Below are 103242 nucleotides of genomic sequence, written 5' to 3' on the forward strand. Positions count from 1 at the left end.
AATACCGGCTGGCAGCGCCGGCGCCGCGGCTTGGAGCCACCCAAGGTGTGCGAGTCGGCGTATCCCGAAATGAGGACATAGACACTGCGCCGCGCGCCTGGTATTGAGTCGTGAAACAGTCAGGAGTTAAAGTCTTGATACAGTGGGGAAAAAAAAAAAAAAAAAAAAAAAAAAAAAAAAAAAAAAAAACACTAGCTAGAGTTTTAAAGCCGAGAAGCCCTCAGGCTGTAGGGAAATCATCGCTGTTGATTTCAGCCGGAGCATCTGTATTTCGGTGACAGCAGGATCACACGCACAAAAACACAAAACAAGAAGTAAAACTGTTTCCTCTTCTGCAGATAAAATAAAATAAAGGCGATTTTGCAGCTTGCTAGGGAGGCGTTTGCATGCCACCGTCCTGCCGGCAGCGGCTTGCCGTGACGCGGCGGCTCCCGGGAGCGGGACCGGCCGGGGCGGGGAGCGGGCAGCGGCCGCGCGTGAGCGGCGCCCCCTGACGGCCATGGTGGGAACTGCGCCCGCCTCTGCCATGTCGGGGCCGGGGCCCGGCGGGACGGAGAGGGATGGATGGATGGATCGGACGGGACGGGAAGAGATAAGATGGGATGGTCCCGCCCCGCTCGCCGAATCCATAATCAAGACCCCAATTTTGTCATTTGGAAATACTAATTATCTAATCACACCACACTATGGAGCGTACTTGTCTGCCCAATTAGCTAGGACAATTATTAAAATGCGGCGGCCTAATTACGTCTCAATTTAATGCTGGCAAACCCGTGTATAGAGCAGTAATTAAAACCCTCTCCTTGCCTCTGCCTTTAGGGCAGGGGTTGATTAGGACCTGTCAGGGGCTGTGCTGAACCAAAGCAGTCAGGCGTATTGTGCAACATGACCCCACATTGTTAAGTGTGTCAACATATTAACCTGAATTCCCTTCAGCCCACATAATCACATTCAGTGGGAGGAAGAAAAGGGCTAAAACATGAAGCATTTTATTTAAAAAAAAAAATCTTTTTAATTAATGCTGTAAGAGATCTGACGCATTTTGAGCTACTAAGTGCTGCAAGTCATGTAAGACTGGTGCTTCTAATTACCAGCAAAGCAAGGTTTGCCCTTCTCTGGTAAAAATACTTCCCTCTCCTCTCATTTAAAGAAAATAATCTTTCTTTTGGGTAGTGTGTTTTTTAAAAGCCAGTTAGTTGGCTTCCAGTGATAAAGTTGATTACCAGGTTTTTGTTTGATGATGGAACACAAGTGAATATAGACATATGCGAGAATCAAACAGAAGACTTGAGGCATAAATAAAACGGCCAGGATTTAACACTTGAAAGAAGTTAATAAATTTGAAAATTAAAAATCATAATATTGGGATAATTTCTAAGTATTTATTTTTTGCTCAGCACTCAAGTTTGATAGGAAGTCAGTGTTGAAACACAGGCAGGCAAGAGGGAGCATGAGCCCCATGGTCACATGTGTGCCCACAACCTGGCTGTGCCCTGTGCTTGCAGCAGCCCAGGGCCTGGCCTCCCCTAGCCATGGCCACCTCAGGAAGGCCCCACTGGACATGGCAGTAGTGGTGTTCCTGTTAGGATGTCCTTTTTTGGCTTGAAACACACTGTGCCAAGGGATTGGCTCCTTCTTCTCCAGTTTGCAAGCTCTCTGACATTTGGGGCTACAGAAACAAATGTTGTTTCCCTGGAAAAGAGGTGGCCCCTTCTCCAACTGCATGTGGCCTACATCTTGGAAGTGGCCCCTTCTGAGTCTCCTCAGATGGTGAACTGAAGTGCAAATCTGTGTTCTGACTTGTTCTCGTGGCTGTCAGCGTGTTTTCCTCTTGTCAGCAGCAATTGACTGGTCAGGTTCACCCTTGTACAGCAACTGTAACAGCTCATTGACAGACCAGTGACCCAGCCAGACCCGATAATGGAAAACTATTGATTTCTGTGGGCTCAGCAGATCTAAAATGAATGCCCAGTATAATGTCATCAGCTGTTTCTGACTCTGATAGAAAGACAAAGTATCAAAGACGTGCTGCCTATTCTGACAAGTTGCTCACCAAAAAAAAAATAGTGCCCAGAAGCAAATAAAGTGTCCTTTCTCAGTTTCTCCCCCTAGCAAACGGGGACCACTCGGTGTCTGCGTCAAGGCTGAGGAACCATGGTCCAGGTGTGCTGGGGACACTGGCTGCCCTTTCCAGTGAGCAGACTGTGACAGCCCCTTCAGACTTCCAATACCTGCCATGGAAGAACAACCGTGTGGGCACATGGCACAGCAGCCCTCACCCACCTGCCCAACTGCAGAGAGCAGGGAACGCAAGAGCAGGAAGGCTGCCAGGGGACATGGTGCTGCTCCTGCCTCCAGCAAAGCCAAAGACTTGAACAAGCCCGCAGCGCCTGAGCTGCGTGCACCCTGCTCCCATGCCATAACAAATAAGGCATAGGTTTAGAAGGAAGTTAGATGGTAATAAGTTCTGCTAATAAAAATCTGATAGAGATCAACACTTAAAGATTTGTGGGATTGTAACAGCTATTTGATATAAGGATCACTGTATTTAAGTTCAGCTAGGAAGAGGAACCAGTATGGCATCCTTCTCAAAAAGTGTTTAACTCCAGGGGACAAGGAAGCTTGCCAAGTTACTTTTTGGCCCCAGGGAACCCCATCCCAGAGCAGTGGCCTGTCTTTCCCACACAGATCGTTCCATCTGGGTAAAACAGCAGCCACAGATGTCCCTTGCAGCTAACCAAGCTCAGATCACAGCAGTGCTTAGCAGAGCACAAAGTCATCGGGACACTCACCAGCACATGGTGGAAAGTCTAAATGGAACGAGGATCAGACAGATGCTGGCATCCCGTGTGACACCGCTACCTGCTGAGGATGTTTCAATGAGCCCCAGAGCCCTTGAGTGGGGCCTGGAGCTTTCCAGAACTCAGCAGCTTCCAGATTAATGAATCTTCCTATAAGGCATGGGAGGAAAAAGCTGAGATAGCCCTGCAGATGCCAGCACTCACTCAATGCAAGATCCCATACCAGTGGAGATTGGAACAGCTTTGTGATCCTGGCAAAAAATTCAAGTGGCCTTAGAGGAAGTATTTAGATTAATTATGAACAAACAGTCCATTTTATTAAAAACACCACACACAGCCCTTCCTCTATGTGTTTTCACCTTTTGTAGCTTTTTGCTGTGTGGCTTCTCCATGTGCATACTTTGCGCCCCTCTCCCCATTGCTTTGTCCACTGCAGGCAGACATGTCCTGCCCGTACCTCTGGCAGCCAGCATGGCACAGCGTTGTACCGTGCACACATGTCAGGGGAGTGCCTGCATGGATTACTTGAGCATGACCACAGCTGAACACATTTCAGTTTCTGCATACGTTCATTTCCTATGCACATTGCACTGCACAGCCTAGGCTCCCTCTCCTCCAGCTCCTGAATCCACCCACCTCCACTCAAGCTTTTATTTCGTGTTCAGTTTCCATATGGTCCTCTCCAGCATCCCTCTTCACAGTGTCCCCTCAAGGCCTGGTCCTGAGGGGGTGAGCATGCTGCACCTGAGAAGCATTAAGCACAGCTGTGCAAATTACAGACTACCCTCTGGGTTTTTGCCTTTTTAATGATCATTTTGAATTAAATGAAATGTAAACTCTCACAGGTTTCTGTTTTGTTTTTTCCTCCCAAACAAAACCACAGCACATTTCCCATTAATGAGAACAAGGAATGGAAACCCTTCCTACCTCCCTCACAGGGGAGTGTTTCAGAGCATCAGTAGCTCAGGGTGATGCTCAAATCAGATTGTCATCTCTGGAGAGTCTCAGGTCAGTTCTCAGCTCCTCTTCCTGCCCATTTATTTTACCCCCAAATCTTGTGTTAAGCCAAGTGGAGCTAACACCTACACTCTGCTCACTTCCTAAGCACAAAGAACATGTTCAGGCCCTTGGACAGCAAGCTCCTGAGGCAGGGATTATGCTCTGTAGTATTACTGTTGTCATATTTTCCCTGCTGTAATGTTCCGAGCACATTTATGTCATTTATAAAATAAATTTTGCAGACATATTGAAATCCACAATGGCACAAAGAAAGGAGTAATAAAAGTAACCATGTACATTTGCTTCTGACAACAATGTTGGCTGTGACAAGCCACTCCTAATCAGCAAATAAGTAACATAAATGAAATAGAGTTCTGAACACTTAAAAGAGTAGGGAAGCTGCCCACAGTCCCCTTCCATAGCATAGACTTTATGGCTGCGTTCAGCTCTTCACCACCTGAGCTCTGATCCCCCTGTCCTCAGCACACCTCTCCTCATTCCGGTGAGCACGCACAACTGATGCTTGGTAGCTTTATCGTCTGTTGGCTTGTCCAGCCACAAAAAAACAAAACAAAACAAAACAAAACAAAAAAAAAAAACAAAAAAAAAACCCACACATCTCAACACAGCAAACCCCTGCAAGCACTTGCCAAAATTAGCCACTGGAAAACTTTTATCAAGTCCTTGTCTGTTCTGGCTGGTTCCTAACCACACCTCCAGAAGTGCTCAGTATGGGATCAGAAAGGCATAAAACATAAAAGGAACATAGATTTCCACATTTTTACTAAAGTCCTCCTGAATCAGTGTACATATATATGTATATATTCCATAGCATTCAGTATTTCAGTAGTGTTGAGGTGCCTCTGTCCAGCCCCTCCTGTTCTCAGGGATGAGCCTATCTGGCAGCCTCAGCCATACAGCCTCCCAAGGGAGGACAGAGCCCACCAGGCTGGGCTGAGGTTTTGTAGGCCGCTGTCATCTGACAAAGCCCATCCTGTGGTTTTTAACATTTACAAATAGCTCTGTGCAAATAATTGATTCTCCTGTAGAGAAACTGAATGAAACTAAAATAAGCAAAAGAAAATCCAAATTCAGATCAATCTGAAATAATTTCCAGTTTTTGTTGCTGAAATAAGACAACCTCTGTAAATTTTGTATCGAGGAAGGTGTTTTGTTTCAGCCAATATGTTGCATTTGGGGCACTTGCAATACGAAAAAAAAAAAAAAAATCACAAAGGAAACAAGAGCTTAGATGCACCACAGCTGCTGTCATTCCCCTTTTATCCACTAACCCAGTAATTAGGGCACTGACCCAGGATGTGGGAGATCCATGTTCAGTCCCCTCACCGCCTGAAGGGATGTGAACCTCCTTCTCTCACCCCAAGAGCATGACGGGGAGGAAGAGCAGCTTTCTTTTGTCTCCTGGTGACTCTACTCCCTGCTGGACAGGTGCTCGGGCATTGGCTGGGCCATGGCTGCAGCTCAGGGCCACAGCCTGCACAGGGACAGATGAAACCCCAGGACTTGCCTGCCCCCGAGCTTTTGCCCTGTGTCTGGGCGAGCGCTGCATGCTCCATGGCTCAGCAGATCACAAGAGTTGCAGTAGCACTACACCAAGGTGTTTCAGGTGAATTCCTAACCAGGTCCCAGATGCGGCTGTCAATCCTATAAGGCAAAACCTGAGTTCTCCTTCCTAGACATGTCATAATCCCAGGGCTTTTCCCTGGTAAAGGAACAATGTACCAAAACCAACTGTTCAGGTAAATATTATATTTCTCTAAATAAAATTTTCCCCCACTTTTCTAACCACACTTTGCTACAATTTTTGGTTATTCCCCAATTTTTTTTTATAATATATTTCCTGTGATGTTTCAAAAGACTGATGCTAAGAAGAATTTCCTGTTGCACAGTTACTACTTTTACGTTATTGTTTTTTGTACCTTTTAAACATAATTAATTTTATAAGCAGCCTGCACTAGCCCAGGAACTAGCTATACAACACTGAGTACAGAAATGAAATCTCACATCACCAGCCTTATGCATGGTGGCTCTTCACACAGCAGTTCATGCACTTAATTTTCATAAATGAATGAAATCAACTGAAGTTCTTTTTTCTGAGTTAGGAAAATCTGCCACTGCAATGATACATTTTTTTTGTTAACTACAAAATTAATCATTTTAATAATTACTATTTAAAATTATTTTCTACAGAAAAGAAAGTCCTACTTTACACAATTTTTGCTCTTTTTTTTTTTTCCCCCTAGATGGTAAACAAATTATCTGGAATTTTTTTTATAAGCAGACTTTGGTTGCTGAACAGAAGTCTATAATCTCACAGTATTTGTGAATCTTTTATCACAGCAGACCTCAGGGGACTCCCCAGGCAAGTGGCCACATGAAGTCACCACTGGAGAAGGGGATTCTCCCATCCAAGTGTGAGGAGGACTCCTTTATAACAAACATTAAAAACCACTCTACTTTCATCTTGTGTTAAGAGCCTCTAGCACAGCATATTTATGGTATAATAAAACAGGGCTTCGGGCCTTTTATTCTCATATGCCAGTAACATTATTCTCCTATCATGCTTACACTGAATTACATAGTGTACAGAACATGTATCTACCTTCTCACAGCTAATAGTTTCAAACACGGTAAATGCAATAAACCTTCTGATACTGTTATCACACAAGAATTAAATCATGGCACAAAACTGGCTGAAAATAGCCCCACGACAACATCCATGTCCCCTCAGAAACTGCTAACCCACCTCATCCTGGCACGCTGCTCATGCAGCCGGTTTGTTCTCACTCAGTGCAAACTACTACCACTCTGATTATTACAATTTATTCACATTATCAAGAAGAAACTTAAAATGAAGTGCCCAGTACCAAAAGATATACAGACACAAAACTTGGGGGTTTCCCTTTGCACAGGGCTGGTGCTGCGAAGAGGCAGAGCAGGCAGCTGGCAGGAGCAGGGTGCTGGTAAGTGCAGCAACCACAGAGCCAATTGGGTGCTCCAACAAAGGACAAACTGTCTCCACAAGTAACACTCTCTCTCCTTTACACCGATTTTAGGAAGGATCAGAAACTTCGTAGTTGCTAGATTTAGAACTGGAAGCACTGAATGAATGACTTGTTCTGGGGAATAACATGAATCACAATCCACCAAGGTAACCTTAGACCTTTATCTCAAAAGTAATAAACATCTGGGATTATTATACCCACTCAAGCCATTGAAAAAAGGCTACTGCAAATTATTTGTATTTCATGTGCATGTGTATTTTTCATTGTTTCATTTCATTTTTGTATCAACCAAAAATATACTAAATGATATAGAAAAAGTAACTGCCCTTCTTCTCACAGTATTTTTGTACAGGAAATTAAAAAAACACCCAACAAAACAAAACACCCAAAGTCTCATGCTACCTATGCTACCTGAAGAGTTATAAATGGCTTTTTTTTGTTTGTTACTGAAGGCTGACAGCAATTGCAACCAAACAACACAGGGGCCCACAGCAGCCCGGTGCCCCCATGACACAGGTGCTTGCAGCCCTGTGCAGTGAGGTTACGCACCCAGACATAGGCCAACAGCCTCCTGTGCCTGGGCAGAGGCCCACAGCCTCACACACCTACCCTGCCTCACGGGCAGCACAGGAGTGGTGCAAAACCAGCATGGAGCTGGGTCTAGTTCCTGAATTGCCCTCCCGATCAGGCCAAGGACAGGAGCACTGAGAAGCAAAGAGCAGAGCCCCCAGCATCCCCTCTCAGTGACCAAGGAGTGCCCACAGTTGAAGTGAAGCGTAAAACATTGGTGTTTTTATGGGTTAGTGAAAATTCCCTGCTAAGAACTCCCCTATTTCTAACACCATATGGGGCACTTTAAATTTAGTCTCACTTGGAGCACCAGATGCTCTAATTACATCATCCTGGTCTTTTATAAGGTGTATTAGATAAACAAATGTTTTATCTGTAATAAGTATTATCTTTGATTGTATCCATGATGGTTTCATTGCAAGGTTCAAGACTCCTCTTCAGCAGGCCTATTTGATGTTTTTACACCACTGAAGAGCCTCAGCGAGGAATTCCTAGGATGCGTTCACTGGTATCTGTTTATGAAAAGGCCCAGACACAGAAGACCATGAACACTTTGTGCTCATCTGCTCCATAAATTTTTCTGTAAGGCTTATTGTAAAAAACAGTAAATGACTTACAGCTGGTCAGCTGTTGCTTTCCATTTTCACTATTCTTGGCGAGGCCAGGAAGGGGACCAGTAAAACCGCTGTATTGGACTTTCGGAGGGCTGACTTTGAACTGCTCAGGACACTGGTTGGTGGAGTCCCTTGGGAGGCGGTTCTGAAGGGCAGAGGGGTCCAGGAAGGCTGGGCGCTCTTCAAGAGGGAAGTCTTAATGGCGCAGGAACAGTCTGTTCCCACGTGCCCAAAGACGAGCTGGCGGGGAAGAAGACCGGCCTGGCTCAACAGAGAATTGTGGCTTGATCTTAGGAGGAAAAAGAGGGTTTATAAGCTTTGGAAAAGTGGGCAGGCCACTAAGGAGGACTTTAAAGAAGTAGCGAGGCTGTGCAGGGACAAAATTAGGAAGGCCAAAGCTCATCTGGAGCTCAATCTGGCTACTGCCGTTAAAGATAACAAAAAACGTTTCTATAAATACATCAACACAAAAAGGAGGACTAAGGAGAATCTCCATCCTTTACTGGATGCGGGGGGAAACTTAGTTACAAGAGATGAGGAAAAGGCGGAGGTGCTCAATGCCTTCTTTGCCTCAGTCTTTAGCGGCAATACCGGATGTTCTCTGGATACTCAGTACCCTGAGCTGGTGGAAGGGGATGGGGAGCAGGAAGTGGCCCTCATTATCCATGAAGAACTGGTTGGTGACCTGCTACATCACTTGGATGTGCACAAGTCGATGGGGCTGGATGGGATCCACCCAAGGGTACTGAGGGAACTGGCAGAGGAGCTGGCCAAGCCACTGTCCATCATTTATCAACAGTCCTGGCTATCAGGGGAGGTCCCAGTCGACTGGCGGCTAGCAAACGTGACGCCCATCTACAAGAAGGGCCGGAGGGCAGACCCGGGAAACTACAGGCCTGTCAGTTTGACCTCAGTGCCAGGAAAGCTCATGGAGCAGATCCTCCTGAGAGTCATCATGCAGCACTTGAAGGGGAAGCAGGCGAACAGGCCCAGTCAGCATGGCTTTATGAAAGGCAGGTCATGCCTGACGAACCTGATCTCCTTCTATGACAGAGTGACGCACTGGGTGGATGAGGGAAAGGCTGTGGATGTGGTCTACCTTGACTTCAGCAAGGCTTTTGACACCGTCTCCCACAGCATTCTCCTCAAGAAACTGGCTGCTCTTGGCTTGGACTGGCGCACGCTTCATTGGGTTAGAAACTGGCTGGATAGCCGGGCCCAAAGAGTCGTGGTGAATGGAGCCAAGTCCAGTTGGAGGCCAGTCACTAGTGGCGTTCCCCAGGGCTCGGTGCTGGGGCTGGTCCTCTTTAATATCTTCATCGATGATCTGGACGAGGGCATCGAGTGCACCCTCAGTAAGTTCGCAGATGACACCAAGTTAGGTGTGTGTGTCAATCTGCTTGAGGGTAGGAAAGCTCTGCAGGAGGATCTGGATAGGCTGCACCGATGGGCTGAGGTCAACTGCATGAAGTTCAACAAGGCCAAGTGCCGGGTCCTGCACCTGGGGCGCAATAACCCCAAGCAGAGCTACAGGCTGGGAGAGGAATGGTTGGAAAGCTGCCAGGCAGAGAAGGACCTGGGAGTGATGGTGGATAGTCGGCTGAATATGAGCCAGCAGTGTGCTCAGGTGGCCAAGAAGGCCAACGGCATCCTGGCTTGTATCAGGAACAGTGTGACCAGCAGGGCTAGGGAGGTGATCGTCCCCCTGTACTCAATTCTGGTGAGGCCGCACCTCGAGTACTGTGTTCAGTTTTGGGCCCCTCGCTACAAGAAGGACATCGAGGTGCTTGAGCGGGTGCAGAGAAGGGCGACAAAGCTGGTGAGGGGCCTGGAGAACAAGTCCTACGAGGAGCGGCTGAGGGAGCTGGGCTTGTTCAGCCTGGAGAAGAGGAGGCTCAGGGGCGACCTTATCGCTCTTTTTAGGTACCTCAAGGGAGGCTGTAGCGAGGTGGGGGTTGGCCTGTTCTCCCACGTGCCTGGTGACAGGACGAGGGGGAATGGGCTTAAGTTGAGCCAGGGGAGTTTTAGGTTAGATGTTAGGAAGAACTTCTTCACTGAAAGGGTTGTGAGGCATTGAAACAGGCTGCCCAGGGAAGTGGTGGAGTCACCATCCCTGGAAGTCTTCAAAAGACGTTTAGATGTAGAGCTTAGGGATATGGTTTAGTGGAGGGCTGTTAGCGTTAGGTTGGAGGTTGGACTCGATGACCTTGAGGTCTCTTCCAACCTAGAAAATTCTGTGATTCTGTGATTTTCACTGCAATTGTTGCTGAAGGTGCTGCAGGTACAGCCCCTATCTGCATCACCTGGTTTGATACAATTCCTGCCCAAATTTCAGTACTGCATTCAAATGACTGTATCTGCATCATCCTCAATGATTCACTTTCTCTAGTCATATACAGGTGCTGGAAAGGGTTTTCAGCTCTAAAATTCTCTTATTGCAATATCACATCAAAGAAGCTTTTCCCTTATTTCTGATGGCATTTTTATACTCTGCCTGGGACAATTAGAAATTCAGTAGCCTGGAGACTGATTATCCAGCACTAACAAATTTTCATATTATCTTTTTTGTTGTTGTTCTTAGATCGTTATGTGTTTTCTTGCCTCCCTCTATCACCTTGGAATGCAAAGAAAACTTTTGAAGAGTACTTCTCTACTAACTTTCTTTAAGAACAGCAGCACTGATACCCAACAGGATGAGTGGCTGTTCAGATGTGACTGAACTCCATACAGAAGTATAAGACATGAAGCCAAGTATCTCCATCAGCTGAAGCATCCCATTCTGACACAGCATTAGCTTTCTCATTTACTCCAAATCAGACACAGCAGAGCTTAATTCACTCACCTGATTCCTCTCAGGATGCTGCCCATTTCAGAGCTTTCATTATGCTTGAAAGCCAACTTATGAAAACAGTAAAACATACTTTAAGTGAAAAAGCACAAGCTAAAATTGGGATCATTTTCTGAGTAGCAGCAGCAGCACTGACACCCATTAAGCTCCAGCAACTTCCATGTTTGTTCCAGAACAATTCATTTCAAAAAGTGGATTTGGGACAAACAAAAGGAAGACAATTACAACAACATATCTTCTGCTCTGCCAACATCACCAGTCTCAGAGAATTTCAGGTCCTTGTGTTTGCTCTGCCTACTGTTCCATTAGCACGATGGATAAACCTCCAGCCCACGGCATGGGTGTCACAGAATCTTCTAGCCATTGATCCTGTTTGACTGATAACTTCCCGAACTTAGTCATCAGAACTTCTTTTGGGGCTGAGACCCATTGCCTTTAGGAACTTCACACGGAGAAAGTGTTCAGTGCCTCATCCCATGGTGGGCAGGAAATGTTCTCAGCATAAACAAGGCAAAAAGAGACAAGCAAGCAGAAGAAAACACAAGCACGATGCATTTGGCATGCACAACAATTTTCAGGGTCATGTCTTTCACAGCAGAACTGATCTTTCTAGAGAGCTCCAGTGTTAGCTATTATCTACTTTAGTGACGCATTTGTCTCTTTTTAGTTGAGTGTTTTCTGCAGCTCTGGTACCTCATTTGCCTTTAAATTGTGTCTTCCATCTCTGTAGTTTGTCCTTTACGCAAGCAAACACCTGAAATCCATCTACTTTCTGAGAAAATATTTAATATTTGGTATTTCTGTAAAGTATCTAATTATTTGTTTACTTCACAGAATAATTTTGACCAACAAGAACTGTGTGGCCCAAATAAAGCCTTACAACTAGAGCCTATATCATGCCTGTGTATTTATGGCATGCAAGATAAAAAAATAAAATAAAAATAAAAAATGGTACTATCAGGAGAAAGAGGTGTAAGGGGAAAATCCCCATCAGCAGCCAAGGCAGCAGTTGAAAACAAAACAAAACAAAAGAACAGAGTGAAGTAACTGCAATCAATTCTCAAAGAAGTTACCTGCTGGAAAGTGCACATGGTGGTTTAGGCAGAGACTTCAGAAAACGAGCTGCCATACACGCAGTTAGTGATGAGCTCTGCTCAAGAATCAGCAGAAGGAAAATAAATTCATTTTTCTTTAAAGAACAGCAATGCACACCCACGTGGATGCAATGGAGTAGTGGCCATCCTGCACATCCTTGGCATTGCTAGGCCATCAGCCCCATGGCCACACATTTTACCTATACTAACCTCGTTGCCTAAATGCAGCACTTCTGTGCAGCCCGTGCCACCCAGTCAGCACCTTATCCTCTGCACCTGTGAGCAACAAAAACGTATGGGGGACATTTATAGGCATGTGTCCAAAACCCCCTGTCTTTGTTTTTAGTCTCTTTTAAATGACATACTTCCACATGAGGTAAAATTAGGCCATATTCAGGCTTTTGTTATGAAAAGATGATGTGCCTACATTTAAGCAAATTTGGTAGGTCCCGCTGGGGGATGTGTCATTCACTGAGCCATGCTCCCCAGGCCTGAGCCAGATGGTTGATGCAGAAGCCTCTTACAGGAATACATCTCTATAGAGGATGATGGTGCACTGTACTTGGTGACCAGGCTGTCACTGAATGCAACTCCGTCACGGTATTTAAATCACATTAAAGCTTCCTTTTATTCCATACCCCCTTGTGATTTTGTCTCGGTACATTCTAATTACCAGCCTTGCTGCAGCACACGCATATTCCACTGCTCACTGTCCATCAGACTTTATGGGAAATTATTTTGCACAAACTCAATGAAAATATTGCAAAGACGGCTCTCTCCTTTTCACCTTGCTTTTCTCATTCTATAGCATAAACTGTTTTATATAGTTTTGGTGGGGAGAGAGACAGCAAAATATTCATGTTTACATTAATTTTTAGAACCTGCAGATACACGTGTTAAGCCTTCCCAAAGTACTGGTTAATCGCTTTTTCTGTTTGCTTACTTAATAGCCAATCTTGACATATCAACATATTTTTCTGAAAGATGCCAGATGTCAGCTGTGTCTGTTTTTCAGAAATGCTACATTTCACATTCCTTATTCTCCAGCTATTAACTTCCCCAACAGACCATGTTAGAGGAGATGCACTTCTCTAATTTCTGATGTCTTGTACCATCTTTCTCTGAGCTGCATTTTCAGCAGCAGGCACAGTTTCTTCCTCTTGCCCAATACTCCCCAGCACTGACCAGGTCAGAGGCCATGTGGACTTTAATGATACCCTAACAGAGGAAGGCCCAGGACCTGGGCATCACTCAGCACCTCCACAGCAGCACCCTGCCATTTAGCCCCAGCTTTGCCATTTTCGATTTTCTAATTACAGCACCAACCTTACTTAAATGGGGATTTTGTACTATCTTGATTCTAAACCATGGCAAAATAGCCATGTGGTGAAAGCCTCTGTTCATGCTCTCTATCTCATTTGACCCAGCTCCTAGGCACAGGGCAGGAGACCGGTCCCATTCCCCATGCAGGCCAAGCCCAGCTCTGGGTAGGGAGGTCCTTCAGATCCATACCTCAAAGCTAGGCCCAAGGCCTCACCTTTGCAAGTCTGCCTGGAGTAAATGCAGACTTTCAATGGAGACCCTCCTAGAAAAAACTACACAACTTCCCTTGGGCAAGAGGGAGGGACTGTCAGAGACAGTCCAGGCATGGAAAGTCTAATGAAAGCAGGGAAAATGCTCAGATTTCTCTGGTGATAAATGAGCTGACGGAGACAGCAGTGATCGCTAGCACTGACTGCAGGCAGCTCGTGCTGCATCTGATTCAATTTTCAGGAACTGCTCAATTTGTTACTTTGATCCAAAAACAATCCGGGTTTTCCCTCCATGCTCAGCAACAGTAACTGGTACTGTGTACCATCACGCAGCTTCCTCAGCACAGTGCACAGCACACATTATAGCAGGGGCAACTGAAAACCAGGCCTTCCCCTTCTCCCCACACTGCATTAAATTATGCTCCAGGTGCTACGTCTTGCAGGAAATTACAGTAACCTGCAGGTTGCTGATTTTGTTTGCTGTTAACAGGGTGTGTGTGTGTGTGCTGCTCCTCAGATACTTCTGGCACATTTTTACATGTAAATCTGAAACCTCAGTTAAATTTCCTAAGAACTTCATGATATATATACTGCATTCATCATTTACTAAGAAAGGGTCTGAAATTTTTAATCTTGAATGTGTTTTCCCAGCTTTTAATACCTATCCCTGTTTCCCTTTGCTCACAGAAACTAACCAGCTGCTTGTTCACAAGAACCATTCAAGCAAATGCTCCATTTTCTAAATACTTCAATGTTTTCAGAAAGGCTGTCAGAAATAAATAAATACATAAATAAAATTGGATTATTGCTCTGTGTAATTTCCCTTCCAAAGTCACTTCAAAATCTAAACACCTCCCCCCCCCACCCCAGCTAGTCTCTCCATGTACAATATATCAGAAATCAGACCACTAGATATGTCTTTAAGAATACTAAGCAATACTCTGGATGTACTCACACTGATATAGCTCGTAGGACTTTCTCTAAAAAAGCTTCAGCAGTGATAGCCAGTAGTAAAATCCTAAAGAACAAGACAGACGAAAGGTGGAGAAAAAAAAAAATCAAATGTGGACATAAACAAAAATTTAAGAAAAGGAAAACAGAACAAGCCAGTAATGAAGATAACACAGTCAGGTGAGCAGCCCAGTGAAACGCACATAAGTATCATCCCCAGATGGGAACCCAGGCCTGAGGGCAAAGAAATGAATTTTGGCTCCTGGATGAACACTTCCACTCTGAGTTAGGAATCTTCGTTTCTGTATTCTTGGCCAGCTGAAGTCAGAAGGCACTGGTTTTAGTAGCAGAGGCTATTTTAGTTAGAAGGACAGGGTATAAAATGAGTGATGTTAAATAGTAAAGAGGAGAGAGGGTTATTTTTTTTTTTTTTAGATGATGAATGGTAAACCCTGCAAGAGCAAAATCTGGAAGATTAAGATTTCAGTACCAAGTTTGTGACTGAGGCTGTACGTGGGAAGAGCAGCTCATGCTCACCCACACCACCAAGTGTCTGTGGATTTATAAACAGCACTTAAACAGCAACAGCAAACATACTCCAGATGGCAAAGGGCATGGGTGGCCTTCCAACACAAGAACTTGGATTTAAAGCCACTTTTCCCTGTCACTGCCTATTTAAGAGTCTGGAGTTAAAATTTATTCCTTGGATGCTGTAGCAAGGCTAACACATGTCCTAACCACCTCTGTGCCAGGAATACAAAGCACACCCCTGAAGACTGAGAGGCACGAGAAATGCAGCCATCAGCTGGATTTTGGAGACTGTCAACTGTGCATCAACCTGAGGTTTGGACTGTCTTTCCCTGCTTGCGATTTCTATTTCAACGTTCTTTTTTTCCTGCTTCTTTATCCAAATAAGGTTATTTTCTTTCTCCTACTTACACACAATTGTTTTTTTCATGGAAGACACAGATGAAAGAATTACTTCTTGTCAGCAAGATTACTACCTGGCTGACATGCAGTTCCTTATTTGGTTAAAACACAGGTTAATCGTGGTAGCTCGCATGCTGTTTTATCAATCACTGCCTTGCTGGAGCTGTCTCCAAGAGCACAATGGCATTCAGTGCTTCAGCGTTTGTTGCTACAGCAGTGGTGATGAATTTGGATGGCTTTCAGAGAGCTACAAGCATGATTCACAGCTGCTGCTGACTTAGATATACATAAGCAAATGTCTAAGCATGAAAAGGTTTGGAGTTTCTAATAAACAGATTCTGTGAAGTGGCAGACTACTGATACATAGAGGAACAGTCAGCAGAAAAATAACAAGCGTGTTTCATGTTGCAGGTCTCTGACAAAAGTGGAGTGATTATCATCATCATCACTGAACACACAAGCCTGAACTCTTGTGAGTTAAAAGTGAACTTCTAGGTGAAAATATAGGAGACAAATCTCCCCAGTGCTGCCATTTATACAAGGTGAGATGTACAAATATTTAGGAGGTCACGAGAAGGCTCCAGCCCCCCAGCTCCCCCGTGCAGTTGCTCAGGTGTAGGTGAGGGTTCTGTGCTGTTACTGCTTGTTTCTTGGGTTTTAAATTTGGAAAAAAAAAATGCACGGAGCCTGCCTGCCTGAGAAAAGCCTGTCTCTCGGGGCTTTTCAAAGAAACTGCTTTCACCACAAGAGCATTCCTACGAGGATGCACTTATTCTTTTTTTTTTTTTTTTTTTTTTTAATTTCTAGATGAATTAATAGCACATCAGTCCAGACAACAAATGCAAGCCATATTCCTAAGTAGTGCCACACTGCGCAGACCCACCTGCCCCATGTTCTGGCCCCGCAGAGCTGTCTGGGCTGGTGAAGCCAGCCAGAGGGGATACCCTGAAGGACAGGGCCACAGCCATACCACTGCACCCACACCAGCCACTTAGACCACACTTTCTTTCTACTTGTTAAGCCTAAGTTTTACAAAAAGGTTGATGCTGACTTACACTGCAATAGGGGAACGGGACACTAAAACTAGGATTTTTTTTCTTTTTGAACAACAGGTTGTCAGCCTATTGCCCACCTAGAGATGAGAACAAGCAATGCTAGGTTATTAATCCTTGAAACCCACTCTCCAGCTCTTTAAAAAAAGGAGGGGGAAGGGGAAGGTGGCTAAATGTGGTCAACTTCTACATTTTTGGTGTGGTGTGTACGTACATACAGTTGTGGTATGGCAATTAATCCTTCCATGGTACAGCTGAGGCTGAGAAGAAATGGAGAGGGCCCAGGGGCACACCAGAGGCGCTGACAGGGTTTTTCAGTGTATGCTGGGTCTAGGCCTCTCCAGAAACCTCCAGGCAAACTGATGCTGTAAGGGATACAGCAACAGCTTTAACCTGGGAAAGAAGGTATCAGCAAAACTAGAGAATACAAAACAAGATCTAGGGGGGCTATTTGCAGATGATAGCCATAGTTACTCATGAAATGATGAATTCAGCTTCAGACCTGGGCACCTGGCTCTGGTGATGTTCCCTACAACCCTCAGATCTCAGTCTACAACCCTGGCATGTAAACACCACCTCTCTCCCTCCCTCACCTGTTTGCATTTTTAGAAGGCCACGAGCATTAAGCCTTGACATTTGACCCATCCAGCAAAGCAGATCCAGGTAAGAGTGAAAGCCCTCAATCTAGCTGAAGCATGCTGTGTGGCTCACCTCAGGACAAGAAGAACACCAAGAAGCCTGCATTGTTAAAAAGGAACATTTTATTGCAAGATATTACAGACCTGGCACTACAGCCAAATTTTTTCCATTACATTGAAATTGCTACCCATATATCAGGCAACAGCACCTACAAAGCATGGCAGATTGAAATATCTGAACTCATCCTTTTAAAATAAATTCTGACCTAAACAGAAGCTTTTTAAAACACAAACCAAAACAAATTCAAGACTATATAAACCGACTTTTGAAATATGAAACTGGTGTTTTAGTATCTGGGACACTAACCATTGTGATAAAAAGTAAAGTTTGTTAATGGTATTACTTAAGAGATGAGGCTCCTTTCACAGCCCTTTTGATTTAGTGAAAAACAAGTATTTGTTATTCATTGATTTTTCCACATATTTTCCACCATTTTTTTTTTCTTGCAGATTTTCTAAATCGGGTAGATTTAATGAATGAATAACCCTTTTAAAGTATTACTGACATGCAGGATAAACTTGAATGGGCCCAGAAAAAGCATTCATTTCAAAATAGCTTTGTAGGAACAGTCTCATTAAGCTGACATCTCCAAGCTTCAGATGTATGCACATCCTCTGAGCCTCAGGTCATGATTCACATTCTTCCTGTGATGCACTTACCTCTGAGACCTTGGTGGTTTTCCTGAGCATGACTGAAAAGGTAGGACTTTAAGCAGGCACATAGCTCAAACATGAAAAGTCTGGCCAAGGACATAAATCCCAACTGTCAAAATCCCTGTCTGTTGCACATTAGGTGCTCTCACTCCCAAGTAGTGTTATTGTCTTCTCTATGCTTTTTCTCCCATCAGGAAGAATCATCAGCTTAACCCTGACACCACTGAGGGGTAAGGTGAACCCCAAACAAGTAACTTTCATCTGCAGGCAGAGCTGGACTGCCTCAGCTTGTGGGTGCAGACCACCTAAAAGGAGTCACACACTCCGTATGAAGCAGCGCGTAGCAAACAGGACTGAATGCCTAGTGATGTTTTACTATCCACCTGCCTCCATATCCAGTTTTCCGTGCATACAGCCTAGCCACACTACCATTTGGCAGGTACTCCAAAATCACATTTCCAAAGTCCTACAAAGCTCTTTTAAACGAATGAAATGGTACTGGGATTAGAATATACAGGCAGTCATCTTACGAAGTGTGGGATTGGACTTTTACAGTTTCCTGGCTTAAGCATTCTGAAAATTTTCATAATTTTCCAGAGGCTGTTACTTGAAAGAGCTTTACCAGAAGGTATATTAGGTACTGGAAGAGAAGTGCAACTCCAGAACCATGGAAGATTGTGATAAGGAACCAAAACCAACTGAACAACCACAAAATCACTAAACCACTGCAGTCTTTAGTCTGAAGCAATACAGCCAAGGTGAACAAAGGCACACTCATGCTTGTATGTGCAATTACAGAAGTCCAGCTCTTTAGCACAGACTGCCATAGACTCTCTATAGCCTAGCTGTAAAACCAAGACAGTAAGACCCAGTTATTGATTCCAAGGTATATGTGTGCCACACACATCTCAAAACATGAGATCTGTACAATAAAGTGACTGGCTTAATCAACTCTCTCCTCTACCCACTTAATTAGAACCTTCCTAATTCTGTTAAGGTGGGTTTATCTTCTAACAACAAAAGATGTGCATTTCCAAGCAATAGAAACCAAGAAAACAAATAGTCCCCCTTGAAGTCTAGAAGCTAAAGAAAAAGCTTAAAGTGGCTTTTTTTTTTTTTTTTTTTTTAAGATCATTCAGTCCATATCAGCTAAATATGCAATTAATTTAATGATCAGAGGACTTCTAGGACTTCTCTCTATGTATTTCAAACTCTATTGGCAAGGTCCTGATGCAAGCAGGGCAGGAGCATTAACAAAAACCACACAGCTAACTACCTGGGCAGCTCCAATGATCACACTGAGAAAACCTGCCACTGAAAACAGCTGCTCCTAACCTAAGAGCATCATTTTAGAAACTAGCCAGGACCAGAGCTTCCTGCTTTTCAGGCACAACTTTACATTTTTGGTGTTACAACAAAATAGTTCACTATTGGGGCTTAAATAATTAAATAAAATTAACTAGGTTTACTATTATAAACCTAGTTTAATTCTTTTGCTACTGCTTTTGCTACTGTTTAATTCTTTTGCTACTGCTAAATTTTGCATGGTATGGCTTTGCCTTATAAACATTCTTAACATTAGATATAATTTGCACTTAATTGATTTTTTCATGTTAAACAGACATAGAATATGGTGCTCACAGGCACCTTTTTTGGTGATGAGTAAACAACCACTCTATTAAAGCACTATAAACTTTCAAGATGATCTGATCACTTCCCTCTATTCTCTGCTTTAACAACATGTTGCTGTAAATCTTCCAACTTTCACAGCATATTATAAAAAAAGTCCACAATCATCCACAAATTTAGAATTTTTTTACTTAGACTGTATACACATAATTCATCTGCAATACACTTCAACATTCTAGTTATCTTTCCTGAAATCTCAAACGTAATTTTATCCCCAGCCTTTAGATGTACTGATGTGTGCTTTCTGATTAAACAACAGTAGGAATACATTTGGACAATAATGCTTATGTTACCTGCAGGAACTTTCACAGTAAAACACCTGATAGCACTAATTTAATAATAACCTTAATAGATACTGGATGCCCTTGTCTCAGAACGCCATCCTGCACAACTGTTTATTTTTCTCATCTATTTTATCAGAATGTTAACAAGCCTTGTGTGTTAACCGCACACACACAGGAAGACAGACATTTATTCATATTTTCCACCAACCAAATGTAATATGTCTGAACACATCATTTTATTGCAAGTAAATGTATTTTTACTTAAGATCATGTGAGCATTTTAATCTCGTCAAGACAAATCAGTTTCACAAACTTAATTCACACAAAGCAAATAAACGCTTCACATTATAGACACGTAGATTTTCTTTAAACCTTTTTATTTAGAGATTTTTTCTGGTAAGGAGATATACCATAGGAAAGCAATTTCACTGGCAGTGAGGTATGTATATACTCTACCAAAATACTCCTCTTGTTTTAACTGCTTTTAACTTTATTTACATATAAAGAAAATATCAATGCATATCCTTGGCTTAACTACAGTATTAGTTACCCTATATGAGTAAAATGAAATGTTACTTGCATACAAAATTGATTTGTAGAGGAATCTGACTTATGATTTAAACAAAAATCATTTTCTGAAGACAGCTTGAATGAACAAACACAATTCAGCATGACCAAGACACCTGCACCATATTTCCATCCTCACAGCACATTTATTTCAGTAATTCTGTAAGTAGGTCCTTAGCATGAGCATAGTGTTACAGTTTTCATACATATAATCACATCCAAAACAAGCTCTAAAATTTAAGTTGTAAACATTCTCTTCATATGTAGAAACATTTCCATCTGTGTTCAAATTTTCTAAAATGATCAATCTTTTAAACAGAATTATAAATGAAAAAGTCTACTCTAACCATGTAGTGAGCGATGCTTACTAGTACATTTCTACAGTGTTAAATAAAATAGTAGAGAGGCAAACTTCTGTAAGCATGTCAGACCTTAAGTAAATCATCATAAAGAAACAAACTTGTTAACAAGATGCTTTGTAATAAAGAAAGTTGGATTGAATCTACTATGATACAAAAACATAAGGGTAAATACCATCTTTGTTGACAAGTAGGAGGTAGCATGGATGCACCACTTTGTTGTCAGTGAGAAATGCAACTGAAGTAAAGAATATTTCCTTACCACAAATTTCCAGTATTATGTACATATTTATCTTAGAAATTTGTTTAAACAAGTTTCCCTCCACTTTTTAGTACAAAAAGCCTCATGTGATTTAAAAAAAACACTTACACACCTAGATAGAAGAGTACTAATTGCCCTATTTGAATGAAACAGTCTCTTGAACTATGAAGTACATGGTATTTAATGCCCTAATTTGAGTAAATTGTATTAGCAGTTCTTGGTATTATACAAAACACTACATACATACAAACAAAATATAATAATATCTTATTTTACTATGTAATTCTTTTTGGAATAAACAGAGCCTTGATTTGGGTAACACTGCAGAGAACATGTTTTTTTTGTTTTTATTAAAATCTGTCTTAAGTACCCATGTGCAACGATTTAAAAATGGCTGCCATACATGTAATGGTCTTGTATTGATAGTGAACACAGTAACTGACAAAAACATAATAAACCTTAAAAACACATCTTCCACCCTATATAAAATATAAAGACTACTTACTGTAACTGTTAAGTATTCAATTTATTTTGATGTTACTGTAATCCACTTCCTCTATTTTTGTCTGTAGGATTTATAAACATAATTTAGTGTAACAACTTATTTAAAAAAATGACGAAGTATTTCAAATTTACATCCAATTCAAATTTAAAATGTTTCCTTGTTCTATGATGCTGCTTCTGCCATCAGTAAAGAAAATGAAGTTTCAGTAATTGAAGCAGGTTTTTTAAGTAGCGATGTGACTTCAACCATGCCAGCTCCAGTCCGTGGAAGATTTGCGTTGACAATGTGTCGCTGCAAGTGCTTTATCCAGTCTTCTTGAACAGACAAAGGTCCTCGAAAGACCAGACCACAAAACCTACACAAATATTAAAATTATTCCATCAAGATATATCTAGCATTACTGAAAAATTACGAAGTCTTAATTTTTCTCAAAGTCTGCTTCTACATATTTTAGCCAAAAACTAGTAATTGTGTCCACTTATAGTAATCGCGAACACAAAACATCATGGTTCACACAACTTATACTCTTACATTCGTAACACTAGCAATAGTAATCTGTTCCTCTTAGGGTTTCTTTTGAAGAACAGAATACTACTTTAACATGACCAGTATGATTTTAGCTAGAGAAACAGGACTTGGCAATCTAACAACTAAGCATGACTGATTCAAATCCTTTTCTAAATTAATGAAAATAATCACCTACTTTCCCTCCCCCCCTTATTCAATTTAATCACAAACACAGTACATGACAATCTTAAATATTCCTATAACTAAGATTAGTAAGCTCTTCAAAACATTTTATTTCCATTAAAATAACCCTATGTACCTGCATCTGAGTATGTAAACTTCATCAGCACTATGAGGTAATGGCAGCATTTTTTTCTTGCTTCCAGATCTTGACCTTGACTTCTTTTGCTTACAGTCTAAAGCTAAGAAGAGAGAAATTTCCACATATGAAAGTGATATTTCAGTCAGTGTTGAACAGATATTCAATATGTATCCCCTAAAGAAGTGGTGAAAAGGTATCTACCTCCTTGTTATTGTACATTTAATTATAACAATTACAAAGCAATTATTGTGTGCTCTAAAAAAAATTACTGGTGAAACATCTGACATATTTGAAAAAAAAAAAAAAACAAAAACACTGCACTTGCTCTTTTAAAGACTAGATAATTGACATTCAGCATTAAACTGTTGTCTTAGTACCAGCAGGCACCTACTAACTTATTGTGGAATTGCACAGAAACAAAGTACCATTGGAAATATCCTTTCATTCATAAAACACTGTCAAAATCCTGGAATTTGTTTTGCAATTCAAATAACATCGTAAGACCATTCATGCACAACCAGGCTGCACCTTCACAAAGTTGTAGCTTTCAGGTAACACAATCAAGAATTTCTAGTTTGAACAGAACACTTGTCATTTGTTTTCAACGAAGAAAAATAAAGTTTGTCTTTTTATATACTATACTAAGAATTTCAAACGAAGCTTCCTCCTCACTCCTCCCTGAACTCTAAAGCACCTTGTAAAAACTATTTATTGATCCTTTTCAGATGGAGATGGCATTAGAACAATCAACAGGGATGTCAAGGCCATTCTTTAAATTCAGTCTGTTTGAAACATTATTTGGCAGTAACGTGTATGAACAGGAAGCACGAAGCACATAGAAAACAGTTTCAATTAGCATTAAGGTCTGCCTATACCTCCCATAAACAGATGCATCAGGAATCTGTACCAAAACCTGGAGATTCTAGGAAGCTGCCAGTTGGGGGATGAGGGGATTAAACTGCATTAATACTGTTATGGTGAAAACAGCTGATAAAGATCAAGAAAGACAAGAAGTTTGGGACTGCTCAAACTGAGAAGTGGATCTAGACACACTCTACTCCAAAACACAAGACATTGATGCTAAAACTACACAGAAACATGAAGGACAGTAACAAGGGGTATTGATACAAAAAAAAAAAATGTATGCTCTGCTACTAAGACATATTAACAGTAATATACAAAAGTTTTTAAACTTGTCTAAGTTTTGGCTCACATAACAGAACCACTAAGCATCCTGAAGCATAAGACATCGTCTGTGGGGCATAACATGGTGATTCGAAGAAATATGTCTTGATTGCATCCTTCATTTTTCTTATCTCCACCTAATGAGTACCTCTCAAACATGGCTTTAGCCCTGTAGCCAAACTTTGAACTTCTAAACATAGCAATCATTTTCCACTTCCAACTGCAGATTCAAGATTCTTACGGTACCTTGAAAAATTAGAATGATTTCTGGGGGCTTGAAGGAACCAGAGAACTAGCCAGACTGCAAACAAGTAGAAAGCAGACACCAATCTAAAGAAAATTCCTTCAGATCCCAGACAAAGCCATCATTATGAAGATGATCCTCAACAGTGTTTTTTTCCTGACAGTACCAAGGAAAGCAGTCTCAATACAAAGCCAGTAACTGAGATAGAGAAATGGCCAAGATAACTTCTGAAGAATTCAACAGGTAAGGCATTCTTACCGTTTTCATGCTCTCACCAAATGATATCCTTCATACAATTTGGAAGGAAAAAAGCTAACTATCTTTAAAAGCTTTAGGAATTACCTAAAGTAGTATTAATATTTCACATACTGCAACACCAGTAACATCACCAGAAATGTAAGCAGACAAAATACTGAAACCTAGACACCATTTCTCTGAAGAGAATTACTTGTATAAGCGAAGACTTAAAGCACTTGCTATAGCAAAAGCTTTGCTACTTCTGATTTTGCAGAACATCAGTGGTAGGTAGGAAACAAAGTCATGGTCTTATCTGAATGCAAACACATCCAAGTTGCACTTGATGTCTGTTAGCTGATTTCAGTTGATACAAATGAGTAAACCAAACAGTAGACAGCAGACTCCTTCTAGAGAAGCCCACAAGTACTTGAAACAAGAACTAGCTCATTTCCTTCATACTGGCAAATTTAAGACATTCATTCCCATCGAGAATTTTGATGCTGCTCACACGTATCCCAAGCATTTTCAGAGAGTCTTCTTATTAGACCTTTTTTAGTTTTCTGTAACAGAATCCTGAATAGTTTCAAACATTGGTCTAAAAATTTTGGGTAGACCTGTGCGGTGCCAGGAGTTGGACTTGATGATCCTTATAGGTCCCTTCCAACTTGGGATATTCTATGATTCTATGATTGGTATAACCTTCTAGGAAAAAAAAACAAACAAACTCTGAACAACTATGTAATCAAATTGACAGCAACACAGATAAACAGAAACTATCATAATATATCAACATAGGTAGTTTCTACTTCCTTGAAAAGTACATTTTTCCCAAAAACAATATGAAAACAAAGCAAAAAAACTACAGACATCTTCTCTAAGCCATTTGCCACAGATGCTCTAGATAGAGAAATCAAAAAACAATGAGCAGAAAATAACATGAGACATCAAGAAAAAGTCAGATTACTTGAAGAATGCACTGAGTGATTTAGACAAGATTGGAAGCAGAACATTTGCCCAGCAAGAAGCAGTTACAAAATATAAATACAAAAAATACCAAACCTGTGTTCTGCAAGGGTTATTTTTTGTTCCCTTTGTCTTTTGACCTAGTGAATATATTTCTTTACGTTTTAGGGAGCACAAAACAACACATTTTGAAGTTATTCCACTGAAGCAGAAAGGTGAGGAAAAAGTATAAGCTCTGGGTAAAGTTTATTGAAACTGTATTTCCAATACCAGTTATCAAAGATTTGTATTGTCTTTGGTAATACATATCTTTTGACTGCCACATTAATTCCACTTTTGTTCATCCAGACAACAAGTTTAAATGAAATTACATGGTCACACTTGCTTATACACTCTTTTGGAACAATGCTTACAGATGTTTGCAAGCATGAAATAAGGCTTACCATTGTATCACCCATAACAAAGCATAGCCAGCTTCTGACCAAAGCTCTTCCTATGCCATTAGTGTAACAACAGATAACCTCAACAAAAAGTTTTTACCACATTCAGGAAGAGACCAAAGACAAATTGCAAAATGCTCTTGCAAAATGCATGGATATTCAGACCACACTTGCAGCAAACTTCCAGAGACAGGCAGGAACTACCTATCCTATTGCCTACTTTGTGGCTAACACAGCTCCCAGGACTATCGTCCTGCATTCTCCATAAAGGCCCAGTTCTCTTTACAGGTCTCCTTCCTTCACATTTGTCCACCTGCTGCTTCCAAAAGCTTTTTGCAAACAACAAGTTATACCGCTTCATCAAAACTCTGATACAACGTTGACAGTGAGAAACAACTCATTTAAAACTGAAGATAATGAAACTTTGGAGTAAACTAAAGGCACTCGTGTTCAATTTGAAATCACACTGTTTAGAAAAACATGCTACATAAAAAAGGCTGTGTATAAAAAACTACTGCATCTGTGATAGCTTATCAAGACCTTAGAAACAGATGGAGATATGAGGCTACACTGAGCGTGCCCAGAAAAATATGAATTACTGAAGTCACAGTAAGAGGTCCTTCATCCCATGACATTTAATCTGAGCTTCAAAACCAAACCTTATCTATGCTACCTTATACTCTCCACTTCTTAATATCCCTTGAAGTAAAACACCTTTCATTTCAGGTAGACTGAACTTAGGTCCTTATTAAGGCTTAATTACTTCTGTCATAGTGGACGTAAGCTAACACAAGTTGAATAATTGCATACATAAATGGGTCTAATTAACCATTTGAAAACACAGCCAATTAAAAAATAAAAAATATTTCTTGCATATTTTTTCATTAATTCGTCAAATTCAATCATTTTCTGTTTTGTTTCATCATTACTAAAGAGTAAAATGCAACTAAAAGACATTCTTTTTAAAAAAAAACATATGTATGTGTTGTATATTTATTTTTTTAACTCCAGTAATGTGGTCTCTGAAAGACTTTATATGATGCTACCAAATTAGCCTGCTGTGTGGGCTGATCAGGTGTAATTGCAACAGCACAGAATGAAGACATACAAAGACAGCAGATCTCAGATCTCCACTATGGTTGCACATGCTTCTCCAGAAGATTCCCTGAAGCTACAATTTTGCCAATGCAGTATTAGAATATTTGGAAATGTTGTGGCCACAGGAATCACTGCTTCAGTCACACTACTGGCTCAAAGGTCAGACTCCTTCACTGTATATTATTGTTCTCTCCCAAACTTCTGAAAAAAGTTTGTTTCTACAGAAACAAAGACTGAAGAAGAAGAGAGTGATGATTCCCAGAAGATGACAGCTAGTAAGAAGTGATTTAGTATGTGAGAAGAGTAAAAGAGAAGATGTAAAAAGCCAAGGTGTGAGACAGAATCAGGAGACTTCAGGGAGGAAATACAAGTCTGGAAAGAAAAAAAAGGAAGGAAGCTGGATATCCAACTGCACCAAGAAGGGCAAGATGCATTTTGAAAATTTTGCACAGGTCTGATACTCTAGAGATAATCATAAGAAAGAAGTCAGTCTGACACATGCTCTGAGAAATACAAATGGGTGGTTACTCATCAAATCAGTTATAAAAGGAAATTAGCATCTATTCAAAATAAGAGATTAAGCCATTACATTGTTCAAAATTGGACACCGTAACAAAAAAATATTGTTCTAGTCAAGACATCCAAAGACCAGTATGTAATCACTAATCAAAAGCCAGTAACCATACAAATCAATCTAGTCAGGTTTTTGCTGTATGTTGGATAGGCACAAACTACTAACAAACACTAATCTTGAACTTCTTAGCCAACAGCCTAGAAGGTTCCACTTTTTTTTTTTTTGAGTTTATTCTTAAAAGTTTATTATGCAACTATTTCTATTATGTAACTAAAAATGTCAAGTTGCATTCAGAAAAAAAAAATGCTAACATTCAACTAAATGCAATTGAAATACTGATTCTGAAGAAGCAGGGCATCTGCTAGAAAGGCAGTATGGTAACAGTCAATATTGAAAACATGCAAACAAAATGAAAAATTGGAGTATAAGACTAGCACATATGCTAATGTGGCCCTGGAACAACTCTCACTTTGGTGACTCATATAGATTGCTGTATTTCTCTAGCACCTAAACAGCTTCCCTAACAATTATTAAATCATGAAAGAACTGCAACATTCATGTTTACAAACAATTTTTAAACTACAGCCAGAAACAGAGATAAACATTAAGCCAACGCAATTCCTTTACAGTACTTCTGTTTGCTTTAGAAGATTTAAGAAAGGCTTTGTGAAAACAGGAAAAAGTAACCTGTATAAGTGTAATCTCACTGTATCCGTAGAGGTTCCAAACTGAAGTCAGCTCTAAATTGCTCTCAACGACAACCATTTTTAATTTAAAAAAAAAAAAAAAAAAAAAAAGTGATCTCCCCAAGCACAACACTCATAGCAAAACTTAAAAGTAGTGTATGCTAGTGAAATCTTGCATTTAAGATATTCTCCTAAAAAAAACAAAAAACACTATAAAGTGGAGTATCAGATAAAACCACTGCCTAAAAGTATATTTTCTGATCTATCAGACACGCATTGAGCTTACTCAAATGAAAAGTCATGGAGCAAACTGTCAAATTTACAAACTTTGTGAAGTTACAGAAGTTTTAACAGTAATGACTAAATGAACAGATGTATATTGGTTGCATAATATTACAGATCTGACAGGTCTCCCCTTAAGACACCTATATCAGTAAAATGCCTTCATATGCATGGCACAGGCTATTTATCTAGCTCAGGTCTAGCTTCTGAGATCAAAAGTATGTTTGTTGGTTTTATTTTTTAAGTTCCGTTTCTAACCTCATTTTAAACAAACTTCTATATCCAATGATAAAACAACACCCAGAACTTTTAAGTTCTTTTTAAGAAAGCATCAACTGCTCTGAGGAGTATGCCACTACTAAGCTAGCTGAATGTTTCTTAACAAAACAAAACAAAAAAAACACCACACAACACAAAACGAAACACCTTCAAAGCACCTTTACAAGCTACATTCACATTTCCTACTTAGCAAAAAAGAAGCTGAGGTACAAGGATCTTGTCCAGGATCCAGTCTCTGTGTACTATCCTCTTTGCCACAATGCCTCCCTCCATTTAATAACTGTTAATTTTGATGTGCAATTTATATATAAGGTTACTGAAAAATATTTCACTGGTAGGTATATAAGCAAAATAACTTACCACAGGGCTAATCAAAGCATCAAATCACAGCAGTGTTAAAATGAAGTCCACTATCATCGTCTTTCTATTGTGTAAATATGAAAACTTTCAGAATCACTAACTAAAAGCATATACTCCAACAAAATGGATGTTATTACATTTACTGTTTTCATTCTACTAAATCTACTTTGTTACAGCATTAACTTAGCATAACAAGATCAGGCATTGACTGGCTCAATGCATAAATATATTTAAATATTTCTTTTAGGCTTCTGCAGAGAAAGCCTGAAACTACTTTTTGTTACTATATGTAGCATAATGAATTATGTCTACAGATAAAAAAAAAGTAATGATATATTTTTTCCAGCATTATGTAAATCTGTGTTTGTTGACACAGAAAACTAATGGTTGCCCATTTCAAACTTTGTATCTTTAAGTTTTCCTCACTATATTCCATCTCTGCTCCTGAACTTGCTGCTGACCATAAAAAGTCCCACTAATCTTAGCAATACTCCAAGTAAACTCAGGAATTTGCCTACAGCCAAGAAAACTGAAGGTCTCTGGAAAAGTCAAAATATGTAATTTCAATATAAGCATTGTATTAATAAAAAAAGCATTAATAGTAGTGCCAAATGATGTACTACACTCACTCCATTGTCAGTCACTCCATAACTGGTTTGTCAGCCAAACAAAAAATGAAACCAGCTACATATATTATGTTGTTAGAAATACACAAGCTGGAAAACTATTTGTTTCTCCTATTTTAGCTACAGTACTCTTAGTAATTATATGTAATATAATTGCTTTTTTTTGTTTATTTTTTGAGGTACTTATAAACACTTTGTTAAATGCCCAACTAGCTGGTTTTGAAGTTGTGGTATTGTGGGAGAATGGATTTATATGAACATCTCTTGGTTTTGCTTACATACCTTAAGTGTTGGATCCAAAATGAGTAAGAATGAAAATCAGACATGAGAGTGGACAACAGCAACATACCTTTGTTTAAAAGTTGCTGAAGTTTTAGGGCAAATAATTTTTTTATTTATTTTTAAACCAACGGAAGCTTCAAAATTATTTGGAATTAACAAATGCTTTTGTCCAGTCTGATGAAGAAAATGCATCATAGACAGACTTGCTTTTACATCTGTAACAAAACATACCTGTCCCAGTCAAAAGTCCAGCACTCTTCTTTCGTGCATAAGCGCGTAAGTGGTTGGACAGGCTAACAGCACTTGTAAACGTCGTATTGCAATGCACACACGTTCTAAGCTTCACAGGCATACCTATCATTCAAAAGAAAACTATAATCCAGTTCTCTCTTCAAAAAAATGAAATTCTCAAAGCGTTGTAAAAAGTTTTCTGTAATAAAGATGGTTTAAAATATATTCACTGCATTGATGCAATTGTTTAGTATATTAGAAGGATTGAAGTTAACCATTATTAGTTTTCCATGTAGTGCTTTAAGCCAAACCTTGTTATTTGAACAGAAAGAAGGCAACTTGAACCCCCTAGGCTACTCTGCATTTAATACCTAATATGAAATTCCTACAGATCTCCACGTTATGAAGCTCTATTCCCAAAATAAAACCCTACAGTTTGAATAGCACAGTTCTGTTCAGAAATTTCAGAGCTTGCAACATTTCCAATAAAGAGAATTTTAAAAGTATAGTTGACAAAGTGGTAATTAAAACCCATAAGACTAAAAGGCTCAACACTAAATTAGGCTGCTGCTGAAGGCTTAGAGAGAGGTGGTAAAACACATCACTGAACAGCTGTTAAACAAAACATTTTGTTCAGTGCATTTTCTATTCATTACTTTAGATGCGCAATCAATAATGAAAGTTAATGATTTGAAGTTTTTTCTAAAATCTCTGTGCTAAATAAATAATCAACAAAGCAACATGCTACTTATCACAGGAAAACAGTGAAAGTGAAATAATACTGAACTCCTCACTTACCAGACAAAGAAACCATTATAGCTTCTCCCTTGCTCAACTTTACCATCATGTTCTCCATTTATTTTACCCAAGATACAGTGTTTTGGTCAACTAATGTTTCCAGTTCTCTGCTGATAAATCATTAAAAGAACAACAACAAAAAAAAGCTATATCTATCCAACTGGAAAGCCTCAGTTTACAGGAAAGGAAGAATCCTATTCTCCAGCAGCCCACAGAAGACATGCTGTTTTTTCAGGCAAGTTACAGAAGAAGAGTATCTGGTTGGTAAAAACAAAAAAAAAAACAAACAAACAAAAAAAACAAACAAAAAAAAAGCCACAACTTTTTCACTCTAAAACCAGGATTAAAAAGATTTGCCTTTTTAAGAAAAACTAAAGTATTTCAACTTGATGTTAAATATTTTCTCATTAACTCAACTGGCACAGTGCATTTGTTAGTTGTCAAATTCCATTACCTCAGCCACAGATAATTATAGGTCCCCATTCATAGCTGTTAGTATTATGCAAGCGCATGTTTGTTTTTACCTGGTTGTTCATCACAACCAAACAGGTTCTATACCTAGTATTCAGCAGTAAATATTAAACAGAAAGCAATACACAGTGTCAGATTTGGCAAGCTACTCCTTTAGCATTGTTTTTCAAATAATTAAGCCTGTCAAAGACACGCTTCCTTTATTAAACAACCTCCTGTCTTAAAGGACAACCATATACATCCAGAAGACATTAAAGGTAATTCTGTTCTGCCTCTGTCATTTTAGAAAGCCACCTTTGTTAAGAAATTGATTGCCACACTTTCATAGCCCCCTATAAGAACTTCTGAGCACGCTGGACTTGTTGCTGTTATTTCTTTAAAGGAAGACGAGAGTATATGTGAAAAAGTACTACGCAGTGCCAGTTTTACTAACCTACATTGAGTAATAACAAGAAAACCAAAAGAACTGAAAAAGTCATGGGTATAAAACTAAGATCTTACTCCTCAGTTTAAAGAATCCTGCAGCATTATAAGGTGTTGTCCAAATAAGAAATATATAAATGCAAGCTCTACATACACATTAAAAAGGATCCTGCACGAATTCCTCAAGACTAGAAATAGCTCTGACAATTAAAAACATTCTAAAAAAAACGAACATATTAGTATAGATTGTCTAGAAAGTCAATTATAGAATTGTTTCATTAGCACAATCCTCAGCGGATGGGGACACCTTTGTCCATATCAGTCAGGGGCTGAATATTAGAACACTGCTGACTACAGCTGCTTTCCATCAAAGCTTAAACTAGCACACATCTTCACTCAGGATAGACAGGCCCTAAGCAAGCATGAGTTTCCCCCAGCAGCCACGATTTTAAACCAAACAAGAATTAATCTATGGTGCAAGAGTCTGTTTGCCTAAGACATCAAAATTAGTCAATAGATATTAATCAGCTTAAAATATTATGTGCTTAAAATGTCATTAACAATTCTGTCGGTTTGAACAAATGCCGCTTTGCACAAGTCTCGAACATTTAAATGAAACAGCTTGCAAAACAGCAGTTTTAAAGCCCAGAAACAGGGTCCAAGCCCAAACACTTCAGAACTGTTAAGTCTGCCAAATACCTCAACTTATTGGTGGTCTAGGATGTGTCTTCTTCCTTACTGAGATTCGTTTTGTGCCCACTTTGGATTGGTAAACTCAAACATATGCAGAAAAGGAGCTACATTCCATGCAAAAAAAAAACAAAAAACAAAAAACAAACAAACAAAAAAAACAACCCTCAGTGCTGCTGAATATTCACTTAAGAAAAAACATGCAAGAAAAATTTGCTGTGCTACCTCTCATGGTCAGCATCCTCTGGAAATGAAATAATCAAATGAACAGAATCCCCCTACAAAGTACTGTGTACTTGTATGTTTTCTGTGAATTAATGCGTTCTTTGGAAATGTTGTCAAGACAGCGAGAAACATCATCTTACCTGACTGCATAGTCAAGTCCATTTTTTGTGGCTGATACATCAATGGACTGTCTTCATTTAATGGAAGAACACATTTCTGAACAAACCTCTTTCTCGCAGTTTGATTATGAATCTTTTGAGGAGAAATATCAGGATTCCTTTCTTCTCCTAACCTTTTATTTTTCAGAAGTTCTATCAGTGTAAGTGACTGATTTTTTTTTTCATCTTGTAGTACTGCTTTTGTTTCATCACATTCATTTAGGAAACTCAGCCCTTCTTCCTCCGATGCAGACACAGATGTATCTTCAGTCTTTAGGCCATTATGGTATGCTTCAAGAGGTATAACATTCTGAGATAAGAAGTCATCATTTGATGCAAATTTCTGAGCAACAAACGGTCTGGGAATAATGCGGCGACTATTCAAAGCCTTTAGAATTTTTTCATACTTCTCTTCGTTTTGCATCATCTCATTCAGAACACAGATCGGAGACTTGTGAGCATCCCACTTGGTTTTGCCAAGCCTCTTCAGGTGTCCGCGCACATGATTTGACAATCCAATTTTAGTATCAAACCAGCCTCCACAGAGCTGACACGTATGCTCAGAGGAAGTTTCAGATTTCTCAATTGCTATAAAGAAAATAATTTTCATGTATTTTGACAATTATGTACTGTTAAATATTACTACGGCAAATCATAAGAACAGGCTTTACAACAAAATGAAGCAAGTCTTGTTTATTGTTCAACTTAGCATCTTTGTCCCCTCTAATTTACACCCAAATTAAAAAAAAAAGAAACACATACCTTTTCTAACACGCTTAACAGGAGTTCCTGTTCCAGTTCTTTTAAAATGTTGCATTTTGTCACTCGTTGCTATCTGTTCTGGTGAAACAACATGACGGGCTTCGTAGCTCAATCCAGCTCTGTGAAGATGCCCTCTGACATGATTGGACAATCCAACACCTGTTTCAAAGGTTGCTGGGCAGTATGGGCAGGACTTCTTTTCAAGCGACAAATCAGTCCAATGGAAAACTGAATTATGTTTTGGCAATGCTGATCCTACATTTTCTAAATTCTGAGGATCATGCAGCTCACGGAAGAAGTTACTACCCTCAGCATCTTCATAATATTCAAAATAAAAGCCATCATTCTGCTCATAACTAAGCGAAGATTTATCAACAGCTTCATGATCTTCTATTTTACCTTTGAATATAGGGAATAGGCTTACATGCTCCTGATTAATATCACTGTAAGATTCATCCTCCACAGAGTGTGTAGTGTAATCACATAGTTCAACATTATCCCATGAACTTTCATCCTCCGTTTCATAGCTGTCTTTTTTTTCAGCAGAGTTAAGTTTCTGTAAAACAACAACAGTCATTTTATGCAGAAAATCTGGATAGCAATCCAAATCATTTCCTGTAACAGAGCCTTCCCTCTTGGATTCTTTAACCACTCTTTTTACAGCTACATGCCTATGACCTTTATAGCCTTTTGCCCTTTTGCTATCAAGATTATTTGAATCCATGACAAAACAATTATTATGGGGACTTCTACGTAAAGAACTGACACAGTTGGACTCTTCCTTTTTTAAATGCAAAGGATAAGAGTCACTAGATTTTTTAATCATCCCGTAGTTTTCATATTTGTGTCTATATAAATAATTATTGCTTGTTTTGACACTAGCTTTCTGCTTTGCTGCTTGATGAAAATATTTAGGTTTCTGGTCAATGCTATTTCTAATCAAAAAGGTCTTGTTTGTAGAATTTAGATTGCACACACTTACAGATGACTGTGAAACGCTTTTCCGGGCCTTCTGTATCCTGTAGGGTCTCTTGTGAAGTTTGGTGAAGTTACTGGACTGTGAAGTAGAGCCAAAAGATCTTTTTACATCCTGTTTTAAAACTGAGTTCTTCGGAAATGTAGAAGATTGTTTCATCAACTGTTTTGTCCTGCTACCAAAATCTAAAGATTCTTCTATAATGCTGCCTTTCCTCTTTTCTAGTCTAAGATGGCTACGAAAGGGATCGATGCAAGATGTTGGATGCAGGTATTCCATGTGTTTTTTTAAAATGCTTCTAGCCGAAGTTGTAAATGGACACATCTTACACATGTACGTTGCTGACTTTTTTGAGGATCCTAAATATGGATCTTTCATGGATGCCTTTTTCTGTGATTTCCTCTGGGACATGTCACTACCAATAATGGAACATTTGACTACTGCTCCATGAGCAATCCCTCGATGGCATTCAAGTTCATTTTCTGTCACAGCCATGAAATTGCATTCCTCACAGCAATAGTATCTTTTATCTTTTTCATGGGTCTTTGCATGCTGCACAAATGTTTTGGGACAATTAGTACCAAATACACATTGGGGACACTGTAACCGTGCACTCCTACCCTCATCCTGAAGTTCTTTAAGCTCACGGATTTCTTCCATCAGTTTCTGCCTTCTTTCCTGGTGAATTATCATATGTTTGAGAAGTGAATTACGATCTCGAAATGTCCTTCCACATTCCCTACATGCATAGGGCCTCGGGACATTGAGATGTCGGAAATGGCTGTTCCCATCTAAATGGTACATCATATGCCTATGCAGATGTTTTTTCTCCCTAAAATTCACATTGCACTTTGTACAGGGATAAAATGATGGTTCATCAGTACTGAAAGTAGATGGTGATTCAGAATCATTCTGTTCACATTTATTTTTTAAAGTATTGGAAAGAAAAGTGCTAGTGTGAACAGGAGAAGCATCTTCTGCACAGCTACCAGTGGGACTATAAATGAGTTGTTGGATAGCATCAACAGCTTCCAGCTCTTCATCTGTGGATTCAGGCTTTACTTTATTCAATGAATATTTTTGTGGTTCTACCATTTGTAGCTCTTCATTCTGTTCTAAGAAGTCAACACTTAGAAGTTTTGATTTACTAGGAATATAACCTGTATCACCAAAACAGTCTTCAGTATAGCGTGTTATTTTACTAACGTCCATTTTTCTTTTTCTCTTTTTTTCTAAACCTACTTTACAGTGAATTGGAGACTTCTCTATTGTTTCTTCATTTGTCATAAGAAACTGTATAAACTCTTTCTGTGGATCCCAGCTGGGATCACATGTCGATCTGAAACCACCTGTACCTGAGGAAATGCCTGTTAATGTATCAACACAATCATCTTTTACCAGTAAATTTTTATCATCCTCACAAACTTCTACTTGGCCTACTAAAGTGCTATCTACACTATTACCTACTGATTTCTGTGAATCACAACCAATTGAAGCAGAGGTAGGTAGATTTTTAATGGAATGAGTCATGTTCTTAGCATGTGCTACATCAGGTAACAAAAATAAAACTTGGTGCTGATTTGATTTTTGTGTTGTACTCTTTGCAGGCAGCTGAAGGTCTTGAACCACTGTCAAAGTTGAGCAGGAATCTGTATGATGACCTACAGGCTGTCCAGTGGTTAATGAAACACTGCCTTTATTCATAATGGAAGTCTTGGTTGAGGTGGAGTGTGAAACTGGTCCATTAACAGCAGTTCCTCTAGACAAGATAAAGTTTTCACTAGAAACAGTAGGAGCACCAGTGTGTATAAATAGAGAAGTCTGGCCTCCACTTAAGGCTTTTTCAGATAAGTCCCTTGATAGCTCCTCAGGCAGAGTCAGTGTATTGTTCTTCTGAAATGACGTGTCACTCTCTTGTGATTTAGGAATGCCACCTTCTTCCTCAGATATGAAATTATCACCACACAGAATTTCTTCTTCTTCTTTAGCACCAGTGACTTCAGTATTTATCTCTAAGTCATCCATGTTGCTGGTCTGTCCATTAAGCACATTTAGACTGAAGCAAAAAAAAAAAAAAAAAAAAAAAAAGAATCAGGCAATCACAGAAATAAAGTGTCAATTTTAATTTACAATATTTTCCAGGAACAGCCTTCTTCACACTGCAATCAGAAAAAAAATAAGTTTTGAATAAGAACATGCATTTTTAACAAGTTTAAGATATTCAAGACATGTTTAAAATTTATAAATGAAGCAATCAAAAACTATGCATTTTTTTGCTATGCTACATTACCTACAAAAATACAAAACACCTACAAGCAAGATGGGAAAAAAATGTGATTAACAAAAACTGAGCATTCTACATGCGCAGTAACATGAACCCAGAGTTTATCTTTAGTTGCTTTCTAGAGGCAAAACAAGTTAGCAGTAAAAGCTATCCAGATATCTGCTAGTTATTTCAGTGACTTTTTTTTAAACCATACTTCCATTTAGCACCTAGGAAATAAACTAATTTTTTCGTATCTCAAGGTATCACTTTTTTCAATTTGTTTGTATACAACTGACATGATGATACACACAAGCTTGTAGAGTGTTTACTTTGGTATTAATTGAGAAAACACATAACAAGCCCAATTTTGAACATATGATTACTGATGGAAACGACAAAGAATCTAGAGTTAATCAAATTAGAGTTGTGCTAAAAGGAGTCATTACCTAGACTCTTTGAATTAAAATGTTATAACTCACAACAAATATCCATGGCTCCCTGCAATGGTCCTTTATTGAAATCAAGGAAGACCATGCTTGACATCCTTTTTTCCTAAAGATAGAAAACAAGCTGATTAAAGGATACCATTTTCATTTTTTTACATCACACATCAAAATGAGTTTAGAATTTCAATTCAACATCATGACAGTTATCCATACAATTCAAAGCTAGCTATCACTTAATGGAAATTCTCTGCTACTGCTTTTGTTTCAAATCAGCAAAAAGACAAAAATAAAATAATTTCATCTTCTAAAAGTTTGTAAGAAACAAACCTTAATATGCCATGACTTTTTTTTACTTTTTTTTTTTTTTTTAAACTGTTTAGAAGAAAAATAAGCTGTATTTGGAGTACAAATATAATGGAAAAAACTTACTGCAAGAAGTTAAAACATTATTTTCTTTGCTACCCAATTACTGAATTACCCAATTTAGAAATATGGTTTTATTCTATGCCAGCTATGTAATAAATATTTAATATATGAGAAACAACACTATTTTATTACGTTAGTTATAACATGCCCTTATGCAAATGTTCTACTAGAAAGGCCACATATTCAGCTTCCCATTTCTTAGACTTCTGAATTTCTTCGCTGTTTTCAGATGGGTCAGTTTCTACCACAAAGAAGACCTCTATTAAGATCATATTCAGAGCTTTCACTATAAAATGGTGATAATGCACCACACAGCAGGTGTCTTTACATCACATACACAAGTTGGAAATTGGCAGTGCAAGCCTGCACTAAAAATCAGTAAAGCGAAATTTACAGGAGGGAAAGCTCCAAGAATACACAACTACTCCAGTAATTTTATCACTGAGTAATGTAAGCTTCATATAATATTAGCAATGGAGTATAAAAATGTTCACAAAAAAATTAGAAGCAATATAGTAAAGTCAGTTTTGCCTGCAAGATAGTGCATTTTCCCTGTTTTGCTACTGCAGAAGTAGACAAACGTATGCTCAGTCAATTTGAGAGCCTATATTAGCTTTTCTCAACAGGAAGCAATGTCGCTAACGAAGTGGTAAATTCAGTGTTAATGAGTGGCTTCACTGTTACCACCTGTGAGGTAAAATCTTCCATGTTCCAAGTTCCACCCATCTGTTCTGGTGTTAGGGGTTCAGAGGAAGAACAGACGCTTCCCATTTAAAGCAACCTCATTGGTACCCCCTGAACAGCAGGGAGGCAAACTGAGAACATCGTGCCTGCTTGGAGATTGCAACCCTCATTATCAGAATGGCTCCTGAAAACTTTTCACAGGTTCATGTGATGAAGACAAAATCATGTTGCTCCACATACAAAAAAACATATGTTGACTTTAAATATTAGTGTTAAAGCTTGAGCTAAAACAAGGTGGATAGGGCACCACACAACCACCTCAAACTTGAGAGTCCCTTCAAAACTATCCTGAACAAGAAACATTACATCGTGCAATCATAAGAGACTCATTTCCATATTGTGTATTTATGGAGATTGTGAACTATTCCATATGGATCTGATTAGAAGACTTCTATGGTAATACAGCTGTCCCTACAGATTTCAGGCTTTGAATTAAGCCTGAAATGCTTATCATATTGATAATATCACTGTTACATTTTAATCATTTTCTGCTAATTATCTTCTCTCCCCGCCCCGCCCCCCCAGCTACCAGAGTGGTACAATTCACTATTATACACCCAGGACAAACGCGAAGAAGTTCTAACAGTGTGGTCCTAAAGAAAACATACAAAAAATATTGTTAAGTAACATTAGTAAGTAACATTAATTTAGAGTATTGTGATAACAGTGAGCCACATGCAATACAAGTGCAGAAAATTACTCCGTGGCAATGATTCCACACAATACCATCATTTTTGAGGAAATCATTAACTTGTATCACATTCAGGAAGCCTACCACCCATACTGAAACACTACCTAAACGTGAACATATTGGGAGGAAAAAAAAAAAAGCAGAAAGAAAATCAAAGCTACTAGCTACTAGCATTTAATCAAGGCTATACAATATTCTTTGCATATTTCCATCACTGTTTTGTAAGTATTGTTTTCTATACCACATCACAGATGCACACAATATTAATTCTCTTGAAATGCATGGTAAATAAATCCTTAATGTAGTTGAAAAAATAAACTTCAAGTTTAAACTTGAAATTTAGTATTGCAAATAGTGTTTGTTATAACTGTATGGTGTTTGCCCTGGTGAGTTACATAGTGCTTACATTGGAGATAAGTACAGAAGAGCAATGCTCAAAAAGCCTAGCCTACATAAACATGCACAATTCAAGGCTCATACTATTGAAACACTTTACCTAAAAGGCCAAATTCTATTCAATTATTTTAGCTAAACCTGGAATCACTGTCACACAGTAAACAGTTATTTTTAATTTACATGATACATTGTTTATTATAGCGGAATTATTTCATACTCAAGAGTAAAACCCAACCAATTATTTAGCCAACTTCCACCCTGACTTAATTAACTACTTTTCAATTTACATATTAATTTTTAAAAATACTGTTTTTCTTCATAAAATATCAGTTTCAAATAATAATGAGTTCTGCAGATATGACTGCCTGTGGCCAGATACCCTAAGCATTAAAAAAGTGTAAGGTCAGATCTGTCTTCAAGATGACAGATCATTTAAATGCCTTAAGCTAATCTTATTGTCTCAAAAATCTTGAACATCAGTATTTTTGCAAACTATCAGCACTTGCTATAACACCTTTACTACACTACATCTTGAGGTTACTACAGAAAAAATGAGGTGATAATTGCATATTAACATAATTATTCGGTAATCCCTCTCAGCAAGCTTCCCAGGTCACTCAGTAATTCAGATTAGATGCAACCTTCTTGTCATCAGATCTATGCTGTCCACTTTCTGTTCATTAATAATTCTTTTTGATAGGAACGTACTTAATTCCACTGTTCTATGTACATTATTAACTGTATTTATTAAAAGTAGGTTCATGACATTTCCAGGTTCCTGTTTCATAATGACAACCTTTGCGATGTAGTAGTGTCACACACCAAATTTTATGCCTTTATGCAATACTAGTTCATTAAAGCTTACACTCCAACACTGTGCTGTCGCCTACTAGCAGTTATAGCTAGATGTTTGTCAATTTCTGTTACAAAAAAAAAAAAACAACACCTTATGTTATGCAGATTTACAACAGATTTGAGAGCACACAGGAGGTGAAAAATTAAGATGGAAAAAATTGACTGAGTTTGTGAAAAGCATGAAGTGTGTTTATGTATTTTGATACCAAGTTTCATAGTCACAGTGACTATTAAATGGCACAAAAACTTAAAACCCATCTCCCAAATAGACTGAATTTACTCAGCCTAATTAAATGAACTAAAGAAACAAATTATTTCAACAGTGTTGAAATGAAGGCGAAAAGCTCTGTTTGTCCTGTGCCAAGTAATTTGTCATAAATGAAGTTCTTTAAGCAGATATGTGAATAACCAGGGCACTCGCGATTATTAAAGAGATAGGAAAGGTGTTTAATGCCTGCACTGATTCCATTTAATTTATTTCTTCAAGACTTTGCTATGTAAAGAGAGAAAACTAACATACCTCATCTCTTTATCCACAAGCATTCCTGTAATAAAGCTTTTTCAAATGACAGAAGATACAAAAAATGATGGAACCAGTCACAGATTTTTGAGCAAGAAGCGGCAGACCTGAGAGCTTGTACGTTGTGGCACCAGACAGAAGCAGAAGCTCCTTCCGTTTTGCCTAATTTGCAGTCTATTCCTATATTAACTTAGTTATGACCCATGTCACACATTCTGTCAAAAGTGAAATGTTTAAGAACCTTTGGAAAATGAAGGATTATGCAGAGTAAGTTTTACCCAGGTCAACTGAAGGAGTGGGGTGAGAAATCCAAAACCCTTGCCTCTCAAATAACTAAGTGTATTAGTATAAACTAGCTGCACCTTCAGGGAAAAGTAATCTGTTTGGAGAGCATCTTTTTACGTGGGCAGATAGTGACAAGACAAGGGAGAATGGCTTTAAACTAAAAGAGGGGAAATTTAGATGAAAAGTTAGAAGGAAATTTTTCACGCAGAGGGTGGCGAGGCACTGGAACAGGTTGCCCAAAGAAGCTGTGATGTCCCATCCCTGGAGGTGTTCAAGGCTGGGCTGGATGAGGCCCTGGGCAACCTGGTCTGGTGGCAGGTGTCCATGCCCAAGGCAGGGGTTGGAACTGGGTGGTCTTGTAGTTTCAATCTAACCCAAGCCATTCTATGATCTCACTTAGTGAATATCTGGACAATATTTTTGCCTCTTCCATACAGTAATTCACACTCTTCATACCTACTGAGTTTTGGGTGTTATCTAACAAGATCAATATCCAAAGCTAGTATGATTATGGTATTGTAATAGTTAGAAAAATACATATTACTAGTTTCCCTCTTTATCTAAAAGCTATCTTGATCCACCCTCAGATGGAAATAGAGCTATAAAGCCTGACAACCAAAGGTCAAGTCAGTGACTCACCTTGCCTTTCTCCAGCATGTTCGCAAATTAAATTGTTGAAAATACATTCCATTCTCCACAGCACAGGTGGATTATTCTTAGATTTCCTTACTTAACTTTGAAACCTACAAATTCATCTGAACACTTCTGGAACTTAACTTCTGCAGCTAACATAGGGCTAGTTTAGTATGCACAGCACTTATAAATGCTGCCCTCCCACACCTACTCTACACGCAAGCATATGATTATTAATCTAACTAGTCTGAGCAGTTCCACTGAAAATTAAGCTTTTCTGATTCCAATGTTTACATGAAAACATAAACATCATAAAGTTCCCATAGCTAACGAGACTCCTGTATTAGGTAATTTTCAAAGCAGCAAGAAAATACTCCAATGCAAAACTAAGAATACAAAAGTTGCCACCATCCACAGTAATGACAATACTACAACCTATTATGCATTTTAATATTTATTTTTAAACTGCACAAATTGCTCCCAATTCCTTAAAAAAGGTAGGAACAAGAAATTATGTAAACCAAGATGTAAAATTCAAAATGAAATTCACCAAGATGTCATATTGCTGTGGAAAAAGTTGACCAAAGAGAAATTTACAATTATACAGGAGTAAATTACACAAAGTTCTCTCCAGGAGCTTGCAAAAGATCAACATAACTGAAGAAAGATAACTGTCATTGCTCAGGAATGGAAGATTCCCCACCAGCTTTTAATAGCTAGACAGCCTTACCACAAACAACAGGTTTCCTGCATAGCCTGTGAGTCAAACTCAAAACTGCTACTTTGTGTGGAAGTCTCAGATTTGAGGCAGATATGTTAATTCTAATTCCTACAGTAGCACTGCAAGTCTTAACACTACAACTACCATTTACCTCTCTTGTTGACTACCAGAATGTACAGAGATTAAAACTGATCTCAAACAGTTTTCTGTATTTTTTAATACTGACTCAGTTTGAAACCAATCCAACTAATTAATTTCTCATCTGGTCACACATTGCCTTAGATTTCTAAAGCTATTTCTACTCTAAAACACATGCAACCAACCTCAGTTCAAAGTCTGACATTAATGTCAAACAAAAATACTGCTTCAAGGTATCAGGCGGAAAAAAAATGAAATTATAAGATTTTACCTGTATTGCAAAAAATCCAAAACATGATACAAAATAATCAGAAAGAAATAATTAGTTTCTTAGGAGTAATTTACTAGTTTTTAGAATTCAGAATCTTCTAAACAGTCAACACAAAGACATTAAAGTCTACAAAATCTTTAGGAAATAAAATGCAACCAAGGCAAAAGAACTTTCTTCATGATGAGAAACTATCAAGTTCAGATCTTTAAGGAAAAGTGGGCTGGTATTCCACTAAACCATCACCCTACAAAAAACCTGTCTATTCATTATACTCAGGAACATCACACTAATTTTCGTAACACTCATTTACATGAAACTCTGTTACTAGTGAAACTTCTTCAAAAACTGTGTATAAAATAGAAAAAAAATGTTTCTTTAAAAATGTCAGGCTTTTAGAAACTTGATTTCTGGTCTAGAATGTGTAAGAGTAATATTTAACATCTCATATCTGCAAGGCAACAGTTTACAACTGAAGCACGACTGTCTTACAATTCAAAAAACATATCATTGCTGCCACCAACCATTCTCATTCTTATTTCTTGAATATTGATTTGCTTGGGCTGCGTTTGGAGGACTGCTGCCAGCATGCTGAGGGAGGTGATCCTTCCCCTTTACTCTGCACTGGTGAAGCCACACCTGGAGTCCTACATCCAGTTCTGGGCTCCCCAGTACAAGAGACATGGAGCTACCAGAGAGAGTCCCCTTGAAGGGCCACTAATTTGATTAAGAGATTGGGGCATCTCGTATGAGGAGAAGGCTGACGGACTGTTTACCCTAGAAAATAATACGTGATCAGTATGGGATGTCACCCACGTGTGCAAACATCCGAAGGGAGGCAGAACTGCACTTTCTTCAGTGGTGTCCAGTGACAGAAAAAGAGGCAAACAAGCACATGAGTTTCCACTTGAAAATAAGGAATTTGGTTTTTTATTTTTATTTATTTATTTATTTTTAACTGCAAGGGTGACTGGCAGAGGTTGCCCAGAAAGTCTCCATCCTTGGAGATATTCAAAAGCCTTCCAGATGTGGTCCTAGGCAAGCTGCTCTAGGTGACCCTGCTTAAGAAGAAAGGTTGGACAAGACCTGTAGAGGTCCCTACCAACCTCAACTATTCTGTAATTCCGTTTGAGTACATTTTTTCCACAGAGTATCCCAATTCTCACTTACCTTACTCCCCATTAAGAGTGCTACTTACATTCAGACTATCTGCTTTTATCATTTATTGTAAAATATCAGAAATATAAGCATAAGTATCTTAATTAAAAGAAGTTTCTGAACACTACCTTTAGATTTTCCATTCTGACAGTTTAAGAAATCAACAACAAAAAATCAGGTACGTAGGAGAAGTGCATTTTCTCTACCCCACGCTAGGTAGAACATATCCACAGCAAAACCCTAATTCTATGTCCCTCACCTCCAGTGTTCCTGTTTTCCAGAGTTCTCTCTCACTAAATAAAGCAATAATATTATTCTGAAATTTATAAACCTGCATTTTTTAAGTTCCTCACCATTTTTTATTAATATTTCTACTATTCAGGACTTTCTACAACCGTTACAATTACTTTTCCATAGGATGAATCCCCTCTTCTAGGCCACAATTTGCTTTGATGTCTTTTTGATATATCACACCTCAGAGAGGCCTAAGGACGCCAGATTCTCAGTGTCAGCTTTTCAGGCGATACAAGAAAAGTATTTCCTCATCATCCAGCCCATTGCCATCAGTAATGCACTTTTGTAACTGTAGTCACAGTGAGTGAGAAATTTCCTAAACAATGTGTTTAGGAAAGTACATGCTTTCTTATGGGCTCTAGTGCTATCACTACAGTACGCATGAGAGGGAAAAAAATAAATAATACAAAAAGAAAAGGAAAGACCTGCTGTCATTGCAGAAGATTCTGGCTTGCAGAGAAGAGAAAGTTGTCTCAACATGTAGCCATATACTGTCAAATTACTTTGCTGTATGTTGGAATTATGCTTTTCTTAGCAGCAAAGCCAATTTAAATGACTCCTGCCTTCCTCTACTCCTCCACATTTCTTCTTTCAGTTTATCAACAATTTCATTACCTAGCTTAAAAGGCTGGCATATACACTGCTGAATCAGCACAACTGACAGGCAACAACTAAGAGTAAGGGCACAAACTTTTCCTAGCTTTGTTGACAGAAAAATCTAATGGAGAATCCTTTCCTAAAACTTGCATCAACGAAAAGTGAAAATGCAGAGAATTGCAGAAGGCAAAAAAGTAAGTTTTGTCAGTCCCGTATTTACCTGCAAAAGGCATTATGAGGAACGCTACTATGAAGAAATTTTATGCTCTAAAATTACTTGAAGTATACTATTCGAAGTAAAATGCTAGAAATAAATGCTACAATAATTCAACTCGGGAACATTAGGTATTACAATTTCTGAGAATACTACTGATGTAAGAAATTACCTTAAATTACGTTTTAGACATTATAGCTAGATTTTCCACAAACACATACAAAGACAAATCCCTTCATTAGGTTTAACATGAAGCATTTTCATTTCTAAAACTCATCGCTGACTTTTATAAAATTCAAAACAAACCTACTCTCCTTTAAACCATAGTTCTGCAGATTCAAAGCCAGTTTATTTGTTCAGACAGAAGTCATTCTTAAGCCAAGTACTGCCACCAAGTGGTGATGAAATTTCATATGCAAATCTAATGATTCCCCAAATGCAGAGCTCACAGAACTAAAAATGTTTTCCCCAGTGCCAAGTAAGTGACTGATGGTGTACTAAGAAAAAGACTTAAAACTAATCAGTCAAAGCAGAACTGCATATTTTTCATAGTGAATCAAAAACCGACTTTTAATTTAAAACAAAGTTTTTTCCTACATTTAGGCACTTTTGGTCAGACACCTTTTGTGAGCAATGGAGAAAAAAGCTTTCTTCCACTACAAATCCAATACACATAAGCCAAATGACTCTAATAATTAGCTGTTTTCCATAACTCTGTGCAAACCCCCAGTGATTACAACTATATGGCCACAGAAGTCTTGTTTTCAGGGTACTCTCAAATTTCAGAGAAAGTCAAATTCAGTAACTGAAGCAGCTCCACCTGCCCCGACTTTTAGCATAGAAACATCCAGCATTTTATTTGCACAAGCTTTACCCTTTGTTAATAGAAAGAGAACACAGACAGCCAATTTTAATTTAACTATTCTGAGGAATATTTCTCAAATTCATTAAGTTTGTATTGTTATCTGCACAAGTTATTCCTGAGGTGTTATACCCAAAGATCATTGATGAGAACACTGCACAACAACAACATGATGCCACATAACAGACTTACAGTACAACGCTCTTAAAAGACATTAAAAGAGTTAAGCTCAATTTTATTGGCATATATCTTAAAATATTACACACCATTCAACTTTGGGGAAAATTCCAACTTTATTTCCCATTACACTGAAAAAAAAAAGTGGTAATCGTTTTTTTCCAGCATGTTCTGAGACCTATTTAGCAATTTCTCAAGTGTTTTTTCTCTTATATCCATTTTACTGCACACATTTTAATAGCATCACAAGTTCTAGAATTTTATCTTCTGCTGACATAGAGACTTACCCTTTAAAGCATACTATCTTTCCCAATTACAAAAATACTTCTTCCTCAAATAAACACTCTGCTTTTACTCATTTGCTTTAGAACTTCAGTGTAATGAATGACATTTAGTGACTCATAACTAGGCAAACCGCTTCTAATCAACCTCTGTATTCTTTCAGTGATCAAAGGTTAAGAAGCTAGCGAGATGGTAAGCAACAGTGCAAAGAAAGCCCAAAAACTCTCTTGTGCTTTTTTAGATTAAGATGAAAATATTCTGTCCACTTGGAGACTGTTATCATCCTTACTTGCAAATGTATGAAATTGAGTTTTTAGGAGACCTGCAGCTGTATAATATTGAACTTACACTTCCAACTAATAAGAAATGTAAGTCAGTCCCCTAATAATTTTGTTTTTGTTTTATTGTAAGTAATTTATGGCAGAAAACAAGTCTTCATAGTAACTGAGACAATCTGAACAGTAACATAAATTGTGTAAGATTCCTGCCTGAACCAAAGCAAAATAAATCAGGCATGCCTTATCCTGTGCCTCTAAATATAACCTATCCTTCAACACCTGTGGTAGTATTATTCATTTATTACATTTTCTGCTTTTAGGTAAAGCAATATTAAATACGTTCAAGACAGCTTCTGGAAACAAGTGTGGTTTTGCATGGGGTCTCAATTGGTTAAAACTTATCCTAACTCTACAACCAATTATAGAAAAATTCAGCACAATTATCTATCCTCTGTAAACTTTCCTGTTACATAAAAGTAACCCATTATACTGTTAACACACTGAGACAGATTATTGTTCTTAACTTTCACCCATATTTAAAAGAAGATAGGTTTTCCAAGTTCCAGATTGTGTCTTTTGAGCTTCACTGGAGGACCTAAGAACAGAGACTACAGTGACCCCAATAAGGGACATGCACTGTTTGTAAATAGTATCGTACACTTGTGTATTTTTAACTGACAAGAGGTTTTTTGATTTCCAGAAGTCAGGTCATCTTACTATCTACATTTGCAATTAGGAAAACAAGTGATTGCAATTAAAGCAAAAAACTCTAAATTCATTATTCACATAAAGAAAACGTTCAGTCATTAGGAAATGCCTTCTTGTAAAGTATACAAGATGTTTGAGTGAATCATTAAGAGACTTTTTCATCTAGTGCTTTAAGTGACATAAGCTTACGCGAAAGGCCAAGCCTGCACTGAATTGTGTGAGTTAAGTTCATTGTTTAGAAGTCTACAAGACACTGCAGTGTCTACACTATTGAGTGGAGACAGAAGACACACAGTTGATAAGTACAGGCTGTTTGTTAAAATCTTTCAGAGTTGTCCTTGCCGCCATTCTCTGAATCTTCTTCAGCTCTATGTTGCTTTTCAGTCACAGGACTAAACTAGCACCAAGCTTCGATACAGTTTGTTCATACCATACATAGCACAGCATTGCAAATTCAGATAAATGGATATTTGTTTTTTGGTTTGTTCCCTTATAATATGTAGCATTTTCATTGATTTATTGACTATTCAATTGTCATTTTCATAGTTCCATCAGAACCACAAGATCTCCTTCAATCAATAACAGTATTGATCAAATGTCATTATACTGTTTGCATATATTCTTTCACATTTTTCTGTCCTCTTGCTGTATATGCAAGAATACATACAGGCTTTCTCCTCAGAGAACAGCTTAATTCTATTGTACATAGCTAACCACAATTAAGATGAAAGGTCTTTGGAATTTCATTCAGAAGACTGATTTCACACTCAAAGAACACAATCAGTTACTTTCATGTTGCAGACTTCTCAACTAACTTTCTGTATTTAAACCAACAAGATACCACATAAATTAAAGGGAAAATGTAAGCTAAGTACTGAAAGCATCAGAATACACAATGACCAATTTAAACCTTACTGTGAAATCACATCACCTGCCTAGCTAGGATTCTTTTGTTTTAAGCCCAACCTCAGATAAAGAAATTTACTTCCTTTTGCAGAGTTACATTTATTTCTTTTCTCAAAGCAGCACATTCTATAAACCTGCAGTGTCAGTCAAAGGCATAAAATATTCCTCTACACATAAGTATATGCACACTACAGCAGTATAGCTTGCTTTTAATTCTTTGTAGTTCAGAAGACAATTCATAATTTAAGTCCTGAATCAGTTACACATTATACAAAGAAAAAAAAAATAAAAGAATTGTTTTCAATTCCTCACAAAGTATTCTGTTAAAAATCAACATTTTACAGTTGACAGTAGTAGCTCTAAAAGTCCTAGCAGAGCAGAAAATACCAACAAAGCAGGTCATGCCAATTTTAAAATGCACATACTACATTTTTTTAAAAGCTGTAGTAAGTCTAATATTAGAAATGAAATACAAACTCACTTGAGCAAATGGGACTTCCCTCTCACTTCTTCAGAATACAAAGTCACCATGAGCAGCTAAATTCTAAGATAACATACCAGTCAAGAGCAAGCAGAAAACTTGAGAATCCAGCTCTTATTTGCTAAGGAAGCCTGCATACCCAGTTCCATCAAGACCCATGTCTACATTAATGAGAATTTACTTTGCATTCTTACCTAAAGACGCTCATGAAAGAATCAGGCTAAAACAGATGAAACCAAATTGCTCTTAAAAGTGTTTAATGTAATTTAATGGAGAAAGATTAGTTTTTATAGTCCAAAGTATTCCCAAAGTAGAACACTAAGCAACATGAAGAGAAGCAAAATCTGTGTTTAGCTAAGTTCCATATCAAAATAATTATTGTAATAGCGGGGTGTGGACAATAAGTGTTGAAGTAACAGATTTTTTTGTTTCCCTGACTGCTGACAGCTTGCAACTGCAAATGGACACCCAGATTCCACAGTAAGCCTTCATATGCTTTGTCTTACAAATAGCTCCCAAAAGAGCTAAGGGCAGGATAGGGATTTTTTTATTTTATTTTATTTTAATAATTTGCTGTTTGGTAGCTGGTCAGATTTATCACAGTTATTTATTAATAGTGTAAGTGTTTTGACAATGCAACATACATTTTCAGTTCTTAGAAACCAGGTAGGTAGTATGCAGGAAACAAAATTAATCTCAAGTACTCATAATTCTGCCTCTCGATAACTAACAGAATGCCATGATAGCTTTTTGACTATAATAGTTTGCAGGAAAAATGTCATGATAATTTTAAGTACTGGGGAAGGGGGTGTTCCTGTTTTTGTATCATAACACTGTACACATAAATCACAGTAATCCAGATACAAGTTGCAATACAATTCATTTTTTCAATGACTTTTTGTCCTCAGTGTTTAGCTGTATGTCTAACGGACCCAAGGAATCCAGGGAAAAAAAAAAATCTACTCACCTTTGTTTGTTTTATTTGTACTAAGCTGTGAGATCCACTTCCGCATTAAAACAAACCTGCAAAGTAAAACAAAAATTTACTGCACAGCTGTCATTGTTTTCTGCTTGTGTTCTATAACACCAGCCAAGAAAAGCAAAACAAGAAATTCCTACCCACAGATGAATTCTACCAGTTTTGTCTCAGGTTGGAATATCAAAATTCTAGTGTATTTCTGTCAAATAAGCATGATTTTCAAATAACAAATGTTGTTTCTAATCTACCAAGAAACCATATCAAGTATACGTATGCTATTAAAGTAAGTGGGCAGAAAAGGGGGAAAAAAGTCGCATTACAAGAAAAGTTCTCCTGCATCCTCTGCCAGTGCCTTCACACTCAGCTATCTTATTTTCACCAAATGGGGAATGAAGCACAGAGAGGAAAATGGCTACAAACAAAAACAATTTTCTAACCTTCTTAGTAAAAACTATCAGCATATCTGGAATTAAGTGTTGGGACAGTTTTAATACCAGGCCTCACCAACTCCTTGCTTTTCCTAGGAAAAAGTTGTGTTAACTATCATTTTAAGGTTAGCCGTCCCATTTAAAAATCTTAAACTACTTTGCCTTCATGAAGGCTGATTAATGTCAGATTAAACATTCTATTTTCAGTTTTGCTTATGGATCTTCAAAATAACTACACAAGGAAACTTTTCACTTTCTAGTTGGAGGCATCAAGCTAAATGACCTCTGGAAGATGCTCTGAAAGTCACTGAAGTTGCACCAGATTTGGGTACAGAACTGGTTTATTACCAAAGACAACCAGCATTCAGCTTTCCAGCAGAGGTTATTCGTATATAGACTAAACCCATGTATCTATCACCAGAATTAACTCCGGAAGAGATACGTATCCTCACATACTACCTAAAGATTCCTCTCCTAAATTTGTCAGTTTTTTGAATCTGAGTTCCCCAGACAGCCTGTCTCAAAGCCACCCGTCTAAATTACACAGGCAACATAGTTTTCATGGCTCCTGACTCAACTGCAGACCAAATCTTTGCATCGAAGGACTGAGCCCAGACAACCGAAGGCGACAACTGCAGTAATCCAGCAGGCTGTAACACTTTTTTCATGGAATACCTTATTCTGGACCTAGCAGTTCGGACTGTTGCATGAAACCAAAAGCCTTAGCCTACATAATCTGGAAAGCATCTACTCCTTAGATAAAGCTTAAACACAGGTATTCTCAAATGTAGTACTCTTTGTTCACAGGGAGCTTACAAAGCACTTCAGGGAAAAAAAAAAAAAAAAAAAAAAAAGTGGGGTTACCCTTTATTTACATCTGGCACAGAAGCAACGAGAAGGGAAGACAGAAGATGGACCATCATAATTAGGATATTGTCCAGCTGAAGGGAAGGTGACATAAATTTCACCATGAGACTATCAACAAGCAAACTGCTGAAGGACCAAAGGGCTGGCCACCGCAGCCCTGCATTACAATTCTGCAGGGCCCTTTGAAGTTTATCTCCCCCTTTAGGGATTTCAAAACCTCTGGTGTTCAAAGATTCACCCCACGGGAGACGCTACCTGCAGGGGCATGCAAGCATTTCAGTGCAGGCAATGCAACCCACAGTGAGACACACCGACCTTAGCCCACACTACTGACAGCATCATGACTCGCACTGTTCAAAGTGGCCGAACCCACACTACTTAACCAACACTCACCCCTCAAAGTCCTAATGCTGTGAAGGAGAATTCCTCTCACTCCAGCACAAACAATCAAATCTTAACACCTACTATTCATTTCAAGAGTGTTGACACTTGAAATAACCGAGCACCTGAAATTCTCTCCCAGTAGATCCAAGAGAGGTACTTCTCCAAGACTCCTCAGGGAAAGGCAAAGATTTCAAAATCACAAATGCTTTGCCTCTGATTTTTCCTGTCTTAATTCTCATTATCAGGAAAAGAAGTGGAAATGAAAGTGGCTCTCCCTCACCAGGTACTAAAGCAAGCATCACAGGGGACTGGGAAGCCAGTAAGAAATGCAGTTACAGTGCACTCACCTCGAGGCGTGACACAAGGGAAAAGTGGCCCACAGCAGTAAAAGGACCGCTACAAAAATGTTATGCTTCTGACCACTGACACACAGCTAGCCTGTTCTCCAGCAGAGAACAGCAAGTAGGAAGAAAACTGCAAAGGCAGAGATGGGCAACACCTCACAGGTACCCCCAGTGATATTAAAGGGACACGGACTCGAAGTGTCTAAAAGTACAAGCATTTCTCATCAAACAATAAATATGAAATAAGGCTGGTTTGTGGGCAGGGATTTCGCTTTGCCCAGTGGAAAAAAAAAAAAAAAGCAGCATATCAATGATACTTCTTTTCATACAACATTGGAAAAAGGCCAAAGCAGGCACAATTTCTCCAGTTTATACGCAATGACTAAGTCACATACGTGGATATTGCTCAAAGGTAGAAGCACAGTCATGTGCACGCTACAGAAAGAGAGAAAAAGATTCTCAAAAAGCATCTGAGGAGTAAGCTAAAAATATGCAGGCTGTAAATTAATTGTTGATGATTACAACACACCAGTTAATAAAATGAAATCTTTCTGACCAGCTGGAGATCAGTTCCAAAAGCTTCCATTATACTGCTTTTCCAAGTATACAACAGTTATAGTTGCTACCCCCAAATTCAGGTTCATTAACAACAGTTAACTACTTTCCCATCTATACAAATAGCAGAGAACACTTCATCCATGACTCGTATCAAGCTCACAGCCATTCACAATAAAAGGTTTACATGATGACAAATAATCTGAGTTCAGACATGAGGTACTTCACAAAACTTGTTCAACTACCCCTTTGGTCATTGCCACCACATTTTATTTTTAAGACTAAATTTGCTTTTGTTCACCTCTTATTCAAGTTATTAGGGTCCTGCTTGCAATAATAAAATATCTCCTAAATCATGCCCTTCTCTGTGGAGAAGTGTTTGAGAAACATAAGAACGCAAAGGTGTACAATGAAAAAATAAAATTTGCAGTAATCCTGCTAAGGGTTCTGATGCGTTTTTCTACCATTTAGTCCTTATCTGTAATACAAAAATTATTTCCTAACAGATCTGTAACAACGGATACTTCTACATCTATCCAGGGAAAGACCCTTATCTATCTCTAACCACCACCTTCTCCTGGAAAGGTTGCAGTCAGGAACATAAGGACATAAGGTGTTTTTGTTTTGTTTTGCTGTTTCTTTAAAGTAAGGAGTTACAATGTAATATAAAACTTGCTTTTGCCTCCATAGCTGCTTTTGATTTGAGGGGAAGGAAGGAAGACAAAAAAACAAGGGCTAGAATAAAATGTAAAAACTTCTTTTGTTAGTGTAAGATGCAAAAACCACAAAACCAATATAAGAACAATATAACAGTATTAAAATGCAAAAAACACAGCACAACACTTGCAGCTGTAGTCTTCACTTCAAGTACTTACTGAGATTAACGTGACTTCATTAGTTGGTTGAGAGTGACATTTACCTTTATTAGGACACTGATGTCCCAGCAATAAGATCTGCTAAATTCAAAGGTGGTGGAGAGATTTGACAGGAGAAAGGATTGAAATTTCCTTCTAATATCTGATACAGCTCTGGAAATCTTTTATAATCTTACAGAAGTCTAACAAACCTAACAAGGCAGAAAAAAAAGCTAACAGAAAGCAGAGGTTACAAAAAGCCCAGGAGCTGCTCCAGTTAATATCTCACCCACAACTACCAAGGATAAAATAATTTCAGAAGAGGACTGAAAAAGGAAAAACCTAGCTGACAGTAGTCTCTTTCAAATCAGTTACTATAGCTGAATACTCACTGAATACAAACCCAGACCTCCATTTTATCAACAAGTAGTGAGGAATAACCTCATCTGTACAAAATGTAGCTTCAGCTCTCTGCTAGCAGAAGTGGTTTTAATGCATTTTGATTTCTATTGAAAAGTATAAACCTAACTTAACATTCAGTACCGACAAATATATAGAACTAACATTCAGTGTATGCTAAACAAACACCTTGAATTTGAACATGAGATTCTTCTCTAAAGCCACAAAACTAATTCCCTTTGACAATTTGCAAGCGTTATCTGAACCTGTACTACACCAATCAAATGAATTATAAATGCCACATATTTTACCAAAAAGTTAAATTTGCAAAGGAAAAAAATCACAGTTCTTGCAATAGTTATTGCAAAGTGTTATTTACATGCAGGTACCCTACTGCAGTCATAATTATCCAGACGTATAATTAATCATAAACTTAACACTTCACAACCTACATGGAGACAAAATTTAAGTCCTTTTATTGGAGATGCTTCTGCCTTCAAAGAGTCTTCACTGAATAAAAGAAAGCAAGAAAACAAGGGACTGAGAAGACTGCCTCCTGCATTTTCAATCTCCTGCTAGATTTTGAGTTATATCTGAAAAAATAGTTCAAAGAAGCTACAGTTCTTCAGTTATCTATTCACCACAGTAAAACGCAGAGGCACAGTTCCCAAAGCTGTGGTGAGGCTTTCACATGGAACTGCTGAAATCTTTCATTTTCCTATTCACAGGAAGTTTTGCTTTTTTACAACACCCCATATGGGACGGCAAAGCACTTCAAGGAAAAGTACGACAGCATAGGAGATGAACACATCCGATCATCTGAAGCTGTTTCAGTCCAAACAAGATGATTACAAGTAGATGAACGCAACACCAATAGGATTATCACAGTGGAGAAAAAAAAAAAAAAGTAGTCAGAGAGAATAACTTGATAAAACACAAGTTTGTTTTTTTTTTTAAATCAACTTATCAATCAAGTCAAATGACAAATTTAATTATTATTTCAAAAATGTCTATTACTTAGATGAAAAAAATGGAAAAGCCCTTGGAGGGAAAAACATTCTAGGTAGGCTGGGGTTTGGACTAATAGAACAGCCGTTAGTTAAAAAGGTTGCTTTTCATCTCCATCTCTAAACAGATATAGAAGTAAGCATGTAGATGTATACACAACAGGCACACAATCGAGATGGAAAGACATCTACAGAGAAACAAGAGGATATGAACAAAAAGCAGAAATATTGAAGAGCTGTTTGCTTTGAGCATGTATCATCCAGCAAGCAAATATATAACAATCAACATACAAATGAAAGCATCATAAAAGTACTAAATTCAAGTATCAGTTTAAAGATAGAGTTCTGAAAACATTTAGAACTTCCAGACTTTAAGAAATAATATTAATATATCATCTATGAAGGGTACTTATCAATGCTGTTTCCCCACCAAATAAGCTGTAATATTCTAAATACTGTTGATATTCAATGTTTACAGTCCATCAATATTCAACTAAATTAAATGGCATCCTCATGCCATAACTAAAAATGATAGTTAACAGAACATAAGCAATAAGCTATAGAGAAATAATTCACCTTCTTTCTACATCATTTCTTTACCAGTTTAAAGTACTGGTCAATATTGCACTTGCATGATAAACACCTGCAAGTTTTCAGTCATCCTGCAGCCTATTTATCTTGACCACATGAACTAGCTCATGGTTCCCTGCAGTTACATACCTTAACGATAACCGCTTCTCTCAAATAGGATTCTCTCAAGAAAAGTCTAAAGCAGGGTGACAATGCATCTCCATTTCACTTCAAACTACTGACACAGTACACAACCTTGGCATCATCCTTGACACTGAACACTTCTCTTTTCATTAGACTATCTCTTCAATCTCTTTATCTCTTCAATAAGTTACCTGTGCAGTAACTGCCTCAGCCTTTTAGCTATGGAATTCCTCTCTCCTCCAGCCTGAATTACAATGTGTTCCTTCACTGTATCACCACATATGCTTTATATACAGCACTCCAAAATACAGCAACATACCTCCCGACCATGAGCACTGCATGAATGTGCTCCAGAAAATAGATAGAGTTACAAGAGATCTTGTGTACTTCACAGAAGCTGGTCATGGTTCCTTCAGAATTTCTAGTCTAGGTTTGCGTACTTAAGTTTCTCAGCTGAAGTAAGTTTTCAGAAATTCAAAACAGAAAGTTTTTTCACTACAGTACTTTTTCCTGAAGATAGTCTTTCAACACCTGAGGCAGCACCTTCCACTTGCTCATTTTAATAAAATATCTTGTTCCACTTCAAAGTTCATTTTCAGAGTAGCCAACTGTACTGTTGTTGCATGTTTGTAGTGTCATCCTCTCTTCTACAAAGCCCACTGAATTTTGATAAAACAAAAAAGGAAGCAAAGCTGAGTGTAAGAGTCAAAAAGTTTTCACAGTTGTGTACATCCCCTTTCATATATCATGAAGCAACAACATTCCATTGTCCAAATGATTAAAAAAAAAAAAAAACAAAAAAAACCAAACATATTATGCATTTTCCTACAGTCACGAAAGATGTAATTTATGTATTTGGCACAAGTTTGAGATGCAGTAAATAAGGCAGGAGGATTCTGCTGAAATGAGTCAGAAGATTGTTTTGTACAAGATTGTGAAGATGTGAAATAGATTCTAAGATAAAAATAATAAGCATGTACATTCAAAATAAATAAAGCATATACAGTACTTAAGAAATACCATGCTTTAAGTACAGATACTCGCATTCCAAGCCTTAGGCAACCAGATACTAAGGGCCCTCTCAACTTCTTACCAATGACCACTGAGTAATCTTTCAGAAGTCCCCTTAATACAGAACTGTTACCAGCTCCATCTCTACTGAATGACTTGGGTGCTTTTTCAGTCAGGATATCTGACAGAACTTCTCAAGAAATTTAAAGCACTGCAGAAAAGTGGAACTGCTATAGGTATACAAGACATACCACACATATGGGACTTTGATGAAGAATAGACAGTTTATTCTCAGCCTATACCCACCCCCAAGCCTGCCACCTGTGGAATCCTGCCACACACAAAAATTCATCATTTAGTCTTCACACATCCCCTTCCTGACTGACCTCTTCATTATACCCCTTCTGAAATTCTTCAGCGTCACCGTGTTCTTCACAATTAATGAAAAAAGGCAAAAAGTTCATTCCAGAATACATACATTTACATCCCCATGCAAGGAAGTATAATCCAGATAGCTGCATGCATATCACTCTTACATACACCCCTTTCTTATTTTTAAATTTTCAAACAAGATGTAGGTTTTCTCTCTTTTTAAAGTTTAGATCAAAATACAAAACTGTTTAAAAAAAAAGATTTGCTAAAAAAAAACAACAAAAAAAAACAAAACAACACATTAAGGGCTTAATTTCTGGAAAACAGAATTACATTGACACATACCAAATAATTTGCAAAATAGCATTAGTTTTCTTTTAAAATGATTACCGAAAGAGATCACTTACAGTACTTCTTTTTTCCCCTGCAAGTTGCTTTTATAAAGACAAAGCTATTACTAAAATTTAAAACCATTAAGTAATTTATTTTTGTAGAAAACAATTTTTATAATTATTTACTAGAAATTAGTATTTCCAGTAAATTGATTAATATTCTAAAACAAGAAGCTTGATGATATCCATTAATATTTAAGTGGATTTAAATCTCTGTTTCCAGTAAGGACTCTTTAACCTAAAAGAAGTATCTTATGCAACGTATCTAACAGTAGATGAAAGCAGCATATTAATAGTCAAGCCATGTTGTTACTGTAGCAACACTGATTTTGGGAAGCCATTTTCTCTTCAGCTTTAACACACTTCCATCACCAACAGTTCTTGCTACAATCTCTGTTTAAATCCCACAGCGGTAAATTGCTTAAGTTTTCTCTCTGGCTACATACTTTAGGATACCTCCCTCTAGACTATATTCTTTAGTCAAGTGTACTTACCTAACAGCATTCTCTAACGCTGTACTCTACATGATTTCAGCTTACACTAATGAAATCATAACAGTATGGCAATGCACTTTTAGAACAAGTGAATTTCAGAGACTAAGCGGTTTACAGCACAATGGTAAAGAAGAGCAATGTAATTAATTACTTCAACCTTCAGGCTATGAGAACACAGTCCAGTACACGATTACTCAAGTAGCAGAGTGTATCCTTGGTCATTACACTAAGAGCAGTCACAGAAAAACCCTCAGATCAGAGATGACAAAATCAAAGCAGGTGCTGTAGCCAAAAGCAATTTCTTAGTAGATTCACATCTCCCTGGATTTTCTGTTAGAAAACTCATCTGAAACAAAAATAGCATGCACATTCATTTCCAAGTCCTCCTCTACACTTTTGCAGTCTTAAAAATGACAGCACCTTAAGCACTTTCCTTGCTTTCTTGCAATGCCATTTTTAGAAAGGGCAGAGCCTAAAATCCTACAGCTCAAAATCAGTGATAAATTACACTATTTTCACAGAAACATAGAACTGTTTAGGTTGGGAAGGACCTTAACTCCACCTAATTCCAACCCCATGCCATGGGCAGGGATACCTCCCGCCAGACCAGGCTGCTCAGAGCCCCATCCAGCCTGGCCTTGAACACCTCCAGGGATAGGGCATCCACAGCCTCTCTGGGCAGCCTGTACCAGTGCCTCACCACCATCTGAGTGAAGAATTTCTTCCAAATATCTAATCTAGAACTATTCTCTTTTAACTTAAAGCCATTACTTCTTGTCCTATCCCTATCACTCATGTCCCTCCCCAGCTTTCCTTTAGGTCCCCTGTAGGTACTGGAAAGCGGCTATAAGGTCTCACTGGAGCCTTCTCTTCTCCAGGCTGAACAACCCCAGCTCCCTCAGCCTCTTTTAATAAGAGAGGTGTTCCGGCCCTCTGAAAAAAAAATATATATATAATTTTTCCATTACAGTTTGAAAGCAAGAAGTTGTGTGAGGGTAATAATAAGAAAGTGAAATACACTCCATTCATTGCAGCAACGAAAGGAAAGATAACAGAAAAGATTAAACTAGAATTTCTGAAAGTTGCCTGCAGGAAATCAACCTGCAAGTACCTCAACTAAACAGGATCCTACATCCAGATGCATTTCCTCACGAGCTAGTTGTACTTCAATGCATGGCTATCTTAGGATCATGAGCTGTAACGCCCATCAATGTCTGGTGAGGCAGCATTTCTGACACTTCTCATAGACCACAACAGGAAAGGGAATCTCATGTTCACAGCCTTAGAGGAAGCGTATATTCCACGTACGTGAACCTGCAAAGTCTAAGAAAAAAAATTCTGAAGATTTCATGCACTTAGATTTCCATAAACATTTGTAAAACTGTGCTTATAAACTAATAACAAATATCCTGCATACAAGGGCATAAACTTGAAATGTAGATAGGCTTATGTTGACCAGTCAGTAAGTTAGTATGGCTGAGATATTTTATTCTGATATCCCTACGATGGTAACCTCCAGCAGAGGACAGAAAAGACACTGGAGTATTAGCATCTTTAAACACCACAGTTAATTCCCAGTCTGCTCATCAGAGGGCTAAGCTGTCACTATAATGAATGTCCCAGGAAGAAGAAAACTACATAATCACTTAAGATATCTATCTATGCCAGTACCAGCATTCTTCCTACAATAGTTTTGTCCATATAAAATACACATACAAAAATTTGCTTTATACAATTAAATTCAACTACTGTTTTTCAGATTTGAAAAGAAGCTGTAAAATACTTTTGTTTCTAATTGGGTTTGTATACATTCTATTCCTTGTGATGTATGAAAGACTTCTTTGAAGAGTTGCACACAGGTACCAGTAATGTAAAGCTGCTTCTTCATTTTGCAGGAGCCTGCTTTATGAAGGCAGCAGGCTGCTTTGGGTGATAGGGTCAAGATGCGTCTCCCCAGAAGTGTTCAAACCCAGGCTGGATGGGACCTTGAGCAACCTGATTTAATGGAAGGTGTCTCTCCCCAACCATGGTGATGGGGTGGACTAGAAGGTATATTTAAGTTGCCTTCCAACCCAAACCATTCTAGGATTGTATAGTAGGCATTGAATTTTTTTTTTTTTTTTTGTTAAGTAAAAACCCATTCCCCACTGAGCTACTCAATGTTCACTCTTGGTTTGGTAGCACTTTAAGCTTCTGACATTGTCTATCATATGGAAATGCTTCTCTCTTTGAACATATGCCCTTTAAATGTTTGTGGACTTTGTTTCACTGTTCACTTCCTTTTGCTTAGTCAGAACCTGGGCAAAAGTTTTCTATCTTCAAATAGTATTTGAAATAATTTTAAATTGCTTGAATTATTTGAAATAATTCTTCCAAATACACAATAGCCAATGGACAATCTCAATCTTTCCAATGTGTAAAATAAAATATTTTTAGTAATAAAATATCTGAGATTTCAGTTGTAAGCATGTAGTGTTTCATGTGCAGACATCTTCCTTCATTTGCATACACAGAGTATACTGCTTTTTTACTGCCTTGTCACACCTGCAGAAATAGATCTTCTGGCCGCGTTTCCACTACCTAGCAGTAACGCAGACCAGTCAATAAGCTGAGGCAGGACCTACAGGTTCTAACAAATCTATTTAAGGTCACAACATTCATGGCATACCACAAAACAGAAACCCCATTACACTGCAAGTGTTCAGTGACTTCATCTCCACCTCCTTAGCTGTTCCATTTGGCCACGTGACACACATTGCCACTTGTATGAAATATCGTACTCATGATAAAAGTGCTGATGTATCCATCACATGATGGATTACAGCAACGAATACCTTTGTTCTGGCTTTAGGAAAACATCCTCCTGGTACGCCCTCAAAGCAGCTGTGAGACTTTCAGAAGAGGCGACAGCAAAAAGGAAGCCACGCTGGTTATCCTGATGTGTGCATACCCTGTCCACTGGCTGTAGTTAGGCGTCTGATCTAGTTGTGGCTTTACAGTACACTGGGTTGTCAAATACACACATACCACAAAGCTGTAAGTTCAGTTTTCCTGACCAAAACAGATTTTCCAAGCAAACTTTATAAAGCAGCCCAAGAAACAGAACAGACGTGAAATATATTCCCTAAGCCTACTTCACACACTTGACACTGGGTTACAGGAAGACTGCAGAAGAACAGGACCTGAACCAGCTAAAAAATAATTCAAAAATCATTAAGTCATTTGTATAAAATCAAGAGTATGAAATAAATACCCGCACATTTGGCGCACGCCACACACACAACCACTCCATTTCAAAACTGAAGACATTATGTCTGAATGGCTAGATTCACTAAAGAAAATCTAAAGAACAAGTAAAACAGAAGCTGAAAGAAGTTAACAACAAAGAACAGGCCAGCTTTCCCAGTATTACACTTCAGAATACCCTAACTAAAGCTATTCCCTGACTGTATTTAAACCTAGCAGAAAGTTGCTGGGAATTCATAATGTTTAGAGGAAAACAACATGACATTTGCCTTTACTTTTTTTTTTTTTTTTTTTTTTGGAGTTACAGGTTTCATAAATACTCAGATTTGTACTGAAATCAAGACTAAAGAAAGGGAAGGATTTTTTTTTTTTCATTTTACCATTTTTTTTAAATTAGTTGAGTTGCCCTATTAAGAACAAAGTGTGAACTCTGAATTAAAAAGTATTGGTAACAAAAGGTTAAGCTTCATAGTTGAACTTCAATATTTATATATTCTCATAAATAAGCTGTTGATTAACATCATACTTCTTTGATTTTCACTTCTGAATGCCAAAATCTCCTTTACAATCAAAAAGAAATGCAAATGAATCAATAGTGATAGAAAACATTAAGAAAAAGGACAACCTTAAGCATATTGGAAAAAATACACTTTTTCCTGCTGAAAACGGCTTTCCAGAAGATGACTTTTTTTTTTTTTTTAATGAAGTTAAGATAAAACTGTTTGAAGGAATGAAAGTGAAGTCACAGGCAGATTATTTTGAATAAAATCACCCTGGGCCCTAGCATTAATAGTTATTTGGAAGTTGGAAGCGGGATTTGTTTTAAGATCATAGAAACCACAACACAAGGAATCACTTCTCCTCCTTTGTTATGTTCTCATCCCTTGACAAGAAGTAGGCACCAGCATTCTTCAGAACCAGCTTACTAGATGGACCTAAGGCCACGTCAATTTGAAATGCATTAAATAGAATTTCTTTTAAAAGAGCCCAACATCCTAAACACCAAAACGATCATGTAAAAGGAATTGAACAAAAACACTTTTCTATAAATGTCTTGGCAGACAAAAGAACAACTCCCTATTAACACTCCAAAATGGTATAAAGAAGTTATCAGAGGGGGTACTGCAGTACTTGGCCTGCAGACATATAAATCCATTCTTCTAATTCCTTAGTGCATACTACTGGATTTCTGAAGAGACAACAGAACCTGGATGTCTTCTCAATTTTCCTAAATGACAATAAATTACCCTAGACATAGCCTTAATTTAGAACTTCATATCTTGTTCTGCAACACAACACTCTTACATTCAAAAGTAATAAAATAAGATTAAAATAGTTCATCTCTATGTGAAAATATTTGCATAGATAGGCAAAGGAACACACACAACTTCTGCAGTGATTACAAAATAATTAACATCTAAATAATTTTTGACATAAAGACTTGTTATACTACCTCTTGTATATCTTCTTCTCTGTTCACCTCTGCTACAACTTCAGTGGACTCAAAAACGTAAGCTAAATTAACAAGATTTTAAATAACTAAACTCCCAAACCGACCCATCTCAAGTCAAACAAACCTTACAGAATCCTCAATCAAGAGAAGAGATGCAGAAAACAAAAGGGGAACTACAGCTCTCAATTCCTACTACCCTGTCAAACATTTAAAGAACTATCTGTGTTGAAAGATGACCTCTTTCAAGAAGGCTGCAATAATTTTTTTTCCTCTCTACAGGATCAAAATCGGAGAGCTCTCTGTATTTTAGACATTTCTAAAAAATAATTATTGCTGTATGTGTATGGTATTTTTGGAAATGGTAGGACACTTCAGCTATATAGTAACTCAAGTGGTTTCTCCCCAGCATCACTTCTATTTTTGGTTCTTTTCCTTGTGCAGAAGTAATCCCTGTTAACGCACATGACTGGTACAATGGTAAAAAAAAAAAAAAAAAAAATAGTAAAATAGCAGTCTTTCAAAGTAGAGTGGCAGGCCTGGTAAACAATTTTTTTCTGTACAAGCTGTTCCTCTCCAGTCCTTATCCACATCAGGAAAGGAGATGGACTTTTCTAATCCTCCAGCACTTTCTGCCACAGGTATAGCAGTGAGAATCACCATGAGCTTAACCAGTAAGTCTTGCCACCTAGGGAGTTTGGGAACAGGGACTCGTAATTTACAGGAACATGGCACTGAATACTTGTGATGCACTTTATCTTAAAAAACTACCAAAAGAAAACATCTGTGAGAATCTTTGCTAAAGCCACTCATCAACACCTTCCCATCATAACATGTGTCACTGCTACCCAATACAGTCAAGGCTTTATAAGGACACGGAAAATGACAAACGCTATCCCAAAGTTAACAAGTCAGACAAAACAAACCTTCTGAGGTTTCTCCAATGCAAAGATATAGGAAGAATATGCAACATGCTGTCTCTACAGTCTTCGTTTCATGTACTACACAAGCAACCTTTCCACCTCAGTTTCACCAGCATTTCAGCTTGCATATGAGAAGCAAACTCTCCTGCCTCCCATTCTACAATTGCTCCAAAGCTTCCAAGTTTTTCCTTCACAGCTAATTGAGGTTAATTCACTAGTATCACATGCCCCCCCAACTTACCCTCCCACCTTTTCCCCAGAAGAAAATTGCCACAACATAATTTTTTCCTTAGTTATTAAGTACCTGAGTAGGGGGCACTAATTTCTACTTTGTTTTCAACTTCACAGAAGATGAAAAACTGTTTTTCTAGTTACTTCAGAGTTGTAACCATCATCATTATTTTTATGCACTGCAGTTGCTTTCACTAGATGCAACAGTTTCTCAGTTTTTAAAATGTTGCTCAAGAACAGAATAGATTAAGTGATGTCACTGATGCCTATTGGCATTTTCAAATTCCACATATAGATCCAGTAATAACAACAATAATAAAGGAGCCAGGAACTAAGCAGAAAAGGACGGAGTACCCACTTCACTGTGGGCGAGAACTGAGCGAAGGCAGCTGCGAAACTGTCACTTCCCACTCACTGCGATAGCACAAACAACCCCGATTTTCTCACAGAAGATACACTCATAACTATAGCATTAAAACAACAAAGCCCAGCACTTCTGTGTGAAGAAACAAGGTTATTTGTAACAGAACTTCTCAAGCAAAGGCTGTCCTCCCTTGAAAATATAGTTTCTAATATCAAGTCAGCTTATAGCAACAAAATAAAATGCTTTCGGAGCACAGAATCTAGTCTCAGGTTCCCTAAGATCATGCAGAAAAACTGTTGGCAAACAAAACAATCATAAATACAATAAACTCTTCAGTAACCTACAATCACTTTTTTGGTGGTTGGGAACCTAATTTAAGGGTCTACATTTTATAAAATTCCTACCCCCTTTTGATTGAAAAAATATAAATTTTTAATGTTAGTTTAACAACAGATGCGGTCTCTGAAACTCTACAGCCACAAAGCTGTGGGTTTATGCCTACATATGAAGATGAAGAAAGACACCAGCAATAAGTATTATAAACATTAAGTGCTTTTGCAAAAAGAGAAAGCCAAGAATTACTTCAAATCGGTAACGCTCCTAGAAAAGCTGAGTAGAATCAGAAACAAACAGCAGATATACTCAGAGGCCTGCTGCTCATGAAGGAAAAAAAAAAAAAGTTGAAAAAGAAAAAAAAAAGGCATCCTACAAACCAGAATGCTCTAGGAAGAAGAGCAAAACCAAAACCAGACAAAACCAAGCACACCAACTAGCACCCAGCACCCCAGGGACTGCAGCAGACAAGAACCAGACACCTGGCCACAACTTCTTACCAGCAGGAGCACAGCAGCTTCACAAGTGCTATGCTTTATAAGCAGCCATCAGTAAGAGTTTTCCAAAAGCAGCCCCCCAACCTCCTCTGCAGGCCTTTGCTGAAGGGAAACCTCAATGAGAAAGCCCAGCGCTGTCCCAGTCAGGAAGCCGACCTAGGAAGGTAGGTGGGATAAAGCACAATTCATGCTACCAGTGTGCCAGATGTTACTCAGTGAAGGAGCAGGTTGGACAGATTCAGTTACTACTCTTCAACGTTACAATGATCTGATCACATCCTAAGGACCTCTGCACTATTCACTCAAGCAAAAAAAGGACATGTAGAAGTAAAAGGTTGTAAATAAAGATAATCTATACAAGACCTGTAACATGCATCTTGCTTTGTTTGTGTTCTACCACTTACTTGTGGGAAGCACTCTCCCAGGGCAGAGCTAGCAGCCAGCCCAGGGAACCTGAGAGTTGCAATGATCGCAGTTCCAGTCTTCAGCTACAAGAGGACAAATCAATATAGCACCTGTTTCCCAGGATGCATCCTTCTCCCTTACAGCTGCTTTGTGAAGACTGAAACATTAAAGGCAGGCAAAAACCAACAAACAAAACAAAAATAACCTTCAAATACTCATAAAATAACAAACCCTTTATAAAAAAAAATCTGATGGCAAATACCAGACCGTAACTTTTTTTTTATTTATTATTTTTCACTCAAAAAACAGTAGGCCCTTAAATCCAAAGTTTTTGTAAGTATGGTACGTCCCTAACTTGCAATGTCAAGCCTACTGAAGTTACTGCACACTAACAACAGGCCTACTATATTCCCAAACCCAGCAACCTGACCTTTGTTCTGATTTGAGCACAGACTGCATCCTTTGGATTAAGTTTCAAGAAATACTAAATTTCTAAATAAGCCACCATCCTTCAACTAGTTACATGTGAGATGAAGCACTCAGTACCAATCAATACATGCCAACTAGAGATTTACCTTTTCCAATAGCTGGGCTGAGTCACAGTAAGAACAGTAGTTTCCCTACCAACATTACCACAAGTGCATCAATTGGAGGGAGAGCTTTCTGTGTTACCAAACTGGCCAAGAAATGACCAGTTAATATTTAGCATAACAAAATGCACCCGAAAAATGCATACTCACTGTTAAGCCACTCTCTCTCCCTCCCCCCTTAACTTCATTGGCAGCATAAGGGCATTGCTGCAATAGTTCATCAACCTAACAGCTGCTGTGTACAGTTAACAGTGGCAGGAACGCAGCACAACAAGGAGATACTATTATTTGGGTTATTTGCTTACTTTTAAATTAAAGAAAGCTTGCTCTCTTTCAATGAACCAACACCATTTATGAGTAAATACAATATCATTAAGAGTAGACTTTATACCAAGATTAAATACTCATTACATTGCACACTAGGTAACATGACTGATCCTGTGACTACCAGGCTACAACAAAAAAAACACATGTAAGTCCATGCAAACTCATTACATGGTCTTTCTTGACAGACAGCTGTGATCTGATCATCAAATTGCATGTTCTCTAACACTATTATTGCATTTGGCTTCATTTTGGTCATTTCAGTAATGAGGGAAATCACTGCAACTATTTCACATCCTCACACATCAAAAAGAAGCCCTTTCTGCAGCTTGGTGAACAATATGGCCGTGACTCTTATACCATCACTGCTTGTGTGAATTCTCTGCTACTAGCTGACAGAAGTTTAGGTTTAGACAACACGCTGTATACAGGCATAAAAAGCTATTTTTTTAATTAAGCATAAAAATGATGTCTTTTTCAGGATGGTACAAACTGTGGGGATTCCCTTAACCCATACAGACCGGTGTTATCTTTATGCATATGAACCAGAATGACCAACATACACAATTTCCTTGGGTAACTTTAAATCTTTTCCCAGTAGCTATACCAAGTTTACATCTACATTCAACAAAGCAACAAGGAAAAACACTTCACTATCAAAAACCTGCTGATATTTAGTGCACTCAAGGATAAGTGTATTCTGAGAGAAGAAAGACTTGTTTGGGTTTATTTTACCACTAATTTCTTCACACAATGAAGTTGTGTGAACACTAATTTCAGGTGAAGGAATCATGCTTTGGAGGCTCTGCCAATTTAAACCAGTCTAAAAGTCAATTAAATTGAGTGCAATCTTGTTCAGATATAACCTAATTTTATTAAATGATCTTTTCCCCAGTCTCTTAATATATAGTACAGAATATCAAAATGTAGAGCACAGAGGGAACCAGTTCAATTTGGCTTAAAATAACTATATCATCAGAGTAGTGCATTTGGCATTGAAATGATACAATAAAAAAAAAAAAAAAAAAAAAAACAACACAAAACGAACACACCTTAACAGGTAGTCCTGTAACAGCTGCATCACTTCAACTTTGTTGAACACAAAACGTTGTTTTAAGCTATAAAAATGTAAAAAGAAGGTGATGATCCCAACTAGCCAAATCAACAAGGCCTGTCAGCAACTGCTCAAAGGACTTTCATTCAAACCAACCTCAGGGGAAACCGCAAAAGAAGTGGCATGGCTACTCTGCCTTTTTCCAATTTTAAGTTCTGAGATCTTTTGCAAGTTGGTAAAAAAAACAACTGAAAGCGTTCCAAGTTAATAGGTGTGTGTGAGCATGCATGCGCTTTATTATTACTAAGAATTTTATTTCCTTTTCAGTTGTTTTCTCCAGAAGTGCCTTCAAAAGGCTTGAATGAAAACATTTGTGCATTTGTAGGTTCTGCTAATGTGTGCAAGGATAGGCACAAACTATTGATTCCAACAGAAATTCCACTGACAACCAAGTGTCCATATTCAGCCTTCACTGTTATTTTAAAGTGGAAGGCATTGCCACTATTGTTTAACATCCTGTTTATTCAATTGCTGATACTCCTATTTCAATCAGTTGTTGCTCTAATAATTAACCTTACAAGGATGCTTCAAGTCATCAGTGCCTTTTCTTCTTACTAGCCATGTCACCCATTGAGATTTCAAGACTGGAGTAACCTCTTTTAGCATTCACTGGTAAACTTTCATACACATTTTCCTGGGCATATACCTTCAAGTGGTACTCATTATAGAATAGATGCTGGATTTCAGGAAAAAAAAAAAAATATGTTGAAGTAATACACCTTTGTCCTGAATTTGTTAAATTTGTTAAAAAAAAAAAAAAAAGGATCATTTTGAATATGACAATATACCATACAGATCAAAGAAAAAAAAGAGTTCTCTCTATAAACAAGAAAAGTTGGTGACAGTAACTGTGAAATCAACTCCTCCCCCCCAACTCCTTTTCCCTGCAGAGCTTTTTTTTTTTTTGTATTAAAACAAAACAACAAACCTCTGCTTGAACAAGTGCTAGATGTTGGAAGACAGTACTTTGAGGGTTCCCTCCTCTGGTTATAATTCATGTATAACTCTGCACCACATCCCTCCGCAGTTACGTTAGACAGGTTTGCAACATTAGCTTAGATTATAAATCAATGTAATAGGATTGTCACACTACATTGCTCCTCTATATGCTCTACTTAAGCTCCTCTCCCAAAAGGAAATCACAGAATTTTCTCTGCATCTAAGTGACCCACTAAAAGCTTCTCAGGACCTGTTTCACTTTGTCTAATCAGTTCATTTATTCTGCCCTCAAGTCATCTGCCTTACACAAGTCAGGTAGCAAAGAATTTTATATAGGAGAATCACATCCAGTTGTCAAAACTCCCAAGTACCTCTTATATGTGAAAATTCTTCCATTAAAGACTTGTTTTATAATTTGAATGAAAAAATATTTAACAGCTTTTATAAAGAAAATGTATTGCGCAAACTTGTCAGTAACAGGTAAAATTCTGCGGTGGAATTCCAGAGATGCTTATCGGCCTCTTGGAGTGTTTGTCGCATGTGTTAATTCATTAATCTACACAACACGAAACAGCTTCTTCCTCTAAAATCTGGTGTACATTCATTCCCCATATGCATCTCAAAGAGAAGTTCCATGACACAATCTTCATAATTAAACTATGTGCTAGAAAGGACGGGGGGGTCAGAATATCACTGCAAATGAGATCTTGCTTAAAGGGCCAGAGTTGTACAGCACGAACAGAAGCCTATTTTGATATACCATGCTTACATTCCACTGCCTCCGTGACTTGTCAATTTACAGCCCGCGTTACCCACTTCCAACAGAGTAAAGGCTGCACATAAAGGAAGGAAGAAAACTTGGTAGATCGCAGACGGCTCAAACCGACGCCGATCACCGCACACAAACTTTGCGAGGCCCGTCGGCCCCCGAGGCAGACGGCAGCACAGCCGCACGACCCGAACGCCGCCGCCATGCCCCAGGGCCCGCACCCGGGGTAGGCGGCGGGCCTGGAGCCCCCAGCCCTTCGCAGCGGTGCCGGGCGGCTCCGAGGCCGGAGGGAAGGGACCGGCCGAGGAAAGCGGAACCCAGGCGACCCGGAGCGCCCCGGCCGTGCCACTCGGTCTCAAGCCGGGCGGAGCCCCCCAGGGTGACCCCGGGCCCCGCCAAGCCGCCGGCGGCCTCCTACCGTGGCCGTGCTGCGGGCGGTCGGCCCGGCTGCGGTTACCTGGTCCCCGCGGCCCCCGCTGCGTGCGGCCGGGCCCCGGCGTCCATCCCCGCGCCCCGCCGAGGCGGCCCGGAGCTGCCCCGCTCCTCCGCGCCTGGCAATGGCGGCGGCCGCGCCGCCTCCCCCCAGCTCCGCGCTCACTGGCTGCGCCGCTTCATGTGACCGAGCGGGGCCCTCCCGGCGCAGCCCTTTGTGTCCGGGGCACCGGGGAGGCCGCCCGCCGGCCGGCCGGCTCGGGGCGGGGGGGCGGCTCGGCGCCCACGGAGGCCGCGGGGCCGGCGGGGAGCACAGCGGCCGCCCCCTCCCCGCCCGCCTCTCCCCGCGCCGCTGCCCCGACCCCTCACTCACCGCGGCGCAGGCGGCAGCGGCGGCGCAGCAGGTCGGAGGCGGCCGCCATGTTCCCGCTGCGGCAGGGTGGAGGAGAGCCGCGCGCCAACCGCCGCGCGGCCCCGCTCCGCCCGCGCCCCCCCCCCACGCTGGCCGGGGGGGGCGAGAGGAGGGGGAGGGCGGGAGGGGCGGGGGAGGGCGCGTAGGAAAGAAGCCTAGCGGGAACTCACGGGCTCGCCGGGCTGTGCGTCACGCCGGGGTTACGTCCTGCGCGCGCCGTCATGACGTCATCGCGCAAGCTTCCCGACCTCCCCCCCGCGTACACACACGCGCGCGCGCACCCTCCGAGCCGCACACGCGTCCGGAGGGTGGGGGGCCGCAGCGCGCATGCGTGCGGTGTTCCCGCGCCGCCGCTGCCCAACCCCCTCTCGCGGCCGGGCGGGGGGCGGCAGGGGACGCGCGGCCCTTCCCGCCCCGTTAACGCCGCTCCCTCGACGCCGCTGGGGCCGCGCGCGTTGGCCCCGCGGGGCCGGTGCCGGCAGCGCCGTGCGAGCAGTTGGGGGCTGCCCCCGCAGGCACTCAAAGAGCCCTCCCCGAAAGGGGAGTACAGCGCGCCCCGGCGCAGCCGCCCCTTACCTGCGTCAGGCTTACCAGGCTCGGGAGGTCGGAGCGTGTGCTGCCTCGCGGTGCCTTTCCCACAGAAAGCAGAAAAGTAGGTCAAACGCTGAGGGAGCCGCACAAAGGAGGCAGAGTCCTGCAACAAGCAGCGTCTGGCAAAAGATGTGACAGGGCAGCGTGAGGCGGGAGCATGAAACCCGAACGAAGCAGCAACGCGAGGGGAGAGGAGAGCCACGGGGCAGTCTGTCCTTCCCGAGGGAACAAGTAGGACAGGACCCTAAGAAAGCAGCACTTGGTGCCAATTTTCCTTCAGATTGATGGTTCTGCTGGCAAACCCCGACTCAAAAGGGCAGGGCTTCAAGCGAGACAAGTAAATTGGTGAATTAGAGACTGCTTCGATAAATTTGTAAATTAGACTTTTCCTGCAGATTTGCTAGGCCCAAAAGATTTCACACTAGAGTGAGGAGTTGATAAGGCAACTTCAGAGGTGTGAGCGGCTGTTGCTGAGAGCTCATGAAGACTTGAGAAGAGGAAAAGGAAACACATAGCACATATAATTCAAAGGGGAGCATAGGTAGAGCCTGGAACTGCCAATCATTCCAGCCTCCATTCCCAGGAAAGTACTGTAGGAATAGAAATGTTGGTTTTGCAGAGTAACATTGTTTAGAAGGAAGGAATGTGGTACTGAGATATGCTTACAGTGATAAGAAAGCTTAAGCAGGTGACCTTGTAAAATGCAGACAACCAGACTCCTTAGGACACTTAGGTGAAAATCACAGTATTAAGTCAAGACAGATAAGTGAAGAAACATTACCACTTCAAACAGTAAAAATGGCAAAAGGAAACTGAAATTTGACAGGCCAGCTACTGAAGGCCATGCATTGTTTGTGAAGCATCAGATAGATTGTGAACCTGGATTACCCACTCAGTGGGGAAACAGGGGAGGGTCCTGTCATCAAAAAGTATATAAACTGTGTTTTGGAACTAGCAGATGCGCTCTCCTGCTTGCGGGGCACCCGCCATTGCAATCGCAAATAAATTACTACTTCACTGGGATCCTCGCCTGAGCCTAAGTTATTGGCTACGGAGTGTTTCTCACAGTACTGAAGCAAATAATCACACATCTTTAAGTATATGGTAGCTAATGAAGTGGTAAGTTACAGCCAACGTGGATTTGCCAATAAAATCATATCAAGCCAAACTCTGAAATGACTGCAGTGGTGCAAAACTGCTCAAAAAGCAATGCTTTACTTTGAAAAATAGCAGAATATAGCAAATATGGTTCCTTAGGCCTGGATATGTCCTGGGTCTGGTACCAAGTCTCTAATTACATGAATGATGGGGCACACTTTACATTGATTGGATTTGTTGGCAATACCAAACTGGGGCAGCTGGAGGAGAACCGAATAGCAGGGCAAAAATAGAACTCAAAATGTTCTTGATAAACTGGTTGCAGAAATAGGATGTAATTTAATAAATGCACATGCCAGTTTCTACATTTAAGTAGGAAGATAACTGCACAATTACAAGACTAGGAATAGATAAATAAATACCAGGTCTTTAGAACAGGGACTGGGGATCACAGTAGATCACAAACTGAATGTGTGTCAACAATGTCACGCTGTTGTGAAAAAAGCCACAGTACAGGGAGGTGTGTAAACAGAACTGTTATATCTAGGATGTACGAAGAATTTATCCTCATATTTAACACTGGTAAAGCCTTGCCTGGAATACTGTGTTCAGTATTAGTGCTCTGCCTTTCAAGAAAAATATGTCTTTTAAAATAGACCAATAGAAGAGAGTCAATGAAATAAACAAACAAAAACAACAACAAAAAAACAGGAATTTCAAAAGATGTGACACTAACTGAAAATAGGAATGATTAAGATTTCCTAGTCTAGAGGAGAGAGGACCATAGGAAGAAAAATACATTGTTCACTAAATCCACCCAGGAGAAGACAAAAAGTAGCAGTTTCAAACTGTACTGAAAGAAATTTAGGTTAGACATTAGGAAAAGTTTTACTATGGTATGAATAAATAAAACTGCTGTATATTCTCTGGAGGGTTCTGGAAACTTCATTCCCATTTTTTAAGGCTGAGTTAAAAGATCAGAAGCATTGGACTCTGCTGTGAAGTAATGAAGACACACCAGGCAGGCAGTCAAATTTTTTTTCAGTATCATTTTCCATAACAGCAATTACTATCCAGGTATCTGTTCTGCTCTTTTTTTTTTTTTTTTTTTTTTTTTTTTAATAGAAATCCCAGAGACATTTAAAATTTAATGTGTTGGTGTGATCTTATGCGCAGGTGTAGATATCCCCTTTGGAAGTCTTTGTCATATTGAATTCTGTGTGGCAACATATGTCGCATGCTCAGATATTTTGCTAATTTACAAACTTTATATAATGCTACAAATCCCACATTTACAAATAATGTGTTTGTTAGTACTCATGTAACTAGTGTGAATTAAGACTTTTGCCCTTGCTTTCTCTCTCTCTTCCCCCCTCCCCATAGTAACAGATGGTTCTTTCCCCAGAATCCGTTAAACTTTGGGGTTTCTCCGGAGCTTGCCAGTTAGAAGGCAGCATGAACAGTTTATATTATGGGACTGGGACCTACCAAACTCATCTCATTAGTAATGATTCAAAGGCCATTAAATAGGACAATTTTTAATCTCCACTGAGTTCGACTGAATTCAAACTGATAGCCCACAGGCAAAAGGCTATGAATTTCATTAACAGTACCCTGAAGCACTTAGTCCCCTAATGAGTGCTAATGTTACTCTTCTGAGAATTAAGCTTGTTTTCTGAAAAGATACATTTATGAAATCAAGTTCTGATATTTTGGAGCTTGTATGTATGGTTTTCCTCTGCTCTTAAACAAAAGAAACATTATCATCTCACACAATCAACAGATTTCTTCTAAGAGTCTTGGTAATATGTTCTCCAGGCTAACAAAAATGCAAACAAAAACATGGAAAAGCAAATATTAATACTACCTCTCCATTTCATGCTAAAAATATATACATATATTTTTAATACCAATTATTTTAATGTAATCACACTCACTTATATTTTTAAGCAGTAGTAATTCCTCCTTCAATTCTGTGACAAATAATTGAAAGAAAATACCAAATTCTATGAAAGTAGTAACATACAGAAGAAGATGCAGTGTTGTACTATAACAAGTAAAATGGATAGCGTAAGGAAAGCTGAACTTTAATTCTACTGCTGCCAAATCTCCCAATTTTATTAAGGGCTTAAAGATATTTAGCATTTTATTTAGTACCTCAACTTATTACTTGACCTAAAATTCCCAGTTCTATAAACAGGACTGAACTCTATAAAAATACATATGATTCACACATTGTGGATACAGATTCAGTGTGAATTCATGGAGGCCATAACTGCAACATTTCATCAAAATGGCAGTGTGCTAAAATGATTAAGACTATGTCCAGTCATGTCACAACCCTTGTTTTGATTTCTGATTATGCCAGCTTTGACGCGTACACTTTAATATGTGAAAAGTGGTAGATTATCTTAAACATTGCATGCTAGGTTAAAACAAGTTGAGAAATATATAACAAAAAAAATCAGTCTAATTTTGGGTGACAGAAAAAGGCTCCATTGAGGCCCTCCAAGATCAGTGAAAGAATGTGCACAACAAATAAAGGACCGTAAAATATAACTTGAAATTTAAGAACCATACTGCACAGTTGGCTTTTTATTTCCATGAATTCTGTCTGTGAACCTGTATTATTCCTCCACTGATGCAGACAAGGCCTAATAACGTTTAAAACAGCAACTGAAAACCTCTTGAGAAAAGGTTGCTACCTAGTTCTGCTTGGTCTTCAAAATGGTTTTATAAAGCTTATACCAAAGCAGGCTCTTTCATGTTAGCAGCAAAATATGATTAATTGAAACCAATTTGGAAACTGTTTTTTCATATAAACATTTTTGTAGATGATACTACAGAGGGAGAGTTGGAGCAGGTCTAAACTGAAGCGTTTTGAATGAAAGATCGCAAATGCCTCCTTGCAACACACACAGCAAAATCCCAAATGCCTGGAGGGAAAAACTTTTTAATGATAATTTCTTACATTTATATAGCACCTTTTATTCCCTGGGACCCCAAGCACTTCATTAACTCTATGCAAAAAAGTAAAAAGATTCACCATGGAAATGTAGCCACTATATGCATCACTCTGAAAATTTCATTTTCAGTTGAAACATTTCTTTCAATATCAAAATACTGTCGTTATCCTGTACGTAAGAACAAAAACAAAATCAGAGAAAATATTAGATTACATAGTTTTGAGACATAGAACAATTTAAGCCTGTATGATTTGCAAATAACAATGCACTTATGTAATGGATACATTGCGTTAATCCCATTTCCCCTCTCCATTTCTACTTCTATCTCATCTTCATACTGTCACCTTTAGTAGAAAATTTTGTCTTCTGTAACATTCCAAAATGGGAATGACCCTTGATGTCAGAATTTCAGACAAAAATTGGGTTTATAGGAAAAAGTAGCATCTTTTATTAAATTCACTACTGTGAAGTGAAAAAGTAGAAGAGTTTTGGAGTACTTGAGACCTAATGCCTTTTTTTTTTTTTTTTTTTTTATAGCTAAGATGGATGTTTTAAAAAAGCATGCTACCTCTACTTATAAGGTTTTTCTTGTCATCATTTGTAGACCCTTAGAATCACAAAAACAAGCCCCCAGAAACATCATGTGAAAGATCTGTGTGTTACTGCTCACCTTACCACAGAGTTTTTCTTTTCATCCTACAGAGATGTTTCCAATTTCTTGGCCTTTCTTACAACGATACCATTTCACCAATATCAACAAATTTAGGAACTCAATATACTGGTCATTTTTACAGAGTAATTAGCATATTTCTACTGAAATTTTGAAGAACTAAAAGCAGAATTAATTACAGCAGTTTGGTTTACCTCAACACTGTAAAAATTGAAAGGGGAAAAATGACAACTTTTGTTTTTTGTTTGAGCTGTTGATTCATGTTCCGTTGGCTTGCTTGTTACACAGGCTCTTTTGAAATACAGTTGTCAAAGAGGACTGTCTAGTCTTTTTCAGACGGAAACAAATCTATTTTATTCAGAATATAAATTTATTCTCTGCTATTAATAAAGATATTTTAATATATATATTTTTTTTGTCAGTATCAATTAAACTTTTAAAATTACCTGTAAAACAGTAAGAGGGCAGTAAGAATGTATAGGTGAAGTTATATGTCACTACAGCCTTTGACTCTCCGAACAGTAATTCCAAGATAAGGTTAGTCCTGAAGTACAATACTCTGCAACAGAAGGATATTTGGAAACGCTTTCTGGGGAAGTAGTTTTACTTGCCACTATGAATTGCCTTTAGAACCATCATACTGTTTTAAATCTCTCACCTAGGAAAATATTTTCAAGTTAAATTAATACAGACAACTGCCACTTTGTTTTCATTTTTCTAGGTTTCTGTCCATGGGCAGTAGCTGGAAAATACAGTATCTGTTGCTCAGACCTGCTCCTGTTGGCTAAGACTATTCCAGCAATTACAGAACAGCTTCTGTCACAAGGACACCAGCTATGTATCCAGCCTCCCACAGTTGCCTCCTCTTTTGAGTCTTGCCAGTAAGAAGTGTTATTGTCATCTCTCACTGATCAGAGAGGAGCAGCTGCTGGGACAACACTGTCTGCCTGGCACACAAGGCTCCATTCTTCCCTGCTCCTCAGGTACCACTGTAATAAACATTATTAATTAGAAAATCCTAGATTAATTATCAATAGACCAAATTAACCATGGTTTTTATGCTTATTTACTTTTATCTTGCGTTATTCTAATCCATCACACATTAAAAAGGAGATAGTTAATCCTACATCTTTGTTCCCTTCAGGAGGAGCTGACACCTCTTTTCTCATGTCTGAGTTACTGAGCTCAAGTCTCATACAATTCAAAGATCACAAGAAGGTAGATTAGAGCAGGAAAATACCACCATATATTATAGCACTCACCTTCTTGAAAATAACAATGTATTGCCTTGGAGGGTTGCCATTTGCATCATGCAGGAAGTATTAATATAAGAAAATATGCTATGAGCAACAAAACTAACAGATTTCTTCCTGAGTCTGCTGACTGAATTATAATTTAGTGAGAGAGGAAGAAAGCTGCAGCAGCAAACTGGCCTTCAGCAGATGATGGAAAGGACCGAGATATAATAGGTATAAATAATCATAGTTTTGCTTAACCCAGTCTGATGATTCAGTTCACATTATACTCCTGAAATAGCTCACAGAGAAGACAGAGTAATTTCAAGTTCTCTCTCTCAATTGTCACACCAGTAACCTTAACATACCCCTGCAGAGGAAGGGGCATTAGAGTCCAGCTCCTATCACTACCAACCTGATCTTCGACATGACCACCCTATGCTAACAAAGAATTGCCTATGAGAATGAAATTGCACTGGGCCTGTAGGGTGACATGTTCTGGTCTTCCAGTTGTGTCACGCCCCACCTCTGGGACTGGCATTAGGGGCACACCTATGACTAGGACACATACTGGAGTCCTGAGCAATTTTAATGTGGGGAGTTAGTAACAATGACCCTTTTAGCCATGCTTCATCTCCAAATTTGTATTTGTGACTTCTACATATTCCAGTGAAGGACCCAGGTTGCACCACACAGGGAAAGCCACTTCCCTCAGCTGATCACTATTTCAACACCCCTACAAGGGGATAAAAGTTTTTGCAGCCAACCCCCACCATTTCTGTACTTCAAGGTCACCTGGCCATACAGAAGTAAGGACAATGGTCCAAGTGAAGACATTTTTAACAGAAAATGTAGCCTTTAGAAGGAAGTGCTCTATGTTGAAAAATGAAAAAGAACAGGATCTCTCAGTTGTGGTTGGCATTGCCAGGGTGTCACTACATACTAGGCAGGATTTCAAACCGCCTTCTTTTCCCCACAGCTTTCTATTGTTCTGCCCTGCAGCTCCTGCATAGTAATTGTGAATTCTTGCATTAAGTCAGATGGACATACACCCTCTTGTCCTTATGCTTGACACAAACATTCACGTCAATCTTTGTTATCATCCGTTTGTAGAGCTCCAGAGGTTTATGCATGGGAAGACATAATAACATTACTTAAAGGAGAAGTAAAGAAACAAAAAAGCACTTTATTACTCTTAATCTAAAAGTACCAATGAGCTTATTTTGTCTTTAGATAAGATCACAGCAGCAGAAAGTGTGTTTGATATGCCATACCTTCTGTTTGTTTCTTAATTGTAAGGAGTTTGGTTTTGATCAAGACAATGAATTATGAATATAGCTGAGTTTTCTAACATCAGAGATAAAGCTTAAAAAAACTACAAAAGCTTTTTTAGAGTATAGTGTACTGTATAGGTACGTGTATATCTTCAGGGCATGAAAACAGACATCTTTGCAATTGAATCTTGAAAAGGAGGGAAAAATATATGAAACTGTGATAGTTTCTGACAGGCTTAGAGTTAACATCCAATTTTGAAAAATTATTTATCAGATTTTGTGGTTGCACAGTATCAGTATATAGCATGGTAGGTTTGTATATCTCATATCTCATTTTGACCACTGGAATATAAAGTCTCCTCTTGTAGAATAAAATTAATGTCAAAAAAGAAAAGAGCAAGTTAAAACCTAGGGTTATTACTATGAGAGATTTGTTACTCAGGAACTTTTTTTCTTTCCAATCTCCCTGCCAGTCCCTCGCTATACAAAGAAAGGAGAAACATCTCCTTGTTTCTCAGCTCGGCTACATCCTTTACCCCTCATCTGCCAGAAAGTATCTTCAGTGCAATGATCAAAGCTATATTAAAACTTTTGCTTCTCTCTTGTTCATCCAGTATTTCCAGATCATATCCTGCATGTACTCTCAGATGAATTATTTGTTCAGCAGTTCACTTGCTATTATCCCTTTCGAGAAATATTATCTTAGGTATGGGATTTGCAGGCAGATCTTATAGTATAATATTGCTGCTTTTAGTATGAAGCTCATAGGAACATAAAACTTCTAATTATAAGCTCAGTGAAATAGCTGCAAAGACTTTAATGAACTTTCAGAAAGGCTCAAAGAAAGAAAATTCCAATACTAATTTCCTAGTAATAGAAATCTACATATTTAAAATAACTGTAAAATAATTATTTTGGTATCTTGGAATGCAACCTGAGTAGAGGTTTCTCAAACAAAAGAATGAAGAAACTTAGAGGAACAGTCATGCTCACTTTTAAAATTTGTCCCAGTTTCACATTTCTTGGCTTTGGATTCCAATGATGTGTTCAAAGCTCAGTGTGCGGAAATGAGCTCAGGTAAGGCTTTGGAAGTGTATTTTTAGCTAGAGCATGCAGACAATTCATAGAGTGAAAATGTGCTACCTGTAACAGCAGAATAGTCAGTAGAGTAGTTCCATTTGGGGAATTGCAGCAAAAGAAGCTATGTCTGAATGTTGTCAGGAATCTCTGAAATGATATTAAAATTAAAATCTCTGAAAGTATGTTAAAATTCCTCCGTAAGAATTTATATGTGAACGATCATTCAAATATACCTTCAGCTTTGAGTAGCAATGTTCATATTCTGCTTTAAAACAGAATTGTTTTTACTTGCTCTACTCAAGGGAATCTAATTTTGAATCATTACAAGAGCCAATGAGGTAACAGCAATTTAAAATTTCATGTAGACATCTTAACCAGCAGGTCCTTTAAGCCAATCAGTGTAAGAGTGAGAGTATTTTAAAAGTATCCCATTTATGAGTAAGCGATAACCATGTCTTTGTCACATTCTACCAATTACACATTCTAAAAGAGGTTGGTGTCATCACATTTCTGATAGTACATTAGGAAGCACAGCTTTTCACAGTGGCACATGCTGGGGAAAACAGTGTTTATTAGGATTATTTTAAGACAATGGGTACTCACTAAGCATGAATTGTATATGATCACTTTCATCATTCACATTACAGTTTATCTTATCCCTTATAAAGAGATTGAGATCATACTGAGAGCTCATTTTAGTCTTAGATACTGGCTGGCAGGAGCTAACTGAATTCAACTCTCAAGCCTGAGGAAGGCAAGCAGTAGCCTACAGCACACAGCACTCCCAATCTGCAGCAGGACAGCGCAAAGGGCAGTTGTGGCCAGCAAGGGTTTTGGGGAATGCTGACTGCCTGTCCTTTTAGAAGTTTCATCTGGTAGGCTGAGGAAAACTAGTAATGCCTAACAAAGTTTGCACTGATCAAGCAGCTCTCCAGCGGGCTGTGAACACCATCTGAGAGGACAGTGCTTTTGTTGCTTAGGGCCCCCCAACAGATGACAGTGGTTCTCCACAGAAGTTCAGGAGGCTGATCCCAGATGCTAGCAAGAGGGAAGGGCTGGAAATGGCGGTGAACCTCCAACACACGGAGCCACCATTTCTAAGCCCAGGCACCTAGGAAAATTGGAATTTTCTTTCATTGAAAGAAAGAAAATATATATTTTTTTTTTTCTTGTTGAAAGCTCAGGAACTTTTATGTTCCTCCTGCTGAAAAGGGTCACTGTAAGTACAGCTTGGGCAGAACAGCCAGTTAAAGAGTCCTTGAATGCAGAGGAGATGGGAGTCAAGGCAGCAACACAGGGGCTGCCCCTACATACCATGAGAGGGCTCTAGCTCTTTGTCACATCTGCATGGCACAGCAAGTGAGGCACATCTGCCCCACAATGCTAACAGAATTCCATGTAAGGCCACTTGAGTACTCACATGATATTAGCAGATTTCCACCACATACAACCCACAACCTACACATTCCCTACCTTTATATATATAAAAAAAAACCCTCACAGATCACCATCCTTCTGGTCTCACTGCAGCAACCCATTGTGAAGAGCTGCCATTCCTGAGGCTGGGGAATGCTGGGCAAGAGCGTAGGAGGCCCTACAAAGGCAGGGAGAGAAGTAAAGCCCATGCACCAACACAAAGCTAGTCAGCATCGACATATCATGCTGTGTAAAATAACCCCCACGGTTAGCAAAAGCACTAAGAATGCCTCAGGTGCTGCTCCCTCACACACCAAGAGCATGCCTGCACTGCCACAGGCTGTCCTCGCTGAAATCACATTTGGCTCTACACACACATCACCAGTACCTTCTGGGACAGCACGGAGGTCACTTCAAAGTGAGCAGCTGCAGGAACACCGAGTATTTTCTAGTATTTCTCCTCAGCCCAGCACTGATGCTGAGGGCAGTCACAGGTGTGGGGAAGGGCATGAGAAGAGGTGGTTCTGGATAGGGAAATGGTGAACCAAGCCCAGCTTGCTGGCTGGGAGAGCAGGGCTCCTGCTCAAACAATCATCAGGAGTACTTGGTTTGCCTGTTAGTCCAGTCTTTGCATGCAGGCAGCATCTGACATATTTGAGGATATGCCACATGAGCTTGTTGAGTCTGTACCTGTGGAGAGATAAGCAGAGCCTGAAGACCATATTCCTACCTATGCTTCACCCTCCCTGGGATAGCCAGCACCTCTGTGGCCTCTCAGTAAATTCTCGGACAACCTACTCAGGCCTTACCTACGCTTCAGAAACAGACTCTGTAGTGCCCTCCTTTTTGCAGACAATGCAGAGAAAGGGGTCACGCTTCCTTCTGGGTAAGAACATTGTTGCTCCTCTTCTGGGTTAATAGAAGCAAGAAAAGCTCATCTTGTAGCTGTGGCTTCTTAAGTGTGGGGGAAGACTGTCTATGAGGTGGCCAAAGTGCTTGCAGGTGGTAGCCCAGGGCCAGGTGGAGAAGGCTGGGTGGGGGAGGCACAGAGGACATGTCACTGCAGACAAGAGGGCTGCATGGGCAGATGGTGCTAAGCAGGTCTGAGCAGGTAGGGCATGCTTGCAGGTGCAGAGCTGCAGTACAGGTGCCAGGCCATATGGCTCTGTTGAACACATATGAGGGTGCTCCAGGGAGAAGCACTGAGGAGTGGCGGTAGTCCAGACCATACCTGGGAGATAGGGGGGCAACAGAGAAGGTTTCTGAAGAATGTCCCCCCAACATCCTAGCTGGGACACTCTCAGGGAGCCCCAGAAGGCATACAATGGACAGGCAATAAAGCCTTAATGGCAGCACAGGAGCACTTCTACTGGGCAGAAGGTCGTAGCTGGCTAGCTGGCCTCCCTGTGCCTGCCAGTTCTTCTGCTCCAAGTCGGATGAGGACACTTCACTTGCAGGGCAGCTGAATGAACAAATTCCATTTCCCAGTAGGAACAGGAAAATTAAACAGCTTGAGGAGTTCCCACTGCTTATTTGGAAATGTCTTGTGAGTGATTAACTCACATCCTAACCATGTGAGCCTTTCTTCCAAAGGTCATACAATTTTCAAAAGCATGCCTTTGATGAAGTGAGTGAAAAAAATCTCAAATCCCATATTAATTTAGAAATTACAATTATTATTTTTTTTTATTTTTTTTACAATGGGCTAAGAAGAAACTATATAAGTAGGAACTATCATGAAAGAGCTTATAGAAAGAATCCAATTCATTTATTTATTTATTTTACTTCAATGGAACTACATGTGTACAGGGGCTCATTTTGTCCAGATTTAATCCTTCTCTTTTGGGCCTGGGAGACTTGCAGAAGAAGAGCCTGGACCTCTTTTCACTTTGTTTTACAGGAATATTATTTTGATTATCATTCTACTACTATTTAAAAACCCTAGAAGTTCCTGCAGCTGTTTGGTCATATAATAACAGACAGGCTCTAATTTCTCATGCATGGTACCCAGCATGGTGCATCAGAGAAAAGGCCCCAAACCTGCTCCTGAATTCTAATAAATGTGTGTGTCACTTTGTAGGAGATCAGACTCCTGTTCAAATTCTGCGAAGTCTACAGAACAACAGTTGCCAAATGACAAAACCTATCAGAAGAAAGAGAGTAAAAAGGCATGTCTTTGTTTCAGAACTTCACGGCTTCAGTACTGGCAAGAGAAATGACAACGTTTCCAAAATAAAGCCAGTTATCCACTGTAACTGCTATTAAATATAAACAAGGACATAAAAATAGAGATGTTGGAAGCCAGGATAAGAACATTTGAAACAGTAGCTATGTATACAATGACAGTTTTGTTAGCATTGCCTGCTCCTGGGGCTGTGCAGCACCACCAGCTGTGACCGCACAGGGAACAGAGGCAGGAACCTCTAGGGCCTCCAGCACCCAACCAGCCAGGGGCAGCCCCAGGTCAGGTGGTTGTGCAGTGATGCTGCAGCCTGGTGGAAGCAGTAGCAGGACTGCAAAGACAAGCATCTTGCTCCCTTTCACTGTTGTGCAGGAGACATGCTATGCAAGGAAGCAGCAAGACTGCTTTTGCTGCCATTTGCCCCAGTAACTCCCCTCATCTTATCTGATGCAAGCAAGCTAAATTCACAACAGCAGCCCAGTTGTTTTAAATGCTCACAACCAGAGAAGAATGGATTAGATCTATTATGTTGCTGTGGCGGTAAGACAATACATGCTAGCATCCTAAACCAGATAAAATAACTTGGAAGATAATATAAAAGTGAGAACTTAATGGGCATCAGTTAGTCTCTTAAAAATATCACTATTTTCCTTGCATAGAGACAGCTGTTGAATAAATGCACTGCTCAGCACTGATCATCCATGTGACATGGTAGATGAACATGGCATTTTCCTAAGTAAGAATTATGCTCTTGCTTGTACACAAAATTGCATCCATTTAATTTAATGAGTAAAGAAATGGATGTAGCACAGCCAATACACAGACAAAATTCAGGGGGTAAAATAACATTACATGCATCTAGCCAAGACTTACAATTTTAGCAGCCTTGTGTTCAGTCCAAGCACAACATAAAATGATTGAGCTCCTAGATGTGAGGAAGAAGAGAAAGAAGACTGATCCACAACCTGTGGAGTCCGTGCTGGTCTTTCGGAGCTGTGAAAAGAAAACAAAAAGGATTGTTCATCTGCAGAATTGCACTTAACTGCTATGTGAGATGTAGTCATTATTGGACTACTCCATGTGAGACGTGGTCATTATTGGACTACTCCTGGTGTTTCAGTTAAACAAAAGAAATATGCTAAAGTAATTAACAGATGTCATTAAACTACTGTGGTGTTGAACACATATTGCACTTAAAAATAATGAATGGAGGTAGTCCAGACCATACCTGAGAGGTAGGGGGGCAACTCATTATTTGGGTTGACAATTCATTATTTAAGGTTTTATGGTAATACCTCCATGGTAAATATTTCTACAAATTCTGATGTCAGGAGTAGGGAGAAGAAGTCTGCACATTACAAACGTCCACAAAACCAAAGAGTTGTCAAAACAAAATGAGCTATAAAAGTAATATTATTAAGGCGACGTCACTCTCATTAAACACCTAATGATGCCACAGGCACATTAGTAGGGAAGTGCTCATGAGGATCACAAAGAATTAGGAGAAAATAAATAAATAAATAAAAATCCTACCCCTAAAACCGCTTGCCAAGCTGTTTGTTAATTCTGCTGCAGGCAGTTTCTTGAAAAAGATGGATACTTGAGTGGAAACAGTCAGTGGCTATTAGATGCTGATGATGGAGAGGGCAAACAGAACAATTTATGCTAGAGATTAAGGGCTGCATTTTGCTTTCAGTTATGTCTCATGTCTCAACATTTCATAGTGTTTAAATTAGTGTTTAAATGAATTTGTTACATAAGGCATTTATTCTGTCTACGCTGCTCAGCAGCCATATTCTGCTTTCTGGTATGGACTGTCTTGGGAAAGTTGCCAAGCTGTGACAGAGCAGTGCATAAAAGGAAATCATGCTCATGTGCTGGGGGTGGGGAAAGCTGCAGGTGAACAGATCCAGTGCAGCAATGTATATACAGGCTCCTGTCTCAAAAACTCAGGGTTTAAATGAAATGGGAGCCAGTACACTTTTACAAAAAAATGCACAGGGCACTAGATGCACTAGAGACCCCAAACCATCTCATTCATTTGCTCCAGGGAATGTATGAGCACAGTGCAATAGGATTGCTCAGGGCTGCACAGGCTGCCACCTTAGCAGATCAGAAGAACAAACAAGTATTTCCTCTTAAAATGCTGGAAAAGCCCCATGCAGCTTTGGAGGCCATTCCTGACAGATGCTGAACATCTCCTTTACACTTGCAATGGATCTGGAGCTTTTAATTAAAGACAGAGAGAAATGAGGGTGGACCCAGACTCTTATGGGAGTAAGCTACCACCTACCTGCCAGGACCTGCCCAAAAGACCAGGCTCTTCCTACAGAATTCGGTGAATGCCCTCATTGTTTCTGATATTCATTATTCTATTTATTAATATCCAAGCTCTAAGGTAGTTGTTGCCGTTTCATCTCTAGACCTCAAAGTGCTTTACAAAGGAGATTATTATCAACAAAGGCACACAGACATCTACATTTGGGCTTTGGCACATAAAGAGCATCTCAGTTCACCAACACAGTAGATTTGCCAATTGAATCATAGAATCATAGAATATCCCAAGTTGGAAGGGACCCACAAGGATCATCAAGTCCAACTCCTGGCACCACACAGGTCAACCCAAAAATTCAGACCATGTGACTATGTGCACAGTCCGAACAATTCTTAAACTCCAACACGTTTGAGCTTTACTCTAGCCACCTGCCCTGGAAACAACCTCCAGATCTTAAGGGGGGTTGGGGGAGCCTTTTCAGCGGAAGTTCAGTGACACCAACATATACAGAGCATTAGGCAGTCCTGCACAACACACCTGGCTGAAAGGGCTCTCAAGGAGACTCTCATCTTGAAGTCTACAAGATGAACACTGGGGCAACCTCTGGGCACTGCTGTATCAGACCAGGATTTGTCACCATGAGCTATATCTGTTGATTAAAGCAGCTAGCACTTTTAACTGCTCCATACCTGAAGACAAGATTTACCATCCTTTTGCCATCTTCAATTGTTATAGTAAAAGACAGGTGAGAAAATGTGCTTGGGCTGACATTTTTTTGGCAGTTTTGCACTGCACACAGACTAGGATTTTTCATCTTAATGACCTGCAGCTGAAACAGATGTTTTGCTTTAGTGTTTTAAAAGCACTTCACAGAACTTAACACTAATTTATTCTTTCACAGTGCAGAAAAAAAAGATGTTTGATATCGTTACTCACATAACAGAACAATGTGAAAAACAGAAACAGATGTTTCTCGTTTAAGCATGAATAAGAAGGAAGTGAAAGAAAAAAGATGATACAGAGGTAATGATTAAGAGAAATGTGAGGGCTTGGTTAATTCAAGACAATTTCTTATGGATCTCCAGTCAGTCCTGAAAGATCTTTCTAACAACTTGGTCCCTGATTCAGAAAGCACGTGAAAGTGCTTAACTCCAGCTGTCGATGTTGTCTCACTCGCTTCATTGATAGTATTTTTAAAGCTGAATAGCCAAATGAATGTTTTATAGTTAGCAGTTGAGGATGGAGGGATCAACAGCGTTGTTCCTGTAGATAGTAAAGCACTGACTCTTCATAAACTACAGACACCAAAATTTGAATATCAGCACAGAAATAAAGTCAAACTGAAAATCCTTTGCTTCTTGAAACCAGAAAGGTTTGTTTTTACTGCAGCACAGACAATGCATCATGAGACCCTGCAGCAGCAAGCAGGGCCCCGTTACATGCTCCCTGCCAAGAGACCCAAATCCCCCAGGGCGGCGGTGCCCAGCAGCTGGGCCCTGCTCCTCTGGCACTAGCCTCTCACCTCCTCCTGTCCCCAGCAGGAGAGCTCCTGCTCCAGCTGCAGGGCCCCTCCGAGTAGACACCTTTAGGAGACCTCCATTGACTCCGCATTCACTGCAGAAAAGCAACCCCTTCCCAGTCCTGATTGTTTTGTGTCCGGCAGGATTCAGTTGCAGTCTGAAGAACACACCTTTCACTGTTGGTGCGACTTTTTGTCTAAAATTCCTATGGCAGGTGAAGGATCCAAGCATGCCAATGCAGACCATTGGGCTTAGAAAAAAATTGTCCCCCTCCTTACTTCTTTCCCTCCTTTCCTCCTTCCCTTCCTTTGAAGTGGAGCCTAGGCCCAGAGCCTCCCCAGGGCTCGCCTGGCAGAAGGCAGGGACAGCCAGGAGAGAGCTGCGGGATCTAACCTCCCCCCCGCGTCCCCCCAGGAGAATCCTTCCAGCGATTTCAGCACACCAAGCGCCAGCTCAGTTTTCACTCTTTGTTACCCCTGAGAAAATGACGCTGTCTCCAGCCTCACAGAATTATTTTTGGTCCATCTACACCAGCACATTCCACCCTTTCCAGGGCAACCTGCCCCAACCAGCCTTGCAGAAGTGTAGCTACTCCTGGTGTTCCCAAAAAGGAGGAATGGCAAAAGAAATGTTCAGATTCTTTATGGATTAAAGCACTGTTAAAAAAAAAAATAATCCCTTTGTTTCCAGACTGTACTAACCTATTAGGAACCATTGGATAGAAATACAGAGCAGTATATAAGTTCTTTTACAAAGGAATACTTAGAAGGAAAAATTGAAAACTAAGATTCAAATTCTTGTTTGTGTTGTAAAGAAATGTTCCAATTCTAGGAAATTGTCACCTTCCACTCACTGTTTGTAATATTAAAATAATGTTTCTGAAATTTTCACTGATTTCAGCACAGTTGCTGAGAGAGATTTGGCCCTGTGTGCAGTCCACAGACTGTGTATGCAGAATTAATAATCTCGCTAACATTACTATGTGCAAGTGCTCCTAGGATGTAAAGAGATTTGTATTTCAGATTAATATTTTACAGGAATTTTGTGTGTACATGATAAATGAATAAATGGAGAGACACAAGGGGACATGCAGAACACGTGCTTCAAGTGTGAGAACCGCATTAATTCTTAAATGTTTGCAATGGCCACAAGATGATTAAGGAACAAAAAGATTTATAATTGTAATTACATAGGAGGAGAGAGTAAGAGAAGAAAAATGAGAGATCAAGGCAGCTATTTCATGTTACAGTTTCTCCAGCTGCAGAGCTGGCTTGAGATGTTCTTCAAAGCCTCTGGCCCCCATCCTGTATATGCCATGTGCCTTCCCCTGGCTGCAGATTACCATCCCTCCAATTCTGCCAATTCAACCGTTTGCATGTTCGAGCTCTTAACCAGCTCTTAATCACAACGCAGAGTCACACCCTTAGTCTGCTTGGTCTCTCACTCATTTTCAGCTGCTATGTAACAAGAGGCAATACCAGATCTCAGCACTGATACAGTGCTGTGATATGAAACGGGCACAGAAGGGAGACTGAGAGCAGGTCTCAGAGCTGGGGTTTGAAGGTTTGGAGAGATCACTGTTTCCCCGCTGCTTCAGATCCTGGGTCACCCCCTTCCCCACCTTTCCAGTCATCCTTGTTCCATTGAAGTTATATTGCTACTCTGGAATGGCACAAAGCTCTCTCATGCTTCAACTATAAAAAAAATATAATATTGTATTTGTCCAAAAACCTACATAAGTAAAAGAAGATCCCTGAGGGAATATTATTAACTGCCTGCTACTTATCATTGATGGTTATTCTCTGAGACAACTCTCCTGTTTAATCTTTATGCTCTCAACAATAACCCTCTCTCTTTTTGATCAAGTGTTTAATTTTCTTGAAAGATTTTCTCTGACTTTAGTCATTATTGAAAGGGATTTTAATTTTACCCCAACTCTTTAATGACTAAATCTTGCATATCCACTATTTCAGATAGGGGTATTTCAGTTATTCTAAGTAAATAGTTCAAGGATTTGGTCTTGATAGGTAGCTGGAAAATTTCAAATCAAAACAAAATTGAAATTGCACTTTCTGTTCCACTCCAGAATAGAATTTTTAGTCTCCCTGAGTGACCTGTCAGTGCATTGGAATAAGAAATGGATACTGATAGCCTGCTACAGAGCATACTCCTGTGTCAGGGAGTTTTGTCAGCATGAGTGTCAGCCCTTTATGTGAAATCAGTAAGCTGGTTATTTCATCTGCAGCTGATCAAAGATAAACAAGATAAAAAAGACAAAGGGAAGCAGTGATGTAGAATGCATTCTTACTTTCCTAGTCTCCACAGGCAGTATTAGCACCAAATTTCCTCTAATTGTTTACAGAAGAACTTTAAAGAAAAGCAATGGAGAAAAAATAAAGAAAAAGCCAGCTGAGGTTCAGAGAGCAAAGCCCAGAAACCTTTGAAGCCTGCTTGCTTTCCCTTCCCACGAGCATCTTCAATTCTTGCCCATAGACACTGTAGCTCTGCAGCCCAGTCGAAGACCAGGTTATGAGTAAATATCTAATAATATTTAGGAGAGCCCCCTTAGGAGATCCCAAACTGTTCTGGAGCCAGTAAAATATTAGGTTGGGCCCTTGAATTTGTCGACTCTATTCCATGCTCCCAATAGTGGCTTACTGTCTTTGCTTGCCCTGTCTGAAAGGGCATGTGTGAAATCACAGAGCCTTGATCTGCTCTCTCTGTGCTCTGTTCTGCTGTGTGCCGTTCCCAGAGACCCAAGTTCAAAATGAGAGCTCAGCATGTCTTCCTTGCAGGTTGAAGGAAGATGGTCCTTCATTCATCTTTAACGCTCCTTTTCTACTATAATCCATCTTCACAGGTACCCTCTTGGCATGGAATCACTCACAGGATGAAATCAGAGAGGTGCCAAGAGCTGCACAGGGCACAGCTACTCCGTGACCGGGAACTCCAGTGAGGAAAAGACTTGAGTGAAAGCGAGTAGGGCCAAACACACAGCAGACATGAGGGTATGTAGATCTAAATCTCTACAACAAACTCTTTTTTTTTCCCATCTGTAAAAATGGCATTGAAACACTACCCTATTTCTCAAGAAAGTTATTAGGGATAATAAAATAATTGACGCTTATATAATACCATATTATCACAAAAATTGTTTCCCTAAACCAACATACTTTCAAATATTTCAGTTGAAGGCAAATTAATTTCACAAACAGGTACAATACAGACTATAAATGAGGGCTAGTAACTTCAAGATGATCTCCTTAAGATGAATCCAATATTGCAAAGTCCTTCAGAATATGTTTTACTTCCCCTGTTGCATTTCTTTTGAGGCAGTTGGACTCAGCAGCCCCATTTGCTTTCTCAGCATTCAATGCCAGAGTACACAAGCTGTACAGGTGGAAAGAACACAGCAAGAGAGATATGTAATCACCAAAGAATAGGAGCAACAGACTTAAAAAGAGCAAGATTCTCACAGCAGGTCAGCTGAAGTGGCAGCTGTGTGTTTCTGGGCTAGTACCAAGTGTCCACCACCACCTTGCAAGAGCCTTGTGACTTTAGATTTTATCTCCACTGACTGAAATAGATAAATATTTCTAACAGTACTGCTGCTTCTCAGAAAGCATCAGTTCAGCCCCAGCATAGGACAAACTTTTTCCAACACTATTTTTCGAATCTCCAAGGGTCAAACAAGAGACGTGTGGAGAATATTTCTGTGCTGCCCTTCACAGTTGCATTCAGATCTTCCCTGCTTAATGAGCCATGGGCAGTTGCTCTGAAACAGAGGACATTAACAGTTCAGAAAAAATAAACCCTTGCAGATTAATCACCTGGCTTCCTCGTGGGCCCAATTCCAATCAGCAGACAGTGTGAAAGCAAAATATCACCACATACACTGTCTGACTGATAAGCACGTTAGCTGATAGCTATGCCTGGCTTTGACAAGCATGTAGTATATGCGTCCTATTCCATTGTTCATTTCAAATAAATAACAGAGGACTCCAAATGTCACTATATTCACAAAAATTGACAACTGTTTAGCCATCATGATTCTCTTTGCATTCCCCTTTCTCTGTGCCAGTGAAATAATGTCTATTTCATACTTCTTGACTTTTAAAGTGAATGTTTTATTGCTTTCTAAACAGCAGTAAACTGCGGTTTAAACAGTAAATGTGATGGACCCAGAAGGGTCCACCACACAATAATCCTTGTACAGACAAGAATCTTGATTCACCTTGAGAACTACACTTTGCTAGAATCTGGCCACTAATGGTTCTGCTCCTTGGTAAACCACTAGTAGCTTTATTTTTGCTTAACCCATCCATTCCATCTTAGTACAAATGTGGTAGTATGAAAAAGAAACAGGATTAAAAGTTGGCCAAAGGAATGGCAAACCCGTTGCCTAACCCTAAACATAGCAGAGGCGGGACACAGTACTTAATTCTCTAGAAACACAGAGAAAGGAAACAGCGAAACAAGTTGTGCTGTTACCACAATCTGCCCCATCGCACAGCAGGCAACTTAGAAAACACAGATGGGATATGGCAGTAAACAGTTAAACAGACTTGAACTGCTCCAGTTTATGTATCAGCAATAACTGCCTCATCACCATAACCCAACTCTTTTCCCCTGTCTGCTCCAGCCGTCCGTGGTTTAGGAGACTTTTTGAACAGTGATTCTATCATGAAATGAAGTAACTACCAGCTCTACCTTTTATAGAATCATAGAATCATAGAATATCCTGAGTTGGAAGGGACCCTTAAGGATCATCAAGTCCAACTCTTGACACTGCACAGGTCTACCCAAAAGTTCAGACCATGTGACTAAGTGCACAGTCCAATCTCTTCTTAAATTCAGACAGGCTCGGTGCAGTGACCACTTCCCTGGGGAGCCTGTTCCAGTGTGCAACCACCCTCTCTGTGAAGAACCTCCTCCTGATGTCAAGCCTAAATTTCCCCTGCCTCAGCTTAACCCCGTTCCCGCGGGTCCTGTCACTGGTGTTAATGGAGAAAAGGTCTCCTGCCTCTCGACACCCCCTTACGAGGAAGTTGTAGACTGTGATGAGGTCTCCCCTCAGCCTCCTCTTCTCCAGGCTGAACAGGCCCAGTGACCTCAGCCGTTCTTCGTACGTCTTCCCCTCCAGGCCTTTCACCATCTTCGTAGCCCTCCTCTGGACACTCTCCAACAGTTTCATGTCCTTTTTATACTGGTGTGCAGTTCTGGGCACCAAGTACTCGAGGTGAGGCCTCATTTCTTACTCACCTTCAGTCTATTGTTGGGTCAAATCTCAGTCCCCCTGAACTCATTTAGCATATTAGCAAGGAAGGGTGAACACTCATCCTCATTTCTTCCCCTCACAATCTACCAGCTCGTTTCCCAATGTCTCCATTGTTATAGCCTGTAGAGGCTACAGGAGCATGCTGCTTTGATTGCCTCTACCTTATCCTTCCAACAGGTCATGCAGGTCAGTGGCATACCTGGAATAAACTGGCACTGTTATTTCAATTGTCAGTCATGCTTCAGCTGGAAGGCAGAGTCCCGTTAGCAGGGAGACTGAAGTGCTGTAGAGCAAAGCAGAGGACAGTAGCCTCTTCGATGGCAACTGTGCGCTTCAGCTCCTGCCTGTTAACAGGTATCCACGGGCACTGCTGTTCCCCTGGCTCTGTTTCCCTTTGATTGTTTTGCGTTGCTATTGGAACACTTCAGTAAACAGGGCCCCTGTGACCATGCACCACAGGCTAGATCCTCCACAGATTAAAAGCCAAAAAAAAAAGACAAGGTGTTTTTCCTGAGATGAGGGTTTGGCCCTTTATTCTTAATATTTCTCTGCCACCAAGCAGGGCCTCATCAGGCAAGATGCTGAGCGCACTGGGTCTAAGACCAAGTGAACGGAGTACACACAGCACCACAGATTCCTAGAAAAGGTCCTTTACAAAGAACAAGCTGGAGTTACCAGATGAGCTGCATGTGGACTCCCCATAAATACAACAGAGCTTCAAACTGGACTTCTTTGTAGAATTCCAGCCTGTGCTGGAGTCACAAGCTCTCAATCTGTGCACATTAATTCCTCACTTCTTTGTAGAGGCAAAAACACTGCTGAGAGGGATGCAAACATATTTGCTTTATGATGACGCATAAAGACTCTGCCTGGATTCTCCCAAACAAGCTTTTCCTTCGCTTTAGTGGCATGCGAACAGTGCACACTGCATGTTTTAAATGGGATTCGAGTCACTTTTTTCATTGCTACTAGAGCAGGTACTGCTGGAGATAAAAGCAACTGTCTCAGAAGAGCAGGTATGACATCTGGTACATAGCACCAAAAATAAATCTTTAACTTCTTCTCTTACCTGCCAAACCTGCCCCAAGGAAATAAACCTGGGAAATATTACAAATGCACACTGCTCTCTGATTTCAAAGGAAGAACTGACCTATTTTTTCTTTGCCCATTTTAAACATTTCCTATGACAAAGTCAGTTTGCTAAAACAATAGGTTATGTTTGGAGTAACCCAAATCATGACAGAAAACTACATGTATATGACAAAGCCAAGTGGCCTGATGTTTGCACAGGAGGTAATTTGCACTGTTAACGCTATTTATAGAGCAGCAGCACCTTGGGCAACCAGTCAAGCTCAGCACACGTACTTGGTAGGCACTATACAAACATGAAATCTGATGGTCTCTTCCCTGCAGTGCACTCATACTTGGGATTTATGAAGACTGATTGTGTCAGTCACCATGCAATTTGGGAGCGGTCCTTTGCAGAATTATTTTCTCTGGTCATATTTGCGTAATAAATATTTTCCACATCCATTCAATAGTCTACCTGGCTTATAAGATGGGAGATTTGTGTATTGGCGGAGGTGACCTACTTAAATCAGGAACAATTAAAGACCCGCTTCCTATTTACAGGCTTGACTAAGGAACCACACATACGCAAAAAAATATCAAACAAGAAATCAGGAAATGTTTCTCAGTGCTACATTTCTGGTCATATGGGAGGGTCTATAGGGGGGATCAAAAAAGGCAGTGCTTGTGATTCTTTATTAGCAATGTAAATAGGACACATTTGGAGGCTGTCACCATCCCAATCACTCATCTGCTTTTATTAGTCTTCGTTCTTTATTCTTATTGTCTTTGGTTTTCAGCGCTTGTTGTTAAGGTTACTTATGCTATAGGCATCTGTTTAGCATACTCTGTATGAAAATGCAAATGGAGATGAAAAACAGTAAAATAAATATATGCAGTTTCCATATCACATATATATTTGACTGTAGCATGTCAAATACAAAAGAATTGTTTATCACTTCGAAAGTCTGCTCGTTTGTTACATGCATTTCTTTTTTACCAGCAGATGGCAGCTTACCATTATTTTAAATGGGTTCCTTTGTTAATATCTGATATTTTTAAGTTCTATGTGGTTTGTAAAAAGCCTTGAGCCCATCTCAAAGGTAATCTTTAATTCAATTTCCTTGTGCATCATCCACTCTAGAAAAAGTAATCTGGACTGAGATATCGTTTCAGTTTACAACCCTGCTGTTGACTGAAGCTAAACATTATCTATAGAGTTACCTGACAGCAAGTTCAGCCAGCACCAGCAGGCATTATCCAGCCTCAAACATTCACTGCTGCTACCAGCCCCCTGAGGTCCACTTCACACTCCCTGACTCCCATCTGCACTGGGGGAATTGCAGACAACGTAATTAATACCAGTAGCAGTACACACATAAAGGATGTGACTGTACAAAGGGGCCCGTGGTTTATGTACCTCTGTGTCACTTGGGCACTGTCTGAATTTTAGATAACAAAGAGTTAAAACTATTGTCGTGGCAGCAGGGAGCTGCCTCCAGCACTTCAGCAAGGAGGACCATGGGCACAGGGAATCTGTGCCAGGAGACACAGCCTGCAGGGTGCTTCCAGAAACCCTGCTGCTGCCCAGGACCACCCCCTAACCCAGTCAGAGGCACAACTACAAGACGATCCTGACTGGTCTTGCACAGGGCTGACAACAAGTGCTTTCCTGGTGAAAATTTCCAGCTGTGAATGCAAATAAAATGAAGGGATAGGTCTGTCAGTCACACGCTGCTTTAACATGGGCACCTATTTACCCTGGGCATTGCCTGACAGCCCTCACACAGTATTACCAACCACATCCTACAAGCAGGCACTGGGGAGAGACTAATGCACCAGAAGCCTCATTCTCCACTGAAACTGTGGCAACACTGCTCAGTCTGTGTGAGCGCAACTCCCCCCGCCTCCTGCCCCAACGACTCCCTCCTCCGTGTCAATACCAGCATTCAGGCCAGCCCGATGAGGCTGGATTTGTTCCTCCTCCAACTCTGCAACCCACCACAGCACACAACTGCTCCTTTTGACAGCATCAGACACAGAGATTTTTAGAGGATTGAAGCAATCACACGGACCCCAGCTTCTTGCAGGAAAATGGCAAAGGAAGAGCAGAACTCCTCTCACCTTACACAACAGACACACCAGCCCAGCCTTTTGTGATGTGATGGTATGTCAGGCACATAGCCACTTCTGCCAGCTCTTCAGCCACTGAGCACGATGGTGGGTTGAAACAGGCTGCAGAGAGAACAGGAGTGGGAGGTAGGAAAGGGCTTCCCTCACCTGCCCACAGGCTGGGGACAGACTGGTTTTGTGGGATTTTGTTCCTTTGTTTTTTCATTTTGCTTGCATGGCAAACTGCCCTTTCCCTAGGGCTGCACAGGTCCTCTCAAGTCCTGCAACTTTTGAATTTATGTGTTCCTTGTATTCTCACGCTGAAGTGGCAAACAGGTTACAATATAGAGTTGGTTTTGCACCTGTTAAACAACTAAACAAATCTAAAAGTTCCTAAACAGCTACTAGTACTGCTACACATCAGCCTGTGGGCTATCTTGGGAATGCAGGAGGGTTTTTTTGTAAGCAGTCCCACTTAGCCTCTTTCTAATGATTTGCAGAGGGAGCGAGAAATTCACCAGTGCTAGTAAATTAGAAGCTGAAAACAAGTGCCTAGATGCATTATACAAATGGAGAAAGAAAGGTGAAAAACATGGGGAGGAGAAAGGAAACGTGACATTATTTGGGAAAATCAGGAGCCCCTTACACTGCAGGGAGTAATAGGACACACATGTCCATGATACCAGGCACAGGCTGACCGGGGAAAGGGCCAGGAGAAGCGCCCATACTTCTGTGCCACTGGATCCTTTCACAAGATGGCCCCCATACAGATGGGGCTGGATCCACCTCAAAACCTACAAGGAGGAGCAACAGGATGGCAAACAGGAAAGGAAACTGCACTTTGAATATCACAAGAAACCACTGACACCAAGATGAATGATGTGCTGCCAAAAAGTTCATCATCTGGGACTTTTAAAGCTAGGCTGAACAAAATACTCAAAGATGTGCCAAGAGAGACAGCTCAGCACTATCAGGACTGACTAACAGGCTAATTCTGAAGATTCATGAAGATGCAGAACACTGGGTACCCATCATGAGGTCTGCATAGGCAGAGCTGTGCTTGTAAAATAAGACTGATAAAATTCCATCAGTCTTTTGTAGGAATAAAGAGCAAATGCATGTATCACACAATGACTTTTAAGCCTTTCATAGTTCCTGAGACAATCATACAAGCAGAAAAGACATATCAGTCAACCTCTTTTCCATGTGCAACTACATAGACAAGAAGGTGTCCAAGTGAACCTGAAACCATCCTATTAACTTCTGTTTCCAGCTGGGAATTACATTAAGTAATATTCAAAATAGATTTAACATCAGTTATTACTCTGTTTGATTATTGCATTTCTAGGATAATGGATTTCAAAATTGTATTTTCCAGTTGATGATTAAAGAGCTACTTCTAGGCTTCCTACCTTCTTTAATAAAGTAAGATTCAATCTAGTCTCAAAAGTTGAACATTAATATAAAGGAGATTTGTTGTCATCTTAGTAAGCGTTAGCAGTAATCATTTAGCATTCCAATTACTTTCCCACCTAAATCTCATCTACTCACTTAGAGAAGCAAACTGGATTTCTTATACACGTCACCTTTATCTTGCAGGCACTCAGGGATATGTCCCAGTGTTGGACCTCAGCTTTTCTGCTCTGCCTGGCAGAGTGAAAGCAGGTTTGCACCTGAGGGCAGAAGGAGGGCAGCTCTTCACGCCTGTAACACACAGGTACCCCCAGACCTGAGCAGCCTGCTCCCTCTCAGGGGAGGCGGTTGTGTTCAGGGGAAAACACAGCTGGCTCACTGCATGGTCGATGTAAAAATAGCACCTAGGAGCCACATTTGATGCTGCAGTGTGTAGCCAGCATTGGAAAGCAACACACTTTCCTCCAGAGTGCAAGACAAGCAGGGATCCTTTTAACTGTCTGATCATGCACATCAGCAAGCAGTGGAAGTCCATTTAGCTAGCCTTGCACTTCTTCTATGCACATCATCACCTTTATGTTGCAGGGAAAGTCCCAGCACTTGCCTATGACTATAGCGTAGTCCCCAGAAAGAGGGGCCGGGGGAAGGAGGAACAGAAGACATATCTCTTAGCAACGTGCAGAGCCGGGCCCTCTCAATTTCCCCTTGTAGAGCTGAGGTTAGCTCCTGGCCTTGCTGCTGGTGAAAACCAAGGGAAAATCCCACATCCTGATGAGAGTCTGAATCAAAACTATGCTCCATGGATTTTTTCTGGCATAGAGTGTTGCTTTATCTCAAAGTTGACCTTGCTAAAATGCGAGTTCTGATCACCACATGATACAGGACAGAGAATCTCTTAATTTACCCAGAATCTGCCTCTAGGCCAAGAGCACTCAGCCTCTTCATAATCTGCACTATGTCATATTAAAAGTTAAATCAACAGCACGACTCAACCTAGGTTTGCCACTCTCCAAACGTGCACTGCATAGGGAGGAAGGAAGAGTTGCAATCTGAGCCTAAAAGCCAGGGTATGCATTTCCTCCCCACCACCATCTTTCCCCCGGCTTTATGCCAAAAGCAGAGCAGCAACCAGGTGACCTTATCTGCTATCAGCACCTTCTGTTTTTCTGTGTTTCCTATCAGAACACAGAGAAACCATGATGCTGAACAACTACAGAAGCTCACTTTGCACCAAATTTTCCACCTCCCTTGTGAGGCACCGTGCCAAACTCTTTGCCACTTGAGTGATATGAAAAGCAGATGAAGGCTGATCAAAAACTGCAGTTTTGCCCATGATATGCAGCGAATGTATAATTAGAAATTAATATTTATAGACTATGTTCCTCTATCATAATTTTTCTGCCACAAAGTATCGCTACAATGTCACTTAGAAGACTAGAAGGGTTGAGGAGAAGTCTCTGAGTGGAGAAAAATGGCAAGAACAGAAGCAGATCAGAGCCTCACCGTACTTGGCTCTAATGGGACAGTGGCCTGCAGGACAGGGACAGAGCAGCCCAAGGGCAGGAGAGCTTCAGGACGTTAAGTACCTGGTGGCTGAGAGCTGGTGCAGCTGCAGCAACCAAGACAGGTTTGTCTTCATCTGCTGTGAGCAGGGCTGTGGGCTCCTTCCCGGTGGAGGCGGACGTGGGTCAGGTCACGTGCGGCTGTGTCCCTGGAGTCTGGCTTCCTGCAGCATGCTCTGCAGAGGGCAGCAGCTCGGGAGCTGAAGCTAGTGAAAACAACTCAGCCTCTCTCACGTCACATGTCTTACTGCATGTCCCTGCACAAGAGCTCTGCCTTTGCCTGTTGTTTTTTGGGTAAAGTCCTAGGCATGAGCCTGGCACCAAATAAAAAAAAATAAAAAAGAGCTTCTAAATAACTGGATGCTTTAAAATATTTGTACAATAGTGTGTGTATCAAATCTGAGAATTTGAGAATTAAATGTATGGCAGAAGTTCACGATTTGACTGTGTGAAGGAGGCCACATCATATCAGAAGCCAATCTATGACTAAAATCAGGAACAAAACAAGACTTGGTCACCTACAGAATGGAGAACACCCTCAAGTGAAGCAAAGAGATGAAACAAAAAGAACGATTTGTGTCAAATACCCTTTAGCTCCTGGCAGCACATAAACTCCAAAAGGCCAAACTTGCTTTTGTGGCAACTTTTCTCTGACTAAGAACTTGGTGTTTTAGTCCAGCATCTGAGGAGATCTTTTGGACAAGCTTCATGCTTTTACATGTACATACTCTGCAATTCTACTTGGCTGGAGTGTTGGACAAATGCAAGACTAATTCTCCATCCAAGACTCATCTACTGTGGAACGTATGATAGAGCAAGTATACGCTGGCTAGGTCATTGGGTTCTATAAAGTACAAGTGTGGCAAGGGTTACAAACAAAAGAAATTGCAGGACGTTATGGAGTTTCATTTACAGCTTGTTTATTGAAAGTAAGGATACTTACCCTGGAGTAAATTTTGCTCAACGAAACTCAAAGTTTAAGTAAATGCAAATAGCCTACCATGAAAATGTGAAAAATAAACAAAATTTAATTTAATTTGAGCACCCAAGCAAGTCATTTGCAAGTCTTTTTAATGTTTAGGAAGAAGGCTTAGTTCAGTCTCTACAAATGGTTTTACTTACTTCTGTTACTTTCCATCTCTTGAGGATAATCTACTCCTAATAAGGACAATTGCTTAGATTTATTACCCCACTGAGGTCTCATTAAAGATCTAACAAAAATCCTATTTAAATGAAAGGACAATAGAATCTTTAAAGTCAGTGTAGAGTTTAATTAAAACCTGAAACAGCATCCATGTCTTCATGCGTAAGAAAAGCAAAAACAGATTTCAAAGCTGTTAAACTACATGTAATTGGCATAAACTATCCATTGAGCCAAAGTTAAAAAAAAAAAACGTAGGTTATCGCATGAAATTTGGAGTCTATTAATAAATAACAAACCTGATAGAAGTGCACGGCACCACTTTTTTGCATGCATTTTTTAATTTCCCTAATTTGCTACGCATATCTTAGAGCAAACATGAGACATACTAGCTGTTAAGTTGAACATATCCAAAAGGGACAAAAAAAGAGGCTGACTGAAATCAATGCATTAACATGCACCAGTATTTAAAAACATTTCACGTTCCCAAAGAGAGCATGTAAACTGCAGCAATCTCAGTGCAAAACTGCTGTTATCTGTGTTCCCATGTAGTCATTATTCACACATAGGAGTATACAGTTCCTACAGTGCATTTTTTATGCATTAATTCTTTAAAACCCCAAATCACTGACATAAATACACAAGGGGGACCTCCCTTTCAAAATTTAGCATTTTATGAACTCTGGAAGGGAACGTGAAGATAAATGCCAGTCTGACACAGCTCTCCTGTAGGGGCCTGTGAAGCCCTCTGCAACTGCAGGCACACCAGAGCCTCCCTGGGCCAAGAGCCCCCAGCAGCCCCTCGGCCCACAGCTGCAGCGCCATACTCAGCAGGATCCGCACAGGACAGAGCCATGTCTTCCAAATCTCCCTTCCCCCTGCCACCATGCAACTGGGGCTGCACGTGTGAGGAAGGGAGGTCAGCCCGACAGCTGCTATGGGCATGCAATGTCCGTCTCAGGAGGTAATAAATTCTAAGGGGAAAAAAAAAAAAAAAAAAGTTCATTTGCTTATTTCTGCATTAAATAAAAGCCACTTTTGCTTCTCTGCTTTTCCACGCGATGAAGGCCGATCGGCTGAGCAGGGACGGCACACGGACGGGCTGTGCTGAGGAGGCCCAGACAGGGGCGGCAAGAACAGCACCGCACGGGCAGCAGCGGGGAGCCGCAGCCCGAGGCGGGCCGTGAGTCCCTGCCGGGCAGCCCGGCGCCGCCTGCACGACCCGGCCCCTGCGAGTCTGCCCAGCTCTACCGGCACCGTGCGCAGGACACGGCCCCGCCGTCACCATGGCGGCTGCTGAGCCCGCCCCGCGGGACAGAGGCAAGATGGCGCCCGCTCCGCCCGTCTCGATGGCGACGGCCGCGGAAAGGGGGCGCAAGGAAATGGCGCCAGAGCCCGGCGGCCTGCGCAGGGCCCGGCCCCGCGGAGGGCCCCGAAGCGCAGCCCGGGGACAGCGCCGCCCTTCTGCCAGCCCGGCAAGGCCGCCTCGGCCCCGGGAGCTGCCTTCGTGGCAGTTTTAAACCCAGTCGCGCCTCTTAACGCCCGTTCGTACGCCTGGCTTAAGTAAAACAAAACAAACGCCAGCTCTTCCCGCGTACAGCTTTCTCAAGGCAGGCGAGTGATCTGCAGTGCACCTCCGGCTGGGGCGTGTTGGTGTAGCAAGGGGAGATGCCCAACGTGAGGCTGCTGTGGAAGCCGCATTAACAGGGCATGCAGCGCTCTTTTTAAATAAATGTGGTCTGAAGCCTTGTGTCAGAGGCTTTCGGAGATGTTTACAGCTGTTAGCCAGTACTTGGAATTATTACCAATTCCAGATAGTGGTAGAGAGCTCATTTCCCAGTGCATGCTCCTAGCAACTGACAATGTAAAGTTCATGCTACTCTTTTTGCAGCTCTTTCACCAGAGACACAAACCCAGTGCTATTTCAAGGCCACATGTAAAGCTGCAAAGCTGTGATGAGATCTTGGAGCATCCCAAGCACTTTCAACTTTTCATGAGGCTACCACACAGGACTACATCTTAGTAAGTTGTTACTAAGACAGAAATAAAAAACACAATTGAAAAGACATTAATAGCTGCCAATGGCAATTCCAAGCAAGATTTAGGATCTCTATTTTACTAGCATTGTGTTGTTCACTTGTCATATGCGTGAGCTTTAGTCTGCTTTGCTTTTTGCACACATCCACTTCTTCCTAGTAAGAACAGCACTGATAAGAGACAAGCTTCCTAAAGGGCTGGAGACAGTGTATAATCAGTCACCGGTTTTAGGTAATTTCACAGAACAACCCTACAGAACAACTGTGTTGGCGCAACAGCTGGGGTGGCACAAGGCAGGAGCAGCACTCAGCCTCAAGTAGTGCCAGCCAGTTTTTCTGCTGGAACACATTTAACACAGAATTACACTCTCAGTGAGTACTTTCATTATTGGCTAGGTTCCAGTTTCTTCATGAGCATGTTCCAGTCACACTAACTTCTAAAAATAGCTGGCCGGTCAGCACAGTCTTGTCTAGCAATAGAAACCATGGCTTCTTAACTGCATCTGCATTATGTTTGTCCACAGCAGAGAAAGGGCAAAATACAAGCAATGAGGGTGAAGAATGCCCATAACTTAGCATGTCTGCATTGCTCCAGAAGCCTCAGTACTCAGATGGTTCCTAAAGCTGTGCCTCTGGAGGTGGCAATATGTTGCCTGATAGTTTTTGTTTTCTTTTCTTTTTTAAGTTATGAGATGAATTGAATTAAAAGTCTTAGACCAGATGTTCCTCTCCACAATAAAAGTTATGGGACAGGTTTCTTCATAAAAATAACCTGTGGGAGTCTTCCTTAACAATCTTACCTGATCTGCCCGTGCCTTCAGGGGAGCTGATTGATTCTCTTGAGCTGCTCTGCGGAGGCTGACACTCAACATGTGGCTGCTCTGAGTGCTTGCCTTGATCCACAACCTATATCAGAGTATTTCCATGTCTGACAGCTGCCTTACGTATAGCCACACTCACAAGTTTTCCAGTGAATACTTATAATGTAGCTTCAGCAGCTGACACTGTATCAGCCTAGCACTCCCAGAACATATAAAGGATATGGAGGAGTATGAAGAAGTGCTTTACTTCCTTCTCCACATCATCCCACCCCAGAAGAGGAAACAGTTTCTTATAGGCTTTCAAGTCAGCAAAAGGTGTGTCCTACAATTAACGTGCAACCCTCAACACCTCAATGCATAGTTGAACGTTTCAGTGCTAACACCTGAAACCTTGAAAGCAGAGGACATTTTAAAATCAACCTAAGAGTGACAAATAACCCAAAGAAGAGTATATAGCTACTCTGGAAAGCATTAATGCAGAGTAAATCTAGTCAATAGCAGAAATCAGAGTTATTCCTAATCTCTTCTGGTTTTCAAATTTGCTTTTCTCTAAGAAAGGCACTTCAGCACTTTAAGAACATGACCAATACTTGGAATTTACACACTTTCCCAGAGCTCATGCATGCCCGAGTGAGCCTGACTGTGCTCCAGTGAGTGACCAGGCCTGTCCCACACCTGTTACAACTTACCCTTTTTGCAGGACCAGCACCCAATTTTCTCTTTTCTAAAGCTAAAACCAACCAAACAAAAACATAAAAGACAACATTAAAGAATAGTTAGCTCTTTTTGAGCTGAACTGGGATCCTGAATTAGCCAGTTTCTTCAGGTGAAAGCTTTTCCTTCTGACGAGCACACCCACAGAATCCAGATTTCTAAGAGAAGGTATTATTAGAATCACAGGAGAGAATTACTCTTTAAACCATTAGAAGTCTGATGGGCTGGATGGACTAGACTAAATAGAAAAGCGTGAAAATGAACACCCCCCCCCCCCCCTTTGGGTCGATGTAGGGTGAATCTTTGCATTTTTGCTTCCAATATGAAAATTTCCAAGTGTACCACACTTGGTACACACAGTACCAATTTATTTCCACAGAGTACCACAGATACCACTCAACCTTCTTGAGGGAACTCTTTATTTTTCTGTCACATAAAAAGCTTGGGTCTAACCTCATGCAATTCCCCAGCTCCTCCACAATGCTGCCTACAGGATCTTGGCTCACTGCACTTTCCTTCTCCAACCCATTTGGGGGTGCCAGATGTTCCCTCCCCTGAGCATTACTCAGTTCCTCTCAGAGCAGCAGACATCTGCCTCTCCCTCCTGTAATTCAGAATACAGGAGGTGAACGGGCATTCTCCTTGCAGCCTGCCTCTCCATGCCCTACCAAAGTCCCAGCAACACAGTAGTGGAACAGGCAGTACTTCTGCAGTGAACTGAGCATGCACACTGAACGCTCATCACATCACAAACAGGCAGAATTCAAGATTCTTTTTACATGAGGAGGAACTGAAGGATGACTTGGGTTTTTCTTTGAACCAATACTTTTTGTTTATATAGACTGTAAAAAGTCCTGTTTTCTTGAGCTTGCTTTTTTTTTTTTTTTTAAAAAGCAGGATGTATTTTTTTGCTCAAAATTCATAGAGATGCACTCAACCATACTAAACAAAAACACTTTCAGCATTTTACAGTGACACCAAAAGTAACCCACCTAATGACTAGTCCCCTTTACCACCACCTTACTTTCCCCACTATTGCTCAGTAGTGTTCCATTTCACATGCAGATACACCCAGCTAATAAAACAAAATGCACTGAAACCTCTACCCAACTTTGCATCTACTTAAACTGACAGTGAAGCCATACAGTATGCTAGGAACTATCTTTAAGTATTCTCAAGTAAATACAATTAAATTTAAATAAAATCCACAAATCATAACAAAGTTTACAGCAGGTCCTATGTGAGTGCTGAGACAATACATTAATACCTTGTTTCTTTTCAGTTTACTACTTGTTTTGTTCTATGTTTAACTACTGAAGAATGCTAGCAAGAAAAACGGTTTTGTTGTTTTTCTTTTAGTG

General features: G+C 40.0%; 1 protein-coding gene across 14 annotated transcripts; it reads right to left on the bottom strand.

Annotated features, from left to right (window-relative positions):
- Positions 1–17168: 17168 nt before the first annotated feature.
- Positions 17169–97338, bottom strand: ZNF644 (zinc finger protein 644). Of its 14 annotated transcripts, XM_082765849.1 has the most exons (10): positions 97194–97289; positions 94207–94317; positions 82815–82934; positions 70006–70139; positions 49568–49623; positions 48601–48663; positions 33279–36310; positions 32499–33104; positions 22262–22364; positions 17174–21790 (listed from the first exon to the last, which is right to left on the bottom strand). In XM_082765849.1, exons 6-10 carry the CDS (start codon positions 48648–48650, stop codon positions 21598–21600), a joined length of 3984 nt encoding a protein of 1327 aa, XP_082621975.1. In that variant the 5' UTR covers positions 48651–48663; positions 49568–49623; positions 70006–70139; positions 82815–82934; positions 94207–94317; positions 97194–97289; the 3' UTR covers positions 17174–21597. The 14 variants fall into 14 exon arrangements, with proteins under 14 accessions (XP_082621972.1, XP_082621975.1, XP_082621978.1 ...); XM_082765852.1 differs by lacking the exons at positions 48601–48663; positions 94207–94317 and adding an exon at positions 37000–37072 and having other exon boundaries at positions 70021–70139; positions 97194–97338; XM_082765842.1 differs by lacking the exon at positions 94207–94317 and having other exon boundaries at positions 97194–97338.
- Between the last annotated feature and the right edge of the window lie 5904 nt (positions 97339–103242).

This window comes from Aythya marila (genome assembly GCF_965140915.1).
Source record: "Aythya marila genome assembly, chromosome: 8".
NCBI lineage: Eukaryota > Metazoa > Chordata > Aves > Anseriformes > Anatidae > Aythya > Aythya marila.

Coding starts and splice junctions, on each gene's coding strand:
- ZNF644 (XM_082765842.1), bottom strand. CDS start 48,650: ATGGTGACTTTGTATTCTGAAGAAGTGAGAGGGAAGTCCCATTTGCTC. Junction 33,105..33,278: donor TGTTAAGCGTGTTAGAAAAG/GTATGTGTTTCT, acceptor TTTTCTTTATAG/CAATTGAGAAATCTGAAACT. Junction 21,791..22,261: donor GTTTACATACTCAGATGCAG/GTACATAGGGTT, acceptor ATATTTGTGTAG/GTTTTGTGGTCTGGTCTTTC.